This window comes from Phyllopteryx taeniolatus, chromosome 13 (genome assembly GCF_024500385.1).
Source record: "Phyllopteryx taeniolatus isolate TA_2022b chromosome 13, UOR_Ptae_1.2, whole genome shotgun sequence".
Classification (NCBI taxonomy): Eukaryota; Metazoa; Chordata; class Actinopteri; order Syngnathiformes; family Syngnathidae; genus Phyllopteryx; species Phyllopteryx taeniolatus.
In genome coordinates, this window is record NC_084514.1 from 9653689 (window position 1) to 9774941 (window position 121253).

The 121253-nt window shown below is 40.9% G+C and overlaps 7 protein-coding genes across 30 annotated transcripts in view; 3 read left to right on the forward strand and 4 right to left on the reverse strand.

The window, feature by feature from the left end:
* Window positions 1-34076, reverse strand: part of atr (ATR serine/threonine kinase) — a 39009-nt gene extending 4933 nt beyond the window's left edge. Inside the window, exons 1-40 of one of the 2 annotated variants that reach the window (XM_061796091.1) lie at window positions 33854-34076; window positions 33626-33717; window positions 32493-32645; window positions 31011-31694; window positions 29790-29968; window positions 28696-28829; window positions 28451-28627; window positions 27142-27305; window positions 25464-25616; window positions 22796-22997; window positions 22239-22486; window positions 21231-21430; window positions 21050-21150; window positions 20221-20392; window positions 19982-20137; window positions 19291-19485; window positions 18327-18512; window positions 18147-18242; window positions 17003-17133; window positions 16530-16673; window positions 16359-16452; window positions 15915-16040; window positions 15019-15225; window positions 14140-14253; window positions 13713-13828; window positions 13434-13554; window positions 12302-12439; window positions 10952-11108; window positions 10274-10440; window positions 9785-9949; window positions 9262-9353; window positions 8504-8595; window positions 6416-6593; window positions 5310-5495; window positions 4239-4389; window positions 3891-4070; window positions 3354-3496; window positions 2594-2691; window positions 1943-2175; window positions 761-895 (exon numbers count right to left, since the gene is read on the reverse strand). In XM_061796091.1, the coding sequence (XP_061652075.1) occupies window positions 761-895; window positions 1943-2175; window positions 2594-2691; window positions 3354-3496; window positions 3891-4070; window positions 4239-4389; window positions 5310-5495; window positions 6416-6593; window positions 8504-8595; window positions 9262-9353; window positions 9785-9949; window positions 10274-10440; window positions 10952-11108; window positions 12302-12439; window positions 13434-13554; window positions 13713-13828; window positions 14140-14253; window positions 15019-15225; window positions 15915-16040; window positions 16359-16452; window positions 16530-16673; window positions 17003-17133; window positions 18147-18242; window positions 18327-18512; window positions 19291-19485; window positions 19982-20137; window positions 20221-20392; window positions 21050-21150; window positions 21231-21430; window positions 22239-22486; window positions 22796-22997; window positions 25464-25616; window positions 27142-27305; window positions 28451-28627; window positions 28696-28829; window positions 29790-29968; window positions 31011-31694; window positions 32493-32645; window positions 33626-33717; window positions 33854-33906 (6513 nt within the window). In that variant the 5' untranslated portion in view covers window positions 33907-34076. Of the gene's footprint in view, window positions 1-760; window positions 896-1942; window positions 2176-2593; window positions 2692-3353; window positions 3497-3890; window positions 4071-4238; window positions 4398-5308; window positions 5496-6415; window positions 6594-8503; window positions 8596-9261; window positions 9354-9784; window positions 9950-10273; window positions 10441-10951; window positions 11109-12301; window positions 12440-13433; window positions 13555-13712; window positions 13829-14139; window positions 14254-15018; window positions 15226-15914; window positions 16041-16358; window positions 16453-16529; window positions 16674-17002; window positions 17134-18146; window positions 18243-18326; window positions 18513-19290; window positions 19486-19981; window positions 20138-20220; window positions 20393-21049; window positions 21151-21230; window positions 21431-22238; window positions 22487-22795; window positions 22998-25463; window positions 25617-27141; window positions 27306-28450; window positions 28628-28695; window positions 28830-29789; window positions 29969-31010; window positions 31695-32492; window positions 32646-33625; window positions 33718-33853 lie in introns of both variants that reach the window. The other variant, XM_061796090.1, reaches the window with a different exon arrangement.
* A 799-nt stretch (window positions 34077-34875) lies between these two features.
* On the reverse strand, window positions 34876-48256 carry LOC133487891 (plastin-1-like). 11 transcript variants are annotated; one of them, XM_061795133.1, is made up of 17 exons: window positions 48107-48248; window positions 45601-45629; window positions 45394-45469; window positions 44719-44879; window positions 44497-44626; window positions 43714-43846; window positions 43336-43417; window positions 42501-42666; window positions 41532-41674; window positions 41250-41342; window positions 40804-40999; window positions 40643-40721; window positions 39262-39376; window positions 39040-39173; window positions 37736-37859; window positions 36201-36334; window positions 34876-35280 (listed from the first exon to the last, which is right to left on the reverse strand). In XM_061795133.1, exons 3-17 carry the CDS (start codon window positions 45461-45463, stop codon window positions 35142-35144), a joined length of 1899 nt encoding a protein of 632 aa, XP_061651117.1. In that variant the 5' UTR covers window positions 45464-45469; window positions 45601-45629; window positions 48107-48248; the 3' UTR covers window positions 34876-35141. The 11 variants fall into 11 exon arrangements, 7 of the variants coding, with proteins under 7 accessions (XP_061651117.1, XP_061651118.1, XP_061651119.1 ...); XM_061795134.1 differs by having other exon boundaries at window positions 45601-45646; window positions 48107-48223; XR_009791481.1 differs by lacking the exon at window positions 34876-35280 and adding exons at window positions 36770-37303; window positions 37439-37521 and having other exon boundaries at window positions 36198-36334; window positions 45394-45629; window positions 48107-48256.
* Window positions 48257-50956: 2700 nt separating this feature from the next.
* Window positions 50957-59223, forward strand: LOC133487893 (glycogenin-1-like). Its single transcript, XM_061795140.1, has 7 exons — window positions 50957-51592; window positions 54640-54775; window positions 55612-55786; window positions 55971-56133; window positions 56936-57062; window positions 57255-57492; window positions 58802-59223. The coding sequence occupies exons 1-7, from the start codon at window positions 51586-51588 to the stop codon at window positions 58994-58996; spliced, it is 1041 nt and encodes a 346-aa protein (XP_061651124.1). The 5' UTR covers window positions 50957-51585; the 3' UTR covers window positions 58997-59223.
* Window positions 59224-61845: 2622 nt separating this feature from the next.
* On the reverse strand, window positions 61846-83152 carry hltf (helicase-like transcription factor). 4 transcript variants are annotated; one of them, XM_061795054.1, is made up of 27 exons: window positions 83111-83152; window positions 82858-82957; window positions 81386-81585; window positions 79214-79380; window positions 77959-78083; window positions 77793-77875; window positions 77640-77711; window positions 76901-77092; window positions 75754-75828; window positions 75653-75674; window positions 75524-75575; window positions 74185-74252; window positions 74076-74111; window positions 73908-74006; window positions 73195-73289; window positions 72975-73118; window positions 70519-70657; window positions 69107-69178; window positions 68885-69020; window positions 67618-67797; window positions 67070-67185; window positions 65984-66165; window positions 64228-64353; window positions 63769-63881; window positions 63502-63682; window positions 62769-62849; window positions 61846-62694 (listed from the first exon to the last, which is right to left on the reverse strand). In XM_061795054.1, exons 3-27 carry the CDS (start codon window positions 81578-81580, stop codon window positions 62551-62553), a joined length of 2895 nt encoding a protein of 964 aa, XP_061651038.1. In that variant the 5' UTR covers window positions 81581-81585; window positions 82858-82957; window positions 83111-83152; the 3' UTR covers window positions 61846-62550. The 4 variants fall into 4 exon arrangements, with proteins under 4 accessions (XP_061651038.1, XP_061651037.1, XP_061651040.1 ...); XM_061795053.1 differs by lacking the exons at window positions 82858-82957; window positions 83111-83152 and adding an exon at window positions 81684-81965; XM_061795056.1 differs by lacking the exons at window positions 81386-81585; window positions 82858-82957; window positions 83111-83152 and adding an exon at window positions 81846-81965.
* LOC133487857 (serine/threonine-protein kinase PAK 2-like) lies at window positions 82390-97578 on the forward strand. Of its 8 annotated transcripts, none has more exons than XM_061795062.1 (16): window positions 82390-82468; window positions 83076-83233; window positions 87541-87734; window positions 87816-87922; window positions 89251-89398; window positions 89491-89507; window positions 89594-89707; window positions 90127-90250; window positions 90331-90394; window positions 91573-91621; window positions 92191-92303; window positions 92961-93078; window positions 94042-94141; window positions 94736-94932; window positions 95261-95398; window positions 96136-97578. In XM_061795062.1, exons 3-16 carry the CDS (start codon window positions 87557-87559, stop codon window positions 96220-96222), a joined length of 1554 nt encoding a protein of 517 aa, XP_061651046.1. In that variant the 5' UTR covers window positions 82390-82468; window positions 83076-83233; window positions 87541-87556; the 3' UTR covers window positions 96223-97578. The 8 variants fall into 8 exon arrangements, with proteins under 8 accessions (XP_061651046.1, XP_061651049.1, XP_061651044.1 ...); XM_061795060.1 differs by having other exon boundaries at window positions 82413-82682; XM_061795064.1 differs by having other exon boundaries at window positions 82413-82682; window positions 87548-87734.
* Window positions 97579-98129: 551 nt separating this feature from the next.
* On the forward strand, window positions 98130-108466 carry elavl1a (ELAV like RNA binding protein 1a). 2 transcript variants are annotated; one of them, XM_061795069.1, is made up of 7 exons: window positions 98130-98286; window positions 98959-99018; window positions 100836-101013; window positions 101331-101434; window positions 102583-102736; window positions 102808-103033; window positions 104725-108466. In XM_061795069.1, the coding sequence occupies exons 2-7, from the start codon at window positions 98983-98985 to the stop codon at window positions 105038-105040; spliced, it is 1014 nt and encodes a 337-aa protein (XP_061651053.1). In that variant the 5' UTR covers window positions 98130-98286; window positions 98959-98982; the 3' UTR covers window positions 105041-108466. The 2 variants fall into 2 exon arrangements, with proteins under 2 accessions (XP_061651053.1, XP_061651054.1); XM_061795070.1 differs by lacking the exons at window positions 98959-99018; window positions 101331-101434 and having other exon boundaries at window positions 98131-98286.
* A 320-nt stretch (window positions 108467-108786) lies between these two features.
* Window positions 108787-118842, reverse strand: slc1a8b (solute carrier family 1 member 8b). Of its 2 annotated transcripts, none has more exons than XM_061795058.1 (11): window positions 118466-118842; window positions 116762-116841; window positions 115953-116168; window positions 113541-113583; window positions 113250-113463; window positions 112914-113013; window positions 112353-112586; window positions 112074-112268; window positions 111269-111403; window positions 111015-111177; window positions 108787-109402 (listed from the first exon to the last, which is right to left on the reverse strand). In XM_061795058.1, exons 1-11 carry the CDS (start codon window positions 118628-118630, stop codon window positions 109256-109258), a joined length of 1692 nt encoding a protein of 563 aa, XP_061651042.1. In that variant the 5' UTR covers window positions 118631-118842; the 3' UTR covers window positions 108787-109255. The 2 variants fall into 2 exon arrangements, with proteins under 2 accessions (XP_061651042.1, XP_061651043.1); XM_061795059.1 differs by lacking the exon at window positions 118466-118842 and adding an exon at window positions 117688-118426.
* Between the last annotated feature and the right edge of the window lie 2411 nt (window positions 118843-121253).

A 121253-nucleotide genomic window follows, 5' to 3' on the forward strand; every position in this document is an offset into this window, starting at 1 on the left:
AAGAGAGAAAGACGCACACAAAACATCAAACGAGGACTGGGCAAGAGGTGCAACGATGAATCAAAACATTAACTAATCGATGATCAAATTCATTGGTAACGATTTTTGATAATCGATTATTCCTTTAGAGACCTTGTTTAACTTAAAATTGGCCAAATCCTCAGATTTTCAGCCTCTCAACAGTAAATAATAATTACATTATTAATAAAAAAATACATATTAATACATATATGTATTATAATAATAAAGCAGAATGGTTATCTTTGTGTTTCATCAAAATAAGACATTTGCAAACATCTGCTTATACTTTGGAAAACAATTATCCATATTTTTGCCTATTTTCTGACATGTTACAGACCAAAGCAGTAACTGAATCTTAATTAGTTAATTTTGTGCACGGTCAATTTGAAATAATGTCCTGTATTTTAATAAAGGTATAGAAGTTTTTTTTTTGTGTGTTTTTTTTTTTAACTCAGCGATTAACCAAAAATCGACAGATTAATCGATAATAATCAGTTGTTGCAGCCCTAGACTGGGCAATTCATTCATTCCAGTTTGTTCGTCAGGACGATTTTTTCTTTTTCTTCTTCCGTAGTTCAAAACGCGTCTCCGTTGATGTGCAACGCTTACACTAACAACATGGCTCTGAACAAGTATGTCTGCATCGCCAACTGAGGCTCATAAATTCTACCAACCTCCTAATTTGGGTCACTCGTAAATCTAAGTACCAATGCAATTTCCTGTGTAATGGATTACTCACCGGCTTGTTGCAGAGCTCCACCAGCTTGTCAGTCAGCCTGTTGGCGTCGCAAACAAACTTGTCCAGAGATTGCTTGAGGCTGATGGCCTTCTTCAGGATCTGATTGCAACGGTTCATGCGGGTGGGATAGGAAGACTGGGGGGGGTGAGGCAAGGAACATCGTCATTACCATCAGTACGCTGTACAATACAGTCACGGCTCACATACTTAGCCACTAATTGTTCTGTACAACAGCGAAAAACGCACCTGTGTGTGCCTATCCACATATTTTTGTACTTTTCCTGTAACGCCCTATGATGGCGCTCAAACTCCCTGCTCCTTCTGAGGCACAATATTAGCGGAGGAGTAGCGAATAGATTGATGGCGAATAGCAGTGTGATGGAATATTCCAATAGAGGTCCAAACAGTGGGAGCAGGGTGGTAAACACTGGAAGCTGACTTACGAAGCTAACGGCGGCTCACATTCAAGGCAAGGATGCTTAACAATAATGAAGGTAAGCAAATGTCGAGTACGTTAGGAGCGGCATGTTAGCGGACGAGTAGATAGCATTGTACTTTTATGTATAAATTTGAAAAAAGTCAGTAAGTTTGCTCCTTCTGAAACAACCTAACATGCCGCAAGATGGAACCAAAATCCCTGTCTAATAGAAAAGTAGTACTTTGGTGGTAGTAGTACCAAGTACCAAGTAGTGCCAAGGAATGCCGTTGAAGTCTAGGAGGACCTTGGCTTTGGCCAGTCTAATCAAATTTAGAAGCAATTATAAAGCTTTTTAGGTTATTCGTGGGGGACAGGGACTGAGCCTTGCCGCGAATCGTAAAAGTATTTGAAGCGCCATGTAAAAGGTTTCATAATGTACTGTAACTGCCCATTGATGCCACAAGATGGTAGCAAAGGACTAATTTTGTCAAAATGAAGCGCCTGTATCTGTCAGCCATTTCTTTTTTTTTGTCTTCTTAATGTTATAAGATGGTTTTGGAATTAAATACATAACAAAATAGTTGTTTTGGGATCATAGTTTGTGGTATATTTAGGATTCAAACTATTAATTTAGGCAATTGAGAAAACTTTTTGAGGGCTATCTCCAGTATTATATGCAAACCTTTGCTATTATAATAGCATTATATTCTAATATTAGTGAGCTCACTGTAGCATATTTGCGTGATCATGAAGAAGGCGTGCACCTTGGACACAGCCGTCATGAGCCACATGGCCTGCTGTGGGTACGCCAAGAAGACTTTAGCCACGATGGTCATGAGGACGGTGAAGACGTCGTCGCTGGAGTGGCACACGCGGGAGATGAGCTGCGAGAAGGCGGTGAGGAACTGGTAGGGAGCCAGGTTGGCGCAGTGCTCGCCCACCGCCGTGTTGATCTTGGACAGCTCCTGACGCAACTGCCTGTCGGCCCGCCCGGCTGCTGAAAAACGATAGCTTTTATTATTAATTCTTTTTTTTTAAACATAAAAAGCCACTAGGGCTTGGCAAAAACAAAAAAGAAATAAAAAATGTCACATTTCAAATGAGTGTTTTTCTCCTTCGCTTATAGAAAAACAAATGACAATGACGGCTCGGACGGACATACGACGGGTCATAAGCTACAAATGTGGATAGCTGTGATCTCTTTCTTAGCAAGAATTAAAATCACTATCTGTTTTTTTCATGAAATTGTCACAGGGGGGGTCAGAAAAGTTGCTAAGTTGGCAACTCTGACTGTGCGTTTGAAAACCGGCTTTTCATAAAAATGGTCCTGAAAAATAAACTCAAATTCATTGATTAAATCACCCATCCCAAACGATAATAGAAGACGCGTGTATCTGATGCTTTTGCCCACGCACCTTTCTCGCACTCACAAACTTTGGCTCCAAAGTCCAGCCAGAGTGAGAGCATACGGGGCATGGCCTGGTAGATGAACTGGTTCCCAAACTGCAGCGCTCTGGATGAAAGTAAACAAGATGTCCGCCAAGGATAACAAAAAAATAAATAATAATGTAATATCGACAACATATGAATCACAAACAATCTCTACATTTGCAAAATCCCCTAATGGACACCTGGTACTCTCTGCAGTTGAGCAACTCAACAAGTTTGGTAAGAGAAATAAAGTATATAACAGTATTTAATATTGTTGTATCGAAAAAATTCATTTAAAAATAATTTTAATCGAATATTCCAATCAATAATATATATATTATATATTAGATACAGTAAACAATATATAATATTATTGAATATTGTTCTAAAAATTAATTTGTACAAAGTAGCCCTCCCCTTAACAAACACCTTACGCCTTATAGACAGAATAATAGTACTCGGTATTTGGTTCAACTTTTTCCAATATTTTATAGATTTATTTTTACCCAGAATGTGTTCATTTTCACAGAATTTTAATGAATAAGAAAGCCTTTTTAATTTTAAAAAGAGACACACCATTGAGTCAGTCAATCAGTGGTTTTGACATTTCTAAAAATACGCAACCTCGGCCAGTATGTAATACTGAACCTTAATTCAGTTTCATATCTTTCAATGGCATTTTTCATTGACGACCTTTTACTGCTGTATTATTTATTTATTTTTTTGGTACACAATCGGCCTTACTTTCCGAAATAGGTGACAATGTATCTGATGAGGTTCCCTTGCTTCTCCAGCTTGTTGTCGGTCACCATGGGCATGACTTTGTCATAGTACTTGGCCAGGTAGAAGTTGCCGTCCTCCCACTCAGGCAGAAGATTGGTCACATCCTTAATAAAAATTAAAAATAATAAATAAAAAGCATAGAAAAAGAGGGAAAAGCCTAATAGAACAGCTGAACTTTATTTGGGGTTAGTGAGAAGCACTTTAAATAGTGGCAGGTGTTATTGACTGCCATTTAACACGAGCTTGGATGTGATTGGTTCGTTCTAACAGTAGCCACATTCCCAATTATAAGAGTGTGTGCGCACTGGAGAAACCACATTATCTCAGTTTGGTTTTACTTCCCTTCTAAAATATTTTTCTTCCCTATTCAGTTGTACCGGTTATAACTAACATTAATGGTGGAAAAACTTTTGAAATGATTAATCTTGGTCTTATTTTTTTTTTCAATATCACAAAAAGCATTTGAACAGGCTTTGTATATGCACGGCTTATGGCAACCTTGTACGTCTTCATGATAGCGTTGGACTCAAAGTTGGCCGTCTCCTCCATGAAGCGGCCCACCAGCAGCATGGCTTGGCCTTTGGTCCGCAGGTCGTGAGGGTCCGACGGGGGTCGCTCGTCGGGGAAGCACTGGGCCACGCCCTTCTGCAGCACAATCAGCGCTTGGTGGACGTCGCCCTGACCCCCCCCACCCCCGGGGAAAAGATAAGCACGAAAAAATAACATTTTTCGAAATCTTGTTGAATATGTTCAATATAATTTAGACTATACACCTACTGCAGGTGGGTCTGGAACGTGTCCCCTGCGATGACACGGGGGTTCGCGCTACTGACGGGAACATCCTACCTTGAACCAAAGCCACTTGGCCTTCTCGGTGAGCAGCTCAGCCAGGTGCGTGTTTTCTGCGTTCAGGAGCGCATTGAAGGCCGTCTGGTGATGTCCGGCCTTCCTGGCCACCCGGGCGCTCTGCAGCCAGCACTCGCCCACCAGCTTCTGGCTTGTAGGCCAGGGAAAGTCAAAGACCGTGAACATGTTACATGACACATATTGTGCATTTCCAACGCAGGAACGAGGAATTTTTGGAGGTCCATTGTGTGTTTGGACCATTGGAACCATTGCCTAAATTTGGTTCAGGGGTATTCAAAAGCATTACGTTAACTTTGCCATTGCTTGTATGTAAGTAGTTGGGTCGAGCGAGGCAGACTGTGCAGAAAAAAATAATACCTCACTTGAATTCATCCCAGGGACTGCTTACATGTCTCCTAGGTGCTGCTGTTTTGGTTAGCAACAGAGTTCACACTGGGATTTTTCATCACCTCATTGAGCATTCTGCGGCGTGCTCCTGCAGTTACTTTTACAGGCGCAACAGTGCTGAAATTTTTCCATTCAGACATTCTTTCTTATTGTGGGCTGAGGACTGATCAAAAGATTTGAGCGAACTCTTTCCAGCTAAATGCTAGATAATATTTCTCAATTCTAGCTCTTCTTTTGTGTGAGGCATGGTTCACACCGGCCAATGCCTCTTGAGAATAGCAAACTCTAAAGCAGTGTGTGCTTTTTATAAGGAAATCTTTAAACAACAACTCTGATTAGCTCTTGCGCTGTGAATGTTTACATGGTGGGTCCAATAAAAATATGGAAACATATCATTGTGTTATTTAAACAGTTTGTCTAGTGTTGTGACTTTTTTGAAGATCACATCATATTTCACGACCAATTCATGCAGAAATCCAGGTCATTCCAAAGGGTTCATATCTTTTTTTTTATTATAATTGTTACTAAATGACAGCGTCTATGAATGGAAACAACCACATTTGCCACGTGTATTTTTTATTTTATTTTTGTTCTCGGGAGGGATCTGATTAAGCGAGGACACAGCTTTTATAGACCAAGGAAAAACAGTTTGCGCCTTCTTACTTTGACTGCAGGCTGAGGAGTGCACGACGGAGGGCCAGGATGGGCTCTTTGGCCCGGAAGGAGTTCTGGGTCATCTCCAGCCGATCTGACCAATGGGAAGAGAGCTGTCTGAGGCCAGGGGCGGAGCCTCCCTCCCGCCTCTGAAGCTCAGTGAACGTGTGCTCCAACTCGCTCAGCATATGTAGCCTGATATCACAGAAACAGGAAAAATACACTGTATTGGGAAATTATGTACGGTGTGTCACTTTTCTCATTTGTTATGTTAGAGCCTTATTAACATTACAAAATGGAATTAATTTATTTTCCTTCAAAATTCTGCACACATAATATTCCAATAGTGCGTCAAAGTATTTAACAAAGGCTGTGAATACTTATGAAGATGGAATTCCTGTGTGTGTCTGTTTTTTTTTTTTTTTTTTTTTTTTTTAAAGTTTAAAAAAATATATTTTTATCATGTTGTCATTAGGGGTTGTTGAGCACAGACAGGGGGAAAATATATTTTGGAATAAGGCTGTAACATAAAAAGTGTAAAAAGTCAAGTGCTGCAGAAACTTTCTGGATAAACTTTATGCACATGCATTTTTATTTTATTTTTTAAATAACTGGGGGGGGGGAGCTTTTTCATGTTGTCATTATGAGGTGTTCTGTATGAGGAATAAATTATTTAACCCATTTTGGAATAAACCTGGAGAATACAATATTGAAAAAGTGAAGTGCTGTGAATACTTGATGCACTTAGTTGTTGTTTTTTTTCATTTTCAATAACTTTTAAACATTTAAATAAAATCTTGGTCGTCAGTATGGGGTGTTGCGTATAGAATTTTGAGGGGAAAAAAATGAACTTAAACCTTGTTAGAATAAGGCTGTAAGATCAAAGGTGGAAAAAGTGAAGTGCTGTGAATACTTTCCTGATTTCCTGATGCGATTACTTATTTTTTATTTCTAATAAATTCACAAAAATGGTGAACAATATGTTTTCATGTTGTCATGATGGTGTGTTGTTTATAGAATTCTGAGCAAAACTGAATTGAATCTATTTTGGAATAAAGCTGTAACGTAACAAAATGTGAATAGCAAATGCACTAAATAAAAGACAAAAAAAAGACCTGACGATGTACTCGTATCCTCTCTGGTAGGTACCGCACTCGTAGCTGGCAGCAGACAACGGGACCACCTGCTCTTTTCGAACCAGCTTCAGCTTCTCGGAGAAGGCGGCGCTATCCTGCTTCTTGGCTGCCAGCAGCAACTGACCCAGTCGCATTCCCCACGTGCTGGACTGGAGGTCTGGAGGCACATTTGGCAACTACATTCATTTTTCAGTGCTGCACAGAGGCGTATTTACATCCCATACAGATCATAGTAGGTAAGGGATAGCAAGTGTAACCGCCCTTTGTGTACTCCGTGAACAATTACAGTGCTGCTCAGCCTCTGACTGGCGGACGTCATATGCTTGCGATATGCTTTGAAACGACATGCCACCAATATATCAGAGTAACACCGAAAAAAACTGAGCATTTTAGCATTAGCATTTTAACGGCTAAAGAGTTGAGTTGAAATACAAATATGTATAAATATAAATTAATAATAATAAAACACTTTTTTATTTGTATTTTTTTATACATAAATAAAGTATAATTATACATAAAAAATATAAAATGGAATTTTCTTCAAAAAAAACTTACATTTTCCCTTCTTCTTAGAAATGTGTAAATTTTGTCAAAATTGTATTGTATTTTTTTTTAAAGGTTTAAGTAATACACACTGTATATAACGTTTATAAAATAAAATATTTCTCACGGCCCGACCAATTAATCAGCTGTCCTATTTAATAGGACAAAATTAGCCCTTCTCTTTTTTTGATTTTTCACACTTTGACGCATTATGACATAAGACAAAGATAATTACAATCAAACTTACATTTAAAAAAAGCGAATCTGCAAAAATGGCAAGAAAAAAAAAAGGCAATTTTTTTTGCTGATTTTTCTCTCTGTTGTAATGTTAAACAACTATTAAAGGACTAAACGTTGTAAAACAGTTAAATGATCTGCCTGCAATTCACATCTTTATTGATGTAATTGTTACGGGACCCAAAATAAATTATTTTATTCATTAGATATTTTTCAAATTAATTGGCACATAAATCAGTTATCAGAATTTTACTCTGCCAAACACTGAAATCGGCATCAGCTTAGGAAATAAATAAATAAATATTGGTTGGGCCCTATTATCTTTACTTAAAGAATATATTTTCTAAAAAGTAAAGATTTAAGCAGTAAGGTGTAACTAATTAAGTTTTTTTTTTAAAAAAAAAACAAAATTGAAACATAAGAGGAAAAATGAGCAGATCAAGTTTTATTCTATAAGAAAATGTTCGAATTATTTTTCTCTCTCTTTTTTTTTGCATATTTTAAATATGTTTTATTTAAATTTCAATCTTTCAAAGCAGGTCAATTTGATCTGTAACATGACAATATTTTTTTAGGATTTTAAATGAGTCAGTCTCTTAAAATGACTTTACCTTGAAATATTCATATCAAATATTAATTAATTGACACCATTTATACAACTCCAGTTTTTTAGTTGAAGAGAAAAAGAGTAAAATATTTTCCATACAAATCAACTTCAAGGAGCGTTTGATCATTATTTTTCTCTCTCTTTTTTTTTGCATATTTTAAATATGTTTTATTTAAATTTCAATCTTTCAAAGCAGGTCAATTTGATCTGTAACATGACAATATTTTTTTAGGATTTTAAATGAGTCAGTCTCTTAAATTGACTTTACCTTGAAATATTCATATCAAATATTAATTAATTGACACCATTTATACAACTCCAGTTTTTTAGTTGAAGAGAAAAAGAGTAAAATATTTTCCATACAAATCAACTTCAAGGAGCGTTTGATCATTTTTCATATTAGGCCCCGAGATGAGTCGACAATCACAGCTACACTCGAGGTCCAAGCGACAAAAAAATGTCCCCAAGATTTAAAATTTAGACTAACATTTTTATATTTGGCTATCAGATGGCACTACTAACCCCCAGTCAAAGCGTGCTGCAAAAGTTTACACCATATACCTGTTTTCAACAAGTCCGCCTCACTACTAAGATGATAACTGTGCCGCTATGGGTGGATGGTGGATAATAACAAAATCCACATAAAGTCATGAATTATCTTTTTTTTTTGTTTCCATTACCTGAACTCAAATAGTCCTCCAGCAGGTCCCATTTGCCTAGCTTCCAGGCGGCCTCCACTCTGTAGGGATTCAGCTCCGAGGTCCATTGCTGCCTAAACTCGGTAAACAAATGCAGTGGTGCTCAGCCTCTGGCTGGTGGACTTCAAGGCTAGCACTGGGCTTTTGGCAGAATGTCAAACTCATTGGAAACGGCACTGTGCAGCACGGGAGGAAGAAAAACTAGACGAAAGTGGTACTAATGCAAAACAGCCAGTATATATTTTAAATATAAACTTATTTAAATATAACAAATATATAAAGGGATGGGCAACTGGTGGCCACTCGGAGTGGCCCCTCGATTAATTCGAAACATTTCGTAGAGGAAACGTGGCCTGTGCCCACACTTGGGTTGGCCCCTAGTTTAATTAAAAAAAAAAAAATAAATACAAATAATTCCTCCACCGTGATAGAGCAGTTTAAAGTTATAACACCATTTACCACTAGATAGCAGATATTGCTTATTATAGCACCAGATCTCCATCAGAGAAGAAGAGTGGTGATGCCATGATGAAAATCCGCAGGATGACAGAGTAGTGACGCAATGGCGAAAAACTGCAGGAAGAGAAAACCCCAAGAAAATTGTGGTCCCATGGGGCCCCCTGGTAGCGCTGACAAAAAAATTGTGCAGCCACAAGGAAGTGTCCGGACACCATTTTAATGGAAGCCATCATAGCCAGCAGCAATTTTGGAAATGTTCTGTTCTAAAGTAAAGTACGTACTTGTCGGCCAGCACTCCATTAATTTGCGCGATGACTGTGGACAGCTGGCCCAGGCCCAACCGAGACGTCATGACGCCGTGATAGTGGCCAATCTAGACAGCGGTTGCACAGGGGGTTACAATAAACTAGTTAATGCAAATTTGGTAGACACAGCGTGTGAATGCTAAAGAGCTGACACTGAATTGAAATGCTGTGGAATTAATTGCATCGTTGAAATGTAGAATGTGAGACTTGAAGTTGGAATTGTTTAAAATCAGTGGAGAAAGGTGGAAGGGGGAGGTAAATATGTAAAACGGGTCTTAATTTGGGTATTGGAAAAAAGGTGGGAATTGTGGAAGGTGGGCGTAAATATGTAAAATGTCTCCATTGACATTTGAGTACAACTGTGAAAATTGACGTGGTAAGAAGAATAAATAATTTTGGTGCAGAATAACATACAGTATGTGCTCTTTAGCATTCACACAAATAATTTAAAAAAAATGAGCCATGTTGAATCAAATAAGATCGGGAAGTTGTTAGCTACCTGGTCCGACTCGAGCTGTATGGCGCGGTCGTAGCATGCGGTGGCATCCTGCAGGAGGCCGATGCTCTCGTGCTCCAGGATTTGTTCCCGTAGCGACGGCTCCTCCCGCCTCAGGGCGTTCACCCCCCTCACGCCGTCGGGCTCATGCATGGCGGCGTACAATGTCTGCGGCAGGAGCGCAGGCTATTCTTTCAGCTAAAATGCTAACTTCAGCACATGGGCGTAATTTTTTAATATATATATATTTAAGCGGAGTGTTAATATTAACACTGCATAATGTTACGGTGGCTTACAATAATATTAAATGTACTTCATAAAAACAAACTTCTGATCATTTTTCAGAAGGACGACACAAATGTATTTTAATGTTGGTCATTTTAGTGATACTTGGAAAGTTACCGTAAATTATTATTATTATTTTTTATTTTTTGGTGGTACTTGGTAATATGTTTGAGAATCACTGCTTTAAGGCTGCCTCAGCGTTCTCACCTGCAGGAAGGTGAGGTGGTCCTGGATGTTCTCTTTGTTCTCCAGGATGTAGGCTTCAAAGTGCATGAGAGCTCGTGTGTAGGCCTTGGAGCGTAGCGACGCCTTGGCCATGACATCCTGCGGGATGCCCTTGAGGAAGGCCACCACGCGCTGGCACTCGCCACTTTCTGCAACAACCCCAAAAAAAATAATTTAATTAATCTACCATATAAGATAGCACAGGGAATAGAACATGAATGTGCAATGACAACATCATAAAATATGTGTATAGAGGATGGCACAATGTGTACTGAGGTTGACTAAAATACAGCCAAAAAGAAATCAAACTCGTTCTCATTGAATACTATGCTAATATTTATAAAATAATAAAACAATAGCAATAATACCACATGCAAGACTGTTGGAAGTACCAGTTAGTGTGAGATTTACCATTACTACTTGTGTTTTTTTTAAAATAAAGTTCCCAGTAAATATATATTTTCTTTAATGAATGTTTGAAAATACATTCTAAAAATGTGAACATATTTAAATTGATTTATTTAAAAACAAATCTGGCCACGGAGCAAATCTAGGACTTGACTTATCAGTATGGAAAAAGGCACATTAAACATGAAATGAAAGCCGAGATTGTCTAATTGTAATGTCGAAGTTTTTTTTTTTTTCATTTGGAATTGGTACCGTGTTTGGGCTTTGCGTAGAGGATGTGGCGGCTCCATTGGGTGAGGTGAGACAGCATGCTGAACACCGTCTGAGTGCTGAGCTGCGATCGGCTGGAGACCGTCTCCTGGACGCGCCCCTCGCTCTCCGTCAGCACTGCCAGCATCTCCTCTGTCACCTGGAGGAAAATACACATACTGATAAAAGTTGAATTTGTTCCGTCACCACGCTCGTAAATCGCTCATATCGCAACTCAACCCTCCCCCATTGAAATGAATGGAAAAGCCATTAATCCGTTCCAGTAGGGCTCCGACTCGCTCTCTAAATCAACATTCGCTATTCATATTGACTAACGAATTGACTTCAGAATCAGAATCAAATCGTTACTCCTTGTACTATTCTGAAATAATAGTCCAACAAATGATGAATCTAATTTGATTATTTGAAAACTATCTTTTGAACCAGAAAGAGAGCATACTAGCACATTTTGTCTGCCGCTTCTCCCACCGGTAAAGGTTTTCTTTTTAGTTTAAAATGGTTTACTTTAACCAGGATCCCTCGCCATACAGTGGTCAAAGGTAGGTTGGTTTTGCGCCTGTTGGTGCCGTAAATCGCCGCTGCCTTGGACGAGCTGCCGCCTTTCTAGTTAGCCAGCTGGCTACCGAGCCGCCTGTCATCATCTTTCCCCATTCATTCCGCCGCGATTGCCATCCACCTCAGCGATGGGTCCTTTTCGGCTTTGGCTGTGGCACTGCCATGAATATGCGCGCAGCTCCTCGGTGCGAGGCTAATGGACGCTTTCTTCCGCGGAGATCTCAGTGGAGGGCTTTAGCTACAACAGAAACTATGCGCAGTAAGTCCAAATGCGTCGGCCATGAATAAATGTTTCTCTATTGTGAGCGCATTGAGAGGAAAACAATGTCATCGTCCATAAAATCTTAAATATTGGGGCCATCGTGATATAAGTGGCCATTAGCAGCGATATCCACGTATATTTTGGTCACGACTAATTTCTGACATTAAGCTTTTTCTCTATATAGTGAGCATATGGAGAGGAAAACGCTTAATGTCCATAAAATCCAAAACATTGGGGCGAGCGTTCTGATATTTTCAGAGGTCGAAGTGGGCGTAAGTAGAATTGTCCACATAAATATTGGTGACGAGTGATCAGTTTCTGACTTTAAGTGATGTTAAGCTTTTTTTCTACAGTGAGCATATTAGGAGTTTCAAAAAGGTCTCCGATTAAATTTTAGGGCTGGGCTGCCTCAAAAAAAATAAAAATTACACACACACACACACACACACTATTTTTTGGGGATTAATTACAAATGTTTTATTTGCTTCGTGGGGTGACCAAGCGCTCACGCTCACCTCCTTCTGCTCGGCCGGCGTGCAGCCCAGCAACATGTAGAGCAGCGCGTGAGGCAGCAGGTAGATGGTCACCTTGTAGTCATGCTTCACGATGAAACTGCAGCAGGTGAACACACGGCTCGCCAGCTCGTGACGCACCTGGATTAGAATATTTTTTTTTTTTTTTAAAGTGAACAAATATGGCACTAATAATTGTAATTATTTTATAATAATCCATTATTGTAAAATCTGGAGTAAAGTATTAATGTCGTAAATTCTCCATTAGTGACAATTAGATTTTTTTTTTTAATACATATATTCTCATATTTTTATATGACATCATATAGTTTATTTATTATTTTCATTGTATCATTTATTATATTTGTAACAGAAAAATAAGGTCCTGTATTTTTTTATTAGCACCAGTCTAGTGCAACATTTTTTAATACGTAATTCTATGGCATCATTCTAATATTGTTACGAGTATACTACAGTTTATCAATGATTGTGGCTTATTTTGTAATAATTCCCACAAAGCTGTCAATTTATTTTCTTTTGTAATAAATTTTTTTAAATTGCATAGAGAGAGACTTCAAGGATGTGCCATCTCCGCTAGTAGTGGCTTGGGCAAAAATGACTTTTTTTTTTTTTTAAATAAAAAAGTGTTACATTACACTTGATTTATTGTATAATTAAATCACATGATGAACTTGGATGATGAATCAGCCGTGTATGCAAATATACCTCATTAGCATTACATTTCTCGATGATTAATTGGAAAAGCAACAATTCTGAGATTTAAAAAAGAAATTCTAATTGTAAAACAAAAATTCTGACATCTTGTACTGTTTCTTGCATTTTATAACCTGCACCTTTAACTTTATTCTACTTTATTTTATTGTTATTATTATCTAGATATGATGAATTATTAAATCTTATGATAAACTCAAATGATGAAATCGCAGTGTGTGCAAATCTACCACTCCTTCAAAAATCAACAACTCTAAGAAAAGAAAAATTCAATAAAATAAAATAAATAAATCAGCTTGTACAAGTTGTTTTTTTGTGTTATACTGACTAACTAACAGCCACAAAATAAAGTACATCAACCTCTGGTGATTAGCAAAGCAACATTTTTAACGAGAGGTCTCACTTTGCTGATGAGGTATGCGGCCCACGTGGCGGCCCAGTCGGAGAACTTGCTTCCCCGGTTGCTGAGGTAGACGGGCTTCTTAAGGTCGGACCAGTTCACCTCCTTCTGGCTGCTCTTGTACCTGCAATGTGGACACACAAGGATGAGGAAAGAGTGCGTGGGAAACGCACAAACATTCGCGGTAAGACTACGGCGCATTCCGACTCCCATACACATTTGGTTTACGTCGCCACCGCAGGAATGAAACGCTGTGCCAAACCCAGGACTCCCTTGTAGTACCTGCTGTTGAAGTGCGGCTCCAGTATCTCCTGGACGTGCTCCGGGAATCTCCTCCACAGTCGGCGGCCGGGCGAATCCAGCCGACCCTCGCGGCACTCGAAGATGGAGAGCAGTTCCTACAGAAGTACAGTAGATTCACATGAACATCACACACACACACACACGTACATATTAACACACCCACATGCACGATGCCCACACACTAACACACACACACACATACTAACCACCCACACACACTAATAACACACACATACAGGTACAGTAACCCACACACACTAAATAATACACACACACACACACGTATACAAAAAACACAAATACATACACCCTAAATCATACACGTGCACACTTATAGAACACTGACAAAACACATGCACACACACAAACACACACACTTTTGTGGTAGTGTGCGCTGTGTCCATACCTGGATGGCGTAAGCAGCAGAGTCCTGCGCTCGGACGTTGTCGGCGTAAGCCAGAAAGGTTCGGGTCAGTTCGGTCAGCAGGTCATAAGCAAAGTTGGGGTCATCCACGCCGCTCTGGTTGAAATACAAAAGCAACTTTAAAATGAAAGTAGGGATTAACGAGCCCTCACACATGTCCCTTGTTTAAGTATGAACCCTGGAATTTCAACAAAATGGCTGCCTCAAACAAAAATGACCAGCTTCCTGATCAATTTTGGGCATAGGGTCCATGAGACTTTTCGTGCGTACCATCATGATAGACATGTCCACCCAATACCGTGTCAATCAGTCAAACTGGCGTCGAGGGATGATTTATTTTTATTTTTTCAACTTCTCGAGAATGCTCAAAAAGATCATTAAACTTTAAGGTTTTATATTTGTAAGAGGTTTTTTTTTCTATGACATGCTCGACCCATATTAGACACCAAAGGCAAATAAAGCTTCACAATTTAGTGTCGCACACCTTTCTACAAGTGGTGGGCTGAAATTCCGAGGATTTGGACAATTTTAAGTTAAGGTCTCGAAACGATGAATCAATTATCAAAATAGTTGCTGACTACTTTGATAATCGATTAGTTGTTGATCTATCAATTAATTGTTGCATCGCTACATGCTTCCCACTGAAGCTCATTTGGGTGATTCTCTAGTAGTAGTTTGTCAGAGTGCAAGCCCCTCGACAACAGCCAAAATTGTTGATTCAAAGCAAAATGGCTGACTTCCTATATAATTTCAGGCACGGGTCCTAAAGACTTTCGTGCCTCCTGTCATGACAGACACGCCAACAAAATTTCACATCGATCCGAGAAACTGGTGGTGTTTTTTTTCCTTTTGTTTACATACCACAAAGGTGTTTCGGTCACCGTGGGTGTGTGACGGCGACAGGTCCAGGCGTCCCGGGTCCACGGCGCCCAGCTCGCCGAGACACTCGCCACACAGGAGCCGGGCCTCGGGTGACGAATCCTGGCAGCCCTTCAGCAGCACCGACACTAGGCTGGAGATGACCGGCTCCACAGACTCGCTGGCGCACACCTGCCTCAGCAGCCACTCCTGGAGCCCCGCAAAAACCCCAACAAAGTTGCAGTGCTGTATTTAAAGTTTAAAAATTATATATTCATAAACATTAGGGATGCCGATGTTTTTAACCATGACTCTATAAAAAGACACTTTTTTTTCTTGTGTATGACATGAAATCAGATTAAACCTTTCCTGTTTCACGTGATTTAGGATTAGCAAAATTAGTTCTATTTGCCAGAATAATGAGACAAATGTATACATAAGACAGTAAAGTCATGGTGACCAAACAAATCATCAAAATGACTAAACAATTGAAAGTACATTGTGAACGTATTTAAAAACAAAACAAAAGAAGCACATATGTACAAAAAATACAGCGCATATTGTAGTGTCGCTCTGTTGGATAGATGCATCTTAATCTTTATTGAAGCAGGAAATTAGCCTGTTTTGAGCGGGTGGTTCTGTGTCATGCAAATGAGCCACAGCTGTCAATTAGTGTAGCGGATCAGTGTGTGTGGCACATGCAGCGGACACATAGCTAAACACAAATATATTTTCTTGTGCAATTTTACACTTGATGGGTGGGTCCTGGGCAGGCATTCTAGAGACCAGCAGGTTACATAATATGCCCCCCTCTAAGTTATGAAATATAGTTACCCAGCCACCCTATCAGAGGTCAACAAGGAAGAATCCCTTTTTACTGCCCGTGTCTTTGTGGTCACCTGGTTGCTGTGCATCATGTCTCTGAGGCTGGTCAGCGCATGTATGCGGACGTCGACGTTCTCGTGCTGAACGGCTCTCATGGACAGCTGTAGCGCAGATGCCAGGTCACTGTTGCTGGCTGTCAGCTAAGCAAATAAAAAAAGAATATATGAGTTTTGCTCTGCTGGCGGTACAGTACAGTGAACCCCTGCATATTCACTGTTCGACATCAACAAATTGGCATAATCGCAGATTTTCTTGTTGGCTCTTATTGTCAGTTATTCATTGAAAATCAACTATTTACTCTTTGTGCGCAGGCCAAATAATTATTAATTACTAATTTGGCGCCACCTGGTGTTTTTTTTTTTGTCTGCGTTTAAGATGTCCTGTTTTGTTGGCAGTCCTTAGTTCACTACTCCTCCTCGAGCCTCTGGTATTATCCCGACTAGCACTGTTAAATAGACCTTTTTGTAGTTCTGCAGCACAGTGTGGATGTCTTTGAGCTCAGGATAGTCCGGCAGGAAGTAAATCTCATGGAGGTAGTCGTTGACTTCGTCCCTGTGCGAGATATGGCAATTAAAACAAACAAACAAAAAAAACACTGAAAAGCGAGTTAATGGTACTTGATGGCTAACCTGTTGTCCAGTATGAGGAAGCGGATGATGGCGGCGGTCTCTTTGGGCTGCAAGGGGATGAGCGGCAGGAGCGCCACGATCACGTGACTCAGCAGGGGGCCCAGATGCGCCGGCTCCACGCTTCTCACAAAACACTCCCACGTTCTGCGGGCAAAGGCCAAAACCATCCAAAAGGCAGTCATGCCGTTTTACCGACTAAATTAATGGCAATATCTAGTAAGAAATACAGATACTGTAAACATCCTGTACTTTAGTACATTATATGAATTATAAACAGCTACTATTTACTTTTTTTGTTGTTGTTGTCATTGAATATTTTGCATTTGTGTCTAATAGTTTGTTTTAATCCTATTTCTGTCAAATATTTTCTCTTTTTCATATTATATCTATACGAGTCGTTTCTACCTGCATCGTCAGGATGGAAACTGCCATTGCTCTTTGGATCCTAAGTTTGAGTAAGTACAGGTACTGACTTGCAGCAGAGGAGAGGAAAGTCTTCTCGGTAGCGGAGGCTGGTGCGCAGGGTGGTCATCATCTTTACCCGCACCGAGCTGATGTGTTTGGGGCCCATCAGTCGCATCAGAGCCATCACGCTGGTCAGTGCCTCAAACACAGGAAACACACACTTACTCTTTCTGGCTCAATTCAAAATGTAATAATAAAGTGGTACCCTTGAAGTTTGAAATTTTGGTGAAAAGTATATTCTAACTTTTTCTGGAGTTGAGACTGTCCGAAAGCTCATTTCCCCCCCTCTAATTCATTTGTATTTTTGTCCATTTTTTAAAAATAATCTAATTAATACTTTTTTTAAATTTACTTTTCCCTAATATTTGTTCCTAATATATTTTTTCAAATTTATTTTTTCTTATGATTTTGCATTTTTAAATACCTTTGTATTTTTCCTCTGATACTTTTGTATTTCATCCTAAAAGCATTTTTTTTAAATATTTGTGTATGTTTCATGTATGGTTTTTAAATATTTTTATAACTTTCCATCCAATATTTTATATTCCTACTATTTGTGTATTAGTCCTAGTATTTGTGTATTTTTACTCATATTTGTGTATTTCTAAGCTAATATTTTATTTTTTTCCTATTTTGTATTTGTCCCCTATTGATTTGTTATTTTTTTAAATATTTGTGTACTTTTTATTTTATAGTTTTTGTATCATTTTCAAATGTTTTCATATTTTTACAATGAATTATCTGCATATTTTTCTAATCTTCTTGTATTTTTGTTGTTTTGTATTTGTATTTGTACAGTAATAATTTGTATTAACAATTTTATAATAAAAAATGTAAATGATTTTTATAGAAATTGTGTATTTTTTATTTTATATTATCATCTTCATATGTTAGCATTTTTATATCTAGTATTGTATATTGGGTTATTTCCTACTGTTTGATTTTTTTGGTGTATTAAGTATTTATTTATTTGTTTACATTTGTCTAATATTATTAGGTTTTTTTTTTGCATTTTTTCCCCTAATAATTGTTTTTGGATAAAACAATTTTAATTTTATTTTATTACTTACTAACATTAAAACTAATGATAATATGTCCCCTTAATATTTGTGTATTTTTCCTCTAGTATTTTTCAATATTTATTTTGCTCACCAGCTTCTTTCTGTCCTTCTCTCCTGCGCTGGAGCTAAGCAACTGCATGTTGAAGAAGGCAAGAATTCCCAGCAGCTTTGGCTGAAGGTAGTCCACCTACAGTAAGAGAATATAATAATACTAATAATAATAATAATATAATGAAAGCTTTCTTTTTGAAAAAAAAAAATATTTTGGTACCATGCGTTCTGGGGTGGTGATGTCACGGGGACCCTGGTAGGGATCGTCGTTTGAGGCGAAGGAGGCCAGGATGGCCAGGCCGTTGAAGACCTGCTGGTAGTGCTCGCCCAAGCGCAGCAGCAGCTCGTTGTGAAGGCCCTGGAAGTCTTGGCGCAGAAGTGAGCCCAGTTCGATCTCTGTCTCGCTCTGAACAATATGGTCAAACGCAATCATGTATGAATCCATCTGCTAAGCATCAGCAGATTTTTGTTTTTATTTTATATTTAAATTATTTTCTGTTTCTGTATTTTTGTTTGTTTCTCAAATAATTGCCTAATATTTTCTTTATTTTATGATTTTATTTTTCCAAGTATGCTTAATATTGCTGTCTAATATTTATACTCTTGTATTTTTTTCCTAATGTGTATATTTTTTCTTATCTTTCTAGCTCATGTTTTTGTATTTTGCCATTATACATTTTTTTTATTTTTCCTAATATTTAGGTACTTTTCCTTAATATATTAGTACTTTTCCTAATATTTGTTTAGTATTTTCTGTATTTTATCATCTTTTTTTCTATTTTGGTATTATTAGACTATTGTAACTATTTTAAAATATAAAGGTTTGTTTTTTTCTGACATTCCCAAAAATATTTTCATATTTATTTTTTTTCTCATTTTTCTGTATTCTCCATCTATCCCTAACAGGTAACTGTATTCAATTTTTTTATTTTTATTTTATTTCTAATATTTATATATATATATATATAATATCTAAAACATTTGCATATTTGTCTGTTTTTTCATGTGTACATTTGTATATTTTTTCTAATATTAGTGTAGCACTCGTCTTACATGTCTGTTTGTGTGATCGAATAAAAATGCAGTATAATACATTACAAGTATAAATGGGTTAAGTTGCTAACTAACTATTAACTAACCGACTAATTAATTTGTGATTAGGACGGCATGACGTGGTTTCCGACCTGCAGGTAGTGAAAGGCCCTCTCTAGCTCCTCCTTGGTGCAGGAGCAGACCAGGTGGCTGAAGATGTACTTGAAGTTGTTAATCAGGATCTCCCGCCGGTTGGCCTTCAGCTCATTGGCCAGCGTGCGGATGAGGGCGGAGCCTGTGGCGCTGGCCTTGGCGGCCAAGTAGGGCAAGAGCACCTGCAGCGTCCGCTGAACAGCCCAGGATATGAAGAATGCATCTTATACACATTCAATATTTATCCATGCTACATATATTAATGCTTTCTCTTTAAACTGCATTGAAAATGTCAGCTTTATTGATGCCACACTTGCTCTGCAGTTTCAGTCTGCTGTGGTAAGACATTGAGAGAGACACGTGATGCTATCAGTCCCAGTAAAGTTAAATACAGTCACCTGGTAACGACCCTTATTTTGGATCTATTTGAGGTGTCATGATTATTGCTGGCAATGAAAAAGGAGACGTTCCAAAGACAATTCATTATTCACCAACTGCTTGACAGATTGATATTATTGGAAATAGACTGCCAGTTTCATTTTCTTGAGCAAAAAAATACATAAGTGATTTGTGAAATATGGACCACTAAGACCCCATGGCTCCTTTAATGTCGGACCCTGACGTGGCATCTGTAAAGCTGATATTTAACAACCAAGTGGTGCTATATGGTGGCCTGCGTATAGTACGTACAGAGAGGAAGCGGTGGAGGTCCGGGAAGTCGAACGCGTGCGCAATCTGAGCCAAGATGTCAAGCGCCAGCTCCTTCTGATTAGCCGTCTCGCTGCCCTCGTACGGCGTACTGCGCAGGGCCGAGGAGTGACGCGAGTGCAGAGACTCCACCAGGAACTAAAAGGATGAGAGGAAGGGAGGGAGGGTATATCTCCCTTTGGCCCAGCCTGTACACGACCTTCCTTCCACTGCTCGTTTACCTGACAAATGGGGTTCTTGTACTGACTGAAGAGCGTTTGCAGTTTGATGCCTTTGGTGGCCGCCAGGGCTCTGATCTGGGTGTAGGCGGCCACGGACACGGGCGACGACTTGGACAGCAAACAGTGGAGCAGACGCAGGAGGGAGAAGGACACCAGGCTGCCCTGAGAGGCTCTTGAAAAGGGAACAGTGTGCAATGTGCGGTGGTGCCTTGAGATGTGAGTTTAATTTGTTCTGTGACCACGCTCGTAACTCGGAACACTTATCTCAAATCATCTTTACCCACTGAAAAGAAGGGAAATAACATTAATCTGTTCCAGCTTTCCTCCCCCCCCAAAAAAACACCCCCATTTTGTCGCGAGGAAAAAAATTCCACTCCACAATATTGTACTGCATAAAAACAGTAACGTGCACATGCAAACACATGAAAACAAGGAAAATGTAGAAAAAAAAAACTAAATTTTTTGCTTGTTTTCTTTTTATGAGGAGAAAAAAAGCATTATATAATGTCCTTAATACAATATAAAACATACAATGGGAGGGAATGTATGTGAACCCTTGCGAAGTTCTGAAATTACTAAATAAAATGGCCATAAAATGTAGTCTGATCTTATTTGAATCACAAGAATAAACAAACAGTCTGCTTAAACCAATACCGCACAAACAATTATATGTTTTAATATTTTTAGAGAGCATAACATGTAAACATTCACTGTACAGGGAGGAAAAAGTTAACCCTTGGATTTAATAACTTGTTGACCCTCCTTGGGCGGCAATAACTTCAACCGAACGTTTTCTGTAGTTGCAGATCAGACGTGCGCGTGTGCTCACCTGCCGATCTCGCCAGCGGTGAGTATGAGAGTGTGGCGCAGGTCGTCGTCCCTGTTGACTTTGGCGTTGTTGAAGGCCTCTTTGAGCCGGGCGACCAGCAGCTGAGAACACAGACAAGCACACGCACGAACACGTTGCCATTTACCTCAAAGAGGCAACATCCGGCATCTGAAGCACTCACCTCGCTCACCGGGCCGTCGTCAGAGGTGTGCGTGTTGGGCTCCGTTAGCAGGAAGCGCACCGATCGACCGAGGTCCATTCTGACGCCCGGGTCCGAATCCTCCATGAGCCCGACCAGAGCGTGGAGAAGCTCCTGGGAGTCGTCGCCGCCGTCAGCCAGACGGACGTGGCAGCAGAGGTGAGGCAGCGCTTTCAGGAATGCTTTGTCGGGGAAGCAAAACACACTCGACGGGTACAGTACAGCGCATCCGGAAAGTAGTCACAGCGCTTCACTTTCTGCATTTGGTTCAGTTATAGCCTTATTCCAAAAAAGAAATTATTTTCCTCAAAAGTCTACACACAACAATCCATGATGACAATGTGAAAAAATGGGGGCATTTCTGCCAATTTATTAAAAATACTAAAAAATGTTGAGAAAAGTAACACGCCTTCCACATTTTTCACATGGCTTTTATATAATTAATTATGAAATACATTTTCTTTCTCAAAATTCAACACAAAACACCCACAATGAAAATTTTTTTTTTTTGTAATTCATTAAAAATAATAATAATTAAAAATGCAGAAAAATAGTGGTGAGCCGTCCATATTTTGTTACGTTAGCGCCTTATTCCAAAATGAATTAAATTCATTTATTTTCTCAAAATTTGACACAGCACTGCACAATGACAACAGAAACTTTTGGGGGAAGATCTTTGCACATTTAAATTACTATTCAAATGGATTGCTCGCTCTCTCCATTTTGGAATAAGGCAGTAAAATAAAAGGTGGAAAATCCCTACATTTAGTTTTTTTTTTTTTTTTTAATACATTTGCAAAAATATATATTAAAAAAACAAAAATTTCCACCTTACCATTATGGGGTGTTGTGTATAAAACGTTGAGGAACTAGAGGAATTTAATACATTTTGGAATAAGTCTGTAACATAAAATTTTGGGAAAAAATGTGAATACTTTTCAGACTATATATGGATGCCACTGTATATGAATAAAAGTTTTGGGATAATACCTTGTTTAACGCTATTGGGGGCCTGCGGTCTGAGCAGAGGCAGAAAAGGTTTGACAAAGGACGCCGTCAGAGATGGGGGTGCGCTGCCGGGGTGCTCCGCCGCCAGGCAGAGGCGGAGGCAGACGAGCTCTTCCGGACAAGGCGCATCGTCACCGAGCAGCGAGTGCCCCGACTGGATGCAGCTCAGCTGGCCCACGATCCCGGCCAGCTCCCTTTGGACCTTCTCCGAACCGTCCTCCAGCCTGGGACTACAGATTACCACACCCCCAAAAAAGTAAGAAAAAGTGTTATTATGTACTTCATGTACTTTGTACAATACATTTTAAGCCACGGATCCTCTACAACATCCCGACATAGGCGACATTTGCACTCCCCAAAAATTGGAACCAGTGGGGTTGTTAGCTGAAATTGTGCCCTGTGCGATGCACCAAGATGGCCCCCACAGGTATTCCCCCCCCAACACACACACACTGCCATTACTTACCCCAGTGCATGCACCACACCCCAGTTTTGCAATCCCCGCATTACAATACAAATTACGCCTCATAACCACATACTTTAAGGCCGTGGTGGTGATGAGGTTGTGGTGGGAGCTTTCCAGGTGGTGAAGAAGAAGCGGGAAGGCCCGGACGGCCGCCACTCTCACGGCCTCATCCGGACCTCGCAAGGCCGCAGAGAACACAAACGCACGCCACACCTCGCACACCCCACCGCGGAGACGCGCCACCAGAGAAACACACTGCGCTCGAACGTCGCTCGCTGACAAAACACAAACAAACGAGATCCATGATAAGACGGACAAATCATGCATTCTCATTAAAACAATGCACAACTTTCTGTCAGTTGGTTTATTTTTTTAATTTCCCTAAAAAGTGTTCATGTTGTTATTACGGGGTAATGTGTGCAGAATTATGACAGCAAAAAAAATTTGTTCCATCTTGGAATAAGGCTGTAAAATAATCAAATATAGATAAAGTGAAGCACTGTGAATACTTTCCGGATGTCTTGTACAACCCCAATTCCAATGAAGTTGGGACGTTGTGTTAAACATAAATAAAAACAGAATACATTGATTTGCAAATCATGTTCAACCTATATTTAATAGAATACACTACAAAGACAAGATATTAAATGTGCAAACTGATAAACGTTATTGTTTTTAGCAAATAATCATGAACTTAGAATTTTATGGCTGCAACACGTTCCAAAAAAGCTGTGACGGGTGGCAAAAAAAGACTGAGAAAGTTGAGGAATGCTCATCAAACAAGTGTTTGGAACATCCCACAGGTGAACAGGCTCATTGGGAACAGGTGGGTGCCATGATTGGGTAGAAAAGGAGCTTCCCTGAATTGCTCAGTCATTCACAAGCAAAGATGGGGCGAGGTTCAGCGCTTTGTGAACAAGTGCGTGAGAAAATAGTCCAACAGTTTAAGGACAATGTTCGTCAATGTACAATTGCAAGGAATTTAGGGATTTCATCATCTACGGTCCATAATATCATCAAAAGCTTCAGAGAATCTGGAGAAATCATGTCTTTATGTCTCAAAAGTGTTCTCTGTCAATTGACTCCAACTACCGGAGACAAATTCCTTGTGTGTTTTTTGGACATACTTGGCAAATAAAGATGATTCTGATTCTGATCCCTCAGGCGGCACTGCATCAAAAACTGACATCAATGTGTGAAGGATATCACCACATGGACTCAGGAACACTTCAGAAAACTAATGTCAGTAAATACAGTTCGGCGATACATCCGTAAGTGCAACTTGAAACTCTACTATGCAAAGCAAAAGCCATTTATCAACAACGCCGGCAGCTTCTCTGGGCCCAAGCTCTTCTAAGATGGACTGATGCAAAGTGGAAAAGTGTTCTGTGGTCCGACGAGTCCAAATTTCAAATTGTTTTTGGAAATTGTGTACCTCGTGTCCTCCGGGCCAAAGAGGAGAAGAACCATCCGGACTGTTATGGACGCAAAGTTCAAAACCCAGCATCTGTGATGGTATGGGGCTGAGTTAGTGGCAATGGCATGGGTAACTTACATATCTGTGAGGGCACCATTAATGCTGAAAGGTACATACAGGTTTTGGCGAAACATATGCTGCCATCCAAGCAACGTCTTTTTCATGGACGCCCCTGCTTATTTCAGCAAGACAATGCCAAACCACAGTCTGAACATGTTACAACAGCATGGCTTCGTAGTAAAAGAGTGCGGGTACTAGACTGGCCTGCCTGCAGTCCAGACCTGTCTCCCATTGAAAATGTGTGGCGCATTATGAAGCGTAAAATACGACAACGGAGACCCCGGACTGTTGAACCGCTGAAGCTGGACATCGAGCAAGAAGGGGAAATAATTCCACCTACAAAGTTTCAACAATTAGTGTCCTCAGTTCACAAACGTTTATTGAATGTTGTTAAAAGACAAGGTGATGTAACACAGTGGTGAACATGACCCTGTCCCAGCTTCTTTGGAACGTGTTGCAGCCATAAAATTCTAGGTTAATGATTATTTGCTAAAAACAATAATGTTGATCAGTTTGAACATTAAATATCTAGTGTATTCAACTAAATATAGGTTGGACATGATTTGCAAATCATTGGATTCTGTTTTTATTTATGGTTAACACAACATCCCAACTTCATTGGAAATGGGGTTGTATCTATATAATACATTTTAATGACAGCAATTGCCAAACGTTCCAAGCCACGCACCCCTTACAACATATGGACAAGAGTTGGCGCATTGCCTCAAAACATTTCAAAAGGTTATAATGTAAATGTAGTCACAATACATTCTAACAGCCTTTCCCATTTTTTTTTCAGCCATGCAAGCCCAACAACATTTTGACAAGAGTTGCCCCACAGGTGCACACCCTCAAAAACATATGGTAAAAAATATGGTTTATTGTGCAATTGTACTCAAATATTCCTTTTACCGGCCTTTACACAAACTTTTCATGCTACGCACCCCCGTCAGCATTCCCTGCACACACCCTTAAATCAATAAATAAGACAAATGGGACATTAGTGTTTCTCAAACTTAAGCCATGCACCGCCTACAACATCCAGACAGATTTGGTGCAGCCCCACTACCCTGCACACACCCGTCAAAAAATCAACAACAAAAAAAACGTAAAAATAACATAAGAATGGGATTGTTTTGTAATTCTATCCACATTAGATGTATCAAACCCTCACTGTTACATATTTATTTTGCAGCATACTCACAGAAGCAAATGTGGATCCTCTGAGCCAAGGTGGAGACCCAGGAGGGGAAGCTCGAACTTTTGTATGCCGAGGCAGACTTGTGCTCCGGCACCCAGGGGAGTGACAGAAGCGCGCATGCGCGCCGCTGGAGAGCGTCCTCACCTTGGTGGCACACTGCATAGCAAAAAAACAGACTTCTCAAACTTTCGGGATCTTTGGAACTTTTTCCAAGGACACCCACATAATCCTAATGCCAATTAAACATAACTGCCATAGAGGCTTTTCCACCGCAGGAACCTTTTCAGGAAATTTCCTATTTACCCTGGTAGTTTGATTTACTCCGTGATATCAACAAATAACTACCTGGGTAAAAAGGTTCTCTGAGGGTCCGATTTAGTTCCCCCGTGCGCTTTCTGGATGTACCCAGAACTCTCGGGGGCAGGCTGTGCTGACAAACCGTTGATTGATTGAGCACAGTTGAACATGAGCATTTTTTTTTTCACACTCACCATTTCTGCCAGTGTGTGGTCTTAACACGTTGTGAACTTGTGGGGGCCTTACAAGATATTTTGAGAAAAAAAAAAAAAAAAAAAAAAAGGAAGGAAAAGGATAGACAGGTGGACAGACGAAGTGGTTCAGGCTCATTTGACGATGAAGACATTCAGCGAAACTTCGAAACTGCGACGAGGAACGATAAAGTCTACGGGATTATTACAGCTGAGGCGACGGAGCTAAACTACGTTCACACGGAAAAACGAATAAAATAAGACATTTGAAAATATCTGCTTTGACTGTGGAAAATCAACATCTTTGCCTATTTTCTAACGTTACAGACCGAAATAGTAATTGAATTGTAATCAATGAATTAGGGGTTCAAGAATTAATCAATGAATTGACAACTAATCGGTGATCAAATTAATAGACAACTATTTTGATAATCAATTAATCGTTAATGGACCTTGTTTAACTTAAAATGGTCCAAATCCTCAAAATTTCAGCCTCTGAACAGTAAATATCCTGAGATTTTTGTACTGCTCCAGGAAAGCAGACAAATTATCTTTGTGTTTAATCAAAACAAGACATTTGCAAACATCTGCTTTTACTTTGGAAAACAATGATCATAATTTTACAGACCAAACCAATAATCCTAATCATAATGTTTTGGGATTTTCTGCAATGTCAGTTTGAGATAATGTCCTGTTTTTTTCATAAGGGGATGTAAATTAAATGGTTTATTTATCCGATTCATCGATTCATCTAAATAATAATAATCGACAGATTAAACGATTATTTAAATAATCGTTAGTAGCAGTCCTACAATTTATGTTTGTGCATTTTCTGTCCTGTTTTTTTAATATAGGGATGGAATTAACAAAATATATACATCTGATATCGATTAAATTGGAAAAGATAATTGAAAGATTAATCAATTATTAAAATAATCGTTAGTTGTAGCCCTATGATAAAGCTTTTTTTCTACATTTTGGGAGAGGGTGCGACAAGGTTGTCAGGTTGTTGACGGGGTACATAAAAAAAGAATAGCAACATAGGGAGGAGTAATTGGTATATTTGTTTTCTTGGCACGCCGTTCCCCTTATGCAACTATTCACTTTTTTTAAAAAGATATATCACATAATCTATTGCAAATTATTTTGCGCACCATCGCAATAGATATTCATGCTGTCACGGGAATGCTTACCAGTCAGGTAGAGGACGCAGTCAAGGACTCGCACAGTGATCTGGACGGCAGACTCGTAATAGTTCTGGTTAGAGACAGGTTTAGCACCGCCCTCTAGCACTGATTGACAGCTCCGCAATGTCCTTCCCAGATTCTCAGCGGACACCCAAATAAGAGGAGGTGGCCTGAGAGAATGGAAAAGTACAAGTCATGGTTACAGTGAACACATCAAGAAAAATTGAGTTCTGCCTCAATCAGTGAAAATACAACGGGATCTTGATGGGCGCTTGCTTGACGAGGGCCACGCATTTGCAATCAGTACGTCTATCTACATCACACGATAAGAGTGATCCCAAAATTGTTAAGCCACGTACTCCCTTCCACATTCCAACAGGGTTGGCGCACTCCCACTCCCCTGCACATACCTTCAAATTTTGGTGGGAAAAATACAATAAAAATTCGCCAATATAATTTCATCGATAGTACATTGTAAATTTTACCCGAGAGTTTTAATCTCCGCTCCCCTGATAACATCCCGCGCAACCCAAGGTTTATTATGTAATTATATTTTTTCATATGAAAGCCTTTCCCAAACTTCTAAGGCAATGCATCCCGACAGAGTTCCTGCAACCCTTCTCCCCTGCACACACCTGATTTTTTTTTTTTTAATATTGAATATAAATTGGGTTATTATGTAGTTTTATCCATTTTAAACATTTAGTATAAATTGGGTTATTATGTAGTTTGATCCATTTTTAGACATTTCAAATCTTTCCCAAACAGTGGTTCTTAAACGTTTTACACCAAATACCACCTCACAGAAATACTGTGCTCTCCAAGTGCAACCATAATGACCATTAAATTAAAGTGTATTGCAAATAAATGTTTTTTTTTTTTTTTAAAGCACCTAAATACATGTTTAAAAACAAACAGTTCTAAAATATGAAATGCAAATGTATTGTACTTAAAAAAAAAATTAATACAACCGAACACATAATGCCACTTTAAATTTGCATTGAACATTTAATTCAGTGATTCTTTTGCTTACCACTAGAGGGACCCCACATAGGATAGGGACCCACAACCCTACAACAATCTGACAGAGTTGTTGCACCCCTCATTTCCCTCCCCCCCCAAAAATTTGTAAAAATAAAATAAGAGTTGGGCTATACGGTTTCCTAAACTTTGAAAGCTACGCACTCCTTCACCATTCCAACAGACTTGGCACAACTCCTTCTCCTCTGCCCCTTACGAGTCTGCAAAGAACTTAACATGCATGGTTTTAGAATGTGAACAGAAGACGGAACAGTCACACGTGTTAATGCATCACCTAGTGGGCGAGGAGCAAATGGCGGCCAGTCGGAGGATGAGAGCGACGCCCCGAAATGCGGCGAGGCTTTGGGCGCTCTCGAGTTCTTCGGCATCAGAGTTGAACAGCGTCAGGAGCTCCTCCAAGCGGCGGCTAAGCGCGGCCCAGACCTTGCTGCCAGCACACATGTCCACTTCGCTGGAACACACAAACATAAAGGTCACATTTCTGAAGGCTTCTTTAATGGGAATTTTCCATCAACTCACGTGGGCGGCGACATATTCGGTGTCCCGCGGGCCGCTTTGCAAACTTTCTTGGCTGGAGTAGGCTCGTCCTGGGCTTGCCGTGTAAGCAGGGCCACCTCTGCTTTCAGCGCGGCTTTCAGGAAGCCCCCCGCACACTGAAGCATACAAGAGATACGCAAGGGAAACGGAAAAAAAGGAAAAATAACAAAAATGCATCATGTTACCAAAATGCATACTGTACTCAGTCATAGTGATACTAAATAATTCATTTTAAATTAATCTATATATAGTAACAAAAATATTTTTAAAAGCATGCTACTACAATACCTACAGCAATTATTCATTAAATGTATATTTAGATTATATAGGTGTAGTAATCAAACGTTTTTAAAATATGTATTGTTTTAAAATACAAATTGTAAATCTTGATGAATATACAATTATACAGGATGTATATTAGAAAAAAACGTGCAGCATATTAATAAAATACACTGTAATTATTGATAATACGTAATTATAAAGTTTAATAAAAATATGTATCCTATTAATAAAATGCATTTAAAAAATCAATATAAAAATACCTGCTGTCCTGATTCATAAAAATATTTAGCAAATTACAAACTGTACATATTACATTGAAAAATATTTATTGTATTACTTTAGTCATAGCAATAGCTACAGTACATACACATTTGTATAGCATTGCAGTAAAACACAAACTGTAATATGCATAATATATTAATAAAATACACTGTAATAATTATAATACATCTGTTTAAAATGTATCAAGATAAAATAATTATCAGTCAGGGAGCTCAGAGTTCACAAGATACAGTATGTTTAATATGTACAAAATATAACAGATTAATAAATATACAATACAGAGAGATTGCCATGTATACCCCTTGGGTAATTTTTTAAAATCTAATTTATCATTATTTTAAAAGAAAAAAATATCTATTAAAATGTTCAATTAATGACCTCTAAGATTGGATTCACCCCAAACTTGCTGACCACTCATCCAGGTTGATAAACTTTAGACAAAAGTTGCGTACTAACAAAAAAGCCTTGGCGGCGGTACTATCAACTACAAAAAAAAAAGAAGAATACTGTACTTCAGCTTGAGTTTCCGTTCCCACGGTGCGCACCAGCTTCCCACAGACCTCCGCCACTCGCCTTCTCTGGAGCAAGGCGCCGCTCTCGTAACCGGCGGCGACCGACAGCGCCAAGTCCAAGGCGTGGCACAGAGACTGGGTTACCTCCGTCCCCAAGGGGGCGTCGGCCTCCGGGGTTCCTACGCATTAGAAATGTCTCAATTCCATATACTTTTTTCAGACCTAAACGATGTTGTAATAATAATTCCCAGAGGTATACAGTGGGCTGGCAACCAGTTGAGGGTGTACCCCGCCTCTCGCCCAAAGTCAGCTACGATAGGCTCCCCTCACTTCCCAGTGTGCTGGGTTTTTTTCTGTTTTTGGGAACCTATAGCTACTCTTTCGGCAATGCTCTAAGATGTCACAAGATGGCGTCAAAGCCCAGCAAATAGAAACGTAGTAAATGTTCGGACGATGTTTTTTTTTTTTACAGGCGAGCGCAAATTCGAGTATGAAGGCTGTATGGTGCCAGTGAACTCAACTCGACTCACTTTACAATAAGCAGCACTTTAGCGAATAGTGAACAATTCTTCAAAAATGAGGCTTCAAGCTGTTCAATGCCACACCCAGTTGAAGTTGACTGTCAAACTAATTTCACATCTACACTTGATGCTTGTTGCACATTATTTTATTCTTAGTATAGTTATATTTTTATCATCATCCGTTTCTTGCTGCACAATCGGACCGAAAAAAATCCTAGTTGCGAATGTGTCTTTCACTGACTGAAATTGGCAATAAAATGGATTATGATTCTGAATTTACTACATTACACTTTAAAATAAATGGCTTACATAATAACACCGAAAGTACAACGATGCTAGCGTGTATGCCAATTAGCTGGGCACTGGTCCCATCTTGTAGCATAGTAGGGCGTTACAGAAAAAAATGTTGCAGAAAAGTGCAAATAGGTGTGTTTTTCACCATATAATGGAGGATAGGCACAAACATTTTTTTTTTTTTAATATATTTTCAGTTATATTACTAGCTTGCAATGGGGGGAAAAAGAGCATTGACCCAATACAAAAATAGCTGTGTAAAAAATTTCTTCCTGCTTCGGCCATTATGATTGATAGACGCTCATATTCTAAAAACTATTGATTTTGATTCAAACAGCTCAAAGGAAATATAAAATTCAAATTTTTTTTTGTATTGTTGCTAAGGGGTTCAAATTAAATTCCATACTTGGGTAGGAACACTGGGCCTCCGCGACGGTGCAGACGCACTCCAACACCTGCGCCAGGTACGTGGGCTCCAAGTGGGTGCCGCCCTGGCAAAACACGCACCGGGTCAGACCGAGCAGCTCCCCCTCGTACCCGCCTGCTTGCGTCTCCAGCACGTGGAGGAAGGCGGCGATGAACTGGTATCCCTGCGCCTCCGGGAAGCCCCCAAGCTCCACCAGCCGCCTTAGCATCGTCATGGCGACCGTCCTCAGCCGGGTGTTACCGTGCGCCAGGATGTCGCAGGCGATCTCCCAGGCAAGCCTCAGGTCACGCGGGGAGATTACACCCCTGATGACGTCAGTGACAACGTACAGCGTCGCCGCAGCAAGCGTCTCTAACGCCGACGGTGAGGCCAGAACGAGAGGCAAAGGGGTGAGGTGGGCGCAAGGCGGGGAAACGGCGAAGGAGTGAAGGGCAGCGGGCCAAAGGCTGGACGAGCGGGAGGTCACGTGGGCGCGCAGGATGCCGCCCAAGTCGTGCGCCAGGAGGATGAGGTCGTGTGCCAGGCTTGCGAAGATGAAGGCCGCCCGGACGAGCAGGGAGTGCAGCAGGGAGCAGAGGGCGGCACGCGCCCGCCCGTGGATGGTGCTGCAGTCCGGGGCGGCGGCCACGCGCAAAAGACGCAGCGACACCCACTTGCTGAAATCTGGAGCAAAGGGAAACGAGAAGAGACCATAAGATGCCTGGGAAAGTCGGACACATTTCGGACGAAGTACAGTGAACCCTCGCCAAGTCGCGGTTGGGGCCAGGGGGTGTCCAATCTCAGTGAATTTTGGCTATTCGTGTCGGGTCTTGGTCCCTCGCCCTAACAAATAGTGAAGATTCACTGCACTGTCATAATTGGGGGTGTCAAATTACCACACTAATTGTGATTAATTATGTACAATCATATTTAGTTCGTTATGATTTTTAATCGCTTTAATCTATTTTTTAATCTATGTCCTGTTTCCTGCTTGCAAGCATGTTGTCCTGCCGAGCTGGCTTGTATTTGTGATGCTTTGGCTCCCTCTGCCGGCGTTTTAGGGTAATTATATTCTTGTTAAATTTGAGTGACAGGTAGATTTGCTGTCATAGAAGCAGGTTTATCCCTTCACATCATCGTCCGCACGGCTCACGTTCGCAGCAAAGAAGTAGCGAGCCATCGCACACCAAACTCTTCACCAAACTAAACTTGAGAACGCCTCACGTATGAGTAAGTCAGGCTGACGAATGTACTTTTTTTATAATGAACAATACTATTTTTGTTGTGCTAACTTACAGCGATGTAATTGATATTTTATATATACATATCAGAAACAGAGAAAGGGATGCAAATGGATACGATTCCATCTGTTGAAGTTTGTTAAAAATAATAAATTACTTTATAAAGCTAATTTTGGGGGTCATTTATATTGATATTTTGATCTGCCACAATAATGACAATTTTAAATGAGGCCTGTCTTACCGGTACAGCCCTGCGTGGCATCTGGGTAGTCTGCGGGCTGGCAGGCAGGGTTGGCAAACATGAGCGAGGACGACTTGATGATGTGCTGTACAAAGTCCAGCAGCATGACGCAGGCGGGCTCCGAAGTGGACTTTTTGTTCAGCCCGAGAGACACTAAAGGAATGACATGCTCTTCTTTAGACAGCAAAACCAGTTGAAAGTGAATCAACTACAGGAGCCGTTGTGACTAAGTTGCTTCAATGCACGGTTAATAAATTCTAAGCAATCAACAGAATGCATAATCAATTCAATGAATAATTGATTGCTGTGCCATTCCCTAATCAATATAGCACATACACACGTGGACAATCGTGTGCGTTTTGAGTGGTGGCGGAAGCGCAGTTTTCGGCGTTTCAACGTGTTCACGTTTTTTACCTTACCAATATATACCATTAATGACGACGTAGAACAAGTGTCATTGTTTTAATTACGACTTTGAAATTTCTCGAAAGCCTCGGACAAACATTTCCTGTATTTACTGTTGATAAGCCCCCCCGTCAAAAGCTTATGCAATGCAAGTAATTTGAGTTTTCAAATACATATCACAGAATTTTTGGGATACGTTTTGATGTTTTTATCAAATTTTAAGTAAATTGGTTGTCTTACAGACACACTTTTTGGATGTGCAGTTGGCCAACTCATTTTTGGCACGTGCCACATCGTAGTTATGACTTCCCTCGGAGGGCCGCTACAACTGTGAACCCATATAAATGAAAGATCACCTCATATACTGTAATTACATACAGTATACACAACACATTGATGAATAACCAGTTTTGAAATCAGAAGCCTATAAAAAAACGTTTTCGACTATTACATTTCTTTTCAAAGTGGGATTGGTAACAAAAAAATGCTTGCAAATAACTCAATGGTATTACACCAGAACACAATGAGCAATTTTGATTTGCTTTCGCGGGCCACATAAAATGATGTGGCGGGCCGGATCTGGCCCCCGGGCCACCAGTTTGACACACGGTTTACTGCTTTCGTTGTAGCACTTTCGAGACATGTCCAATCTCTAAAGTCCGAAAAGAATATATTTGTTTTTATTGATGAATTTATTCATAAACAAACAAACGTTTATTCGGGTTTACCCGCGTCTACGTCAGTCAGGATCCTGTCAATGAACTGACACAGAATCTGTCGAGGTTTCTTAACAGCTTCGTCGTAATCTCCGGGGCTGGCGCTGGAAAAAAAAAAAAAAACATAGCGTGAACTTAAAAAGTCTCTTTAAATAACATTTAGCAGCTATAGCGAATGTACATATATGGCGAATGTGCTCTGTTAGCTTAGCCTGTTCGTCATTAGCCGACCGGAGTTACCTGGCAAGCTCCTGAAGAGCCGGAATCATGGTAGACATCTCCAGCCCCTCCATAGTCGACGTGGTCACCGTGTTGTGTCTTTTAAATAATGGCTAAGTCATGTTGGAGAATTAAGGCGAGTTTGAACGAGCACGCCGGTCAAAAGTTTCGCTCCTTTTTGACGTAGTTGTTTTGGTGGTACGGAAAGTACCGAGGGCCGAAAAGCTCGCAGCCAGCGATGTTGTTTGTAAACATTTGTATGCAAATAGACGGGTCTGTGGCGTGCCTGCCCAACCATCAAGTGTTAAATTAAACCAAGTAAATCTTGAATTATCTGCCTATTTCTGAAAATGTGTCTATGAGCGAGTCATTCTTTCCACTAATAGTTTTACTTATACTATAATGTAATCCTTTTTACTGATTTTCTTTATAATTGGTTATAAATAATTGATCATTTATTCGTTTTTATTTAGCATTTTTCATTTTCATATAATGAAGTCATTTTCTATTTTTGGATATATACTTTACATACATACTTTAATTTTTATATTTTAACTATTTTATGCTAAATTATTTAAAATTATATCTATTTCAAATGTGTGCTGTAATCAGATTGGTATATAAATCATATTTATTTTATTGAATACATTTGATTAAAGTTTTTCTATACTCTATTTTTTTACCGTCTATTAAATAATTTTTTTCTATAATTATTTTGATGCATTTTTTCTTCTAGGATTAAATTTTTTTATCCCATAATTACTTTTTTAATTTTTAATGTTTTAATCTTAGTTAGGTTGTTTGAAATGGGGGGGAAATGCATCTGTTCTTTAAGCACAAAACCCAACAATAAACCTTATTATACTGTATACTGCCCGGATAAGTGAAAATAAATGGATGGATGGATAAATTAAATTGGGCTCATTACTTTTTGACTGCCTCTCATGACAAAAATCACATTGCACAGACAGAACTTCAGCCCCAATTCCTTGAATTTCATTGACAATGACTCCAGTGCAATCAGTCACAACTCACGTAGCACCTTAGTATATTAATGTTTTTATTTGCTAGTAACCATGTTCAGTCTACCACATTTAATGACATAAAGCTTCACAGTGAAAAATTCAATCATTTTGGTTTTATCTCATCCATTCCAATGACCAATTAAAATACTGGGGCGAGGCGGGGGACAATCACAGGAAATAAAAATGCAGTTTTTATATGAAGGAGGCATGATCATTTTTCAAAAGACTATGAATGAGGAATCAAGCAAATAATGCAAAAACATTTGTGATTTGGGGGGGGCGGTTTAGCGATGGGCCTTTTTCAAACCATGGCCCATGAGGCAGGCGAACAGCGTCAGCACCATCTTCGGATTCACCTCCACCAAGTCATCAGGCAGAGCGTAGACACGAGCGCCGATCTTCCGGGCCAATGAGATCGCATATCTAGAAATAGGAGAGGATACAGGATGACTTGGCGAGAAATACCGGCGATGCAAATAAGTCACACACCAATTCCCTGCAATAATCGGATTCATATAGTTTCCTGTGATTCTGCATGTGCAAATGTGGTGTAAATTGGTCGACTGTAACGTACTCAGGTCGGCATATGGCTCATATATATTTTTTCAAATTTAATGCATTTTATCAACTACAAATGCGTCTTGCTGTGCTAATGAATATAGCTTCTGAACAGTTTCATCTTTATAAATTCTTACTTTATTTTTAATGGAACATTCACTTATCTGGTTTTTCCTATGAAGGAATATTGTCTAAATTGTGGATATCTGTCAATAGGTCAACAGGGTATGGTGGGTTTCAAATGGTTTTTAAATAGTTACACTACTGTTAAATTTTCAACAGGGTAACTTGTAATTGCAATAGACTACATTTCCAAAGTAATATTCCCAACAATGGTAAAAAGTACGGTAAGTCTCAAGGCTTAACCAATAGGCATAGTCGAGTCCCCACTAAATTTCAAGCAAGTGGAGTCATGTCATGACTTGGCTTAAGCAAGTTCTAAGTCAAATCATTAAATTTTGCAGTCACAACATACTACCGGTAGTTAGCTGGACAAATGAATTTGCAATGAGTCTTTTGAATGGTTTGCCCAAAAATAAATAAATAAATAAAATAAATAACTTTTCCTTAAAAAAAAACAAACAAATGGCATGATATATTGAAAATGCAGATTTTCAACTGGTGTGTCATGTCGTCCGAATCTAAGTCAATTCGAGTCTCATGAATACCAAGTCAAAGTAAGGTCAAGTCTTTCATAGGTTTTAGTAAAGCAAGTCCCAAGTCCTCAAATTGGCGATTTGAGTCCACCCATGGTAAATCCACTGTGCTCAGTGCTGAGCGTTTACTTGGCGTTGTTGAGTTTGTCGGCAGTCTTCATCACGCTTCTCTCCGGTCTTGTCACCATGTCCCACTTGACGGTGCCGGGAGCGATGGCGTCGATCAGGTCAATCACTGGCAGGCTGGTGCTGATGTGGAGGTCCTGCGGAAACACAAACAGATTTAAAAGGAACATATGAGAACATATTATCACCACTGTTAAGTACAGGAACAGAATAAGCTTTTTATCGAATAACAGGATAGGTTCTAAAAATAAATAAATAAAATTTGAAAAAAATCTGTGAACATACCAATGTGCAAATACTGAACCACAAATTCTGTATGTAGGGGTTAAATGTACCGTATTTTCACGACCATAGGGCACACTGTATTAAAAGGCGCAGTCTCAGTTACGGGGGATATTTCTGTTTTGAACACATACATAAGGCGCACCGTATTATTGGGCGCAGGTATGGTAAAATATACGCTAGCTTAAAACATACGGTAGCATGCAGGCTAAAACAATGTTTTTAAAAAGGCAGTGGGAGCAAAACGGAGTTCGGTTGTACTTTATTGAAGTATTTAACAATGTACTCACGTTATTTTTTTATCAATCCTCATCCACAAATCCATCAAAGTCCTCGTGTTCTGTATCCGAAATGAACAGTTGGGCAAGTTCTCAATCAAACACGCCAGGTTCGACTCAGTCTCGTTGCCGTGCGAAAGCTCGAACAACAGTGCAAGCAGACACGTTAGCCCATCATCCACAATCCCCTTACAAATGGTGGCGTAACTCTTAGTCTTAGTAAAGCTGTGTTCGCCATCTGTCATCCATCGCTTCCACGCCGCTCACAACTTCACTTTGAACGCCCTGTCTACACGGATGTCCAGCGGTTCGTCAAGCCTCCCGGAATGATGGCAAACCCCCAGTTATTCTCTGCTCATTAATCAATTGCTCGAGTTGGTCTTCCAACTCGGGCCACCTCACCTTGTTTCCGCGTTTTGTTTTTCTTTTTTTTACGCGAAATCTCAGCTTCGTCTTCTTGACTTGGCGAAGCTCGTTTTCCTACTTCCTCCACTTGCAAACCATGGATTCGTTGATCTTGAATTCTCTCGCGTGTGATCGAGGGTCCTTAGCCAAACCGATGTTTTGGACAATGCACACCCCGGAAATGGTCCCAGTCAGCAAAGTGGTAAAAAAAAAAAATATAATAATAATTTAAAAATTAATTACAAAAGAATAAACACCTAGGCGCTATATCCCTACTGGGGGCGTGGCTTTAGCGTCCTTCCCCTGTCCTCAGCCACGTCCGCTTTTCCTCTGTGTAAACAGCGTGTCGGCAGGAAATGCTAAAAAAAATAAAAAAATAAAAAAAGTCGAGCGGAGCACTCATCACACAACAACATTTATAGATGTTGGAACTCGGTGCACACATAAGGCGTGCCCCATTATAAGGCGCCCCGTCCATTTTGGAGAAAATTTTAAGACTTTTAAGTGCGCCTTATGGTCGTCAAAATACGGTACTTGTATATTAGACAGGTGTACTCACACACACACATTCACCTTGAAGCTGCTGATGTGCGAATCTTTACGCTTTTGGCTCAGGGTGGTGTTGACCCAGTTAAGAATGATCTGCTCTCCCACCTTCTCGCCATCGCCAAGGTCTGATAACACCAGCATTGTGTACCTGCGAGCGCGACAAGAGGCCACCTGCGTTGTAAAAAACCATCAGCCTTCAAGCACACCTACCGGTAGCTGTTATTTACTTATATTAATAAAATATTATACTGTAACTACATTTATTTGTAATTTTTATTACAATCATAAACAGTACAATACATTTTAAAAATGAATACATTTTTGACAGCTATCATACAGATTTATTTCATCAGTCTGTTTGGGGGATGCATTTCAGTTTTTCATTTCAATTGTGAATATAGGAAAAACTACATAGTACATATAAATACAGTACTGGAATAATTATTTTTTTCCTGTTATTAAAATGAGTACACTTGCACATTTCTTTTTGTTGTTGTTAAAACATGGCAGTCATTTCGAAACAATTTAAGAATTATGAATATATATATATATATATATATTTGAATGTCTGGGTTGTGAGGGCACTAATTGCATAAGGCAGAAGACAACTCCCTGTTCATGACTCCAGACTATGTATGACCGAGCTTGAGAAAAATAGAAAGGCATTACTTAAAAGCCGCCAACCGGGTTGTATTCGCACGTCATCTCCTTTCATGCAAGTTTTTCTTCAATTGTAATTTTCATTTTTCGCAAAGTGCTTGTCCTATCTCTTGTCTACTCTAAGGGGTCACATTTTTCCTTCGACATAGTACAGTTAAAATTATTTGAATTATTTTTTTTTAATTAAAATGAGCACAATCAACTAAATTAAATAACATATGCAGTTACTGTATCTATAAAATGTATTTTTAAAATTATAATATACAGTAGGTAACATTGTTAAATTATATACAGTCCTATTAGAATGATTTTAAATCATTGTATTTAATTAAAAATAGTGCAATGAAAATAGATATATTTTAAATCAATTACTGTTACAGACATTGCAGTCGTTTATAAATATATTGAAAATATTTTAAATATTTTTACATTTATATACAAATATATCATCTCATTGAAATGTGTAGTTACAATTATTTTATTTCATAACAATTAGTACAATTTAAAAAAAAGTCTAAAAATATATGAGCTGTATTCTTAAAAATGTCCCATTAAAACCAGTGGCATGTAAAAGGCCCTCCAGGCAAACCATTCAAGACTTTCAACGCAATTCAACCTCCCACAATACAGGATGTCAGTGTTACAATTCGTGAAAAGTCACAACACACCTCCTCATTAGTTGCCACACCAGCGCCAAGGTGTGCATGGGGCTTCCCTCGTTCAGGTTCTCGCCGCCAATGCCGACGAGGGAGAAGCGGGCCATGTTTCTGCCCAGGCCCACGGCGTAGTTGCAGTTCTCCAGCTGTGTGACAAAAAAAAAAAAAGTCAACGCCATGTTTTTGATTCAATTTGATTTGGTCCCATCACAATGGTGCTGTCACGAATCAAACCTTCTTCATATTAGCCCCCAAGGTGGGGTATGGCGGCTGGTTGACTTTCTTCCAGTTGACGGGAACGTTCACCTTCTCGTAGAGCTGCAGGATCACCAAACCGTCGCACAGATCGCTAAAATAAAAATAGAAATGTAGCATCATTACATTTATGTAAACATGTATTGTAATAGTTTTTATTTTTAGGATAAATTAATTATTTGGTTTGAATATTTATGATGCTGATTTTTTTAGTTTGGTTACAGATGTATTTTGGAGGGTGCAATAAAATGTAAAGTTATAAAAATAAATGAAGACATTATTGACAAATATGGCACAGATACATTTTGCTCTGTCATTTGGAGGCTGCAAATAAATAAAAAAACAAGGAAATGTATTTTTTATTAGTATAATTAAATCAAGTATTAGAACAATAAATTTAAAAAAATCATTTTGTACATGCATAGATTTATTTTGGAAGATGCAATTAAATAAAAATGAAATATATATATATATATATATACACACACGCAAGCACACACACACACACACACACACACACACACACACAACACACACATACACACACACACACACATTTGGCCTTACTCGTATCTCCTTATTGGCTTCAGCCAGCATTTTCACAAGGTCTTTTGCTTTTGTTATTGGGTTGATATGCATTTTTCGGACGAAAAGACGTTCATATCTGGGACACAGAACCCATCTCTTTCATGAGCAGGATGATGGCTGGACATTCCCATGGTGTTTATACTTGCATATAATTGTTTAAACAGACAAAGGTGACACCTTCAGGCATCTGGAAATTGCAGCCAAGATTGAACCAAACGTGTGCAAGTCCACCATTCTCCTCCTATCTTGGCGGATTTCTTTTGATTTTATTTCCATAATGTTACACGAAGAAGCAATGTTTCAGGTGTGCCTTCAAATAAATCTATAGGCGTGTCTCTAATTAACTGGTATGGCATCAATAAACTATATAAGAATGGATGAAAATCATAAGCTTCCAAAGACTGTTATCATTCCCAAATTGTTTAAAGGCATAGTATTCTTACCGTATGTAAACTTCTGACTTTGAAGAAAGTAATTAAAAATTATCTATAACCACCCTTCTCTCATTATTCTGGCATTTAGAAACTAGAAATAATTTTGGTAATCCTAATTGACCTAAACAGGAAAAAAAATCCAGTCTGATTTCATGTCAGACAGTGAGAAAAAAAAAAGCATGTCTTTATATATATATATATATATATATATATATATACCTATGTATGTAAACCTCTGGCTTCAAGTGTACAGTGTATAAATATACTTTTAAAAGGGCTGTATAGAAGGCAGGAGACACTCTGGTAGAAGCGGGTACACATTTTGTGATCTGACTTACTGGTACATGTGGTTCACGTAGGGATTCACACCCAAGGAGTTGATCCAGTTGCGGAAGGTTTTCTCTTCGCGGCTCTCGGCTGTAAAGACAGGACATTCCCGCCATCACCCGCACGTTCCCTTATTAATCGAGTAGAATGTCAAAGAGTCCGGTGGCCTTACGCTCCAGTTGGGCGGCCTCCAAGGCATTGACATGCCCCCTCTCCAGGGCCGGGTGCGTGTTGAACAGGTTGGCCACAAACGCTAAATTGAGCTTGCTGTTGCCCGAGGTGACGTCGTGCGCCGTCACGAACTGTCGGCAGTCCAGACGCGACGCCTGCTGCAGCATCAGCTCCGCCCGCCGGTTCAGGTCCCGATCCTTCAAAGACAAATTATGTGACACTTCACTGGTGCGGCGTATCTATAGCTTGCTCTTAACTCACATTTTGTCTTGCAACTAAGCAAAAATTTAACAAGCGACAGCTAATAACTTGGGAAAAAAGTAAGAAAAAAATTATTTTTCACACAGAGAGGAACTAGGACCTCGCCTGTGCCAGCCTGGGAAATCGAACCCCCGATCCTTTGGTCACAGGCCATATTTGTATCACAGTTCCACTAAAATGACTCACATTAAGGCCGCTCATGTCGATTTTGACACTCCTGTAGTCGTGCTCCCCACGGGGAGCGATCTGGTCCAGGAGGTGGAAGTAAGCGCGAGAGTCCTGCAGAACAAGTAGGCTCAGTGATAACGTCCGTATACAGAAAGTTTAGTATGTTGGTTATTTCGGGTAAAATTTCAGGATGACTCTAAAATGTACGATAACTTTTAAAGGTTAACGTAACATGACCTTCTCTAAACCTTCAAACGCACATTTCCAACTGTTCAAGTGTTTGTGTATTGTCAGAAGGACCTTGATGTCCTCGCTGAAGTTGCTGATGCTCTTGGTGCCGGCGTTTCGCAAATGGTAGTTGACCCAGCGTAGCAGCAACTGCTCGGGAGAGAGAGACATCAGGTGGTCCAGACTCTCTCCCTCGGTCAGGAGGCAAATCATGCCTGCAAACACGCACACAAGCACGGCTCATTGGACTGCGTTTAAGGTTGAATGAAGGTTTTATAGGCAGGCACACATTAGCCAGAGGGCGGTGCAATACTGCAAAATTTGATAAAATTATCACTCCACAACAGATGCATTTAAAATATAACAATGGATCTGGAAAGGGAAAAAAAGAAGTCTAGCAATATTTTCTTATTTTATTTTAGTAGAAAAATATTTTATTTAAAAATGTGTAATTTTATTTTTTTAAATGTATTTTATTTTAGTTCAAACATATTACATTGTATTATTTTTATTTTATTTTAGTAAAATAGTTATTGGATTGCATTATATGAATTAAAATAGAAAATACAGATTTTAAATATTCTAGTTTTTTTGTTGAAAGAAAAAACAGATTGTCGTGACATTTTAAGTTTATGCTACTTCAGTAATTGTACATTTTATTTGACAAAGCACATTTTTTGTTATTTTATTTAATTCAGAATTATTTTTAATTTAGTAAAACCAGTATTATATTTTAGTTTCCTTATAACAGATAACTGTATTCATTTAACCGATTAATTAAAAGATATACATTTTAGTAAATTATTTTGCTATTTTACTAAAAACATTTGTTTTTATTTCATTTATTTTAGTAACAATTTATTTTGTTTTATTTCACTTCTGTAAAAAAAAAATTATTTTGAGCAAAACAAGGCATTTGTAATTTAAAAAACTATTTAATTTGAACTAAAGGATTAACAATATAAAACAGTAACAATATAAATAGGTGTTACAAATGACAATGTATAAAAAAAATGCATTTTTGTGAGCGCATGCGCTGACCTTCATTCCGTCTGATTTCTATATCAGCAAAGAGGCCCACTTTGATAATCTGCCAGAATAACCCCAGCACCAGATGAGGTTTCCCAACCATCAGATCAAGAGCGTCGATGTTCACCACCGTGCAGCCGATGGCCGAGGCTGAGTTCAGCGCCAGGACAAGATTTTCCTAAAAATGTGCCCCCAAGAAAATAAAATCAAAACACACCTTTTAACCCTCATGTTACGTTTCCGGTCAAATTTAAAATGTATTTAATGAATGCATCTTTTTTTCCCTCTAGAAAAATATTCCAACAAATGGAAAAGAAAAAAAATCCGTTTTATTTTCTTTGTCTAAATGCACATATGTATTTATTTCATTTGAGGGTTTAGTGCTTAGCACGTCATTGCATTGCACTTTTTTCAGGATTGTTGTTGTTGTTGAATATTTTTTTCAAATAGTTTATCTAAAACTAATGGTGATTGTAAATTACTGTTATACATTTAAATATGTTAATTTTACATGCATGAATTTTTTTTTTAAATGAAAAGATTTTAGGATCATAATGTAGTGATATTTTATTTTTGTAAAAATGTTGAGAAATACACACGTACAAATACATTGTAATACGCATATGTTTTTTTTTTTTGTTTGTTTTAAAAATTTGTTATGAAATGAGTTCCACTGCACAAGGGTCAATACTCTATTGTACAGGCTCTTCCGCAAAGTCCAAATATAATCAACGGCAGCTTTATCTCCGGGACAGCCTCAATCACAGTTATTGTCGTTCATAAAAAGATAACTTTGCACTTTGGTGGCAACAGATTGTCATAACAATGTGTGTTTTCAGGCACTCACAGTCATTGTGAACGTAGTGAGCTTCCGGGTGTTGATGACTCTCTCATCGATGGTGTCGGGCTGGGAGAGATTGATCATTTTGCTGCGAGGGAGAACAGAAAGTACAGTTTATATATATATATATATATATATATATATAGAAAACTTCCGCTAACAACCCAGACTATACTTAGCTCCTCCCCGATATACAAAGATCTTAGGTCTCTCAGTTGAGATGTATCACTTCAACAATACTTCCTCAAAAACAACGACCATATATTTTTGGGGCATCAATTATTCTCAAATTTTTTATATTCACGTCGGGTCTTGGTCCTTAATCCCTACAAATAGCAAGGGTTCACTGTGTACACAGTACAGTATATACATTATGTAACTTACCACAGGAGGATGCCATCGCGGACAGAGGTGAAGAGGCTTTCGTCGTCAGGGTTCATGGGCAGCAGGTGGCGGCAGTCAGGATCTTTGGCCAATGCTTTGTTGATCCAGTTGACAAAAGCCACCTTCTCCTCATCTACACACAAAAACACAACACACACAGTGATTCTCAACTGGTGGGTTGCGGACAACTAGTAAATAATTATTATACGTGTTCTTATTTAGATTTTTTCCGCTAGAGTAATGCGATTCTGATACCCTTCCCCCTCCCTGTGGGACTGGTCGGGGCATTTTGGTTGGGCTGGGGGTTCGCCCTGGCTCCTGGGGAGTGGGTGGCGTTCCCCTGACTAGGTCCCCCGCAGGACGGGCTCACTGGCTTGGCCGCGCTTGCGGCCCGCCCTCCTTCAATGTGCCGGCTCATCAACTCCGTACACCAGTTGACTAACATGCATGCGTTACGGTGTTCATTCACCAATAAGTTCCACAGACACGCCGTAGGCTTAAATGGCTTGTGCTGGGACCACTAATAATAACACAGGTTATTTTAATATATCCACTCACAGATTGCTACAGGTGTTTAGACACTATAAAAGCATCCCAACGTACCACTCATCAGTAGCACTTGCTTATTTCCCACATCCTGTCCTGCCCTGCCCTTTTCTGTCCTCTCTCATCTTCTCCTATTGGTTAGTTCTTAATATATCACATTAATTACAGAATAATATGGAAAGTCTGCCATTGTTCTGTTTATTCACATGCAGTTTGCGCTCTATTGTATTATCGCACCCGAGTAGGAGTGTTGTGTCCCGACGCTTGAGATTCCCGACATCCCCCCGAAGGACCGGATGCCATCCCTCCTGGTGATGGATTTGCGGAAGGTCTCGCTAAACTTCTTGCTCTTCAGCTCCTGATAGATCTAAAAAAAGAAAAAAAAAAGCATGCGTGTGTGTGTAGTAAAACTTAGCCAGAGTGTTCGAACGTGTATCATCTTTGGGGTTGTGAGCTCACGGAAACAAACTCCTCAAAGCTGATCTTCTCATCCTTGTTGGTGTCACCGGCCACGAAGGTCTCCACAATCTGCCGAACTTGGTATCCGGGGAGGGAGAAGCTGGCCTCGCGGAACAGCTCCTGGAGCTCAAAGTCGCTCACATAGCCGCTGTTGTCGATGTCTAAAGATATAAACACACATGCACACCAACACACACACAGATGCACAAAGAAACACATAGACAAACATGCACAAACAGACACATGTACATCCGCACATACAGATACATGCACAAATGCGCACACACACACACACACACAAATAAGGAGACACACACATATACACGCGCACACAAATCCGCACATACACCATCACAGACACAAAAACACACACACTATTTAAAATGTGTACTTGTGACTTTAAGCAGCAATTTATATATTTTATGTAAAATTACTGACATTATTTGTTGCCTGATGAGTAAAATGATTACTCACACATTCATGGGTTGAGGGCATACGTGGCCTAATGTAATATTGATGATTAACTTATATCCAATGATTTGCATTGAAAGTACACACACTCCACACGCCAAGCGAGCAATAAAAAAATAAAAAAATAATAATTAAAAAAAAACCCTGAGTCTTGACTTTATGGCTGGCTATAAAAGTTGTGTGAATGTGCATGTGTGAACTGACCAATTTTATTGAATGCCTCTCGGAGCTCTTCCAGGTCCTCCCTAGAAATGTGGGTAACGTGTTTGTCCATATTGGCCTTAAAAGCACACACGCGCGCGCGCACACACACGCACAAGCACGCACGCACGCACGCACACACACACACACACACACACACACTGCATCACCTTACAGTGGCTAAATAGGATTCTTGCAGCAAACGCTCACCTTTAACTCAGCAGCTCAGTATCATAAACCTGGCGATAGAAAAATGCTGTAAGTATAAGGGCATAAAGTCAGTACTATAACTGGAAGTCACTAGCATAACAGCCACCCCTTTTTGCATGGAGTCAAATATCCTTCAAAATCAACGAGGTTCATGCTTTACCTTGGACTAAATATCTTTGTATGAAAAATTTGTTGAATTGTTTGTTTAAATAATTAAATGAGTCACCCATATTTATAATCAATAAAAATGTCATAATTATTATCATCCAGGCGGCAAGGTGGCCGACTGGTTAGAGCGTCAGCCTCACAGTTCTGGGTTCCCGGGTTCAATCCCCGGCCCCGCCTGTTTGGAGTTTGCATGTTCTCCCCGTGCCTGCGTGGGTTTTCTTCGGACACTCCGGTTTCCTCCCACATCCCAAAAACATGCATTAATTGGAGACTCTAAATTGCCCGTAGGCATGACTGTGAGTGCGAATGGTTGTTTGTTTGTATGTGCCCTGCGATTGGCTGGCAACCAGTTCAGGGTGTACCCCGCCTCCTGCCCGATGACAGCTGGGATAGGCTCCAGCACGCCCGCGACCCTCGTGAGGAGAAGCGGCTCAGAAAATGGAGGGATGGATGGATATTATCATCCATCCATTTTCTTCCGCTTATCTGAGGTCAGGTCACGGGGGCAGCAGCTCAAGCAGGGAAGCCCAGACTTCCCTCTCCCCAGCCACTTCTTCCAGCTCTTCTGGGGGGATATCGAAGCATTCCCAAGCCAGCCAAGAGAAATAGTCTCTCCAGCGTGTCCTGGGTCGACCCTGGGGCCTCCTCCCGGTGGGATGTGCCCGGAACACCTCACCAGGGAGGCGTCCAGGGGGCATCCTAACCAGATGCCCGAGCCACCTCATCTGGCTCCTCTCAATGTGGAGGAGCAGCGGCTCAACTTTGAGCCCCGCCCAGATGACCGCACACCCTGCGGAGGAAACTCATTTTGACCGCCTGTATCTGCGATCTTGTTCTTTCGGTCATGACCCACAGCCCGTGACCATAGGTGAGGATAGGAACGTAGATCTACCGGTAAATCGAGAGCTTCGCCTTTTGGCTCAGCTCCTTCTTCACCACGACAGACCGATACATAGTCCGCATTACTGCAGACGCTGCAGCGAGCTGGCTGTCGATCTCCCGTTCCATTCTTCCCTCACTCGTAAACAAGACCCCAAGATACTTGAACTCCTCCACTAGGGGCAGGATCTCATTCACGACTCGGAGAGTGCACACAACCCTTTTCCGACTGAGGACCATGGTCTCAGATTTGGAGGTGCTGATTCTCATCCCTGCCGCTTCACACTCGGCTGTGAACTGCTCCAGTGAGAGTCGGAGATCACGGCTTGATGAAGCCAACAGAACCACATCATCTGCAAAAAGCAGAGATGCAATACTGAGGCCACCAAACCGGACCCCCCCAACACCTCGGGTGTGCCGAGAAATTCTGTCCATAAAGGTAATGAACAGAATCGGTGACAAAGGGCACCATTGGCGCAGTCCAACATTCACTGGAAATGAATCCGACTTAATGCCGGCAATGCGGACAAAGCTCTGACACCGGTCGTACAGAGACCGACCACCCCTTATCAAAGGGTCCGGTACCCCATACTCCCGATGCACCCCCCATAGAACTCCCCGAAGGAAACGGTCGAACGCCTTCTCCAAGTCCACAAAGCACATGTAGACTGGTGAATTCCCATGAAACATTGAGGACACTGCTGAGAGTGTAGAGCTGCTCCGCTGTTCTATAGCCAGGATCAAAACCACACTGCTCCTCCTGAATCTGAGATCCGACTTCCCGACGCACCCTCCTCTCCAGAACCTCTGACTAGACCTTACCAGGGAGGCTGAAGAGTGTGATCCCCCTATAATTGGAACACACCCTTCGGGCCCCCTTCTTAAAAAGGGGGACCACTAGGTCCACTAACCCGCTCTGCCAATCCAGAGGCACTGTCCCCAATGTCCACGCAATGTTGCAGAGGCGTGTCCACCAGGACAGCCCTACAACATCCAGAGCCTTCAGGAACTCCGAGCGGATCTCATCCACCCCCAGGGCCCTGCCACCGAGCGACCACCAAAGCTGCGTTCCACCTTGGCCCGCCGGTACCCATCAACTGCCTCTGGAGTCCGACAGGCCAAAAAAGCCTGGCAGGACTCCTTCTTCAGCTTGACGGCATCTTATCGCTGATGTCCACCAACAGGTTCAGGGATTTCCGCAACGACAGGCACCGACCACCATACAGCCACAGCCCCAGTCCGCCGCCTCAACAATGGAAGTGCAGAACAGGTCTATAGATTTTTGCTGTTCTGCCGGAGGTCGGAGTTGGAACTCTTTCTTACCAATTTCATGAAAAAAGGGCTACATGAATGCAACAATTATTACAGGCCTCTTGATAATACAAATGCTTGCCCACCCCTGTAGTCCTCTATACTGTATGATACCCTCACCAAAAAAATAAAAAAGACAAGTTGTTACCTTGAGAGTTCAGCTGGAAATCAAAAGGCCCCCCACCTGTCCACCACCAGCACGGACCCGATAGTCGGCGTTTTGTGCTCCGCAGACGAGGCAGGAAGCTGGAGAGCAGCTTATCACTCTGGAGGAGCGGACCTTTGGCCTGTTTGGACCCTGGGATGGGCGTAGGCAACACGGTTAACATTTAACACCTCAGCTTATTGCCCAAAAGTCTCAAGAAACCATCCCTGCAAAGAAGTCAGCCATTTTGGCTCAACGTTGCCATTGTAGGCTCATTTTTGCTATTTCCAGGGGTTCTGCATACTAAACGGATGGGAAAAGTCAGCCACTGAAGTCAGTTTTATCGGCGCCATAAAATTTGGCATGTCTTTCATGAGTAGACAACAACAAAGTTCTAGTTGCGGTTTTGAGTTTTTCCTTCCTGATTGGGGGGGTTTACATTAGGGGATGTTGTCAATCATTGCCAACTGTGAGTCTATTAAGCACTTTTAGACTCTTTTGTGATTAAGGGCTATCCAAATAAACTTGACTTGACAATAAGCCATGCCAGAAAAGACACAGGAAGTCAGCCAGTTTGGTTTGAAGCAAATATTTTAGGCTAATTTTTGCCATTTCCAAAGCTCCTTCAAATGCAGACTTCTACGACAGATTATCTGATTGACTCGCCAATGGTTTCCGTAGTGCACCCCAGAATTTGTGTTAAATCCAGCCCCAGTTTGACTTAGCAACATGTTTGTTAGATTGCTACCAAATTTGAAGGGTGTACAGTGTACACTAGACAGATGGGTGCCACTAAATTGCTAGAAAACTCAGTTTTCGTCATTGCTTGATGACTTGTCATAAAACACAACAGTATAACAACTTCGCACCTCAAATTTTTCAGAAATGTAGTATGGCCCTTGCAGGACTTTATAACAACTAAAAAGCCCCCCTCCCCCATTCTTTAGGAAGAAGGCTCTTGGCAGGTGATGACAGATACTATGCCTTGTAATAAACTAAGAACCAATAAAAAAAAACTACACCCTTGGAATGAAGGCTGAAGAAAACTTTAACACACATTCAAACCTAAAGCTTCCTTTTCTATTAATAACATCTGGGCCCACCTGCTTGGATCAGTGACATTCCATTACGGATAAAAACTTAATTGGGGGGGATTGCATTCAAAATGGCTCCAAGGTTTAGAGTCCAGCGCACAGTTACATCACCCTCTTTCCCTCTATTCAAAATCAAACTACCTCACACATGCTTTAAAATGTACACAAAAATCCATTTTCATACCTGCATTTTCCCTCCCAACACACCAACGCTTCCATGTTTCTTATGCTGCCTCCCGTGGACACATGATCAGCTCTTTTTGTTGGAAGTGCTCTCCGGTTACTGTGGCCCACCAACAACAGCTGATCCCAGAACAGCGGTGTGGACGAAGACCAGCAGGCCAAAGAAGACTGCGGCCTGGTATAATAAGCCTGCTGCATTATTCACTGGCAGCCTGGTGCACAAAGCGCATGATTGAGAATTGTATAAGAGTAAATGTTTTTAATTTGCATACTTTTGCACTCACTGGGTGCAAAATTTGACACAGTTGGACAAAAACTAATGTGCATCCAATAGTTTGGAACTGTTATTTACCATATTTGAAAAACTATGTTTAATATGATGGTAAGCCATGGTAACATTATACAGTTGGAACAATATAGGAAAATAAAAATGTGTACTTAAATAATTATATTAAAATGCAATTCACAGAAGTTTAAGATTTGGAGCTAAATAAAAGTTGTAAACCAAAAATGTCTTAAAGATTAGAAGCCAATGTATTGTATTATTTCACACACCACTAGAGTGAGCCCACGTACCTCTCGTGGCACTTGTACGACATTTTGAGTTATTTGCTAAAGATTTTTGCATAGTACAAAAACAAAGTCATTATATATTTTATTTATATTTATATTATGTTTTTATTACATTAGTTAGTGACATTTATTGTTATTATTATTTATACAACCGCAAATCTAGTGAGGATAAGCGGTACGGAAAATGGATGGATGGATGGATATTAGTTAGTGAATTTGTGTTGCGTTAACTTGCTTTTTATTTTAATATTCACAAAAATACAGGCAGTATTCTTGAATGTTATTACCTTATTTTAACGTACCTTTTGATATACAGCATTAATTCAGCAGAAATAATAACTGGGCTGCATTGGAATATCTCTATTAATATACGAGCCAGAAATATTCAGTTCACTGATTTTAATTTTATTGGCCCGGCAGTATGTGGGGAAGGTTGTGGGTGGCGCACTGCACGTAGACAGATCCACCCCTAAAGAGAGCCAATTTCACCACAGGAGTAAATATGCTTTAAAAAAATGGTATTGTGACGAAAGTATGCTACAGACATGTTTTAATACACCAAGGAGCTGATTTGAATTATGACCCAAAAAAATATTTCACACTTTCCTTAATTATGAAGACAACTATAATTGCTGGAATGTTCAACCCTGACCACCAAAGGGCAGTGATGGCATATCTTAACACCTTCCTACTTCCTCCTCCTCTTCTTCAGAGAACCAAACTTTAATATATTGTTGTCAAATTTTACACCACAAAACTAATTTTAAAAAAAAAGTCAAAATACCCTTGTACATATTTTTGGCTAAAACAGTGGCTAAATTGCTAAATCAAAGAACAAAAATGGACCTAACAATTACACATTTTAAAATATTTTTTGTCAAGATGAAAGAAAATAGATTCTAAAGCAGTCTTGGCCAGGTACAGAAGTAAAGAAGGAATGAAAGTAGTTTTAAAGAAATATAATAAAGGCAGAAAGGAAAGAAGGAACAGAAGAGGGAAGGAGACAGGAAGGAAGGAAGGAAGAAAGGAAGTACGACAGGAAGGAAAGGAGGGAGTGAAGGAAGACGATCATGAATGAAAAGATGCTGGGAACGAAGCAAGTTTGAGGGGAAAGAAGGCAGGGAGGTAAGAAGGACTGAAGGTAGATTATGAAGGAAAGATGCCAGGAAAAAAAGCAGGCCTGTGGGGAAGGAAGGCAGGGGTTTATGAAGGAAAGTTGGGTGGGAAGGTCAGGAAAAGATGCTAGAACAAAGCTGGTCTGAGGGAAGGATGGCGGTCAAAAGGAAAATGTGATACAGTGACATAGAAACATTTTAAAGCGTACAACCAACTTTTGGCCCACCGTGTATTGAATTTATCCAGTATTTGGTGACGTTTCAAGACTTCCGTAACTCTTATCGTCGCCATTTTGTTGCCTCGTTTAATTAGTGGCGCGAAGACAACAGCCAGCACCGACCATATACGTCACTGGCCACGTGACCCGGAAAACGTGCTCTTTAATTCTTGGTCTGGCATAGAGCGCAGCTGCTCGGGACGAAGCTGCCACTACCATCCTCACCGTCATCATCCTCAAGTCCTCCTCCTCCTCCTCCTTCTTTTTTGCGGCGCTTTACACCCCGGCGGAGCTTCACCATGTCCGGTAAGACTCCGACGACACGTTCGGCCGCCTGACTCCTCTGCGGTACTCGTTCTGTCCTGTTCTGCCATTTTAAATGGCGTTAATATTTGTTTTGAACAGCGACACGAGTAGCAATAGCCTAGTAGTAGTAGTAGTGTCGGTTAATATGACTATAAAACTAGTACGTGAACTGGTACTCCCACGACAGCTTTATATTTATTATTATTATTATTTTTTTTTAAGGAGTTGCTGCAGCAGTTTGGAGACCAGAGAATCAAGCTAGCTTCCGACCGCCATTAGACCTCCGGTGTGGATTTTCAAAGTTTTAGTTTAAACTATATATGTATTCTAAGATTTTATTATTTTTGTTATTACATATATAAATGCTTTAGAATGCCAATCGACGCATAAACGAGACTTAGTTTGAGCATTGCTGGTGTCGTAAAAATAACCAGTATTGGGAAGATTACTTTGGAAATGTAGTTGGTTATAATTACGTTACCCTATTGAAAATGTGACGGTAACTATTTCTATTACTTTCTCAAAGTAATATAACAGTGCACAGCATGTGGAAAACATCATGTTGACCTAATGACAAATGAGCACAATTTAGATATCGCTTGACAAACCAGATACTGATTGTTCCATCAAAAAAAAAAAAGTCACAAATTATAAAGCAGGAACTCTTCAAAAGTCAGTTTTTATTTTTTTATTTTTTTTATTAGCTGTTTTTTATCAGCTGTTTTTCAAATAGAAGTAAAATTGTAATCATGGAAAGCCAATTAATTTAATTACACATTTTCTCCTGGTAATGTAATTGATTACAATTGCATACATTTTGTTATCAAGTACATAATCTCATTACATGTTATTAGTTACTCCCTAACACTATCTGTGGCCTGTATGGCAAAATGTCCCAAAGGTTAAGAATTATAGACACCCCCACTTTTTTTTTTTTTTTTTAAACAACATATTGCATGCATTGGTGAAACTGGCTCCTTTTATGGGTGTGCGAGCCCTCCTCCTGCCCTACATACTGCTGGATAGTTTGGCCGTCTCCTCTTTTGGCCGGCTGCTTGCTTCTACTCATGCAATGGCTCTTAACCTTGTTGGAGGTGCTGAACCCTGCAAGTTTCATACGTGCATTCACCGACCCTTCGTGATTGTGAAAATAAAAATTTATTTTCAAATTCAATGGGGTATATATTTCATTAGTGCAAAAAATGAACACTGCATCCATTGCAGTTTTCACACACAAAAACGTATCTCAATATGTACTGGACCAATATGACCTTTGCTGTTTCTCCAGAGACCTGTTCAGAAAATGCACAGCTTCAGATTGGAAAATGCCACTCTTCTATCATATTGGCAACAATGTCTGTTCAGTTATGTCGACCATCCTCAAAGGATTGCTCGCACAGATATAATGCAACAAACGGTATGCAGCCAATGATGGGCACGCAGAGCATGACATCACAATCATATGAGTGGGATGAACGGAACGGATGCACAGACGCACTGCACTGTCAAGGCTCTTGACCTGCGATGAACCCGTGGGACTGACCCACGGAACTCTGTGGTTCGCTGGAACCCAGGTTAAGACGCACTGTACGAGCAGAAGCAGAGGAAAAACAACAAATCGCCAAGACAGTGGAGGCATTTTTGTGACGTGTGGACACTAAACACAAACAGCGGTAGTACAGAAGAGCTTGCTCACATACACATTTTGAGGGATTTTATTTTGTTTGTTTTTTTACTTTTTTGGGTGGGGGAGAGGGGTTGTAGCATATTCATTCCAAGGTACTGTTTAGAGCTAATCGTTGGTCCAAATTGATTCTGTTTCCTGAGTGGAACCGTTAATGTTGAAAGTGGAAATGGCTCTGGTTACATCACCGCGACTTCACGTTTCTCCACTCGGTTGCGTCCTTTAAACTTGCCCAAAAATCGGCTCGTTGCTTCATTAAGAAAAACACTGGCCTAAAATGAACACTGGTTAAATGTAACACCTTCTTCCCAAAGCTTTTATTTTTTTACAGTGGCTATCCATAACTTCCTGTGACAGTGACTAACTTGATCTGGTCGTTAAGTGGTTGACGTGCACTCTCACTATGAGGTTGTGAAGTTCATTTCCCTCTCCTCAAATACTCGTCAACCATTATGTCACAACTGATGTTGACATTAGCATTAGCAATAAAGATGACAAAAAAATAAATGCATAAATACGAAATTGTGGCAATAGGCCACACTTCCTGACATAACCTCCAGTCAGACCATCGTACTGTAGAGCCCCTGGGCTGTATTTGCAAAAAAAAAAGGCTAATTTCAAAGCAAGCTCATTCAGAACCTTCCCTTTAGGAAACGACTGCGTTTTAGGTTGTCTCACGCTCGACAATCATTTTAGAGAATGGCCTATTTTTATAGTGATCTTCTCATTCTGAACGCCCTTTAGAAAATGATCGATTTCAAAGATCTCCTTCCAGACTCCCTTTTGGAAAATGATTAATTTTAGAGACCTCTCATTTCAGACTCCCTTTAGAAAATGACCGTCTGATTCTAGACTACATATGAAAAAAAATTACTTAGTAATTTTTGACCAATATTCTCATTTAAGACTGAAGATAAATGCCAATTTTATGGATGAGCTCATTCCCGACAGCTTTGAGAAAATCCTTCTTTCTAGTAAACGACGACTTCAGTTAAACGCCCGGTACTCTTTGAAGTGGCTGGCGACCAGTTCACGGTGTACTCCGCCTCTCGCCCAGAGTCAGCTGAGATAGGTGCCAGCACGCCCGCGACCGAAGTGAGGATAAGCAGTACGGAAAATGGATGGATGGATATTGGGGGAAGTATGTCTCTGCTCAAATAGACGCCACCTTCAAATCAAAAGTAAATAAATGCATTACTATTTGAGGAAACAAACAGTAAAAACATGGTTTATGGCAACTTTGTGTGCCATCCATTTGACTGGATAAGTATTACTCAAATGAAATGTGGAAATTAAGAGTGCTCAGTAAAAAAAAAAAAAAAAAAGGTTGCATTAACCATGATTATTTTGGTGTTTTAATCAGATGAAGCCTTCGTGACGCTGGCCACCAACGACTGCTACGCCAAGGGGGCCATGGTCCTGGGCTGCTCGTTACGAGACCACCATGCCACCAGGAATCTTGTCGCCCTCATTGGACCTCATGTTACGGAGTCCTGCAGGTAACTACTGTAGAGCCTTGCTATTCATAGCGGTTTGGGACAAAGACCCGATGCGAATAGCAAAAATTTGAGTAATGGGATATTAAATATATATATCTGCAGTTTTTTCTTTCTCTCACTGTCTGACATGAAATAGACACATTTTTTCCCGTTTTAGGTAAATTAGCATTACCAAGATTATTTCTCTTTGCTAAATGCCTGAATAATGAGGATATTTCTTGACAATTCTTCATGACTTTCTTCAAAGTCAGCAAGTTTTAAACTATTTGGGGGGAAATCCAGATGAAGATGTCATGTCTTTGGAAACTTCTGATAGGTTAATTGATGACCTTTGAGTTAGAGACACACCTGTGGATGTAGTTGAAGGCACAGCTCAAACACACTGCTTAAATAAGCAGTGTTTATTTACATCCAAAGGTGTAACCTCATGGAAGTAAAAAGAAATCACCCAAGATATCAGGAAGAGAATTGTGGACTTGCACTAGTGTGGTACATCCTTGGGTGCAATTTCCATATGCCTGAAAGGGAGGGGGGACCCTTTTTAGAGCGCATGTAAACATCTTGCTTGAACTGCATATTGTTATCCTGAAGGGATTCAATTTAGACGTGATATGAATTTTAGGCCATATTGCTGGCCCCCCAGGTACAAATTATTTTTATTTTTTTTACATACTTGGAAAATAATGATTCTGCTCTGAGTAGGCTTTTTTATTTATTTTTAAGCAAATAGTTCTACAGAAAATTTTGAGTTGGTTGAGTTTGCCAATGGCAGACGGCAAGGGCTTACCGTACATTCATCAATAATTCATTGTGTCAACGTGCTCTTCATTTTGCAGGCAGGCGCTGCGCTCCATCTTTGACGAGGTGCGGCTGGTGGACGTCATGGACTCCGGCGACGCTGCCCACTTGGCCCTGATGCAGCGTCCCGACTTGGGTGTGACCTTCACCAAGCTGCACTGCTGGACACTGACTCACTACGACAAGTGTGTGTTCATGGACGCCGACACCATGGTGACTAAATGTACTCTTTATCTGGCCCCGTTTGAACTGATGGTAATACCAATGCGTTTTGTGTTAAATGTAGCAACCTCCCACATCTTCTTTACTCCCTTTTAGAAGTGATACAGGTTGTGTTAATCGACTATAATCAAGTCAGCCACCGTTTTGAAATTGTCATTCCCTCCATGAAATGTAGGCACTCTCCAACATCGACGAGCTCTTTGAGCGGGAGGAACTTTCGGCTGCGCCAGATCCTGGTTGGCCAGACTGCTTCAACTCAGGGGTGTTTGTTTTCCGGCCGTCTATCGAGACGCACGAGAAGCTGCTGACTTTCTGCGCTGACAACGGAAGCTTTGACGGTGACACTTTTTTTTTTTTTTTTTTTTTGGGCATGAAAGCTAATGTTTATATTGAGTTACATTGTGAATTGTGCCACTCCCATAGACTAGACTCTAATGTCCTACTTTGATGGAGCAAACGACCCTGACCCTGCTCCTGGGGCTCCCCAGCAAATCTGTGCAAGAGGCCTCTTGAGCCATGGAAAGTTCACACTTGTAACCTGTGTGGTGTCTCCATTGAAACAACAGTTAATCACTGATGGCAATACCAATATATTTTTTTTCCCTCAAACATGACAATTTAGTATCCCAGTCCAGACTTACTTTAGAAAATGACAGTTTAGCGCAATCTTCTCATTAGTGTAATCAGGTTATGGAAAAAAATATTTGAGTAATCTGGTCATTCTAAACCCGTTTTGGGGGGGAAATCATTTTATTGTAATTTTCGGTCCATACATCTGATTTAATTCCAGACTCCCTTTAGAGAACGACAGATTTTTGACCAATCTTCACATTCGAGACCCCATGTAGAAAATGATGAATTTTAGTGTAATTGTCTTGTTCCAGACTCCCTTTAGAGACTAAGACTATTTAAAAAAATTAATAAATACTAATTTCACAACAATCTAAATTCCAGACTGTTTTAGAAAGTGACTGACAATGGATGATTAAGTAATCTTCTCGTTCCATACTAATTTTGTAAATTGCTGTTTTTAGAAGCGATCTCATTCCAAGACTCCATTTAGAAAATGACAAATTCTTGAGTGATCTTAAAAAACGACTAGTTATGGTGATCCTCAACATGCGTTTGGGTTGTTCACAGGAGGCGATCAGGGCGTCCTCAACAGTTTCTTCAACACGTGGGCAACAGCCGACATATCCAAGCACCTCCCCTTTGTCTACAACCTCAGCAGCATCGCCATCTACTCTTATCTGCCTGCTTTTAAACAGTACGCATGCACAAACACAACCATGATTGCGTAGTAAACCATTAAGTATGTTTGTGTGTTAAGAAGCATATCTAAGGTCAGTTCAAAGGTGGTCTTTTTCTGTATGCTTGTCCAATTACAAGAGGAGGAACACAACCTGCCCTTGGCGTCACCTTCCTCTTTTAATTTTTAACGTCTTCCGTGTCCACGCAGCTACGGCCGTGACGCCAAGGTAGTCCACTTCCTGGGCAAGACCAAACCGTGGTGCTACGCCTACGACGCCCAGAGTGGTGAGGTGGCTTGCCACCCCGAGGGCCCCGACAGCGGCCGGCTGCACCCTGACTATCTGCAGTCTTGGTGGCGGCTGTTTGCCACGTCGGTGATGCCTCTGCTGCAGCGGGCCGATGGTGACGCCCCCTTCAACAGTGGCGTCATGCAATTGGGCAATGATGTGAGTTATTGCTTGACGTATGGTCCAGAAATAGCCCTCCCAAATGCTCTAAACAAAGGAACACTTTTCAAAAAATTGCAACTATAGAATGCAAAATAATGAATTAAAAAAAAGTTCTAGTTTAAGCCTTAAAGACTCATCCCAGAAGCTGTAATCACATTGACACGTATTTAAATACATGTTTCAAACGCATTGTAAAAACGTGTTTAATAGAACAATCCACAATAGCACGCCAGCAATATATTACTGCATCTATAAATGACTGAGTGAAAAATGTAACATGGTCAATAGAAGCATAGTAGTTGGTATTTTTACGGGTTGTAACACGGTGACATTCATTCCAGCATCCTATTTTTTTCCTCATATTTAATAAGTTTTGCTAATGTCAATGCCATATCAATGGCTGCAAGGAAATAAATGAAAAATGGAAATACTAATACATTTTGTAATATTTCTGGAAATCGCAGGAATAGATTTTTCAGCGAACAGCTGGTTCTACAGAAAAAAATTGAGTAGAGGAGTTTGCAAATCGGCAACTGATAACTGCTATAATTGTCTGTCAATAGTTTAAATCATATGTCCACAAACACCATCAATAAAACCTAGTTTACATTACCCTTAAAATACATCGTTAGATAAAAATATATGGTTTGGTTGAATATTTTGGGGTTTAAATATACAATGTGTAATTCTTTAATTTTGTCAGTTTAACGGTGAACTTCATAAGGGGAGTAAGCAATCTTGAAAAGGTGAGTTTTTGAGTCTGGTTTTAATCAATGACACGGATGGTAGGTGGCAAGGAGTTCCAGAGTTGAAACCTCTGCTTCCCATGGTAGTGAGGTGAACAGAGGAGGAGTAGTGAAAGAACAAACAGGAGTGGTGCTATGGAGATGGAAGGTGGGGCAGATAAGAGGGGCTGAGATTGTGACTTGCCATAAATGTTTGGAGAAGAATTTTGAACTCTGAGAGCCAGTGGAGTTGCTGTAAGATGGGGTGATATGGTGGTACTGGGGAGGTTTTGGTAAGTTGGGAGTTTATGAAGTGAGTTTTAAGGAAGACTGATGGGAAGTGATGAGGCAGTGGTAACCACACATTTCTTGAGAGACCGTGAGCAGGCACTAAGGAATACTTTGTGTGTTTAAAGCATGTGGGAGAGCTAAAACTATTAACTACAACAACAACAAAATCAGCAGATGTTCACCTATTGCGGGGTGGATCTGCAACATATTTCTTATGACAAACGGGGGTTCAGGTAAGTTCCTTTTTTCACCCCCCCCCTCTCTCTCTGCGCTCCTCCCTGGTAATGCAGGATAAGCTTCACCAGTACGAGTGTGGGGATCAGACCGCAGCCGCCACGTCCACTGCCGGCTCGGCAGGTGTCACCAACCCCCCGCCCATCTCCTCAGAGGAGCGAAAGCAGCGCTGGGAGGCGGGCCAGATCGACTATTTGGGCGACGACTCCTTTGCCAACATTGAGCGCAAGTTGGATTCCTTCCTCAAGTAGGAAGTAGGGCTGTGACTGACAGAGGAGAGCACGGGGACCTGTAAAGAAATGAACCCCCCCACCCACCTTCACCCCTGGCCCCCCCTCTACCAGCCAATCACAGAAGAGTAATTTAGAAGATTGGCATCTTCCAGCCTCACTAATTGCACCTTCTCTGTGTGTGTGAGTGACAGTATGTGAGAGAGCGCATTTCTTAAAATGGAAAAATAAACATTGTGGGTGGTTTATCCTCGGCGAGCTTGATTAGAGTTGATTAACACTTAAATCTCCATGAAATTAGCTACTTGGCATCAACAGTGCATACCAGGGATGGGAGTAACTCATGATAATGTCATCATACTGTACCAATAATATGACATTTGTCATTATTCTGGACGGAACAATCCACAGTATCTCACTCGGTAACCCAAGAACATGGTAAGTAGCATTAGTGACTTCGCATCAACGCTGCATACCAGAGATGGGAAATGGTAGAGTAACGCAAGATAATGTCACTATCGTGCTGACCATAACGATTTTGTGATATTTTAGCTGAAAACAATCCGTCAGTTACTGAAAAACAAGATTAACTTTCAATTAGCGTTAGCAACTTGGCATTGACACTAAAAAGAACTAGGTAGCTGACCACTGTTGACCCTTGATGAAATTAGCATTAACACTGATAAAGGGGGGTATGGAAATGGAAGAGTAACTAAAGTAACTTGTGTTAACTCACTGCACACTGGGAAATTTAGTTGTGATAATGTCACAATGTCGTTTCAATAATACGGCAAGTATGATTTTGTACGAAAACTATCTACAATGTGTCACCATATCTCTGAAGAACACTAACACTTGAAGTGAACTTGATGAAATTAGCATTAGTGATTTAGCATCAACGGATATCGCTAACTATTGCTATCGATATTTGACACTTGTGAACTGCTGCTTTCATTTTTTTTTTTTTTATTCTTATGCCATGTCAAAATGGATATTTTGTCCAACCTATAAAGGATACAGTTGGGCAAACTTTAAATATGATAGCAGTTAAGCACCGGTGCTTAAATGCTATCATATTTAAAGTTTGCCCAACTGTATCCTTTATAGGTTGGACAAAATGATAAATTGTCCTGCACTTACAGCGTGATCGACAGGAATTAAAGTAATAGATCAATATGTGATGCCTCTGTATTGAAGAAAATGTTATGGTAACACTTTTGTCCCATGTTTCCCAACAGTTGGGCAAGTAAAACAAATACATATATACTTGAACATCTACAACCCCATTCCAATGAAGTTGGGACGTTTTGTTAAACAGAAAAAAAACAGAATACAATTATTTGCAAATCATGTTCGACCTACATATAAATGAATACACTACAAAGACAAGATATTTAATGTTCAAACTGATCAACTTTGTTTTTAGGAAATAATCATTCACTTAGAATTTGATGGCTGCAACACGTTCCAAAAAAGCTGGTAGTCATGTTTACCACTGTGTGACATCACCTTTCTTTTAACAACATTCAATAAACGTTTGGGAACTGAGGACACTAATTGTTGAAGCTTTGTAGGTAGAATTCTTTCCCATTCCTGCTCGATGTACAGCTTGAGCTGTCCAACAGTCCGGGGTCTCCGTTGTCGTCTTTTACGCTTCATAATGCGCCACACATTTTCAATGGGAGACAGGCCTGGACTGCTGGCAGTATTATTTTCTTCTGTGATGAAAAGTACATGTTTGCAAATGTCTTATTTTGATTAAACAGATAATCTGCCTACTTTCATCAGAGGACTACAGGAATCTGAGAATATTTAGTGTTGAGAGGCTGAAATTCTGAGGATTTGGACAATTTCAAGTTAAACAAGGTCCCTAAACATGATCAAAATAGTCAATTAAGTTGATAATTGATTAATTTTTGATTAATTGTTGTACCTCTAGTTTGAATGAATTGGTCTTTTATACAGTGGGGTTGGAGGTGCAGGGTGGGTGGGGGTCATGTAAGCGGCCTTGTTTTTGGCTGATGGAGCAAGGCTACGTTTTTTTTGTTTGGGTTGCCCAGCAACTATTCATTTGGGGGGGGGGGGGGGGGGGGGGGGGTCAGGACTAAAGAGGGTAGCATAGTGGGAGGAATGGTTAGCATGCCTGCTTCACAGTTCTGGGTTGAAATGTCAGGCATTTCCAATGTGGAGTTTGCATGTTGCCTCCATGTTTATGTGGATTTTCTCTTGGCACAGCGCTCCCATTTTCAAAAAACACTTGTCTTCAGGTACATCGAAATTAGTGCCAAAAGCGTAATTTAGTTCAATTTAAAAAATGAACCTTTATGTTTGGGTGTGAAATCATTGTTTTTTTAAATGTAGTTTTGAGAGCTTGCAGGAAAAAAAAATCAACATCTCTAGAAACTAGATTATGTAACAATGTAGAACTTAGGCTGGAATTTGCCCTCAGAAAAGTATTTGCCCAAGTTTTTAATGAATCATTATAATGTATCAACACTAAAGTTTTTACCGTATTCTAATTGAGGTGTACCTGTATGTAGCATTATTGTAGGGTGGCATTATTTCAAGCTATGTGTGTATAAAAGGAGATGCTTTTGACATACCGTCACATGGAGCCAGTGGCCACTTTTCCCGTTGTACAGCTGTCGTCGTCGTCACTGTCAGCTTGGGGCCACTCTGATCGGCTCAAACATGTACGCGTGTCTACCTCACTCCATTGTGGGAAATTGTCCATTTCACCGGTGGAGGTTGCATCACAGCCTAAAAATACTGTTAAAATATATATTTATATATAAAATCAAGAAGAAAGCAAAACATTGTCATTGCACAATCCCTTGTCGTCAATAAAAGATGAGCAACTTGATAACAGCTTGTTTTTTTTTTTTTAATGTGCTTACTAAACAATATAGAAAACAATCTTTTACAGTTCAAACATGACAAAAACAGGGCGAGTGTCATTACCTCTACCAAGGTTTTTCTCACACATTTTGGGGCAGAATCAAAACTTGAATACAATTTCTGTAAGATTTAGCAGCAGTGTACATTTTAAACTCACAAATGTAAAAGATCGATTTTTAGCCTTGGCGGAAAGTCTTGAGCCCTTAAAAGAGGTGTGCGGGAACATTTTGAGCTGGAGCTTATCCCAGCCGACTCTGGGAGAAAACCCGCACAAGCAACATCCAAACTCAACCAACAACAGCCCGAGCAGAGATTCAAATCCAGTACCTCAGAACTGTGAGGCAGATGTGCTGAACATTAGTCCAACGTCACGCAAAAACAAACGAAAACAGATGGAAGATTTTAGACTTCCCATGTCAATCTCTCAGACGTGAACCCTACGGAGAATGCATTTTACCTGCTGAAGAGACTTTAAGGGAGTAAGCACAAAATACATTTTCAATCAAACAAAGGTTTATGATGGTAATATTTCCTTTTTAAACAACTGATTTTCCCCCACCCCTGACTGAACTGAAAGTGTGGAGCACCTTGATCTTAAGATAGCAACTAATGAAATAAAGTTTGAAATAGGTAACATAGGGAACAGGCAAAAGAGACTGGGTGCTCTTGTTCACGTTCTACAACTCCATGAGCGCCTTGATGTCATTGATGCGCGACGTCTTGCGGTCGGCGCCCACCGAGCCGAACGCCGCCTTTGCGAGGTCCTGCTTCTGCTTCTGGATCTTCACCATGTTCTCCTCCACAGAGTCCTTCACGATGAACTGCAGCATATATGAATAATATTTCAGCGTATGTTTTATGATTTTTAAAATGCAACTTTTCTCCCATTTCCCACCTTGGTGACAAAGACTTTTCTCTTCTGACCCAGACGGTGGCAGCGGTCGATGCACTGCTCCTCCGTGGCTGGGTTCCATGCCTAAAGAGACACAAAGTTAGAGCTGGGCGATACGGCCTTCAAATAAAATCTGATTTTAATAAAATTTACTCACCTTTGCTTCTAGAGAAAGTAAATGACAATCACATTCAAAACATGTTTTGCTTCCCCACCCCACTTCTGGGATTTGCTTTATTTCTCCTGACAAGCTTTTTTTCCCGGCATTAACTTGTATCAACTTCCAAAGAAATAATGGAAATGTTTTTCTTTTCAGATGAGGTGAAAATAATTTGACTGTATTTGCAAAAACCTAAACCTTAAAAATACTGATATTTTTGTGACAATACCACTTTTATTCTTTTAATAATACATTATTATAACTAATAATACAACAGGACTATTTTCGTAGCTACGACAATTTCTTTTGTAGAAATATTTGTTCATGTAAAGTATGACTTCATTCTTTCCTGAAATAATACGACTACTGTTATCATAAAAATACGACTTTATTCTTGTGGAAATACAACTTAATTCCCCAAAAGTGGTTGCATCAATAATACCTTCACACTAATTATCAGATTAAAGTCAAATCCATGTAGAACAATAATAGAAATGTGCTCGTTATCCCAACTTATGCTAGTTGCAATACAGTATTTGAATTAAACACACCGACACCCACACACAAGGTACTCACAGGGTCCATGAGGAAGACGTGGGAGGCGGCGGTGAGGTTGAGTCCGACACCCCCGGCCTTGAGCGACAGCAGCATGATGGTGGGGCTGCTGGGGGCCGCGCTCTGGAATTCTTGGATGACCTGGGTTCGCTTCTTTTGGGTCATGGTGCCGTCCAAGCGCACCAACCTGAAGCCGTGCTCCCTAACCCGGACAACGTCACACTTCATAAGACGGATGGCCTTTTCGGACTTGATTGACAGGCGGCGCTGTGTTTCTGTGCGTGTTACCTGAGTGGCGTCTCTAGGATGGTGAGGAAGCGGGTGAATTGCGATACCACCAGACACTTGGCGCCGCCGTCTTCACGCTGAAGACGTAGCAGGTTGCCAATCAGGGCTTTGATCTGTGCATGCACGCGCAGGAAACACCATTAAAAACCACAGAACACATTTCCAAAGTTAAAAGATGTTGTGTAAAAGAACATGATTCAGTGGGGGGAAAAAAGAAAAAAAAAAAAAAGTCAACCGGAAGTAGTCCGGCACAACAAAAACAAATGTGCGGAACACATTATTCGGTCCTCATATTTATTTCTAAATAACATACTTTACATACTTCATTCTCGTAAAATTATGACCTAAAAAACAAAGTAGTTGCATTGACTTTCTCTAGCGGCTAACTTTTGACGCTTTTGACAGTTAGAAGAGTTATGCTCATGCGTTCCTAATGTTGCGTCCGGTGCGATGCACTACCTTGGAGCTGGTTCTCCACTTGCTGGGACTTCTTCCTCCACTCTCTTCCCCCATCTCCTCTTGCGGGAACTCCACCAGCTCGCTGATCTTGATGTCACTCCGACAGAGAGGGCAGCGAGCACTCTCCTGTTTGAGCGCAAGTCATAAATAAATCTCAAATCTTAACCTTCAAGTTACCAGCAGGTCCCAAGTTACGGTGGCAAAAATCAAGCAAGTCATGTGGCATAAGCAAGTCATAAAGTCGACTTTATTCTTGTAAAAACCTGAAGAAAAAAAAAAAGTAATACAACTTTACTCTTGTAGTATTACACCTTAAATTTGTTTTAAATTCATTTATTCTCATTAAATTACAACTTCTCCTACATAAGACAACTTCTCCTAAAATTATGAAACTTTCTAAAAATAAAAAATGACTTTTGTGAAGTGACAAACCTTTTTTTAAAAATACAACTTTATTCTCATAAAATTATGACGTTATCCTCAAACTTAATTCTGGTAATTTTCCTGCAATAAAATACTTTAATCTTGTAAAATTATATCTTTTACAGAATAAAAAGACTGCTCATAATGCAACAACTTTTTCTATCTCGCAATATTAGGACTCTTTTAAAAGAAAAAAATATATACACATCGGAACCTTGATAAAACAGACCCCGATATAACGGATATCGGATAAAACGGACCGTCGGGACTGAACAATGTGTCCAAAAATAGTTTCCATTTGTCACTTAAAATGCCGTTGACAAAGTCTGTTAGTTCCAAAATTGGCCGCTGTTGTCTACTGTGGCGCAATGCAGGCAGAGCATGAGACTGACGTATTTCCAGGTCACAGATATACAAAAAAATAGATCCAATTCCAAAAGACGTGCCTCCCGTGCCTACGTGACAGCAATGTTGAACGTGGGGCATTGAAGTGGCGGCAATATCATGATGGATATAACTATATTCTATTGTACTTGGCGGATGTGTTAACTCTGAATACAAACACAAGTCTCTGGAGTCTGGAACATGCTATTTTTGGTAGAGTAAGTTTTTTTGTCAAGCCGTTCGCCTTTGGCAGTGGAACTAGGAAGCACACAAATTCCTCGTGGCTCATGAAAGCGACTCGATTATGATGAGTACTGTACGTCAACAAGGTCGCCGTGACCAAGCACACCGGCGTGGTAAGTTTGGTTAAACTGCGACAGTTTCAAACATTTTCAAGCTTTTTTTTAACATTTATTTACAGGAACCTTTCACTGTAATGGCCATGTAAAAAAACCTACAAAACCATTTTGTACTGTCCAGTAATATGGGTGCATATGGCCTTGAAAAAAAAGTGCTTCAATGTACCGGACAATCGGCTATATCGGACGATTCCCCGCCCCTATTAGTTCTATAGAGGTTCCACTGTATATACTTTTCCCTCACAGAATTATGAACTTCAGTCTCTTAAACTCACAACTTTTTCTTACAAAAATTATTTTATCTCATAATATCATTACTTTTTCGAAATCAATAAAATCACTATTTTCATAAAACTGTGACTTTTTTCAAAAAGAAGGTACTTTATTGTCATAAAAATATGACTATGTTGAAAATGCCGATTTTCAAATGTAAACAGGCAAGAGTTGTCAAGTCATGTAGTTCAAGTCCAAGTCAAGTCGAGTGTCATGAATACCAAGTCAAAGTCAGGTGGAGTCTTTCAGAAGTCTGAGTCCTAAAATTGCCGACTCGACAAAGTTCTCCACTGTTAAAAACGTGTAGTCCGGCTCACCTGCTCGGTGCCGATGACTTGTGCGATGCAGGGACGGCAGTAGACGTGGGCGCAGTGCGTGATGACGGGCAGGCGTACCGAGTCCAGACACACGGAGCACTCCTCGTCCGAGCCGCTGGCCAGCACCACGCGCAGCTTCTCGATGAGGCGCTCGCGAAGCTCGGCCGGCGTAGTGGCTAAACCTGCGTGGATCAGAACAGGGAACCGTCATAAGTGATGCCACAGTTGTTACCCTGTTGTCTTTTAATCGAACTATTCTCGTAAAATTGCAAACTTTTTCTAAATAAAAAAAAAATAATACAACTTGATTCTAATAACAGTATGACTTTTACCAAAAAAAGACTATCCATCCATCCATTTTCTAAGCCGCTTCTCCTCACTAGGGTCGCGGGGGTGCTGGAGCCTATCCCAGCTGTCATCGGGCAGGAGGCGGGGTACACCCTGAACTGGTTGCCAGCCAATCGCAGGGCACATAGGAACAAACAACCATTCGCACTCACAGTCATGCCTACGGGCAATTTAGAGTCTCCAATTCATGCATGTTTTTGGGATGTGGGAGGAAACCGGAGTGCCCGGAGAAAACCCACGCAGGCACGGGGAGAACATGCAAACTCCACACAGGCGGGGACGGGGATTGAACCCCGCACCTCAGAACTGTGAGGCTGACGCTCTAACCAGTCGGCCACCGTGCCGCCCAAAAAAAGACTATTCTTGTGTAATTTAAAAACAAAAATCAAAATACAAAACAACTTTATTCACATAAAATTACAAATTTTTCAAACTGTTCTCAGACAATGACAACTTTAGCCTCACAAAACTGCACATTTTTCCTGGAAAAATAAATGTGATTCTCATAGCATTGCGACGAAATGTATTCTTGCAAAATGACCTTTTTTTCCCTCATGAAATTACAACTTCTCACAAGGTTGCAATATTTTCGCAATTTTTTAAAAATTGTCATAAGATTGTCATAAAATGACTTTTTCTTTCATGAAATTACAACTTTATTAACTTGATGAATGATGACAGAATCTTCCTCCCAAACAATTCCTCCCACCACAAGCAACAGTTGTAGAAAGTGCGTACCTGCATCTGAGGCGGTGCTAGCCAGCAGGTCAGGGTGGCAGCAGTGCTGCCGGAGTCTCATCAGGATGGACAGAACGTCTGCGTAATTCCTCAAAACTGTGCCTTCAGCAACATATCTACTCAAAAAACAACAAACAAACAAATCAACTAGTCACGATTACTTTTTTTTTTTTTTTTTTGGGGGGTGGTGGGGGGCTTATATAGTTCAAACCACATCCATGCTGAGTTGCACTGCTTGCACTAACAACATGGCTTTGAAGAGAAAGCACACTCATGTTGCTAACTTTAACTTTTATAACGATTTGCTCGCTATATATAACAACTTCTCCAATCCAGCGGGGAAAACCCCCAAGCTAATCTTGTTTGGAAATTGGAATAATGTCGTTATCATTTGCTTTTCTATAAGCGAAAGTGAAAAAAAAATATCTATTAAAATTGGAAATTGTATTTTTGCAAAAAAAATTAAACAAAAATTTTCATTTGAATGTCCAGCCCAACCCTCCCTACACCAAAATACTGATTTTTTTTCTTCTTTTGTTCATTCGTACCTGCCGATGATGTGTCTTCCCTCTTCGCGCGCCACTTCGTACTCCTCGCGCTCCGCAGCGCTGAGCTCCACCTGCTCCACGCAGACGCTCTTCTCAGGCAGCGTGACCAACGGGCGACCGTCGAGCTCGCTGCTCTTGGAGCGCCGTAGCGTGATGCACTTCACCAATGTCTGCAGGTTCCTGACAAACAACATGGATTTTTTCTTATCTACTCTACTTTTCATCCTGTTGTCTTTGTCTCTTCTATATCCTCCTGACTACCAGTGAAAAAAATATTATCAAATCACCATTTTATTTTTTACTTCCCAATCTTTTGAGAGGTAAATAGAATATATTTAAGATATTACAAGTCCAGCACAGTGGACATCGAAACTCCATACATGTGAAATTGAACTTACATGGCAATCAGTTCGTCCCACCGAAAAATCCAAAAGTGAACACAAGAATGAATTTAACATCAACCTAACTGTCCATCATCGCTTTTGTTTTTCTTCTTTGTGATGCTTATTGATGTATTGATTTGTGAAGTTGTTGCTTTAATAAAAGTATCAAAGCAATCGCAACTAATGAGACAAATGGCCTCCTTGATAAATTACGTGACGTTTACGTCGATAAAAAACAAGTATAGTTAAAAACATCGCCGTCGTAAACCAGCTCTGAGAGCACGCTGAGATCACTGCGCAGCATCAGAGGATTTCCCAGCTTGCAAAGCGTTGTTGTAAATAGTTGTTAAAGAATCCTACGATATTTAGAGGAAGCCATGACTTAATCTGTTGGACGAATGGCAACAGGTGGATACACTTGTTTATCGTACCTTTTGCCATCCAATGGAAGAGCACAATAATTGAAATAATAGAAATAATAATGCTGCGAATATACACTTTCAGTTTTACCCTATTTACAAGACATAATTGATTTTCCTAAGATCCAATGTGTACCGAAAACCATGACCACCAAACTGAGAAACAAACTGAACCGTGGATTTTGTGAACCGTTCCGCCCATAATATGTAATATTAAAAATATTTGATACACTACTATTTATCCTTTGATTATGTATTTAAATAATAATATAATTATTTTTGATGGGAGTGCTTCCTGGCAGTTTTGAACTTCCAGTAGTGACCGCTTTGTCATGTTAGCCATCATATAAGGACCATTTGACGTGTTTCGGTACAATGTTGAATAAAAAGTCCTCTATAAATCCGGTTTATAATGACAACAAGGCTTCTGTGGCGCATACAGCCGAAAGGTAAAAGTCGCCTTACTGCAGGCCAGCTCTGTCTCCTTGCGTCACGGGCCTCTGGATGACTCGATTCCACCACTCCCTCACGTCAAACGGTTTGAGGCGCAAGAAGGCCAGCAGCATCCACAAGTCCTTCACACTGTTCTGGATGGGCGTGCCTGGATGGGGACAACGGACAGGTGTCGTAAATTAACACGCGTGTGCCGCCGTGACGGCCGACAATGGCACTCTGTGGAGCGCAGACCTCCGCCACGGTGGAATAATCCAGATTGCAGTGGTCTGTCTAGCAAGTCAAAGAATACTTGGCAAAGAACAGCTGAAAAAAACAAAACAGATTTGCAGGCATTGGAACAGGAGCTCAGAACATTTAGATTCGACAAGCCAATGAAAATTAAAATATCTTCTATCTAGACAATCGATTTATGGACAACTAATCGATTACAAATTAATCAACAATTATTTTCCTGATTGTTTAGAAACATTATTTAACTTAAAATTGTCCACATTCTCGGAAATTCAGCCTCTCAACAGTAAGTGTTCTCATATTTCTGTAGTCCTACATGAAAGCAGACTATTTAGCTTTGTGTTTCATCAAAATAAGATTTTAGCAAACGTCTGCTTTTACGTTAGAAAAGAATGATCATTGATATTTTTGCTTGTTTTCAAACATTTTTCGGACCAAACCAGTAACTAAATCCTAATCAATTTACGTTTGGGCATTTTCTGCACTATTCATTTAAAATGATGTCCTGTTTCTGAATAAAAGCATGTAAATTAAAATGTTTTTGATCCGATTCATTGTTAACCGGATTCATCGCTTAATAAAAAAAAAGAACCGACGGCTGAATCTTTAAATGTTTCTAATTTCAAACATTCAGATTGTTCAATTCCATTCCAAAAAATGTTTTACATTGGAGGAGATGAGAATATTCAGAGACATCCATCAATTTTCTATGCCACTTATTTTCATCAGTGTCACGGGGGAGCTGGAGCCCATCTCAGCTGACTTTGGGCGAAAAGCGGGTCACACCCTGCGCTGGTCACCAGCAACCCGGCTCGTTTGTTTAATTACGAAGGTGACAAGTACAATATAACGTATTATTCAGATTTGTGTTTGGAATTTGCTATGCACAAATAAATAGTTGATTTTATAAAAAGGACAACAAGTTGGTTGTTCATTATTAAGTGAAATGGCTTATTTCTCTTTTGTATACATAATTGCTCTTTAACCAAGCAAAAAATATATTTTATGTGAATACTCGATTATTTGATTGCATTTTCAGTAGGATACTTGAATACTAAACTATTCAATAGCTACAGCCCTACTTCTGACCCTGAACAAAACAAAGCGACACCGGACTCTACCACTAAAAACGTCGGAAGGGTAGATAACTACCAGTGACATCAAATTACAATAGCAATTACTGTGAAAAAAAATATCATACAATAGAAAAGCCCCCAAACTGAAACAATTTTCTGTCCCTCTAGGTTATGGGTCTTCCCTAGAGAATACCATAAAACGTACAACCGACTGTACCATTCGGATTCAGGGGCAGAGGTAAGGGCTCCATTGAGAATCGCTGCTAACACCTCTTGTGCTCGGTGGAAGTAACAAGGCCTACAGTGGCTGTGAGTGAGCGAGCGTATGCTGTGTACCCGACAGGATCCAGCGTCGCTCTGCTCTGAGGTCCAGTACGGCCTTGCTCATCTGCGTGTTGGGGTTTCGCACCACGTGGCCCTCGTCCAGCACCACCCTCAACCAGTTGATGTCATGCAGGGGACTCCTGATATTACTCTGAACAAATGTGCTCCCATTAGAACTATGAATGAGCCAGAAGGGCAGCCCAGCAGAGTGCAGGCCCTGTGGAAATTCACTTCTGGGACAATTTGTCTGAATTTCCATATTTACAGCGCGACATTGATTGCAGTGTATTATATAATAGGATGAAAAGAATTCCACATATTGTTCAACTGCGCAACATAAGCACGACTCTATAATCGTTAATAAGTTTTGGCTTCAATAGTTGTCATTTTAGAAAATGAAAAAATGCTAAAGTGGAGAGTGACACGAGGCAAGATCTGAGTAAAAGCAGTTGAAATAGTAAACTATATAAAATGTTGATTAATGTTCTTATCAGGACGATTCATTTGTTGGAGGAGGATTTTAAGGACTATGTATCTCAGGAAACATTTATCGCAAATTCACACGTTTTAATTAATAATAAACATTATTATTCAAAATCTTTGCTGGTACATATTTGTAGGCTAACTTAAGCTGTCATATGTCATTGCGGTAATATGCTTCAGTTGGGTTAGGGTTAATCGGTTAGTTTAAACTGTAAACATAGCACATACTATGATCCCAGGACAATTTGTATTATTTCTAACTCATCTAACATTACCCTTTAAAATACGTTAGATGATTTTTGAATAAATGCACCAGTAGTGTGCGTGCATCAGGTACAAAGCTTCTCCGTAACTTCCATTGACAAACGAGGCCAAATTTACAGAGCCGTGAAAAAGTATTTGCCCACTTTTAACTTATTCCCCCCCCCCCCCATAAATTCCCCACTTGAATGTGAACGAATGAATAAACATAAAATGCAGTTTTTCAATGGTCGTTTTATTTATCAAGGGAAAAAAAACTATTCAAAGCTACCTGGCATTGTGTGAAAACGTTATAGGCCCCTAAATCCAATAACTCGGGTCACCTCAGCAGCAACAACTGAAATCAAGCGCTATCAATGACTGGCAATGAATCTTTCTTTGACCCACTCTTTCCTGTGGAATTATTTTAATTCAGCAACGCCAGAGAGTTTTCAAGCATGAACAGCCTTTTTGCGGTAACAGCATTTCAATCAGATTCAAGCCCGGACTTTTTCAAGGCCACTTCAAAACTTGAATTTTGTTTGTATTTTTCTTAATCTTTGATGTGCTTTTTTATCAGGTTTGCAAGATCATTTGGGTTGAAAATGTACAGGGTGCACTTTTTGAAGCTATTTTAGTTGGTCTTTTACGCCTGTCAATTGACAAGGCTGAATTTCTCATTAAAATGTTGAAGCAGAATTCAGTGTTGGAATGTGGGCCCACTAATTGGCAGCATGAGCTGAAAGGGGACATGGGTGAAAATAAAACAGGAGGATATTTTGAAGCTGGTCCTGCGCTCCCATTCACCTGAACATAACCGTGCACATTTTGGCTGCAATGACCACAAGCTCCTAATTCATCCAGTTAATTCTAAATTAGAAATATAGTTAAGTATTGTTGTAAACCAACTCATGTACACACTATAGACTGCATTTGTATGGCCTGGTGACGGCTGAGACTCGCTCGCTTAAAACCCGGAAATGCCACGTTGCTGTTCAGCTGAGTTTAGTGGGTGGGTAACAACCACGAAGTGGGCAGGTCCTTGAAGAATTGCAAAAGTAAGACGCGCCTTTATGTTTTTTGGTCAGCAGTGGTTTTCGCCTTGGAAGTCTACCATGGACGTCCTTTTTGTCCAGTCTCTTCCATATTGTTGCGTCATGAACATTGACCTTAACTGAGGCCAGGGAAGCACGAAGTTCTTTAGATGTTGTCCTGGGTTCCTTTGTGACCTCCTGGATGAGTCGTCACAGAGCTCTTAGGGTCATTTTTGTAGGCCGGCCACTCCTGGGAAGGTTCAAGGCTGTTCCATGTTTTTTTCCATTTGTGGATAATGGCTCTCACTGTGGTACGCTAGAGTCCGTAAGCTTTAGGAATGGCCTTTCCAAACTGACAGATGTCAATTACTTTATTTCTCATCTGTCCTTGAATTTCTTTGGATCGTGGCATTTTGTTGTCTTTTGGCTGACTTCATTTGGTCAAACAGGTTCTATTAAATAATTTTATGATTGAACAGGTCTGGATGTAATCAGGCTTGGGTGTAGTCAGTGAAAGTTTCCAAAAAATGTCATTAGCCAAGGGGGGACAATTACTTTGTCACACAGGGCCAGGTAGTTTTGAACAGATTGTTTTCCTTGGAATATTGCCAAGATGACTTCGCCGCCGCGTAAATGGCGTATACACAGAGCAGCGCGCCAGAAAAAAAATGTGGTGGTGGGGAAAAAAGCTCAGCAGAGTTTGGCACTCACCGTGAAGTCAGAGGCGAGCACGTTGTAGGTGGTGAGCACCACATCCTGAGATGACAGGAACTTGGTACTTTTGTTACGGTCGGGGCCGTGGTACATGTATACATTCAGCTTGATGTCAGCTCGCACGTGCTCCTCAAACTGCTCCTGAGAACACACATACCTTCTCGTTTACCCCATGATTTCTAGTGTAGATGGTCGCCACGTTGATGACTACGCCTACCAGCCAATTGCTGAGGACCGACAGCGGACACACAATGAGAGTCGCCCCTGCCGATAAAGCCTCACCAGGGCTCTTTGCGGCATAGTAATCGGCAGCTGTTAAAAGACAAAACATGCAAGCTTCAAATTAAAACTATTTAAATACCGCATCTGCAAAATCATGAAAAATCAAGCCCTTGTCTCCGCTCTCAACCACTGGGCTGTGTCCGGTGAATGCTTGAAACCATGCCCTTTTCATAAATGCATGCTATGTCATCTCCTTGCTTGGGAATTAAAAAAGTGACACCGAGCTATTCTGGAAATTGTGGCATCCAGGAACGATGCATTTTTAGAATGTAGGCATTGCTTGCTAGCCAACTGCACGCTAGTGGTAGAAATGGGCCTTGTAATCATAACTAAGCAACTCGCAATGGCGTTGGATAACCGCTGATGTGAACGAAGGCGCTCATGTTCTTATATAGTGGGGGAGGGGGGGACTCATACCAGACAAGGTAACATGCCACGCCCCCGCCCACCCCAAAAAAATAGGAAAACGGAAGTATATAAAAGATACATCTCCACAACTGGGTACTACATAGTTCTCAATCTTTGCACATTTTCAGCAATTATCTTATCAAACATGTAATGTTTCTAATAACATCTCTGAATTCACTTTACAGGGTCTTTAAACATTTTCGGTGCTCAACAGCAGTATGTTCAGCAGTAACAACTCACTCAGGGTGGAGCTGGCCGCTCTCTTCTTTTTCTTTTTCTTGAACAAATTTGTCGGCGACGCCGGGCCTCCGCACATCACTGAGGCAAAGTCAGCATCCTCTAGAAACATCACATTAATACGGGAAATTAAAACATCAGATGTTATTCTGTGCACTAAGACGCACTTACCGTGTTTTCGCTTGGTGGTTTTTGCTGTTCTTTTGCCTGAAATGGTGGAGCAAAGCGTTAAAAGCTATGCGGTCGCTGAGATAAAGAGGGATACAATTCAGGGTCTTACCTTTCTCTGACAGCTTTGCTGTGTCCTTTATGGTTGGTGCGGGAACACAGGATTCCTCCAAGTGGGCCCTGGAACATGTACAATGAAGTTAGAATATAGACAATAATGGCTTTAGGGTGCACAGCTTAGATCTAAGCCAAGAACACAAGGGTGGGCAAACTTAGTCCTCAAAGGCCATGTTTGATTTTTACAAAAAGACAGACTGGCCATGTCATTCGTCGATCAGGTTAAAAAAAAAAAAAAAAAAAAAAGTTTAAAAAAGGTTTAAAAAAAAAAAAAAAAAGGTAAAATTTGTATGTAAAAATATTGAAAATAGTTTGTAATATTTTTACAAGTACTGTCATTATACCTGACATTTACACAATTTTCTTAAATGCAAAGGTAAAATCTTTTACTAAAACTTCCTATTGTACTATTTATTATCGGTGTGCTCTCTGCCACTAAATAATATGCATAAGAATCACTGCCTAAGTAGTTCAGTTGTATTTAACTTTTGAGTTCAATACATTTGTCTTTAATCATTAAAAACAGTTATTAAGCATTTATTTAGATATAATTTTTATTTAACTGTGTAAAACATTTTAGATGAATAATTATTTAAGAATTTCTGTTTCATTTTCCTAAATTTAAGCGCAGCGTTATTGTTCGAACTGAATAATGTCACAGTGGTTTCAATTCAATTAAACGTACTTTTTAGGAATAAAACCTAGTCTCGTTTTTGATGAACAGTCAGGCCTACTACGTTACTACTGTATTTTAATATTGGCTATGATGGAGGCACTTAAGAGACGTAGGAATTTTTAAGGTGGTACTTGGTGTAAAATATTTACGTACGTATTTACGTACCACTACATTAGGTGTAAGGTGTCTATTAGCCTTTAATTTTTAGTTTAAAAAAAAATAGTAATCAAACTATTTTTAACCTGGTAATGTTTAGTAAGGCTAAATTCTGGTCCACACTTTTACTCTGGCGTCTGCTTTACAAATGCCACATCCGACTTTAAAACCGCAACGCGTGGAGGCATCGTTAAAGAATATTTTTTAATGTTGATTCTTGCTCCACAATGCTTACAGCAGCACTTTCGCTTGGAAATTCAGTTTTACAAACACCACGTTGTCTCTTGCGCCTGAACACATGGCGCTTTTGTTAAAGAATGTTTTTTTCATTATTTTTAAACAATGTTTGAAGTTTTTGCTCCACACCGCATACAGTTTCTCCACTTTCCCTTTCAACTTCAGCTTTACAGATACCACAAGGACACATCATTAGGTACACCTGGAGTAACAAATCCAATATAAGATCTGACAATTGTATGGGAATATCATGCGTCACACATACGGGCCTGAGCGTAAACCGTGAGCTGCTGCGCCACTCGGTCCGGCTCTGTTGGCTACAAAGCGACAACACATTTGGTTAGGCTCTCCTCCCCACAAACTTTGGGACTGGTTTGAAGGGTGCAAGTCGTACCTTTTCCAGGCGAGGAGTGCTCCTGTAGCACAAAAACACAGTATTAGAAATGACACACCACTCTGCCAATCCGGAGCTTTAATGCTTATTGCGTTACTTACGCGTTTGTACACGGGTAGGGGCTTTCCCTCGTGGAAGTTGGTGAGGATCAGCGCGATGGTCGTCAGCGTTTTCCCCTGGGGAAGAGATACAGTGAACACCCGCCAACCCGAGTATGTTCCAGACCATCTCACAATAGGTGGAAAGCCACAATATAGACCATAAAAAATACCCCCAAAAAAATCATAAAATGTAGAGAAAATACTGTTTATATTGTAGTGTCCGAGTAAGATGTGCCTTTAAGAGGCAGGGCCTCATAAGTTGGTGTGTGACGTCAGTGTGCATGCTCATTGTGTATGCGTTTCACTGTTCTGCCAGCGTTCAGTCAACAGCTGAAAAGTCCATTAGAGACTGAGGCTCTCCTTTTCCACGTCCCAAACAGACAAAAAGGTTTCAATTGTGTAGTGACCAACCAAGGTCGTGTCTCAATTTTCTCGTATACCAAATACATTTTCCCCAATTTGAATCAACTGAAATGAGATCTGTTCTCACCCCCCCCCCCCCCCCCAAAAAAACATTTCTTTCATGTTTCAAATAAAGGAAAAAAAAAGAAGTGAGTGAGTATATAAAAACATAAAGGAATCCTAAGAAATAAAGTGGTTTTATCAAGTGTACTTGGTAAATACTGGAGGATTCGTGTGTTGATGTGTGCCTTTAAGGTAGAGGTGTCAAACTTATTGGTTTCTCTCGGAGGGCCGTTATAGCAGAACCCATGTGAATGTATAATTTCCTGATATTATTACATATACACAAATTGATGGGTAACTACTTTTGAAATCAGAAGCCAGTAAAAACTGTTCAACTACAGTATTATTCCATTTATTTTAAAAGGGGCATTGGTAACAAAAAAGTGGTTGCAATATCTCAATTTAAAAGTGAAGACAATTTTTCAATTTTGATATTTTAGCAAGAAACACGAAGTCGATGCACATGATTTGGTTTTGTGGGCCACAGAAAATGACGTGGAGGCACAGATGTGGCCCCCGGGCCACCAGTTTGACACCAGTGCTTTAAGGGACCTATAAATAAAACTATTGCGGTAAACCCCAGATTTCGGCAATAGACAAGTAGAGCCGTCCCACAAACAAATCCGTCTAGTAGCGGGGTCGTGAAAGGGGCAACACACATGCCAATACAGTGCCCACTCACCAGTCCCATGTCATCCGCCAGTATCCCACCGAGGACCCTCTCAGGTAGTTCCTTGGCCGAGAAACACGTCAGGGTGTTGTAGTACTGATCGCCGCGCTTCTCCCAGAAGGGCGGCAGCGAACACTTATTTTCACGAGCGCACATCCACGACAGTGCCTGCCGCTGGTGTGGCAGCAGTGGGGTGGCCACAGACTATGGAGACAAGTCGGCCAGTGCCTTATATTTTATATTGAATACAGACTCACAGAATCAATGTTAGGCTATGTTCACACTGCAGGTCCATTCCAATTTTCTTGCCCAATGTGACGTGTATCTAATTTTTTTTTTCCATGTCAATGTGAACAGCAAAATTCCAATTTTTCCTTATCCGAGCCCAGGCCTCTTTTGTATATGGATATAAATCGGATATATATCGGATGCGAGTGCAGTATGGACACTGCAAGTCTCACACATCTGACGTATACATCATCAAAAGGTGACAAACGTCACAATTGTTCGACAAAGCAGACACGCCACTAAAGTAACGCTGGACAAAGGAGTAGAAAATAGTGTTGAAAAGAGGCTTAGAACTGATAAATATGTTTCAGGCAAACGGGGCTGCCATAGCCGCCGAGAATATATTGTAAAACGTAGCCTTATGCAGCCTATTTTTTTTAATTTTTTTTTTTTTTTATTCTATACAAACACCTGTGACCACTACAACAGGCTATTGCGTGATGCCATAAAGACGCGTACATACCTCAGCTGCTTCTTTTTCCCCCTCTTTACTCTCCAGCAGGCCTTCAAAGAGGTTGTCAAAAGCATTCTTCAGCTAAAAGAGAAAGTCCGAGACACTGTTGAAAAATGTCATTGTAACATTAAGAAAGTGAATGTTTTTTGTTTTTTTTGTTACCTCCTCTGCTGTGAGAGGAATGGTCGTTCCTCTTTTATTTAATGCCGTCCCACCACCTGAGCTGTTCAGCTTCTGACTTGCACCTGAGTTAAAACACACAATTGACATGAGATCTAATGTACATAAAGTATATATCGGCCCAAGAGATGAGTGTAGTTAACTCCACCTGTGTTGCGTTTATACCCGTGGCGTGCCAAACACTGAGTGACCGCGTCCTTGTTCTCATCCTTCCCCCAGAAGGACAAAATCACAGGCATGGAGAATCTGTTCTTTGTCCCGGTGTGCACCACCCTGATGGAGAAATGAGGCAATTGCTGAAGAGCATTCACACATAAGAGCATTCACCCATATCTTAAGTGCACCAATAAATATATTTGTATTATTTTACTGCCACTTATTGGTCATTCTTAGACTTCCACATTTCTCAACCAACGTCAAAATATTCGGTTCATTTGGAACATATGGGGAAACAATTTTTTTACTTTCTAAAAATTCCCACTTTTCCCATGATTTCCATAACAATCATATTGAAATGAATGGAGATATTTCTCAAACTGAACTCATTCTTCCATATTTTTCTCCTTATTCAATTATTATTCAAACCACTCCAACTCCGAAATGCTCAGCCCATTGGTGACATATTGGGAATAATTTTTTTCCACATTCACCAAATTCCCACTTTTTTTTCAGAAAAAATATTGATAATTGTACCTAATTCTTTTAGTTCTAAACCAATTTAAACCATTCCAACTTCAAATGTTCAAGTCATTCTCGACATACTGTAAAGACATTCCAAAAATGCCCTAGTTTTCAGTATTTAACATTATACATAGCAAAATTACCAAATTAAGTCATTTCACACATATACCTAATACTTCCAAATTTCTTCACCAATTCAAACTTTTTCATATATTGGAAAATATTTCACGCTCAAAATTACCCTCATTTTTCAGTATTCTACATTTTCCATGGAAAAATTCCAATATTACTAGTCATTTTACAAATGTACCTAATCCTTCCAAATTTTTTCAATGATCCAAACCATTCCAATTTCAAACTGATCAGCTCATTTAGGACATCTACTGAACTATTTTTCACATTCGCAAAAGTCCCACTTTTTAAGTGTTGCACATTTTCCAAATCAAAATTTCCAAATTTATGCAGCCATTTTGCAATTTTTACCTTATCCTTCCACATTTCTCAACCGATTCAAAACCATTCTAACTTCAAATTGTTCCGCTAATTTAGCACATTTGCTTACCATTCAGGTTACCATTATGCTATACATTATACCGACTATTAGAATGTTAGCATAAGAAATAATCAACAAATACAGGGGAAAATGAAAATCCTCATCAATAGCATTCAGTATTTTAAAATGTAATTCTCACATTTGACATTTTAATTAATTCCCACCTCACCCTTCTACTTTAGCAAGTTTGTTGTCCATGACGTGCGCCATCGGTGCAGCCAGCTCCCTCTTGATGTGGCCAACCTGGCTCCCATAGATGTTGGTGACCATGACGGCGTTGCGGTCAAACAGGTTCTGGGGCTCTCGCACAAGACCGACCATTTCGCCTTGGTTCACCTGTACAAAGACAGTGATGGTATGAAGGCGGTTACCCTTCGAACGATCTGTTTAGTATGCAGCGGAACCATATAAAGTGGAACATAAGGTGATACAATTTGGAATTCAAGCCAAGTTTTGCTTGAGTGTGAGAAATTAGATGGAAAATATAGACAAATTCACACACATTCACGCCTAAAGACAAATTTGAGTCATCAATGAACCAAACATGCATGTTTTTGGAATGCGCGAGAAAGCTGACATTCGAACCCTGAACCTCAGAAATGTGATGTTTTAGACTTGCCGAGTCAAGCTCCTGACTTCAACCCAACAGAGCATGCATTTTACTTGCTAAAGTGACATGACGGGAAGAAGCCAAAAAACAATCTCTCTCCATCTATTTCCTATAAAACTTATCCTTGTTAAGGTTGTGTATAAACTGGAACCTATCCCAGCTAACTGGGCAATTTAAAGTGTAGAAAGCAGAGTAACAAGAGAAAAGCTATACAAGCATGGGCAGAACTTCACACTGGAAGGCCTGAACTGAAATTTGAATATTTATATTTATATAGGATGAGCACTTGTGGGTTAAATGTTTTGTGGATTTTTATAGCTGTTATTTTATATTATCATAGATGCATGTGTTCCTTTTTCTTTGGCTTTTTTTTTAGCTGAGTGTGGGTTTTAAGAGCGCTATGAAGTGCAAAAAAATTTACAATTAATACAAACCTCAATGTTTTTTGAAAAAAATAAAGGTGAACTGCCATAAACTGCAGGTTGTAAGGAGTGTAACTGTTTTGAAGCACCTTAACTGTGTAATTATGTTCGGTGGTTTCCTTTTTTTTAAATGTTTAACACTGCTTTCAATGCAATGTTTTCAATCATTCATTTGTCCCACACCCCCCTTGCAATTGCTTTGGGAACCACTGCTTTAGAGAATGAAAAAAAGTTTTCATAATTCTGGACACAATTTTCATTGATTGATCTTCATTGGAGAACGTCACTTTTTCTCTGTAAAGTGAGTTGTGTGTGCCAACGTTGTATCATTTACTTTAGCTAAGTTCCTTTTAGATTTGAATGACATGCTAAAATGTGACCTAAAATGCTATCAAGACAGTTTTGACTGTTTTGGAAGCGGCATCAGTGTTGGAATGAGTTGTTCGACAACCCCCAGGGTTCCTTTTTGGGGGTGGGGTCTTTTGTGAGTTGACTCTAACAGATCATTTCCAAGTCACTGATGGTGTAGTGGTACACTCGCCTGACTTTGGTGCAGGCAGCGTGGGTTCAGTTCCCACTCAGTGACGTTGTGAAGGTGAGTGCTAATGGTTGTCCGTGTCTATATGTGCCCTGTGACTGACTGGCGACCAGTTCAGGGTGTAGTCCGCCTTTCACCCGAAGTCAGCGGGGATAGGCTCCAGCGTCCCGCGACCCTAACCAGGATAAGCGGTGTTGAAAATGGATGGAAATGGAGATCATTTCCATTGATAATTGATACCTACGGAGGAATCGGTTTTGAAATTAGAACAATTTGAAAGTGGTGCGAGTGTCAGAATAGGTTGTGTTCGACAACCTGCGTGTTTTCCTTTTTGACTTTTGTGAAGTCTTTAATATCCATGTATCCATTTTCTATACCGCTTATCCAGTTGCAAGTGTGGGCTGGAGCCATGCCAGCTGACTTCCTGATAATTGATTACAACTGGGAAAGTGTTGAAATTACAACAATTTCAATGTGATCTCATTGTCGGAATGGGCTCTTTGGTTTATTTGCTTTTTTTGTTTGTTTAGACTCAGACCATTTCAAAATGATAGAATTTTTTTTGCTATGTAGAGGTGAATTAGCATCACACAGGACATGTTGAAGCATATGAATACGTTGCTTGGAACTGTATCTAACCAATTGCCGTGAATGGGTTGCCATGGCTACAATACAGTCTGTTATGATAATGCTATTTTTTTTAATGGAATGAGCATAAAAGCATTTATTGAATACTATATATAAGTGGGTGGGTTTCATGTGGATGCTCACCACCCCGCTGTAATATTTGAGGCCCACTACGGTGCCCTGTATCTGGCCAAACAGCACGTTGCCGTCGGCGTCCGGCTCCTCGGAGGCGGCGGCCCGGATGGCCTGGGAGAGAGTGTTGTTCTGGCCCAAGCTGTCGGTAAAGAGGTCCGCCTCGCTGTACCTGTCCCAACTGAACCAGCTCCTACGAAAAGCCATTCCGCCTGCACATATAAATTCAGACAGCGTGGTACGTAGGTGGGAAGGCAGAGGGACTTCCAGCAAGGTGAGGGGGAGAGCAACTGTTCAAGCTTGGACTAACCTAGCGGCTATTATTATTGTCGTGTGTTTCGCCTGTTTGGCTGCTGGTGGTTAGCGCATTAGCCGCTTTAGCTTAGCACGCCGGTTTGATACGCGGCCTTGTTTCACAGCGAGTCTGATTAAACTGGCGACAAGAGTGTTTTGTCATGAACGCCTTCCCTACTTTCGTGTCGCCCCTGGCTTACAGTCGATTTTTCCCTCAATGCGCCATCGACGTGGGTGATGATGGAAGCTGTTTTTACTGTTGCGTTTGCGTGCACGACGTCACGTCAGAGCAGACCACTTCCGCAACCCCACACTATCGTGAAGGCCATAGAAGTTGAGTTCTTCTTCTTTTTTTAAACACAACACGCTATAAATCAATAATTTAAATGAGTAACAATACTAGGCGCGGTTCCCAAACCTATCGTGATCACAATGTACGTATCAGAATCAGAATCATCTTTATTTGCCAAGTATGCCCAAAACACACAAGGAATTTGTCTCCGGTAGTTGGAGCCGCTCTAGTACAACAGACAGTCAATTTACAGAACACTTTGGAGACATAAAGACATTGACAAAAAACAATTGTGCAAAAAGATGCACTACATTTAATTCGGAAAAACTTGGAAGCCCTTGGTAACGAACGGTGTCTGCTTTTTTTCCGACCCCGTTTGAACGCAACACGTCGGTTTACGCGCTGTTCCGCTTCTCCTACGGAAGCCGCGGCGTCCATATTTGTACGACATTCCGCTTCCTTTCCACGCAACAGATGCCTCCTCCTCCGGAGCCGAACAAAACGCCAAGGTAGGGAGAGGTCAGGGGGGAAGAAAAGCGGAAAGAAAAATTGAAAAAAGACGATACACGATACCGTTTTTAACAAATCTAGGGCACCAAAGAAGCGGAAGTTCGGCTCCCTTTTTGGATTTTCTTTTCCGTATTTTGGGGCAAAGTAAACGGGGGCGGAGTCTGAGGAGTTTGATTTAACTGCATCCCGTTTTTTGTGGTTGACAGCTCACCGGTGAGTTCTGTATGGCTATTATTCTCCCGTTTACTAGTCGCTTATGTTTTTCAAACGTGGTCACCGAGTCTCAAGTCGGGAATTAACCGGGAAAAAATGTTTTGTCAAAAAAAAAGAAGTCTAAAAAACATTTAAAAGAGGATGACAATTTGAAAGATCTAGACCTAATTCTTACCCAGTGGCTTGTGAATGTTACTTTTTGAAGTATTCCTCCTGATTGACAGCGGTCACGTCTGTTAAATACACGTGAACTTATCTTTCTTACGAAGAACAACCTGTGGGCACAGAAAACCTATTGTCATCATCAAGTTTGTCCATTTCGACCAGCAGGACCAAACCATTGCTAAGAGTAGAAGACTGACTGCATTTGTCCATCCTTTGCCTTTCACACAGAACCCATTCTCCACTGATCACCATGATTGACTAACCTTTCAGACGGGGAGCCGAGTAGCCTCTTTCAGACGGCGATCCTGCAAAATGACTGCATCAGAGTCATAACTGCCTGCATTTGTTCACCCGTTCCCTCTTACACAGAACCAAGTCGCACCAAGGTACACCAAAAGAAGACTGACTGCATTTGTCCACCTTTTGCATTTCACACTGAATCCAGTCTCCACTGAGCACCATATAATAATACAAAACTCCCTCTTGTGTGATATTGTTAATTGAGACAATAACCAATTTAAAAAATATTCAATAGTGACTGACAACTCTACATCCACTGTTGGTGAAAAACATTAATATACAAATATACAATTACACATTGTCCAATATAATTACATGCGCCACAAGGACACCATTTTCTCTAACATTTTTAGCTAGCCATGAACCACAATTGTTAGCTCTCAAGCTCAACATGTTATCAATTATAAGCTATAGTACAGCTGAGTAACATAAGATACACATTAATCATAGTCACATACCGTTTCACCTTCTGAACCGGACTTGAACCGGAAAATGAAGATCTTTCTGCAGCCAGCTCACCCGCCCAACTCTTTTTTTTTTTTTTTTTTTTTTTTTTTATAAATTAATTGCTCAAGCTCTCTTTTCTGTCTTTAAACTCACTGCTTATGTGTTCTTTTTCCTTCAAAGTAACTGACAAAACTCCTGATTACATAACCTCTCTGCGCCACTCCATGCAACATCAAATAGAACAACATGAGGCGAAGCAACCCAAAGTTGCAAATAGGAAAACAATTTGTTAAAATCATAAGGGGTGATTCTTAGGGCATATTACCTAGCCTAGCCTCCAGTTACGCCTCTGAAACTAACTTTCAAGCTAGAAAATTGCTGTTTGGTCCATTACGTGTCAGTGCTGTTTATACTGAACGGTGACACGGAAGAAGAAAGGCGATAAAATGCCCGCTTTTGCAGTGTTGTGCAGTTCAATAACAGGATGTGGAGGTGTGCGGCCTGGCGGTGTGTTTACCCTGCAGCCGTGAGTCGTGACCAGAGCGGTCGCAAGAAGTCGTTGGGTTGTGTGTGGCTGAGTTTGTCTGTGTTGGACTCTAGCGCACAGGCGTCATCACTCCCTCCAGGAAGTCCTCCACACCATTTCCTTTTGTAGAAGCCCAACAAAAGAGACGCAGCTGGTCATTTCCTGTAAACATCTACAAAACAGTAAACAGTACACAAAGTGTGATTGTATGGGCTTTGGAAAAAGAATTTGGGAAAGGAGGAAGTTGACTAAGGAAAAATGACAGCATAGCAACAGTTGCTAAGGGTTAGTGTGTGTGTGTGTGTGTGGATTCAGCGTATATGATTATGTCTATCAAATTACAGCTCTTTTTGAAATATATTAATTTCCTGTCTGAAATCAAGTTGATGATTAATCCTTAAGGTCTCATGCCATCATTTTTTTTTTCATGATCTTTGAAGTCTTGAGAATTTGGGTTGGAAATGCCCAGGATGGCCTTTTTCAAGCTATCGTAGTTGGTCTTTTACACCTGGCAGTTGAGACGGCCGGATTTCTCATTCATATTCGATATGTAACTTACTATATAAAGTGTGATCTATCTTTTTATCTATATTATATTCATGTCAAATGTGAGTGAATGGTTGGTTGTCTCTATGTGCCCTGCGATTGGCTGGCGACCAGTTCAGGGTGTACCCCGCCTCTCAATCTAAGTCATCTGGGTTAGGTGCCAGCACGCCTGCGACCCAAGTGAGGATAAGTGGTACGGAAAATGGATGGATGGATTTTCATGTCATTCATCTGGCAATAGGGAATGACTTTTTGTCGTGTGTGTGTGTGTGTGTGTGTTTGCCCTTGAGCTATGGAATTTCATCCAGGCCCAGGCAAGAATACACTTGTCCAGTGAACTGTTTGCTGTGGAATGAGGCAGCCAGCTCAGACCTGCCCTGTATAAAGTGTTTCAGTAGGGGGCTGGGTGCACGAGACTGGACGCTTAGTAGGAGGTAAATGCAGCGAAGAGACAGGGTCGTGGGACTAACTCTGTTCTTTGGGTCTTCTGTAAGACGCAGAAGAGACATCAGAAGGTGAATGATTGGTCGCTTGTGTTAAGGATGCGGTGAATAATATCTGAGGAGTGGTCACGGTATGTCTGGTTTGGCTTTTTGATTGTCAGGATGTTAGGTAAGGGCCTTGTTGGAAAATCATGCCAGTGTTTTTTTTTTCTTTTTGCATTTTTGTGTGTTTTTGTTTAACCCAAATCACAAAGCACTTCCTGCTTGTGATGTCACAGAAAAAATGTAGCAAAAGCATTTTGAGTTGATTTAAGCGCTTCTCGTTCTGCTTTTCTTGTTGCGTGTTTGATGGTTTTCCTTGTGGTTGAAGACATGCAGCTACATGACAAGCCCCTCGCATATCTATCAAACTTGTGCGCTAGTCATTCGGGGTTGCACGACTTCAGGTTTTTTTAAATCGACACTAATGTGAATCAAGTTGAGTCGACGTTGAGTAGTCGTTGATGACATTCTTTTTTTTTTTTTTTCTTTTTTTTTTTTTTAGTACAGTGCTATAATTTAAAAGCCTGATAATGCTTGCACAACTTGGCCAAATGGTTAACTTGTCCTCAGTCTGGGCCCACCACAGCAGTGGGTTCTGCATGGAGATAATTTGCTGTGATTGCACGGACCTCATCAAGTGCGCTGGAAAAATGCCCTGCTTTCCTTCACTTTTCAAGGCGTTCAAACAGACTGCAAGGCGGACAACGCAAGTTTTTATTTATAAACGCAGGCAACAGCCTGCAGTTGTGACCCTCCTGGTCTGCTCAGCAACATTTGGGCATCATCGCCATAAACATCCTGTCGCCAGTAAAGTCGTCCCTTCAGAATAAAAGCGTGCCAACTGTTGCTGCAAGCGGCTCTGCTTCCTATTGTCAAAAAACAGAAGATTAGCAACAAGTCAATGTCACTCTCTAAACGTCATTGTGGAAGTAGTAAACTAAGTAAACTAGTTGATTAAGCTGTACAATCCCTATGAGTCATGCTGTAATATTTTATGTCGCAATTACAGTCCAAAGCTGTCTGATGTTAATCGTCTTTTTTTCAGAACCATTTTCCCCATTGACATCCATTAGAATTAAAATTAAAACTGTACCCCATTCTTTATTATAACTCCTTGCAATGATGATCAAACTCGCACAAAAAAAACTTTGAAATTCTTTGTCGCTCGTGTCCTGAGCAGGAATTTGTTAAAAGGAAGTTTTTTTTTTGTTTTTTTTTAAACCAGAAACAACTGGTTCAAACCAAAATAGATGACTTACTGTTAAATTTCTAGGATAAATTCTGTTGTGTGTATGTGTGTTCCCTGTTATGATCGATATTTTCACCAAGTTTTGTGTCCGGGGCTCTTTGGTAGAGAACAGCAAGTTGTGAAAAATGTACTGAAACATTGAACAGTTTCTCAAAGTTCAGAGATGGTTAAATTAAGTTTTGCCTGTAAAGTAAAATGTAATGTTACAGTGCATTACAGGTTCATCCTGAAATTTTACCCAAATCCCCAATATTCCAAACTTTCTGTGAGTAGCCAATAATAATACAGTTAGACTCACTTCATACCAGGAAATGTGATTTTTGTTGCCAATGTGATACAACATAGAATTTTGTTTGAGTATTAAATATGTGATGTTGCAACGGCCATTCACAATGTGAATCGCAGGAAAACTAGTCGCGAATGGTCGGTAACTCATTAAAACTAGTTACAGAACCCCACCCGCGTTCGGTCATGTCACTCGGTGTGGGTGGCGGGTTTGAGGAGGACTGTTCATGCCATTACGTAAAGAGCGCAGATACTGAATAACAAAGGCACAAATTGGTGGATTTTTCAGGGAATAGTTTTTGCTACGGTCTACAGAAAAATTTGCGAGGAGGTGAGTTTGCGATTGGCAATTCCTGAATCGGGTAGGGTTGACTGCAAGTGCAACTTCCTTTAAAACATTGCTCTCAGACACTGCTAGACGGTCAGCTTTCCTTCCTCATTCAAATGACGGAGAACGTGTATTACTTCTGCTTGGTGGATGTCACTCTCGACCTTGCTTTGTAGCAGGCTAGGGACCTGAGTTACTCTGATCTCAAATAGGGGACACTAAATTGCATGTTTGATCACTCTCACAGATTTTGCGCACTGTTGGCAAGAGGTGTAAAAGTGGTGGAGACCACTATATTTCAAAGGGTTTTTTGCGATTTTAGTTGCGTTGATGATTTTCACCATGCATGGAACATTTGGGAGAGCACCGCAGGTGCAAAATGAAGTTTGAAGTGATGGAATTGGAAGTATTAGCGGTAGACAAAGAAACTTTGCTGAGTTACAGAAAATCAATGTACGTATCGCTGATCATTTTTGGGAAAGCAGCAACTAACTATTTAGTAAATCAGTTCCTGTGTTTCTCTTGAGGTTCAAGTGTGTGTAGATGTGCGACAGCGGATTGTGCGAGGACAAGCCCCCCGCCCCCCCTGTCAGGATGAGTAGCCAAGGAGGAGGAGCCAAAGACCCCCAGGTGACCAATCACAGCTCTCGGCCGCTTCCGTCTGTGCCGGAGGAGCGCAAGTCCAGAAACAAGATCATCTCCATGTTTGCCTCGGAGAAAGGTGACACACACACACACACACACACATACTGTAGTCACACACACACAGTCGCACAGTGAACGTGTCAACGTTGCCTTGCAGGAGGTAGGAAGAAGGATCGAGACAAGGACAGGCCAGAGATCTCCTCCCCATCTGACTTTGAACACACCATCCATGTGGGCTTTGACGCCGTCACTGGAGAGTTCACTGTAAGGGACAGCGTGACCGTTTCAGATCAGAAGTCATTTAGGGGTTCAGCTTTCAAGCAAAGGCTAGGGTCTCATGTAAAGGTCAGGGTTTCAAGCCAGGTGTAGATCTTTAAATTAGGGTTCCAAGACAGGATTAGGGTTTTAAAATCTGATTTTATTCCCAGGTTAGGGGTTTAAGACAGGTTTAGGGTTTCATGGAAAGGTTTGAGTTTCAAGTCAAGACTCGAGTCTCTAGGAAGGGGGTAGTCGTAAAACTCCACGACCGCTGGAATAGGCCTAAGTGTGTAAACTTAGAAGGAGACGACGTCGACAAATGTTTCAATTTGACATTAACAAAAAATTGTACCCTAGGCCGCAAACTTTTCAATTACCCCTCGTATTAACGAACTGTAAATGTACTTACAGACATTGTGCTTTGTGGGCATATGAGCGGATGGACAAGGATATAATTCACACAGCACAACGTTCTGTCAGTCACAAAAAGTCAGCAAACCATTTAAGTATAGTTGGTAAATAAACATCAGTTTTGGTAGCAACACACTAATAATGCACTCTAAGCATTAATATAAACCTTATAAAAACATGTACATACAGACTTAATGGGCATATGAGAGGATGGAGAGGGATATAATTCACAAATAAAACCACTGCCCGTCCCTACTGAACAGCTTTTGCTTCATGAGAAAATAAGATGATATCAAAGTTTAATCGACAAAATTTCGTGTGATAAGAATTGTTATGAAAAGGGCTAATATTGGCCGATAAAATCAGGCAACCGACTAATCGGTTGGGCCCTATTAATATTAGTCATTCTTTGTCGCCGGTAAAGAATATATGTTAATGCCTGTGAGTATTGTTATACTGTAATATGTCTTCGTGTGCTGCTCCACCATTTGTGTTCAAACATCCGTTGCTTTTAAAACGGCAACTATCGATGCTAACGTTTAGTATGTCGGTGGCGTTTTGCATTGTAGCTTGAAGCTCAGTGGGCCTTCCTAAGGCAAAGGTATGTGGTCGTTTAAAATACACATTTAAATCTGATGTTTAGTTTTACAGTAAACTTCAACTGTGAGTATTATACAGCTTGAAGCTTCTTATTGATGACTTGTTCACGATTATAGTCAAACTCCTGCGTATTGTGGAGTGTGTTATTGGTCAGTTCATCTAACTTGTATGTACGTATATAACACCTCATGTCTCAAGTCGAGCAAAGTCTTTCACTCCCAAGTCGAGTCTCAAGTCTTTTAGTTTTTGTCAAGTCACAAGTCATCAAACAGGGACTCAAGTCCAAGTCTCAATGACTCAAGTCCCCAATGTCTGGTCCTCAGGGCATGCCGGAGCAATGGGCCCGTCTCCTCCAAACCTCCAACATCAGCAAATCTGAACAGAAGCAGAATCCTCAGGCGGTCCTGGACATCCTCAAGTTCTACGACTCCACGAGTGGGAAGCAGAAGTACCTCAGCTTCTCAGCCTCAGGTCAGTCTCCTCACACTCCTCTCCCCTTTATGACATCACACATTTGGAACAAAGAATCTTCACTCGTTTGCCTCGTTCCCCCATCCACGCAGATAAAGATTCACCGTCGGTGAGTGTTCGCTCATCGGTCAGCTGTAAATGCGCTCGCTTCTTGTTTAACGCGCTTCTCCTCTTCCTTGTCATCCTCCTCCGCAGGGTAAGCAGGGCACGGCCGTCTCCTCGCAGGACGGCAAAGACGGTGACGACGACGACGACGATGACGACGCGCCGCCGCCCGTCGTGGCGCCCAGGCCGGAACACACCAAGTCGGTGAGTTGTTCTGAAAGAGGATTAGAGTGTGCTTGCAAACAGGTTAAATCAGTTATAATACTGTCATCAAAACGGACACAACTGCAGTAGAAACCTGTGATTATTGTCTCAGGAAAGACGCTTATTGGATTGAATGGAGTCCGCTCTATTTAGTGGACAAAGGGCGCAAGGCTATCATTCTGAGTTACTCCAACACTGAACAGCATTAACTGTTTGATAAGAAAGTAACAATATATTGGCGTTTAATCGACAAAACGCTAGCCGATTCTGATTATTTTGAAAAGGGCTAATATTAAAATTGGCTGACCGATCGGTTGGGCCCCAATTATGGTAAATATATTGGCGTGCTACCGTTTAAGGTTCTGGTGGAGGTCTATGCTCATTTGAGTGCCGATTTGTTGTCCTTCGTCATCTTTCAGGTTTACACGCGGTCGGTGATTGACCCTTTCCCGCCTCCGGAGGGCGACGTGGCCTCCAAGGCGGCCGACAGGCAGAAGAAGAAAGGAGGCAAGATGACAGATGAGGAGATCATGGAGAAACTCAGTAAGACAACCTGGTTGGTCTTGGAATGACGCTGCGCAGAGAACAACGACATTGACTAGGTTTGTTTTGTTCTTTTTTAGGAACTATTGTTAGCATCGGCGATCCCAAGAAGAAATACACTCGATATGAGAAGATCGGACAAGGGTGAAGACATGACTTTTTAGGGGTGATGTGGAGCTAAACTTGAGTTTGGCATCCTGGATTAGGGTTTCAAGCAAAGGTTAGGGTTTGAAAGTAGGGTTTCAAGTTTATGTTAGCATTTAAATCAATGGTTGAGGTGCCAAATTATTATGTCTGCATTTTGGGTTGGGGTTTCAAGTTAGACTTGCAAATTAGGGTTTCAAGCAAAAGTGAAGGTTTTAAATTAAAGCTTTCAAACCCGATTTAGGGTTTCAAGTAAATTTATCTATCCTGGTTTTGGGTTTTAAAATAGGGTTAAGGCTAAAGCAAAGGTTACGGCTTCAAATTAGGGTTTCAAGCAACAGGCTTTCAAATTGGGGTTTCAATCCAGAATTAGCCATGGTTAGGGTTTTATATTTAGAGTTCCAAGTCTGGATTGGGGTTTTAACCCATTGTTAGGATTTCAAATTGGGTGTTTAATCCAGGTTTAGGGTTTCAAATTTTAGTTTTAAGCCATTGTTAGGGTCTTAAATTAGAGTTTCAATCCTGGATTGGGGTTTAAAGCACAGGTTAGGGTTTAAAATTAGGGTTTCAAGAAAGTGTTAAGGTTTAAAATTAGGTTTTCAAGTGATGATTAGGGTATCAATTGAGATTTCAATCTAGGGTTTGAATTCAAATTAGGGGTTTCGTGAAAGGCAATAGCTTCAAACTAATGTTTCATTTCTTTCTGGATTGCCGTTTTAAGGAAAGGTAAGTGTTTGAAATTAGGGTTTATAAACAAGGGTTAGGGCTTCAACTTTTCGAGACAAATGGGCTTTAGAGTTCCATTCATCGATCCATCCATCCATTTTCTTTACCGCTTATCCTCTTAAGGGTTGCGGGTGTGCTGGAGCCTATCCCAGCTATCTTCGGGCGGGAGGCGGGGTCCACCCTGAACCGGTCGCCAACCAATCGCAGGGCATATAGAAACAAACAACCATTCGCACTCACGTTCACACCTACGGGCAATTTAGAGTCTTCAATCAGGGATTTAGATTTAAGATTTTAAATTGAAATTACTGTTTCAGTCCTGAGTTGGGGTTTCAAATCAGGAATTAAATTCTAGTTCACTGTTTGACATTCGGGTTTCAAAGCAGTGTGATTTAATCACTGTTAACCATTAAAATCATGTTACTTGTTACTATTGTTTTTTGCACTTGCAGGGCATCCGGAACCGTCTACACGGCCATAGATGTTGCCACGGGGCAGGAGGTATGCTTGTTTGGATTAATACAATACAGTATAATAGCGTATATTTATATCGTCGCTGTCGGGCTTCGGAATCCTTGCATCTCCAAAACGACTATTCAGAAAATACAAAAAATACCATCTTGTGCTTGAGCCAGCGCCAGCCATCCACATCAAAGTCTTTATCCATCTATCCATCCATCCATTTTCCTCCACTTATCTGGGGTCGGGTCACGGGGAAGCAGCTGTGGTGCCATCACCTTCCCCAAACTCTTGCTCAAAGGTTTTAGAGCCATGAGTGATGCAAAGAATAAAACGATGAGCTGATCAAGTAGTGTAGTAGGCGAAAATGAGTTTTTATGCAATTTACCTTTGTGGCTGACTGCTTCCTTCTCAGTCAGTCAATAACTCGATCAATCAATCAATCAATCTTAACCTTTATATAACCAGAAAAAAACAACTAATAAATATATAAAATAAATATTTGGTAGCTAGTTTGTGGATTTGTTTCTATTGTGGGGGTTGTCTGGACCATAACCCCTCATGATGTACTAGAGATTGCTTTATTCGAATTTGTTGTACTCGCTCTGCAGGTGGCCATCAAGCAGATAAACTTGCAGAAGCAGCCCAAGAAAGAACTCATCATCAACGAGATCCTGGTCATGAAGGAAATGAAGAATCCCAACATTGTCAACTTTGTAGATAGGTACAAGAAAAACAACGTCAACTAACCAATCTGGATTTTGGCATCCTGGATTAAGTTTTGGGATTATGCTTTCAAACCTGGATTAGGTTTTTGAGCAAAAATTGGGGTTTCAATGTGTGGTTTCAAACATGGATTGGGTTTACAAGCAAATGTTAGGGTTTCAAATTATGGTTTCGAGATCCGGATAGGCTTTCAAGCCCGACGAGGATTTCAAACAAAGGTTATAGGGTTTCAGGACATGTTTGGGGTTTTAAAATTAGAGCTTCAACCCTCGGTTAGTGTTTCAACATCATACTAGTTAGGGTTTGCATTGAAGGTTCAGGTTTCAGCCCAGGGTTAGGGTTTCAAATTACTGTTTGAAGTTATGGTTTTAAAATTAGGGTTTTGATGTTGGTTTAGGCCTCAAATTAAGGTTTCTAAAGATGGTTTCAAGTCTGGTTTAGAGTTTCAAGAAAAGTTAGGGTTTACAATTTGGGTTTCAAGCCCAGGTTAAGGTTTCAAGACTGGGTTAGCATAGATGAGGGTTTCAAGCCAGGCTTTTAAAAAAATACTGTTTCAATTGTGTGTTCAGGTTTCGAATTAGGGTTTCAAGCCTGGGTCGGGGTTTGAAATGGGAGTGTTTTGAATGAGTGCTTCACATGCGTTTTGGTCTTGTAGTTTCCTGGTGGGCGAGGAGCTGTTTGTGGTGATGGAGTACCTGGCGGGCGGCTCCCTGACCGATGTGGTGACGGAGACGTGCATGGACGAGGCCCAGATCGCAGCCGTATGCAGAGAGGTGCGCACCGGACGGCACTCGACTCAAGCCGTGCCCGCTTCCACTCTTAAGCGACGACGCAAGTTGGAAAATATGCCGGAGATTCTCGTCTTTGTAACCGCAGCCTGTTGTCGTGGAAACACTCCGGCTGGCTTTATTAAAGCACACGCGACGGTGGTCACATGGTATTTGTTCGGGAAAGTTATTAAGTGTGCGGGCCATGTTTTAAGTCACATTTCCACATTTCTAACTGGCATTTACAAGACGAGTTAACAACTCGAAAAGAAAACCGAAGTGAAACTAAAAGCTTCCAAGCCTGGGTTAAGGTTGTAAAACAGGATCAGGGTTTCATATTATGGTTTAAAACCCGGGTTAGGGTTTCAAATTGGGTTTAAAGCCAAGGGTTACAGTTTCAAATTAGTCTTTCAATCCAGAGTTAAGGTTTCAAATTAGGGTTTCAAGGGTTAATGTTTCAAATAAGAGTTTCAAAACAGGGTTTGGGTTTCAAATTAAAGGCAGGGCTATGGTTTCAAGTTAGGGTCTAAAGCCAGATTCAGGCTTTCAAAGTAGGCTTTCAACCCTGTGTTAGGGTTTGAAGACAGGGTCAGGCTTTCACATTATGGTCTCCAACCAGGACTAGGGTTTCAAATTACTGTTTGAAGCCTGGGTTAGGTTTTCAATTTTCGGTTTAAATCAAGGGTTAATGGTTTAAAATTGGGGTTTTAATGCAGCATTACGGTTTCAAATTAGTTTTAAGACAGGGTTTATGTTTTAAATGAGGTATTCAATCATGGGTTAGGGTTTCAAAGTGGTGTTTTAAGTGTTAACCCTTTCCTATGTAAGTGTATGTTATGGCTAATTTCGTCTTTGTCTTCACTGGGTACCAATGCAGTGGTAGAGTCACACAAAGCACAAAAAATAACAAAGAAAAAGCAAAACACACTCGTGGAGTTAATAATGTTGTGTTGTCTTGTTTGCGTCCAGGTCCTGCAGGCTCTGGAGTTCCTTCACGCCAATCAGGTCATCCATCGAGACATCAAGAGCGACAACGTACTGCTGGGAATGGACGGATCGGTCAAACTCAGTAAGCATAAACGTGTATATTTCAGAGAGGGGAAAAAAAGTCAGAATACTACTTGAATTTAGTTGTTTTTTTGAAAAATGTTTAGTTTTACAAGAAGAAAGAAAAAATGTTTTGACAATAAAAAGATAACGTTGATTATGGCCACATTGTTGTCAAATTGACAAAAATGCTAACTGCCAAAGATGTGCAGGTGTATAACTGCACTACACTGATTTATTTAAAAAAATTAAAAAAAAAGACCAAGTTGTTTGAGATTTTCTTTGAGAAATAAGTCACAATATTATAAGAATAAATTTTTATTTTTTTCCTGGGAAACAAATAAACTGTTTTGCAAGAACTAAAGTTGTATATACAAGGGAAAAAAAAGAAATTGCTATATTGCAAGAACAGTGGTATTTTTTTAAAGGGTACTAACGTTACGAGAATAAAGGGAAAGGAAAAAAAAATCAAGAATAGAGTATTTTTTTCAAGAACAAAAGTGATGTATTTACGTGAAAAAAGCGGGTGTGTTTTTGGGCTCCAGATGCCAGCCTGCATCTCAACTTTTTGATTGTAATGGTGTTACAGCCAGTGTCTTTGTGTCCGTCTTTCCAGCCGACTTTGGCTTCTGTGCTCAGATCACACCGGAGCAGAGCAAGCGCAGCACCATGGTGGGCACGCCGTACTGGATGGCTCCAGAAGTGGTCACCAGGAAGGCCTACGGGCCTAAAGTGGACATTTGGTCTCTGGGCATCATGGCCATCGAGATGGTGGAGGGAGAGCCCCCCTATCTCAACGAAAACCCTCTCAGGGTGAGTACAGCGAATCCACGCATACTCGCCGTTCAGCATTCGCGAACTCACCTATTTGAAGATTTTGAACGTTTTTGGAGAACAAGAAAAAAAAAAAGTGCTTCAATGTAACGGACAATCAGCTTTATCGGACGACCCCCGGTACACTGGGAGGAGTCCCTGGGGATGACCCATGCACATGTGGCTGGTAAATTCTTACACTGACAACCCAGGCTAAACTGAACTGCTCCCCAACATACAAAGAATATGTGGGTTATTACTATAATAGTCACTGGACTAATGAAATCATTCAGGTTTTTCCTCACTCCTCGCTGCGTTTGTCTTATAGGCGTTGTATTTAATCGCCACCAATGGCACTCCCGAGCTGCAGAGTCCAGAAAAGCTGTCCCCCGTCTTCAGATCCTTCCTGTCGCGATGCTTGGAGATGGACGTGGAGAAGCGAGGGTCGGGCCGAGAACTGCTGCAGGTATCATTAATATACATCCATATGTCCAAGAAGGCCTTGAACATTAGATCACTGAATCCCAACCACTCTGCCGCAAAAGATCATCAAGTATGCCTCGGGAAATTATTCACTTTCACTTAATTGGTCCAAAACAATTGTTTAGAAATAATGTATATTTTGCTCACCTTTTCATACCAGCGATGTACAGTAACAGGCAGAATAATGAAATGCTCCAACCATTTCTAGGGAGCGGGCTCCTTCGTACTTGTTTTGATGCATTTTCAACACTTATGTTATGCATTAGAACACTTTCATGTAAAAAAAAATAATAATTAATAGTCCGGCTTTAATTTCATGAATACGAGGATGGCTCAAATTGGCATTGAGCATCTTCCTTTTCAGCTTGTTTGAAAGTAAGCTCAAACAAGTATCTTTTTTCAGAGTACAAATTTTTTTTGTTACATGCTGGGGAAAAAAAAAAAAAAAAAGTTCTGTCGCAGTTCATTGCATTCATAAATGCAACACTTTTTATACAGAGGTTAAAAAAAAAAAAACGATATGGAGTCTTATTCTCACTTTAAATAATTAAGAAGGACACTCAAGTGTACCGTACCACACTGAGAATCACTGCATTAGGCCACAGGCAGCAACATCCGGAACTACCTTTATTCCACATTAATGCACATCAAATAATTAATGTATTTATTTAGTATCCCTTTAAACATAACATTTCCATGTGCCTCTTTTTTTGTGCGCAGCATCCTTTCCTGAAGCTGGCCAAGCCTCTGTCGAGCCTGACTCCTCTCATTCTGGCTGCCAAGGAGGCCATGAGGAGCAACCGCTGAGTACAGAAAAATCACACCTAAAAAACCCAGAGACAGTGTTTTGGTTTGGTTTTTTTCACCTTTGTGCCTTCTTTACACAGTCTTCCTCGACAAGCCATGTGGTATTCGACATGGTTAAATAAATACCCCCCCAACCCCTCACACACAGATTAATGATACATATTATCAGCCTCTACCACCAGCCCTCGTTCATTTTTGTGGGTTAGTTTAAGAACCATGGTGTCGAAATGAATGATTAGCGGGGAGGGAGGGTGTGAGCGCCCATGAAGATAATAAAAGCATTTTAACTCCTGGAGGCAGCAGTTCATACACTATACTTCATGGACACGTCAGTGAACACGAGCACCCTCCTACCTCTACAATGTTGACGACGTCAATACAATTATGTGCCGCCGATCTAGAAGCTAACACTGTTAGCCACTGCTAATATTACATAATTTTATTTTTTAATGGGAAAAAAAAATGAAATTAGATTGTAATTGTAAAAATATACATTGTATTATTTATTTGGATTGTAATAATATAATGAAATTATTTCATTGGATTTAAATTAGAATTTAATTATGCAGCTTTACTTAACCTTTTGGCTTTGACATTACAGCAGACAGTATCGCATCCGTGGGGTGGCAATTTTACTAATATGCCCGCTTAAAATAAGAGGAATTTTAAAATTAAAAAAAAAAAGCCCCAAAAGATTGATTCTGCAAATAAATCATAAGGATGATACACTTTTTTGGATGTTTGCATCATACATTTTCATGAATGTAAATATGTCTTAAACCCCTGTTTTAAACCCAAGAGTCCTGCTCTGGTGCTAAATTAAACTATCCAAATAAGCCTTTTGGGGTGGTGGGGGGGGGGGCTTTTTATTTTTTACTGCTTGGTTTCTGTTTTTGTTTTTCCAAATCATACAATCTATGCAAACACATTCATGCATACTACCAACAACAAAAAACATGTTTGCCCTCATTATTTTCCTGCTCAATGTTCGGTTTTAATTACAATTTATTCTTGAGCCCTTGTGTATGTGTGTGAGAGAGACTAAATTTTGTGTTATGCAATAACACCCTTTAATTTAATTTTTAATTTTTGTAACTAACACAAGAAATGTCCTTGTCCCCAAATACTGACAACAGTATTTTCCATTGTTTTGATTGAAATTGATCCCCCAAAATACCTCATCTCCTTGTCAGTTTAGATAATCACTGGTAAGCTTTTAACATGTATTTAAAATGTTCTCTTTGCATAATGCATAAAGGTGACACGCAGAGTAGACTGATGGAGGAATTTTTATAATTTAAAACAAATTTTGACATGCAACAAGTGGAATAAAACAGTTGGTAAATTATTTGTAAATGTTGCGTGGACTCTTGTTATTGACATTCTTCATAACCCTTCACACTATGACTTTTCTATTGGAGTGTTGTGCTTTAAGGCATCAGCCCCACCCCACTACTCAAAAAGTGCAAGACTGTTTGTGCACCTCTTTCACTATGAATCGCTCTTTGCGTCCATATGTGTGTGACCTGGTTCTGTGTGATGTGCAACAGAAAATATAAAAATGTGGTGGAGACATGAGTTTTTTGCCTGTTCGAGACTCCCTCTTAAACACAATGCACATATATGTACAGTTTTACAATTTCAATATTTCCACCATTTTCCTTGATTTCACACACTGGTAAATCAAAAATGAAAACACTTAATTTGACCCGGAAAAGCCATAGTGTACATATATTTTGGAAAAACCTGTATGAAATAATGACATTTGGCACATTCTGCCTCCTCAGTCAAAAACAATAGTTACTGAAATCGGCCATTTTACATCTGACTTTATGAACCGACGTCCGTCTGCGGACGTCCAGCTTCCTGCACTCGAGAGGCGGACCGAGTGGGCGTGGTGGCCTCGCGTCACTCACCACGACACTCCTGCCTCCTTGAGAGAGAAGCAACCTGGTAGGAGGGAAGGAGACGTTGCTCTGTGTACAGGAAAAGCCGTGCTTGAGGTAGCAAAAAAAAAGAAAAAAAAAAGGGCTGAACCACCTGCCGCCCCTGTTAAAAAGTCTGGTAAGGCTTTTAAATGTTTACCAATGCGCCGTGGAGTGTTTATATTCAAATATTTGTTTTTGTTTGGGGGGGGGGGGGCGTAGCGTGGCCTTCGAGTGCTCCAGCTAACTAGGCTAAAGCTAACGCCAGGCTTTGAGGCCTTGTAGCAGGCCGCTGGGGTTTTCAGTACGGGCGGGAGGGGATGGAACTGTCGCACACAAAATGGAGGCCCGATGCTTTGAGATAGCGAGACGCTCGCGTATTGAAGACGTTGTTTGATACGTTAAGCGACTTTATAACGCACTTAAAAACGTTATTCGTCCAGGTTAGCGAAGCGGCTACTAGCGGCGTTGCTAATGCTAGTAAGCAGCTAATTAGGGCCGTGTTCACCATCTATGAAAAACCACGACCTGGTGTCATGTTGAGGCCGTATTTTTTTTAAACGAATTTGTCAAATTTCCAGTACTATACGTCTTCAGTTTGACATATGCACAGTTTGCCGTTACAAGTGGTTTAAATTATGTTAGCCAGTTTGGAATGCTTGGAATTTGAGGAGCTAACTGCTTTAGGAAGCTTTACTGCGTAAAGTTTTGCATTGAATCAGTTTACAAAATAAATAAATTTATTAGTAAATTTGTCTTTAAAATAATTATAATAACAGTGATTACGTTCCACCCCACCCCCCCTATTCAGCTTCTGGAGCAGAGAAGTGTCTTCATGGCCGTTCGTAGAGGACACATTCAGTACTTGGATGTAAGTTGTTTTGTTCACTACAAAGTACAGCTGTGATTTCAAATTATTTGAAATAACCATCCCCTTCAACACATAAGTACCACAGGAAGGTTACAAGAAGTAGAGTTGTGTAAAGTGAACTCCTTACATTCATGGGGGTTAGGGACATGCCCCAATGCGAAAAGCGAAAATCTGTAAGTGATTGATTGCTCCCCACCCTACGAGTCCAGAACGCGGTATCATTTCAATTACTTCTCACAACATTACCCATAAATATGAATGACTTTCAGATTACTTGATTTTGGGAAAAAAATGGTCTCGAGTGTGAGGATGCTGCTGGGTGTGTCACCGTGTCGCAACCCGTACAAATACCAGTGACTACTTTCCTATTAGCCATTTTTTACTTTTGACTCAACGTTTCATGGATAACTCCATTTTTTTTTTTTTTTTATAAATACAGCGGTGCCTTGAAATACAAGTTTAATTTGTTCCTTGACCATGCTCATAACTCAAACCACCTCAAATCGTCTTCCCTCAATGAAATGAATGGAAATGTCAATTATCTGTTCCACCCTTTCCCCCCCAAAAAACAAAAACATTTTGTAATAGAAAAATAGAACTCCATAATATTATACTTCAGACAAACATACAGCAATTGCCATACTTTCTCCTTTGTTGGAGGTAGTATAAGACAGGCAGACGGATATACAGTACTGCACTGTAGACTCACCTCCTTTCTTGGTTTCTCTAATATACTTTTGACAAACATACAGTAATTGTCATAATTTCTCCTTTAATGGGGGCAGTATAAGACAAGCAGACTGATATACTGTACTGTAGACCAACACCCTTTTTCAGCTTCTCAGTACAGCTTTAATATGCCTCATTCATCGCAAAGTATAAAGCATGTAGCTTGTGATTGTGAATATTATGTCTACTTGTATTGCTGTTTGTGATTAGCCTATAGATATTTCGAGTAGCACCCGCCCCAAAAAAACGTTTTTTTTTTTTGGTTACTGCTACCATGCATTTTATTCTCATTTATGAGGACTGGACATCTATTGTTAAACTGCATATGTTCGTATAAACTGTACAGAATTTCAGATAACAAAATCAGCCTTTGCTAAACGGTTAGCATTCGCGATTAGCATTAGCGTGCTAGCAATGATCATTTTAGGCTTAAAAAACGCTTACTGCTATTCAGCTCACTCATGCATCATGTTCTATGTACATTACATATCTAACAGTGTCTTAAAGATGACTTACAGACGCTTCTCTGTCATTTTTAGCAATGTTTTTCACTGGCCCAACATTGCGTCCGCAACAAATGTCTGTGCGGTAAACATTGGCTAAATGGTTCCGGGCGGCACAAATACGCTTTTTGCCAATGTTTGTGCTCGACTTAGCCGAGTTTGCAGATTTGTATTTCTTCCTCACAGCCGTAGTTATGTGCATTTTCATTGGCTGTAACAATGACTGTGCACCGACAATTCAAATTCTGAATCGTGGCAAAACCAGTGGCTGGCTGACTGGCAACTCATGAAAAAAGTTGCCAAACCCTGCACACGGCGCAACAGTTGAGTTCGTCCGCGTTGCTCGATGTGTGGCAGCCTTGAGAAGGAGCAGGGCGTTTAGGCGGCATCTTAGGGCGTTACAGAAGGAGCACAAAAATACGTGGATAGGTTCGAATAACTTTTTTTTAGCAGTTTTAGTTTGACAGAGAAATTAGCGATCATAAAACGATGACTTATGGGTAATCATCAAAAGTAAGGTAATTGTAGTTGTACTCTTGGTCACCTAACCCTCAAACTCCTCCCTGTGCGTCCGCTTTCGAGCAGCAGGAGGCATATGACATGTCCAACGGTTACGACATGCCAGGCGAGGATGCCAAGGACGCCAAGACCAACCTGATCGTCAACTACCTGCCGCAGGGTATGTCGCAAGATGACCTGCGCAACCTCTTCAGCAGCGTCGGCGAGGTGGAGTCGGCCAAGCTGATTCGAGATAAAGTTGGAGGTACGCCGGGGCGCTCGCGGGGGTTAAAGGTGGGGGCCGAAACACTGGCGAGCTACCAGAGTAGAAAACGCGGGTTTGTTGTTTTGAATGGCAAGGAGTTAAGTGGGGAAGCATAGTTCTTCACTTTTGTCCATTTTATGGTCTTGCTAATTTTTTTGTTGTTTTTTGTTTTCCAACACCCAATAGTTTGATTCATTCTAATGGGCCTGATGATCTGTGAACATTTTGTTTGTTTGTTTGTTTGTTTAGACTAGCCACTAACTTTACACGTTTTTTTGTTTTGTTTTATTTTATTGTTTTCCTTTTTTTTTCTCTAGGCCACAGTTTAGGGTATGGATTTGTTAACTATGTTAACCCTAGTGATGCAGAAAGAGCTATCGAATCACTGAACGGACTAAGGCTACATTCCAAAACTATCAAGGTAACGTGCACATATCAGGTGTTCTACCATTTGTCAAACGATGCCACCGATGTCATGTCATGTAACACGCCCGTGCTGTCCGCTAACTAGTGAGTAGATCCAGGAAGCGGCGCCGTTTACCATGGCTCATTCGTTACCATGAGTTTGATGCGTCGTCAAAGAATTTGTCTACTCCTTAAAAAAAAAAATGGCAAACAAGACTTTTATTCATTTCATTTGGGAACAGAAATGTAGGGTTTGGGGATTGTTTTTAAAGGGGACATACTATGCACTTTTGTTTTTAACAATCCTAACCATTTCAAAGAGTTTCCAGGTGTCTTAATACTGTGACCTGCTTGCTTCCCCTACAATTATTTAAATGACCAAGAATTAGATCCATTTACAGAACCTTCTTTTCTGTCTAAATGAAATTAACCCGTTTTCACAGGGAGATATGAGGGCTTTTGTTAAAATAACTTGGAGTGGCGCTTAGGGCCTTGCGACTAGGAAAGCGGTTTCTATTTGCGAGTGCGAAGCCCATAGTATGTGGGGAAAAGGGCCAGTAATAACAAAGCATTTGCATTCATAGTTAACATTTCAGAATCAGAATCATCTTTATTTGCCAAGTATGTCCAAAACACACTAGGAATTTGTCTCCGGTAGTTGGAGCCGCTCTAGTACAACAGATTTACAGACAGACAGACATGCGCTTGTCAATTAGTGTAAAGATCTCTGTCCATGCAGCAAAACCCAGTGCAGCTCTACTTACCTTTTGACTATGATGTAGTGTTTCAGAAAGTGTAGTCCAGCGACGGGACCCTGGCTGTCGCTTGTCAACAGCTTTTTAAAGACTTGGGGTGTGTATGTGGGGAGAGGGGGGGGTGCATGCTAATTAGGCGGAAGTGCAGAGCATCTCGCTCACAAGTTTTTCAGAAATAGGCTGATCACAAAAGATTTACTTAATAAATTTTACACTTGATTGGTGGGCAGGCACTAAACACAATGATGTGTGTACAAGCAATTCAAAAGTATTTTCTATAATATGTCCCCTTTAAAGCACTTTTACAAATAGTATTTGGTCAAATAGCAACACGTTAGAGATAGACTGAAATGCTCACACGTGGGTAGACGGAGCGTTTCATTGTGCGATGGCTTGCCCCATGTCGCAGGTGTCATACGCACGGCCCAGCTCTGATACCATCAAGGATGCCAACCTGTACATCAGCAGCCTGCCCAGGTCCATGTTGCAGAAGGACGTGGAGGAAATGTTCTCGCACTACGGCCGCATTATAAACTCCCGTGTGCTCGTCGACCAGTCCACAGGTAGGGCAATATTGTTTAAATGTGACTGGCACTCACTCGCTTAGTCACACATTTGTCCTCCCGGAATACAGGTATGTCACGCGGCAAGGCGTTCATCCGCTTTGACAAGCGTTCAGAGGCCGAGGAGGCTGTGAAAAACCTCAACGGCCAAAAGCCACCCGGGGCCTCCGAGCCCATTTCAGTGCGCTTCGCTGCCGACCCTAATCAGGTGAAGAACACGCAGATCATCTCCCAGCTCTACCACAACCAGTCGAGACGCTTCGCCGGGCCAATGCACCACCAGGCGCAGCGATTCAGGTGAGCCGCTTAAGTCTGGATTTCACTACTTTGGTTCTGATTGGCCAGATCAGATAGTACCCCGTCAATGCAAGCACGACGTAATGGAAATACAATGATCAGTGACGAATACATACTCGTGTCTGCCAAAACAACACAAACATGAAAACATCTATTATTTAAATTATAGCCAAAGCAATGACCGTTAAATATGCTCTAAAAAAAAAAAAACAACAACACACCAGACAAGAGGAGGGACCATGACAAAACTAACACTTGAAAGGAGTGACTCCAAATCCACAACCATTCAAGGCACATCCCACTCATGTATACTACCGGCTGTACAGTAATTACACAGTATAAAAACTGTTTTTCTTTCTACATTGTTCTTAACAATATAGTTAAGCCCCGCTATTTACACCAAGCCCTGCTGTGAAAATCCACAAGTACAGTTATGCCTTGAGATACAAGTTTAATTTGTTCCGTGGCCATGCTCATAAGTCAAAACACTCGTATCACAATCATCTTTTCCCATTAAAATGACTGTAAATGGCATTAAGCTGATACAGCCTTCCCCAGTTCAAAACTAAAAAGTTATGTCTATTTTAATGAGGAAAAATAGAACACCATATTATTGTACTTCATAAAAACATACAGTAATGACAGAAATAAAAATAACCGTTTTTGGCACACTGCATCAATTGAATTGACATTGTGCTGCTCATGTGCCTGCCTTGGCCACCTAGGGGCATTATAAGTATATACTGTTGATTGAACTGTCCCAGCTCCTGACAGCTCATCAGTACTGCACTATTAGTTCTACACTGCGGATAAAGAATATGAGTCCTGTTATAGTGTGTGTCTACTTGTCTGATGCTGCACCGTTTGTGTTCCTTAAAAGGTTAAAGCACCACAACATAGATGCTGTTCAGTGTTGGCATTAAGCGAGTGGACTGAAAGGTTAAGCTATGTGGTTATTTTAAATACATGAGGTGTAAATAAATTTGTATGTTTAGTTTGACAGTAAACTTCAACTGGGAGTGACATTAAACAACATAAAGCTTCTTTCTTTAATTGTTCAATTTGCTGCTTGAGTTGAGTTCACTGCCACCTCGTATCGCAAGTCTTAACTCCCCCTCAGTCGAGTCACTCTTATCTCAAGGCAGCAACTGTAATGGATGCTCCAAGAAGGTAGGTAATTACCTATGTCTGCAAGATGGCGGCAAAGAACGTTTTACAGGACGAGGTATAGCCTAACCAAACAAAGCTCCTCCCAGCACTTCATCATCTGTCCTTGGACTCACTCAATATGCCACAGGGTTGCGCAAAAGTAATGTTTACACTAAGTTATGTTATGGTTTTGGCCTCTGCACCAAAATGGTGAATAGGTAAGTTTTTCAGCCAATATGCGTTTTATGGAGCAGGTGGGGAGGCTGGAATGGATTATTGGCCTTTCAATTCATTTGATCCATCTATTCTTTGTACCACTTATCATCACATGTGGATAAACAACCATTCACACCTCAGGACAATTCAAGACTCTTCAATGAATCTCCCATGGACGTTTGTCTTTTAAATGTATTAGAGCAAATTCCGAGCTTGGTCACAAATTGTATTAAAACTCAAAAAAGTCAAAATACCGTATGCTGGTAACCAGTGTAACAGAAATGGCATCACGTCAGTCATGTTTTGTGCTTGGCGGCATTCCGCAGATTCTCCCCTATGGGCGTGGACCACATGGGCAGCGTGGGCGTCCCGGGCAACTCTGCCTCGGGCTGGTGCATCTTCATCTACAACCTCGGCCAGGACGCCGACGAGAGCGTCCTCTGGCAGATGTTCGGCCCCTTCGGCGCCGTCACTAACGTCAAGGTGATCCGCGACTTCAACACCAACAAGTGCAAGGGCTTCGGCTTCGTCACCATGACCAACTACGAGGAGGCGGCCATGGCCATCGCCAGCCTGAACGGTTACCGCCTGGGCGACAAGACCCTGCAGGTGTCCTTCAAGACGAGCAAGGGCCACAAGTAGAGGCAGGGGGAGGGGACAATGGAGCATAGAGAAGTGCGATCCGCTCGGTTTAACGCGTTCACTCAACACCGCACCTTTGGTCTAAAAAGTGTCCTGGAACTTATCCATGTCGCTCGTTGTTGTTTCCCACATTTTCTGGAGCGTGGGACTTAAGTATCAAGGTTAGTCATTCAAAACCTTCAAACACCCGCTACTTTAATACACACGAAGCAGCAATACATACAAACAGAACATACAACAATACTCGTAGGCATATATTCTTTCTGTTTTGTGGAAAACTGACGCTTTTGGTGTAGAATCCCAACATGCAAAGTAATTTTGCATTCATTCACATTTGGAGCCATGATTTGCTCTGCAATTTGTTTCCTTGTGGAGAAGTAGCCCACGGTCCTGGATTATTGTCACATGTAGACATAGAGGCCTTAAATTATAATAATCCAGTGGATGTAAATGTGAGAGCAAAGCACTTTTCCCTCGCCCCCTCTCAGTTGCTCTAAATATCCAATTTGATGTGAATCAACAAGTTTGCTCGGCCGCCCTGCAGGTAGAAATCTGAGTCTTTTTATTATTGTTGTTGTTTGTATGGAAAAAGTCGAGGTTGAGGAGGGGACTGTGGTGGACCAAATGCAGGAAAGGAAGGATTCAATTGTTCACTCTTGCTTTCTATTTACCTTTTTTTTTTTTTTTTTTTTCTCCTCTCCCACTTTTGAAAGAGGTACTCAAAGAGTTTTATCTGACTGACTGAATGAAGCATCGCTTTTTTCCCCCTTTCATTTGTGTTGTTTAATCTTAACTAAAGCAAGCATTTTTGTTGTTTTTGTGAGTTTCCTTTTAGCAGGGGCAGGTTTGTTTGGTTGGTTGTCATTGTTTTAACAAGTTTTAACAAGTGCTCATCTCAAGTTTGGAGTGAAACAAATGGCCTTTGTTGATGATTACACTTTTTGTTTCAGTTGTTTCCCTTTTCAACTCAAACCATTAAATTTAAATTTGTTTTGCGAAACCTTTGCTTTGTTTGTTTTTTTTTCTATTTTCTTTACCGTATTTTCTTTTTTCTTCAATTTGGCCCCAATAAAATTATTTAAAACATCACAGTTGCAAATATTTGAAAACAATGAACAGTTTTTAACCTTTTTTAAAAGCTGAATTGATCGTTAAAAATCGTGAAATGAAGCAGTGTTGTGCACTTACTGCAGGTTATGAGATGGATTAAAACAATTTGTTTTAATTTAAATTGCTTTTAATTGCCCATCCTATTATAGCTGCCAGTACTCATTTGGTCCAATTTTCTCTCTGAAGTGGCCATTTTAAACCCAAGTTGTTTAAGGTTCCTATTGAATTTATGAAGTTGACACTTCTCAAGCAAATGTTTTTGTTTGCTTTTTTTTTGTAACAGTTCATCTGAGTTTTTACAATTTATTGTTTGCTTCTTTTAACAGTTCGTCTGAGGTTTTGAGGTTTTTCTCCATTGCATGGGAAGTCAGATCAAATGGGCTGTAGGTCCCCCTCCACCTCGACATCGTCTCCCCACAATTCCAGCATTCTCACCGTTACCAAGCTTTAAAAACGTGATTTTTGTTGGGAAGTTGTTGTCTTTGAAATGTGTGCAATATGTGGTGACTTGCTCAAAGCAGGTAAGGCCCATCTCTTTTTTTAAAAGTCATTTATTTATTTTCTACTGCCATTGGCACTTTGTACTATGGTTCCTCAAACAGGTGAGTGAGTGGGCTGGGGAGGCGCTGTTTTCGGCCTTAATTTATGAGAGCAGGGGGAACTTTGTTTATCGGCACACTGTATTTATTCATGTATGCAGTGTTTTTTAATGGAGGACTTGTGCAGAGCTAAACTGGCGTCCGTTAAATGTCTTAACGTTGATCATGTCAATAAAAACAATGGAGTCTTTTAAGGAAGGCATGAGCTTGTGTGTTTTCGGGGAGGAAGCAACTTTAGAACATCGGACAATGTTTCAGTCACTTCATTGTCTTCAGAGATGGTGCTTGGATGGATGAACGAAGCAAAAAGTGTAAGTGAAAATAAAGGATAATTTTCCTTTCCGGGACGCAATTTTTACATATGCAAATTATGACTTTCCACAAGATACAGCGTAATATTCCTGGTCCTCTGCTTACGGCGATCCCGACATGACTTTTCTTGTTTTTGCAGTTGCAAACGGAACACAGCGGTACAAGAAGGCGAGTTCAGTTGCCTCCATACGGGTTATTTTTATGGCCTCAGTGTGGCTTTCATTGAAATATTTGACTTTCGAGGTTACAAAAGGCACGCTCCGTTCCCGTCACCCTGTTTTTCATTTGATCGAATTAAGTTTATGGCCTTTGTACACAAATACAGGCACAGCTAGCTAGAATAGTTCAAAAGCTTAATTTAGTTACATAGTCAATTCAAAAAGTGAAATTCGCCAGATCCTTCGAGCCAAGCAGGTCCGTTGTACGAATGTTTGCCAGTTGCGGGCCAGACCGTAAAACTTAACGGTCGACGTGATTGGTTCGGGGCGGGTCCAGAGACCAAACGCGCGAGAAATTTGAACAATTTAACAAAACGTGTTCAAACTTGTTGGTTCAACCTTGCGTCTGACCGAGGAGGTGGCCGTCGGAACCGTGAACCCAGGTAACACGAGATGCAACTAATATTTTAATGAAATGGCTTAATGTATGTTGAGCCTGAGACCAATGGACGAATAACTTCTGACAAGTAGTGGAGAGTTGTCTTGAGTTTTGTTCTTCATCACTGATTTGTAATTGCAAATATTTTCTGTCTGCAGATTCGAACCGGAGGCTGCTCTATGACAACCCAGAACCATACCAAACGTGTGCAGTGTTTTAAATTGTCTTGATCGTCATTATTATTTTGAATCAGTTTATTTAAGCAAATATTTGAAACTTACTACAACATGCAGTATGTGGCATTTACCATATTGTTCTGTAACTATTAATGTTCAGAATACTGTTAGTCGCAAGTGAAAATTTGCTTGAAATAAGTGAAATGCATCAAGTTACCTTTTAGGTGATAATTTAAATGAGATGAGCTTTTTTTTTAAATATAGTCTAAATGTCTTATTTGTAGACAGTTCTCATTACATTTAAAACAAGATTCATGACTATCTAAAAACCTGTTTTCATGATTTTCACTTGTTTCAGGCTAGTTTTTACTTAAGATTTTTAAGAAAAAACTGATTTTCTATTTAGATTTTGCTTGTAACAACAAAATAAAAAGTTTTTTCGATGAGTGCATGCAGAATTGAGTTTACTTGCACCATCTGAATTTTCATGTTTACAAATTAAAATGGTAAACCTTTGGTTACTATTGTAATGTACTTCAAATATGTTGTTTATGAGTTTTAGCCTTTAGCATGCTAATGTGTGCCATGTAATGATGCAGTTGTAAATAAATGTCACTTTAATGAAACTTCAATGAAGTATTGTCATTGTTTAAATATAGTTACCAGATATTTTGACACATGTATCTAAAAGACCAATATTTCAATACTAAAGCACTTTTGGTACAAATCTGGACCGGATGTGGTTCAGAGCTGATCAGGATCTAATTTCTGGGCCAGTTCTGGCCCAAAGTTGGTCGAGATCTGAGAAATTAGTCCATACTGCATCCGGCCCAATTGTTCAAAAGCACACGGGCCCGGATACGTATTGTGGATTCATCCCGGATTTTGAAGCACATTCGGGCCAATTAGATTTTGCTGTCTGGGCATAGCTGTAAGAAGATAATTGGACTAGTGGAGTGAACCAACTTTTAATTGGAAAACATAAACACAAAAAACATAGCCATTGTTATAAAAAGACAGTTGACCATCTCATGTGACTCTTCGGAAAATGTGTCTTAGGTTGAAGTTGATTTGACAATGATACTTGTTGTCAATCAAGCTGCTGCTGTTTTAGCACGAGGGATCACGTTAAGGCAACTGGATTGGTCTAATCCATCATTAGGGTAGGTCTACTGTAGAAGTCTGATGCGACACTCACCGATTCATCTAATTGGCTGCAGATGCTCATATACAAAATCCATTGAGACAAACAGCACAATACACAGTACATCAAGTAGTGAAGGTTTCTGTTGTCTTGGCACTGGCAAAGAAACTGAAAAGCCACATCTTAAGTCTCTGATGGTTCCCTTTGGTCTCTGGTGAGATGAGTGTTTGGTCCGTGGAAAGGTAGGCCCGCTGACGGTCCGTCCTGGGAAAGCGTCTCAGACTTGGCATAGGTTGTAGCAGGCCACGGGTTTCTCCAAAACGTTGTCGCCATCAACCTCGAACACAAAATCGCAGCGGTGCGCGATTAAGGGTGCATCGGACAGGGTCACGCTCTGATTGCCCATGGAGATCACTGTGTCTCTCTGTTGGGAGAACGCAAATAAACATTTGTTGTGGTATTATTGATATTACCAAAAAGTCAAAGTTAAACCCCACTGACCTTAGCTCAGAACCTTAAAACCTAAACAGGCAATTTAGAGTTTTCAATCAATTTGGGATGTGGGAGGAAACCGGAGTACCCGGAGAAAACCCACGCAGGCACGGGGAGAACATGCAAACTCCACACAGGCGAGTCCGGGATTTGAACCCGGGTCCTCGGAACTGTGAGGTTTATGTGCTAACCCACTGGTGTCAAACTGGTGGCCCGGGGGCCAGATCCGGCCCGCCACACAATTTTATCTGGCCCGTGAAAGCCAATCAAAATTGCTCATTGTGTTCTGGTGTAATAACATTGAGATATTTGCAAGCATTTTTTTTTTTTAACCAATCCCCCTTTGAAAAGAAATGTAATAGTTGATAAACATGTTTTTATAGGTTTCTGATTTCAAAACTGGTTATTCATCGACGTGTTGTGTATAGTGTATGTAATTATATGATGTAGTCTTTCATTTATATTGGTTCACAGTCGTAACGGCCCGCCGAGGAAAGTCATAGCTACCATGTGGTCCGTGACAACAATGAGTTTGACACCCCTCTGCGACCCAGTGTGTGTCACCACTAGAAATGTTAAGCTAATCGTTGAATTCTTCAATTCGTTGCCAAAAATTATACTTAACTAAGAGTACTTTGGAATAATATGACTCAAGTAAAAGTATAACGTAGTCCTCCAAATTAATAGTATTCAGGGAAACAACTACTAAAGTACTGAGTGAGTAACTTAAGATTTTTTTTTTTTTTTTTTACTCGCTCACGAAAGTCAAATGGACATTCTTCTTAACGAAAAACAATCAATAAAAATATGTCACATTAAAAGTACAAATGATCCACCACCTGACGAGAGCCCACACCTTTCCATTGACCTCAGTTTTCAAACCTTGATCTATCCCAGAATGCTCACATCAAAACCCCAGAGCTTTCTCCTCACATGAGAACTCCAACTCCATACTCACAGTGCGCATCTACACTAAGTACAGTACTGTGGAAAAGTATTTTCCCCCATTATTTAATTTAACATTTGATAAAAGAACATCATGCGAACAGTCAAAACGTGGTGGTAACTGTGCAATGGGGTCCTTTGCTACTGGAAAATTTGCTGTGATGAATCGAATAATGAATTCTGCTGTCTGCCAGAATAATCCTGTAGGTGAAGGTCGGGCCATCAGTTTGTGCCCTAGAGCTTAAACACTCTTGGGTTATGCAACTGGACAACAACCTGAAAAGTACCAGCCACATGTCCATCTCTGAATGGCTCCAAAAACAAAATGAAGGTTTTGTAGTGGCTCAGGCAAAGTCCGGACTTAAATTCAATTGAGATGCTGTGGTATGACCTCTAAAGGGCGGTTCATGCTCAACATCCCTCAACATGAGTAAAAAAAAAAAAAAAAAAAAAGTATAGAATAGCGGACCAAAATGTGTTCGCAGTGATGTGAAGGACTCATGTCCTGTTCTTCCAAATGTTTGATTGGAATCAGGAAGGGGCAAATATTTTTGGACAGAACTAAGTTTCTGTGTTTGTGCCATACAATTTCTCCTTACCCGTTTGGATGATCCTCCGTTATTGACAACGGCGGGGGTGACGCCGTCTACGGCGACGGCTGCAGCAGCGGCGGCCTTCTCAAAGTCCTTCCTGCATACATGCGCCATGATACCAGCTGCTAAGGCATCGCCGAGGACGTTTATCATCGTCCTGAAGCGATCGCTGCGAGAAACGAGACGGGGGGGGGGGGGCCGCGTTGACCTCAGTAGACTTTCAAAATTCCTTTCCGTTAGTGCTTTGCAGTGGGACTCACAGAACCCAGTCAATGGCCACAATCAGAGAGATGTCGGCAGGCGGCAACCCCACAGAGGTCAAGACGATCACCATGGTAATCAGACCAGCTTGAGGTATTCCAGCTGCGCCGATGCTTGCTGCTGTCGCCGTTATGCTAAGGTCAAAGAAGATCTGTTAGTGATGCATCGAATAAAGACTCCCTTACTTTCAAACTTTCGGATGTAGGAAATCCATTTTCTATACGGCTTATCCACCCTAGGGTCGCAGGTGGGCTTGAGCCTATACCGGAGCGGCTAACTTTGGCCGAGAGGCCGGCTGCCCCTCAGACCGGTTGCCAGCTAATTGCAAGGCACATACACTGTGGAAAAATGACCATTCATACTTATAGTCACGCTTCAGGACAATTTAGAGCCTAGAATTAACCTAGGAAGCATGTTTTTGGGATGTGCAAGGAAACTCCACACAGATGGTCCAGAGCCTGGATTCAGACCCCGGCCCTTAGAAGTTGAAGCGGAGTGCCAACCACTTGCGTACAATGCCGCAAAGTGTTCTAATAAAAATTAAACGAAAATAAATAAAAACGGTCACAATTCCAACCACTCGCTTTTTGAAAACACTTTTACTTCCAGTGCTGAAGCATTTAGTATTAGAAAATTACTTTTGCAACTTGAGTATGACAAATGCACTTTAAGACTTTTACTCAAGTAATATTCTCCAAGGTGACTTTAGCTCCTCCCAAAGTCATTTGGTGTTAAGATAGCTGTACTTTTAGTCAAGTATCGCTTTGCTGTATTGAACTATATACAGTACGAGACTGCCTGTACCTAATGGTGACGAGCTGACCGAAGTCAAGTTCGTACTCGTTGACTTGAGCGATGAAGATGGCCGCCACCGCCTCGTACAGCGCCGTTCCGTCCATGTTGATGGTGGCTCCCACAGGCAACACGAAGCGAGCGATCTGCCGGTCCACGCCACAGTTCTCCAGCAGACACTTCATGGTGATCGGCAAAGTGGCCGAGCTGAAAGAACACCAAAAAAGGACCTCGGGTCAGCGTAAGGACCGGCGTGCGTGGAATCCGGTGCGAGTCACGGGCTGAGCTCACCTCGAAGACGTGGCCAAGGCGATGACGAGAGCCTGCAGAAGGCCTCTGATGAAGGGAAAGGGGTTTTTGCGCGTGAAGAAGTAGAAGAAGAGAGGCAGCAAGATGAGGCCGTGCACGAACAGGCCGGACAGAACCGTGATGAAGTACATGCCCAGCTTTTCTCCCAGGTGAGCTGGGTCATGCATGTCCAGGATCTTCCCCGCTACCAGGAACACAATGCCAAAGGGGAAGTACCTGCGAGACGGAATCATTGGATTTCTATTGAGGGAAAAATGGCTTCTGTGGAACAAATCAAAGGTTGCTTCCTTCCCCTGACTTTGGGCAAGAGGGGGATTACACCCTGAAATGGTTGTCAGACATAGTCGCAGGGCACATATGGGCAAACATCCATCCATTCATTAGCATGGCTTCCAAGGAACAAACGGGAGGTTGCTTCCCTCCTCTCATCCGTTAGCGAGAGCACTTGAGGTACTGCTGAACTGCTCTGTGCCATTTATTTTTAGAGCTAATCTGTATGCGCTTTGCGTTCCTTTTTCAAGCGAGCGTGTGTGCATTCCTCACCACATGGCCGCGTTAATGATCTTCATGACGCACTCATTGATGCACTGACACACGTTGACCAGCGGCGCTCCACGTTCCCCCATCTTCCCCAGCAGCAGCCCTAAGAACATGCGAGGCAACGTTCTGACATACAGTACCGCAAACCGGACTTCCAAAACCTGAACACTGACTAAATGATTGAATCGTTATGCCCAACATAGAACGCACCCCCAACAAATTCTTAACCTTGAACCCCCAAATCCAGAAACTGGGCTTTACCCCCACAAATCCGAAACCTTGAGGGCACCCCCTTATCCATAAACTCATTATTAAAGGAGCCACTACTGCCCGCCTCACCCATGGTGGCCGAGAAGATGACGATCCCCAGGACATTCATGCCCTTGCTCGTGCTGGGCACCATCTTGTAGTTGATGTCGGGTGCCGGGGTGATGTCCAGGAAGACCGGGTGGCCCAGGCGGGGGTTGTGATAGTCAGGCATGACGTACACATAGTTGGCCTGTGACTCCTTCGCGTTGGAACTCTGCACTATGGGCACTAGGTCTGTCCGATACTGGGGAACCACAACACAGAAGTTAAAGTAAAGATATTTCATGCTGGTTTTGATATTTTTTAATTGGATCGTCTTACCTGCTGAAAGGTTGCTTCGATTAGATTGGAAGGGATCATGTTCCTATAAAAGAAAAAGTAGTACATTTTCATTGCAGAATGGAAAACTTAACGCCTGTAATTCATTTTTCCTGAGCAAAATTAAGGGGGGTGGGTTTTGGATTGGAAGGGATGGCCCAATTCCCTGGTAAACTCGTTCTCCAGAAATCAAGTCCCTGGACCTCAGTGCATGGGGTTATGTTAAAGATAAATCGGATATGGTGGAACCATTGCCCCCACTGATGAGGCTATGCTCCCGCAAACATGTTAAGTTGCTTGCATGGGAGCCAGTAAAAATGGGCGTGTAATGCACACCATCAGATCAACTCACAGCACCCCGCCGCTACACCCGTTTAGAGTGACTAGTATACATTATGCACTGTGGCGAGTGCGGCAACTCATGGATCTAAGGTGGCCACACGATCCCTTGCTTTACTTGGTCCCATCACGGGTTCGAGTACCGCTATTTACGTTTTACTTTTCATTTTTCACCGATTGGGAGTAGCAAATGATACGTTGTGTTTCCCCGTGTTTATTGAAAACTTGCACTTGTACAGGTGGACAATTCCGATTGAGCAGTATGACAGATCGAAATTACTGGTGTAACGTTTCCCTAACGGCCACAACTGGAATAGGGAGCCAGTAGCACCGGTGCGCCGACATTCTACGAGCGCACTACACGCACCGGCTCCACCACCACAGCGAGAACTTATCGAGTTCAGAAAAACTATTGTGTCCATTTCATTTATCGAATGATAAGTCGATATCGTAATTATCGTGACAGGTCTATGCTCGTATCGCGAAAAATTCAAGTCAACCGTATCTCGAGGCACCAATGTATTATTAGTAATAGAAGTAGTGAGTCTTACCAAATGATGCATGTTTGGTGGGAAACAAAGAAGGGAAAGATGAGAGCAAACTTTTTCTTCTCTTCCCCTTCCTTGCCACCCAATATCGAACGTAATACAATGCAGACAAACGACACGGGCAACGTTAACTGTCGGATTTGCTACGGTCCGCCAAAAGACAGCAGAGTAGAAATGCAGCCCTTGACACTAGAGGAGACTGTGTGGGGTGTTTTGCAATAGCCACAAACAGTCTGAAGGATTTATACCACATACGTCAGCGAAAGCGAGCGCGCAAGAGGACTCTGATGTCAAGTGTTTACTTGGCCGGCGGCAGGCAGACGAACACCACACCTCTTAAGTAATCAGATTTAGCGGGGAGTTTATTCGTGAGCTCTTACATGACTAACCCTGCGCTTAAACACACTCATTGCCATCGTAGTGTCAGAGCGAGTGAGTGCGGGATTAACAGATTACCAGTAAGTGGCTTCCTATTCTTGGGCGACAGGTAACACTGCAACTATTTTACGCACTTTGATTTCACAGTCAAAGGTTCTGTGTTCGAATTGTGGTTAGGGATGGGCGATGTGGCTGAAAAATGTATAACGATACCAACATTTGTTAATAAATATATATGTTTTTTAAATCAGGTAACTTGACAGTTAAATATGCATATTCCAGAGGACTTTTATTTTGAAGTACAACACCAGATCGGCTTGGACCTTCTTTTGGTGGAGTCCTGGCGTGGTATATTGACCCCAGAACTGGACTGGTCTTGCGAAACCTAAGAGATTATTTTTTATATATTTTTTAAAATCAGGTATAATTGCAGTCATATATGCTGGGTTCAAGTAAACATTTTTCAAATGCAACTTCAAATCCAAATTAACCTTCCTGGGTGCATTCCTGGGAGAGTCTATGCTTTCTTCCAGAAGTGGACTGGTTGCGTGATGACTGGAGGTAGTTGCTCCACACTGCTTTGCCTCGCCCAGTAAATCTCCCCCCCCCCCAATAAGATAAATGTTATGAAGGTATCAAATGCCATGGAACTTACACTATGGGCTTTAAAGGAAAGCAAGTGGGAAGATATTGATTAATGATCTGTCCATCCACTGTATTTTCTACACGGCTTGACCAGGAAAACCTAAATTTGGTTGTGTGGGCGTGTCTGACGTATGCAACAGTAATTAGACTTTATAAAAACTGCGTATTCCCTTTCATTATGTTTTTATCCAATATATTTATGTATTATTGTTTGTGGATGCTTGTGGAAAAAAAATACCCTTAAGTGTTTTTTGTGCATCTGCACATGCGGGTTGTTTCATGCTTTCCGTCAATGTAAACAAAGTCATATCGGACATATGTTGTACTTGGAACTAGCGAGTCAAAAAACATCAGATATAAGCATGCAATCGGAATTGGCCACTTGGACCTGCACTCCAGTCCAAGCGCTTGATGCCGACCATTTTTTTTCCCACGCTACCATACAACCAACAACCCGTACCTTAAGGCTGTCCCTGACATTTCCGGGTGGACGCGAGATGTTTACCTGATGAGGTCCAAAAGAGCATCAGCTGAAGTCATGACGGGTCCCGAGCTGGCGTGGTGGCTGTCCTTCTCGGTGCCGATCCCAGGGTGGATAATGAGGACGAGTACGATACCCACGATGACGGCGATGAAGGTGGTCCACAGGTAGTAAGTGATGGTCAGGACACCCAAACGGCCACTGGCCTTCGTGTCCATGGCTGACAGACCAGACATAAGACTGTAGTGCAAAAAAAGGGGGCATGGGGAATCGGCCAGTTTGTAGTGAGATATTTTAGTATTGACTATGATTGGGACGTTCAAACATCTTCCACTAGAAACCACTTACGGAAAAATGGCGTGGAAGAAGAGGCCACGTCACCTCAAACTAATCCACCACACTGTCGAGGTCAACATTATGCTAAGATGAAGATGAAGGTAGACCTTGTAGAAGGTCTTTTATCTTTGAGTTGCAAACTTGCATGTTGCTTTTTTCCTGATTTCATCAAAATGATCATCCTTGAATCCAAATGTAATCATCCGTGACACTTGCTCAATGAAGTCGCCTCGGCCTTCGTCTCCTAGCTTAGCCGGCTAGTGGCCGGGTTGCCAGACTCACGGCGCGCACGACAAAAAGAAATAAATCAATGAACTTTCAAAAGAAACGGTACACAAACCGTCATGTCATGAATGCTAAGTCTAAAGTCAAGTCTTTCATAAGTTTTAGCCAAGCAAGTTGCAAGTCAAAAATCAGCGACGCGAATCATATGACTCGAGTCAACCTCCTCTGGCCTGTTGTATCATTGACTCTACCCGTGGACCAGTGTTTTGTACCTGGATGTGATGAGAGGCAGAATCAGCATCTTTAACATCCTCATCAGCAGCTCCCCGGGGAAAGAGAAGTAGATCTTGGCCTGAGTGATGGAAAAGAAACTTTACAACAACATAACACCAAAACTAAACTTCAGTGTCTTATCTCCACATCGCAACAGGTGACATGATTGATTGTAATCTATTTTCTTCATCCAATCGATCTGTCAGTCTAATGTCTATTGTTCTGTTGGTCTTTCAGTCTAAGCAGCTTTCTCGGTTGTCTATTCATTCAACCATACATCTGTTGGTTAAACTATTAATTGCTTATTAATAAAAGTTCAACAATCAATCCCCCCACCCATCAGATATTCCCCAATCGATTTGTGTCTCTACCCATCTGTCCGTCTCACGTCCGTCTCCCGTTCTTCTGCCCATCCATCCATCAGCCAATACCACCATCAATCCATCATCTCTCCATCAACCATCCATCTGTCCATACAGCCATCTGTCTGGTCTGCCTGTCCAACTACATGTTCATCCATCCATCCATCCATCCACCCGTCAAACCAATTGTCCATCTGTCAGTCCAACCACCGATCCTCCCAATCATATATCCAACTATGCATTTGTCTGTCCTTCCACCCAGCAAACCATCAATTCGCCCACCCATCCCTCAACCATTAGTCCATCCTACCATCCATTGTTTCTGTCCATCTATTCCTCCATCCTTGTGCCCATGTTACCAACTATCCATCCATCTGTCCCTTTTTCTGATAGAAAGACCCTGCGATCCCTCACCAGTTTGTCCATCCTACAATGTGTCCGGTTTGTCCGTCCATTCATCCATCCATCCACCAATACTCCACTCCATCCATCCACGTATCCATCCAGCTGTCCCTCCATCCAGCAATGTTCTGTCCGCCCGTTAAACCAAATGATCCACCCACCCATTCTTCAACAGTTTATCCATCCTACGATGCGACTTGTTCATCTGCCCATTCATCCATCCTTGTGCCTCTGCATCCACCCATCTTTGAGAACGTCCTAGACAGATGTCGAACCCTCCATCCAGCCAACATCCATCTGTCTTGTCTTTCAGTCCAACAGTCAGTTCAGTTCAGGCAGCCTATTCTGAGGTGGACTACTTCCCCGGAGGAGTTGCTGTGGAGGATTCTTCATCCACCAACCGAGTCAGTTTCCTGAAGAACAACCACTTTCCTGGAGGCATCTACCTGTAGTGCTTCATCTCATGAAATGGACTCCCTCTAACATTCTACAGTACCATATACTATGTGATAAATTTTGCTCACTCAGCAAACATTGTAGCCTGGTGATTCTGGAAGGGGGATTATTCCATTTGTGGTCCCTTCTCAAGGTTTCCTTCTTTTTTTCCACAAATCCTTTTTTGTTTGTTTGTTTTTTTAAGTTTTTCCTTGCCCGGATGGGGGCCTTAGACCAGGGGATTCAAGTATCAAGTTTATTTTAGGATCCCCATTAGTCTTCACCAAAGTGAAGACTATTCTTCCTGTGGATGTCGCCGACCTTTGTCATCTCTGGACCTTTGAAGCCCTTTGAGTCTATCTTGTGATAAAGGGCGATACAAATAAACTTGACTTGACAATTCCCCATCAATACATCCCTCTGTCCGCCTGCCTATCCAATCCCCTATCCAAGTCTTTCAATCCTTCTTGCTATCTGCCCATTCATCCATCCATCCGACTGTACCTGCGTAGACAGGTTGAATGACCTCAGGAGGAATCCCAGCACGCAGCCCGCCACCACGGCAAAGACGGACAGCGTCAGGAGCCCATTCCTCTTGCAGTACTCTTTCACATACGCGCTGATCTTCAGCGACATCATGTCGGGAAGCATTTTCTTCCACCGCTCCATCCCACCGGACCGTCCCGGGCCCAGCACCTTCCCCACCCTACCCCCTGAGCGAAAACAGCCGCCCGAGTCGTATGGCGAGTGAGGTAGACCGTGGACTCCACGAGATCAGACGGCCTGTATAATTCCTGTGTGGGTCTGCTCTCGCTAGGGAGCTGTTCATTCAGTTCTCTGAGAGCGCAAGTGTTCCCTGACTCATTCCCGGTCAAGTCTCCCTGTATTGGATTATCCCCCCTTCCATGGCCACTCCCTCCCGCCTTTGCTTAGCTCCCACTTAAGAGGGCTCAAGACAAGACGGGAGCTCTGATTCAATTCATGGCTCATTAGGCGAAAATTGCTACCAAGCTTCAAAGCTGTTCATTCCCAAAGATACGAGCAAGCTGGCTCATCATCTCTATGAGTTTTTACACCAGCAACCAACTACAGGTTGATTGAAGAGTAACTCCCTATTTTGAAATACTTATACGGTGCTACTTTGACATGAGTTTAATTCGTCCTGTGGCCATGCTTGTTAGTCAAATCACTTTCCCCATTGAAATGAATGGAAATACTATTAATCAGTTCCAGCCTTCCCAGAAAGCACCCACAATTTTGGGACGGAAAAATAGCACTCAACAGTATTGTACGATATAAAAACATACAGTAGCAATATAATTACATATTATGCAACGACTGTAAAGAAAGCTTTTAGCATCATCATTCCATGGTTTAATTCAGTGGACATTGTGCTGCTTGGCCACCAGGTGGCAGGATACATAAATATACATTACACGAGTTGACGGTGGAACACAAGGAAGACGAAGCTGCAGTCATTTTAGTTTTTCGCAGCGCAGAAAGAATATATGCAGGTGAGTATTTTCATATTGTCTGTCTCCATATGTTGCTGTACCATTTGTGTTCAAATATCCTTTGAACGGTTTATAACTACTGTACCACTAATGCTAGTTTTATTATGCCTTCCATTGTGCTTTGCATTGTGTGTTAGCGTTAGGCTAACTGACTTATGTAAAGCAGAGTCGTGTGGTTTAGTTAAATACACAACTGTTTGTTTTATGTTTACGGCTCGGAGGTTGGGATGTTTTTGGTGCATAAACCCACGCAATATTTTTCCATTCTAGGTTAGAAGCAATGGAACTAAATTGCTAATCCTCGCTACTATGGCATTTATATAAACAGTAAACAATCTGTCATTGGAATGACAAGGGATTTATATGTGCCCTGCGATTGGCTGGCGACCCCCGCCTCTCGCCCAGAGTCACCTCAGATAGGCCCCTGCAATCTTGTGACTCGAGTGAGGATAAGCGGTACGGAAAATGGATGGATACTTTATGAACCAAAGAGACTCAGTGCCTTTCGTGTGGACGAACAACTTTTTAGGAAATAAAAAGAAGATCGGTTTTCCATGTGGACGGGACCTAAATGACTTTTACAGTAAACTTCAACTTGGAGTAGCAATAAACAGCTTGAATTGCCACGCCCCCACCCCCCACAAACTCAATTATCCCCGCGGTGTGCCTTATTAAGCCTTTCTTTTTTTGCCACTCTTAACAATGTGCACTGACGTCACTCGCCACCAATCCAATAACCTGTAATCCCCATTGGGAACAATGTCACAGCTGCAACTGTTGTGACACTAAACAAACAAAAAAAAGACTTTACATGCAAGCACAGCATTTACAGTGCACCAGAAAAGTATTGACTGGGCCTCACTTTTTTCCACATTTTTTTATGTTGTCTTATTCCAAAATGTAATAAATCCATTTTTTTCCTCAAAATTCTGCACACAACAATGAAAAATGCTGTTTTTAAAAAAATATATATTTTTTTTATTTATTGCCAACCTGATGGCACTTGAAAGGTGCTGCAGAGAGGAAGGTGTCATAGGTGTGCGACGCTTGTGGCATCATAATAATAAAAGGACTTGAGGCTGTAATCAGTTTTGGAATAATTCTGTATTGTAACAAAATGAGGGAAGAGTGAAGTACTGTGAATACTCTGGATATAGATAGACAAACAGACACGGGCAACCACATGGCTGGACGAGATCATCCTTATTTCATCGTACTTTTTGTGACAATTTTGATTGGTAGTGTGCCGTGAGATTTTTCTAACGTAAAACTTAAAGGTTGGGAAATGCTTCGGTATTACTGCGGTGTGGTGTGGGCAAAATGAGAGTGTGCTTTAATTGAGACCGCTTCCGATACCATTGAACGAGTTTAACCTAAATTTTCAGCAAAAATTAGCATTAAAAAAAAAAGTGCTTTGAAGCAGTATGATAAGCATGTAACCTGTTCTTTAACCTGGCTCACCAAGCATTTCGCACCAAGCAGTCCTGGACTTTATTTTTTTTTCTCAGTATGTGTAATTAAAATAATATTAAATTAAATAATTTAAATCCATACAAAATACGAGAAAAATCAGTTGTTTTTTTATTTGATCGATTTTGCCGTTGTTTTCTTCTCTATAATCCCAAATCTCTTTAATCCCAACATGTCCAAATGGTATTTAAAGCACTGCCCGAATGCTTGATGAAGGCAAGGGTTTGACACCGGAGCGGATTGAATTAAATGTCAGATCGTGTGACGTCACGTGGGCGCCATTTCTTCAGGTGTCATGTGAGTAACAG

Coding starts and splice junctions, on each gene's coding strand:
- elavl1a (XM_061795069.1), top strand. CDS start 98,983: ATGGCCGTTCGTAGAGGACACATTCAGTACTTGGAT. Junction 99,019..100,835: donor GACACATTCAGTACTTGGAT/GTAAGTTGTTTT, acceptor GCTTTCGAGCAG/CAGGAGGCATATGACATGTC. Junction 101,435..102,582: donor TACATTCCAAAACTATCAAG/GTAACGTGCACA, acceptor CCCATGTCGCAG/GTGTCATACGCACGGCCCAG.
- LOC133487891 (XM_061795133.1), bottom strand. CDS start 45,463: ATGGACAAACACGTTACCCACATTTCTAGGGAGGACCTGGAAGAGCTC. Junction 42,667..43,335: donor TCACTACGTTCACAATGACT/GTGAGTGCCTGA, acceptor GCACATTTTTAG/GAAAATCTTGTCCTGGCGCT. Junction 37,860..39,039: donor GTGTGGCAACTAATGAGGAG/GTGTGTTGTGAC, acceptor TCGCGCTCGCAG/GTACACAATGCTGGTGTTAT.
- slc1a8b (XM_061795058.1), bottom strand. CDS start 118,630: ATGGAGCGGTGGAAGAAAATGCTTCCCGACATGATGTCGCTGAAGATC. Junction 113,464..113,540: donor TCGAAGCAACCTTTCAGCAG/GTAAGACGATCC, acceptor GTGGTTCCCCAG/TATCGGACAGACCTAGTGCC. Junction 111,404..112,073: donor GGTCAGCTCGTCACCATTAG/GTACAGGCAGTC, acceptor CTTTGACCTTAG/CATAACGGCGACAGCAGCAA.
- hltf (XM_061795054.1), bottom strand. CDS start 81,580: ATGGCTTTTCGTAGGAGCTGGTTCAGTTGGGACAGGTACAGCGAGGCG. Junction 74,253..75,523: donor CACGGTTTACGCTCAGGCCC/GTATGTGTGACG, acceptor TACATGTTCCAG/GGCCCACTTGGAGGAATCCT. Junction 74,112..74,184: donor AGCAAAGCTGTCAGAGAAAG/GTAAGACCCTGA, acceptor CCACCATTTCAG/GCAAAAGAACAGCAAAAACC.
- LOC133487857 (XM_061795062.1), top strand. CDS start 87,557: ATGTGCGACAGCGGATTGTGCGAGGACAAGCCCCCCGCCCCCCCTGTC. Junction 87,923..89,250: donor CCGTCACTGGAGAGTTCACT/GTAAGGGACAGC, acceptor TCTGGTCCTCAG/GGCATGCCGGAGCAATGGGC. Junction 91,622..92,190: donor ATGTTGCCACGGGGCAGGAG/GTATGCTTGTTT, acceptor CTCGCTCTGCAG/GTGGCCATCAAGCAGATAAA.
- LOC133487893 (XM_061795140.1), top strand. Junction 56,134..56,935: donor TGACAACGGAAGCTTTGACG/GTGACACTTTTT, acceptor GGTTGTTCACAG/GAGGCGATCAGGGCGTCCTC. Junction 57,063..57,254: donor TATCTGCCTGCTTTTAAACA/GTACGCATGCAC, acceptor GTGTCCACGCAG/CTACGGCCGTGACGCCAAGG.